The 107,182-nt window shown below is 43.6% G+C and overlaps 3 protein-coding genes and 1 long non-coding RNA gene across 5 annotated transcripts; 2 read left to right on the top strand and 2 right to left on the bottom strand.

Annotated features, from left to right (window-relative positions):
* Nucleotides 1-401: 401 nt before the first annotated feature.
* LCAT (lecithin-cholesterol acyltransferase) lies at nucleotides 402-20,945 on the bottom strand. Its single transcript, XM_072114229.1, has 7 exons — nucleotides 20,816-20,945; nucleotides 18,634-18,848; nucleotides 9,133-9,289; nucleotides 4,599-4,714; nucleotides 3,982-4,077; nucleotides 2,071-2,295; nucleotides 402-1,087 (listed from the first exon to the last, which is right to left on the bottom strand). The coding sequence occupies exons 2-7, from the start codon at nucleotides 18,791-18,793 to the stop codon at nucleotides 564-566; spliced, it is 1,278 nt and encodes a 425-aa protein (XP_071970330.1). The 5' UTR covers nucleotides 18,794-18,848; nucleotides 20,816-20,945; the 3' UTR covers nucleotides 402-563.
* Nucleotides 20,441-22,363, top strand: LOC140068851 (uncharacterized). The gene is made up of 3 exons (XR_011848588.1): nucleotides 20,441-20,529; nucleotides 21,315-21,398; nucleotides 22,171-22,363. It is a non-coding gene; the product is annotated as an uncharacterized lncRNA (long non-coding RNA).
* A 15,283-nt stretch (nucleotides 22,364-37,646) lies between these two features.
* Nucleotides 37,647-50,990, bottom strand: LOC140070405 (uncharacterized). Its single transcript, XM_072116889.1, has 3 exons — nucleotides 50,956-50,990; nucleotides 42,153-42,849; nucleotides 37,647-40,566 (listed from the first exon to the last, which is right to left on the bottom strand). The coding sequence occupies exons 1-3, from the start codon at nucleotides 50,974-50,976 to the stop codon at nucleotides 38,888-38,890; spliced, it is 2,397 nt and encodes a 798-aa protein (XP_071972990.1). The 5' UTR covers nucleotides 50,977-50,990; the 3' UTR covers nucleotides 37,647-38,887.
* Nucleotides 50,991-51,158: 168 nt separating this feature from the next.
* LDHD (lactate dehydrogenase D) lies at nucleotides 51,159-105,285 on the top strand. Of its 2 annotated transcripts, none has more exons than XM_072116888.1 (11): nucleotides 51,159-51,283; nucleotides 81,819-81,913; nucleotides 89,462-89,603; nucleotides 90,916-91,057; nucleotides 91,174-91,333; nucleotides 93,105-93,304; nucleotides 93,730-93,858; nucleotides 94,307-94,434; nucleotides 95,537-95,627; nucleotides 98,154-98,265; nucleotides 103,222-105,285. In XM_072116888.1, the coding sequence occupies exons 1-11, from the start codon at nucleotides 51,191-51,193 to the stop codon at nucleotides 103,385-103,387; spliced, it is 1,458 nt and encodes a 485-aa protein (XP_071972989.1). In that variant the 5' UTR covers nucleotides 51,159-51,190; the 3' UTR covers nucleotides 103,388-105,285. The 2 variants fall into 2 exon arrangements, with proteins under 2 accessions (XP_071972989.1, XP_071972988.1); XM_072116887.1 differs by lacking the exon at nucleotides 51,159-51,283 and adding an exon at nucleotides 67,380-67,648.
* Nucleotides 105,286-107,182: the final 1,897 nt, after the last annotated feature.

The following is a 107,182-nucleotide window of genomic DNA, read 5'->3' as shown; positions in this document are numbered from 1 at the left end:
TCTCCAGGCTGTGTAAGGGCTATTTGATCAAGAAGGAGAGTGATGGGGTGCTATGCCAGATGACTTGGACTCCACAATCACCAGACCTGAACCCAATCAAGGTGGTTTGGGGTGGGCTGAACTGCAAAGTGAAGGCAAAAGGGCAAACAAATGCTAAGCATCTCTATGGACTGCTTCAAGACTGTTGGAAGACCATTTCAGATGAATACCACTTGAAGCTCATCGAGAGGATACCAGGAGTGTGCAAAGCAGTAATCAAGACAAAAGGTGACTACTTTGAAGAACCTAGAATATAAGACATATTTCAGTTGTTTCACACTTTTTTGTTAAGTATATAATTCCACATGTGTTAATTCACAGTTTTGATGACCTCGGTGTGAATCTACAATTTTTATAGTCATGAAAATACAGAAAACACTTTGAATGAGACGGTGTGTCCAAACCTTTGGTCTGTACTGTACCTGGTGCCCCTATCTGTAATAACACATATGCACACTTGCTTGCTCATCTTGAAAAGTCCTTTTCCTGCTGCAGGGCAGATATCATGTTATAACAACCCAATTCTACAGATCTTTCTCCAGCAGGATATCATTTATAACATTTAATGTTTGGTTGCTGAAGACCATACTCAGATGGTGCATTCCATGCAGCTCGATCACCTTGACCTTCTCATTTTGTTGGTTTTCCCATCGTTTGCACAGTTCCATACTTCTTTTATGTACTGTATCATCTCCATCAGAATAGATGATATCTATAGGTGGCTCATTAGGAAAACCTTCACCATACACATAGGTCTCAGCTGTTGGGTGACCTGTGCCATAGATGCAGTAGGTGTCTACCCCTGGAGGGGGCAGCCCTTCCACAAGACCCTTTGTATCTTCCCACATATACCAACCATCTTCAAAGTCAATGTCATGGAAGAATTTCCTATAGTCCTTGTAAGTGTAGTTATATGTTGGGGTGGAAATAAAAACATGTGATTCTGGCCATGCCATGTTTGATGGAATCATCCATGGATTGGTTGTGGTCATTCGTTGTTCTTCTCTAATTTTAATGTTGGAGACCATTGGAATCCCATGGTTATCACCTGTAAATCAGAGAGTAATTAGTTTATCAGGTAATAAAGCTCACTGATGTGTTATTATTTCAGGGAAATATTTGAAAAGAAAATGAGAGTTGATGTGACAGGATATGGCAATCAGTTTGTGCTGCACACGGATGAAGGGAGGCTGTACAAGAAGAAGGCAACAAAGGGAAATAAAAGTTTACAAACTCCACCATCGCTCCCCATATCACAACTATCTAGACTACTGTGAGTAGAATAGCTATAACAGCTCTGGAATTTTCTTAAACTCAGTTTGAAGGTTTTATGTAAAAACTCATTTAAATAAAATACACTAGAAATACCCTTAGTATCCATCTGCAGTATAGAAAGCCATGATTTTGTACAAGATTCCTTGTACGACTGAGCCATAAAGTGCCAACAGACCATAGTTCATACCATAGTCTGTCTATTGTAGTCTTTTTTGGAGCGTTCGTCAACAGTAAAAATAGTGCATTTTATAATAGTAAGTCTGTATGGAAATTTTCAGTACAAAACTAATTATAACCTTAGCCAAAAATCTTTGAAAATAAACTTTGCACTGTGACAGCTTAATGTTTCTGGTTATAAAGTGACTATTCTGTGGCTGCCATCTTCAGTGATCAGGGGAAATGCTGCTGAACAAAGCACAGTCATCTACTCTCTTCAGGGTAGGGGCATTTTTGACTACACCGACAGATGACTGCATAAACCTGACATGATGTAGAGGAAGAAGGTTGCTGCAGAATAGGGCACATAGGTGGAACATTTTTGTCTACAGAACCATCATAGGCCAATGGTAAGCTATGCAAACTATGGAGTTTTCAAATTTCCTAGAAACATGGTACTTGACTATATTCATAAGACCAGTGCTACAAAACAAAAATGTATATATTTTTGCAGTGCTAGCCATTGTTCACACAAACCCAAACGGCTCACACATACGGCCATTGTTTCCATGGCCCAGTGTCTGAAAATAATCTACTGACCAGACATTAAAACAAGCAGTGGCTTTACTGCTCCTCCCCATGGTGCTCCCAGTGATATAAATCCCTTGATATACTTCTTCTTCCATTCTGCAGGCTGGTGGTTTAAGAAATACAGGAGGTAGAGATTGCCAAGACTATGTCCAATGAGGAAGACAGGTTTCTCATACTGGGAATGCATCTCTTCAATTAGAAGCTTCAGTTTTTCAAAGTATTCTTTTTGGCCATCTGGGAAAAAGATACATCTGTCAGGTACACACATTAATGGAATAACTGATGAAGAAAATATCACTTTAAAGGACATCAATCACCAGATCAAAGATTGTAAACCAAGAACACTGACCTACTGGTGTGCGTCCTCTCTGGCAAAAAAGGGCTTTCAAAATTATGCAAATAATTAAAATAATTTTAAAATAATTTTTAAAGCCCTTTTTTTCTTAAAAACAAGGGCATAAGAAGCTAAAAGAACAGCAGATCCTGCCAGAGGGGACAAATACCAGTATGTTTGTATGTTTTGTTTACAATACTCGATCATGTGCTAGATGTCCTTTAAAACAGAATCTCACTGTAACGTCCGTGCCTGAACGTCGCTCTAATGCAGTTTGCGGAATAGATGGCGTTTATTTGTGTGTGAACTGTGGCTTAGTGTTTGTGTTTGGATTAACTGAGCCACACCCTGCTCCTTGCATTTCAGACCTGCCTAGCAAGGGTTACTAGCCTGATGGACAGTTTCCCCAGTGTGCTGCTGGAGGCGTGTCCGGGAACAGCCTTATATACCTGCCTGCTCCCATCATACCTTGCTGGTTATTCTTCAAGTCTTACCTGTGTATCTAGTGCTCTTGCTATCTTGTTTGGTATTCTGTGATTTGTATCTGATTCTGTACCTTTGCAGCCATCTTGGTTTTGACCTGGTTTGTTTGTCTCCACTTGTCTGCCTGGACCTCACCTGTATATAACCTGCTTGATCTTGACCTGACCTGTATATATCCTGCCTGATCTTGACCTGACCTGTATATAACCCTCCTGTCTTCCTGTATCTGTTGTTTGTCCCTCAGTATCGTTTACCTCTTAGGGTTATTCTGTTTTCCCTGTCTCAGACCTGTGTTTGTATTCTGTGTACCGGTGTGAACACTGGTCTATACCTGTATTCCGGTTACCTGTCCGCTCCACCATCTAGCAGCTGCCAGACGAAGTAAGTTTTCCCCCTTCATCTTGTAGGGTCACTCAGGGACCGTCAGTTAAGTTTCTGACAGTGGGTTTGTCCTTATCAGGGCGGTTTAACTACTTTAGGCAGGGCCTTAGCCCGCAGGGACTTCGCAGGGTGAGTTCGCCACCGCTTACCTAGTCTGACAGCTAGCGCCCAGCCTGGTTGTGGTTGCGCGTTTGCTGGATAGGTGCTAACACTCACATTCACTTTTATATTGTAGAGTTGAGCTGCTTTTCAGTATTTCAGTACTGCTTTCCTTTGTCAACTCTAAAATACATATATATATATATATATATATATATATATATATATATATATATATATATATGTGTGTAGAGTGAATGTAATTTACTTTGGGTAAGCCACTGTCCAACATTGTAGGGCTGAATTGTTATTTAGTAATGTCAGCAACACATTTGACAGCCTTTATAAGCTGGTTGCTATACGTAATAGATGATGGTGGTGGATTTTTTATATTGGTATATTACTATTCTATTACATTAGTTCATGTTTGTAACAAGTTCTGGGCCTGGGACATCCTATCAGACATGATAGCTGTTGTTTTACTGCAGTTTGAATTGTTAGACTTTCATGTTGATGACAATGTAATTAAACTTGTACTCATGGTAATTTCAGGAAAAAGGCTACAGGCGACAACTGCTGTTTTACATATTGATCTGAACTTTTGTAAGAATATCTGTACTTACTAGGAGCAATTCTCCAATCATAGGGAGCAGCCCGCACCGTCTCATCCCTCACATAGCCGTTGTTTACCAGGTTTTGTACAAGAGTATGAAAATAACCTGTGAATGGGGAATAATGAGTGAAGATATATACTGATTATCTAATGCTGTGCAGTGCTCTTTGAACTTCATACATTGGCCCAAATATATCAAAACTGGTGCAACACTTTGTGCTAGATAATCCAATAGTGGGGCACGCAGTTAGCAAATCTGCAACTGTGTCACATCCTGAAAACAGACCAGTTTTTTTTTTTGTGGCCTTTGTTTCATGTCATAATTGTGGTGCAGCTCATTATTAAATGTGTCGCAAACTCCAACTAAGCACTCCCCCCCCCCCCCTTTTAGGTGCACTGTTTCCTAAAGTGTTGGATAAAGTGCAACCACGACACAAAAGCGGTATAAATGCTTCATAAATACAACTGTAAGCTCCAAAGATACTTTTTTCTGGTGCAAACTTAGACAAAAACACTGGTGCAGACAAAATGATATATCTGGGCCATTGTGTTTCTTTTATTATAGCTTCTATTGCCTATGTGAGCCTTCCCTGAACATTCCTGGATCCTAGCTGTAGCACCACTTACCGGCTAACTTGCTTTTATCTAGATATTCTACAGAAAATGTCTTTCCAAATCCAGGAACCCGGACATCAACACCTGGGGCATTAGAAGCCATTCTGGTTGTCCTGTTGTACACAACTCTATTAAAGACATAAACCAAATATTAATGGCACACAAGTACATGGAACATAGCGATGAGAGCAGAGTGTCTTCCTTGAGGTCATTCTGCTACTATTCTTGGAATTATGAGAATAGGAGACAAATTAGGATCCTTCATAAAACACTGCAAGGGTTTAAAGATCATTGGACAATTGGGGTCAGCATCACCAGATAAAGCTTAGGCTATGTTCACATTTACATCAGAGGCTCCACTAGGGACCTCTGTCACAGATTCCACTAAAAATCACAGATGAAGATATACTGCATGCAGGCCTTTTTGGATTGGCAAAATAAGGGACCATAGTCAAAAGAGTTCTTTGGGCTTGAATTATCATGCCTAGTTTATTGGCAAACAAAATGTGCAAAAGTTACAGTTTTGCCACAATTGTGCACAAATCTAGAATTTTCTTTAATTTTGCATCCAGCATGAAACTGTGGTTAAAAGTGGATAACATGGGGCAGGCCTACTTAAAGACACCAAGGCCTGACAGATTTCTAAAATATGGGAAGCTGCTTAACCCAGGAAGAGGTGTGGTGCCGCCTCCACAACACTAAAATAGACAAATCACCAGGCTCAGATAGCATACACCCCTGAGTACTGATGGAATTGTGTGCTGTGACCATTATTTCTAATATTTGAAGATTTTTTTAAGGACAGGTTCCGTTCTACAGGACTTGCACATAGCAAATGTGGTGCCATTATTTAAAAAAGGGTCCAAAAGTGATCCTGGTAACTACCGACCTGTAACAACATTGAATGTTGGGAAAGTATTTGAGAGGTTTATTAGAGATGCTATACTGCATTATCTCATTGTACCTAACCTTATAACTCGGCATCAGCATTAGTACTGTCAGACTAATCTGATCAGCTTCTATGAGTAGATAAATTCTAGACTGCCCCTGGGGGAGGGTGTGGATGTTGTGTGTCTGGACTTTTCAAGGCATAAGAGGTTTGTACATGAAATTAGACTGCTGGGACTAGGGGAAATCTTTGTATTTGGGTATGCATATGGCTTAGTAATAGAAAATAGAGAGTTATCATTGATGGCACAATGTCATATTGGGTTGAAGTAACCAGTGGGGGCCTCAGTGGTCAGTATTGGGACAATTTCTTTTTAATATTTTTATTAATGCTCTCACAGAGGGTTTACAAAGTAGAGTTCAATATTTACAGATGACACTAAGCTCTGTAAAGTAATTAACCCCTTCCCGACATGCGCCGTTCTAGTACGGCGCATGCCGGGTCCCGGTGCATGGAGAGGGGTCGTGGGCCGAGCCCTCTCCATAGCCAGTAAGTCTTTGCTGCATATCGCAGCAAAGTTTTCCCACCGATTGCTGCCGGCAATGCTGGGCTAATTGCACATTGTAATGAATGAGGAGGAAAATCCGCATATACTGCCATACTGTAGTATGGATCAGACAACCTAGGGTTAAAGAACCCTAGGGAGTCTGAAAAATAGTAAAAGTAAAAATAAAAAAATATATAAATAAAAAAAACCTAAAAATTCAAATCACCCCCCTTTCTCTAGAACTGATATAAATATAAATAAACAGTAAAAACCATAAACACATTAAGTATCATAGTGTCCGAAATTGCGCGATCTATCAAAATATAATAACTTTTTTTCTACTGCGTTTAACCCCGTAACGGAAAATAGCACCCAAATTCGAAAATGGCACTTTTTTGCCATTTTGAAAAATCTTAAAAAATCTATAAAAATTGATCAAAAGGTCACACAGTCCTAAAAATGGAAATGCCATCAAAAGTCACAAAAAATTACACCACCCACAGCTCAGTACACCAAAGTATGAAAAAGTTATTGGCGCCAGAAGATGGCAAAATCACAAAAAAAATTTAGTACAGGAGGTTTTAATTTTCGTAAATGTATGAAAACATTATAAAACCTATACAAATTTGGTATCCCCGTAATCGCACTGACCCAAAGAATAAAGTAGACATGTCATTTGTGGCGCACAGGGAAAGCTGTAAAATCCAAGCCCACAAGAAAACGTTGCAAATGTGTTTTTTCATCATTTTCACAGCATTTGGAATTTTTCCTGCTTCCCAGTACACGTGTATGGAATATTAAATACTGTCAGAAAATAAGCCATCACAGAGCTCTTTATGTGGAAAATAAAAAAGTTATAGATTTTTGAAGGATGGGGAGGGAAAAATGGAAGTGAAAAAACTAAAAAGGGCCAGGTCGTTAAGGGGTTAATACAGAGGAGGATAGTATAATATTACAGAGGGATTTGAGGAAACTGGAGGCCTGGGCCGACAAATGGCACATGAGGTTTAATGTAGATAAATGTATGGTTATTTGCTTAGGTTGAGGAAATAACAATTATAATTATGTTTTAAATGATAAATTTCTTGGTAAAACTGATGTAGAAAAAGAATAGGGGGTATTGGTGGATAGTAAATTCAATTTTAGTGATTAGTGCAAGGCATCTGCTGCTAAAGCAAATACATTTATGGGATGTATCAAAAGAGGCTTAGTTTCTCATGATAAAGACATAGTTTTGCCTTTAGACAAATCACTGGTCAGACCACACATAGAAGATTGGCCCAGATAGTTGTACTGTAGTTTGCCTCACGAATGTGCAGTTTGCTCGAAAATTGAATACTAGAGCAAAATGTTTAATCATCTGGCACACCCTGCACTGCTCTGCAAAAGTGTACCATCTATTTTAGTGCACCTTTAATATGCAACACAATTCTGTCAAGTCGCAGTAATAAATGTGATTCCGACCAAGTACTAACACGCCGCTTTAAGTGCACGTTTTTATCTTGCCAGACACAGTGCAGCCACAACACAAATCTGGCACAAACTGGCACAGCCACTTTAATAGATCTGGACCATTGTGTACAGTTGTGTACTAGTTTATAAAAAGGACAAAATAATAGATCTGGAATGGGTACAGAAAAGAGCAACCAAAATTATTAGGGGATAGGGGGACTAGAATACAGATTACTAAACTTTGGGTTAAAGAAAACTGAGGGGAGACCTCATTACAATGTACAGATACCTGAATGGGCAGTACAAGGATCTCTCCAAATATCTTTTAAAAGGGGGCATCCTAGAGGAGAGGCAGTTCTACCATTGCTATAGAGAGGGATTACTGTTTGACCAGTGAGACTGTTAAGGTAATCCTAGCTGATAGATCAAATCCTGTAATTTCTACTTGCTTATTTTTCTAAAAGTACTGCAACAGAGAATACATTTTAAGATTGTGCCGGCATGGTGGACAGCACTTTTGAGGCTGAGGAATTTCAGGAATACACTATGGTGACATGGGCGTGCGACAGCAGGGAAACTCTCCAATCAAGAGACTACATGATCTGGGAACCCTGATATGTTATGATTTATACACTCCTCCTTTTCTACTTTTTTCCTACTTTTCTATATATATTTGTGAAACCAAATAAACTGGTGCAGTGCTGATTTTTGCCCAGGTCGATAGCATTAGCAAGTCTTGCATCAGCAGTTGTCTGAGTCATTTTTTTGCAACCGTGCACAAATGCATTTAACTGATTTGAAACACAACAATTGATACACTATAAAGAGGATGGGGGTCATTTACTAAAGGCCTGAAACGCATTTTTACGACGGGTTACCCGAAATAATCCTCTTTGCGCCGATTTTCCCTGAATTGCCCCGGGTTTTTGGCGCACGCAATCGGCGCTGGCGTGCACGCAACGGAAATCGGGGGAGCGTGGGCGAATAAAAACCTGACGGATTCGGAAAAAGTGGCGCATTTAAATAAAAAAGTGTCGCTGGACACGCGCTTACCTGCACCCAGCAACGGATCGTGAACTCCGGTGGACCTCAGCGCAGCAGAGACACCTGGTGGACGTCGGAGACACTGCCTTAGTGAATCGCTGGAAGACCCGAATCCACCGCAGAGAACGCGCCGCTTGGTTGCGAATGGACCGGGTAAGTAAATCTGCCTCGATATCTTAAATCGTCCCTTAACAAGACTATAGAGCTCCCTGTCACAAGATGTTGTAATGGATGACAATTTGAGCATGTTCAAGAGGGACCTGGATGCCTTTCTGGAGAGCAATAATATCACATCTTATGGGAATAAAACTTTTTATAAGTGGTTTCTGTTGATCCAGGGAATTATTCTGACCACCATATTAGGGGTTGTGAATTTTTCTCTACTGTGGGGCAATTGGCATTAGCCTATGCAGGGTTTTTGCCTTCTTCTGGATCAACATAATGTATAGGTTGGACTTAATGGATTAATATCTTAACCTTATTTACTATGATACTTTGAAAAGGGCAAAGCAAATTGGGCTATGTGTCTCATAGGGCAGGATTTGACCATGAAGAAATAGCTGAAATTATTGCTGCCTTTCATAGGTAAATAAAAAGGATGTTTTCCATGTTACCTGATATTATCAATCCAACAGTCAATTCCTAAAGGCAGAAACATGTTCAGGTTGAGCCAGATTGTAAAGTAATCATCAGTCTTACGGTAACACATCCAGTTCACCACCTCATCCTTGTTCACTTTAGCTTCCAGCTGATTTCCAAAACATCCGGGTACTGGAAAGGTCATGCAAGGTAGTTTATTAGAAAAGAATTATATTCAAAATATTTTTATTAGATTTTTTGATTATAACAACATAGAAAACATATACAATTATACAGAGGAAAGTAGTCAGCATGTAAAAAAGAAAAAACAAAACCTTGAGGCAGGGGTCACGCAGGACCACATAGTATATAGACATTGGAGACATATCCTATTTCGGGCCCGAAAGTCCGTTCTGAGATGTTTGTGGATAATATAATTGTAAATATGAGGTCAAGCATGACTTCCGCCCCAAAGATTAGAAAAGAATTATGAACAACAAAACATTCTGCTATTATGAAGGCAACACTTTTGAACCTTGGTTTATATATAAAATTTTGTGAATACATTGAGCTACTTACAGTAATGGATCAGTCAGAACACCAGAAGCAGTAGTGCTAGTCTCTCTATCAATCTTGTGTGAGCTTTAGATTTGCTCAGCTCCTTGTTAGTGTTAATTTCAGCTGACAACAGCATAGGCTATGGCCCTGTCATGGGGACTCTCTAACTGGACTTTGTGAAAAAATTGCTAAAGTTTCTACATTGCCTATGCATTGTGGGATGTATTTTGTTTACATCAGGCATTGTACAATCATCTGAATTAGGAGAACTTTACTTCCCCCTACATTACAGACAATAAACTTGCTCACTATTGTCAATAATGACCAAGACATGTTGTACTTCAGTTTCAGCACATAAACATTGAAGAGTTTATTCCGGCATCTGGCACCACTAACAAACAACACATTTTGCTAGACAAGTATTTTCTTGTTAACAATGTATTGTTATGTGTACATGAATTACTCTCAATAAAATACAAGGATGTCTAGAGTGATACAAAGCAAAGGCCCAGGGGGCAAAAGATTTTCTTGCACCCCCAACAAATCATGATCATAATCATTAGTTAGTAATATCATAGGAGATCAAGAATAGAACCATTTTGCAATGATATAAATACTTAAATGGATATTCTGGATATATGGACGTCTGATACAAAACCCCATAATGATATCTAACCCATTGGGACACATTTACTTACCCGGTCCCTGCGCGAGCCCCGAGGTGCATTGTCCGATGAAGATGAAGTCTGCCGCGATTCAACAAGATCATGCACCCGAGATCCTGCATGTGTTGCTTCCCCGCTCAGGGGAACACAATTGCGACACAATTTGAATTTTAAATCCTGAATCAGTCAGGTTGTCCGACGGCCATGTGCGCCAAAAACCCCTGTTAAATGCTGCGCAAAATGGAAATAGTCGGGAAACCAGACGGAAATGCGGTCCACGGACCCTTAGTAAATGTGCCCTATTGTGATCTAACAAACGTTCTTGCTTTGTTACTATAGTAATGATGTGTGTAACTGCCATCACTGCACATTGTACCGCTAAGATGACATGTCTCCACAACATTGGCCATACTGGATGCACTGCAACCAACTGACTGCAGTCAAACATAGTGATGATCAAATGATCTGCCCAGGAAGGTGCAGAACAAGTGATGTGGACATGTGACCAGCGGCCATGTTCTGTCCTGTGTCTGCTCCATAGAGGCAAAATCAATGGACTGATTAAAGAACCATTAACCTTTTAATTCTCCATTATAATGTATGTCCACAACAAAATTTTAAACAACTGATTACATATTAGCTTATATTTTAATAACCCATTTGAATATGAATTACCGTATATACTCGAGTATAAGCCGACCCGAGTATAAGCCGAGTCCCCTAATTTTACCACAAAATACTGGTAAAAACCTATTGACTCGAGTATAAGCCGAGGGTGGGAAATGCATTGGTCACAGCCTTTCCAGTATATAGCCAGCCAGCCCCTGCCCCAGTGTATATAGCCTGCCAGCCCCTGCCCCAGTGTATATAGCCTGCCAGCCCCTGCCCCAGTGTATATAGCCTGCCAGCCCTTGCCCCAGTGTATATAGCCTGCCAGACCCTGCCCCAGTGTATATAGCCTGCCAGACCCTGCCCCAGTGTTTTTAGTCTGCCGCCCTGCCGGACAGATCGCACAGAAGATATACAGGAGTCGCCGGAAAGGTGAGTTTAGATATATTTATTTTTTTGACTCGAGTATAAGCCGAGTTTGGGTTTTTCAGCACATTTTTTGTGCTGAAAAACTAGGCTTATACTCGAGTATATAAGGTATGCTTATTCCTCGAATACCCCTTAAATGTTATCTTGTAGATAAAACCTACTCCTAAAGAGTATTACTGCATGCAAACCCATGCTGCCAGCATGATGTATGTTTGATTTTGTCCACCAAACTCATACTAAAATTCAAAGTGTCTCTATGGACTGGTCCATATTCTTTCTTAAAGTGTTATCCACCCTGGTTGGTCAAGGAATGCCGCTGGAGAGGTCTGGGACATGCCACAGTCAGGACAGGCACAGTACCATCATAATAAAACATTAGTTTATGGGTTGGGACAGGCATAATGAATTTGGCAAAATTCAGAACAAACCAGATCATCACACAAATAAAACAGGTCAGGAATGAGATTGTTGCCAAGGAACTAAACAAATGTCAAAACAGGAGGAGGAAACAAAGGAGAGAACAATCTTCAAACCTTTATTCTCAGGGGATCATAGGATTTGCTCAGAGACTAAGCTACATAGGATGCACTGATTGTTTAATGTTCAATTATGAACTCTTAGGGCTGGGATAGAAGAATGTCTGCTTTCGGAGAAGGAGGAGTTGCATACCAGAACAGTCAAATAACCCATAATGCTGAGATGGTCAGAGGGGGCAGGACAATGGGATAGAAGAAGTTGGACAACTTCTACCACTTCAACTAAGACATCTCTTTGTTCAGCCAACACATCTCAAGTTTGTGAAATAATATCAGCCCAAGGGTTTCCGGCTGCCCCAGAGACAGAACCGACCACAAAGCGGGTTGGACTTGTTGTGGCGTGGTACCACCAGGTCCTTCCACAGACGCGACTTTGTCCGCAGTGGCAGCCAAGGCGAGGCACACAGGTGTTGAGCAGAATCGTAGTTGGGTACAGGCAGGAGGTCAGGACGGGCAGCACGGGGTCAGAGTCGGGGACGTAGCAATAGGTTAAAGAAGGTGGAACAGGATCAAAGTCAATAACAGAATCGAGGTCACAACGGGAATACAGAACAATAGCACGAGGAATCCAACAAGCTTTTTCTGAGGCTGTGAGGCACAAAGATCCGCTGGGTGAGCAGGGAGAGGCTGGGTAATAAAGGATTTTGGGAAGAGACAGCACCTTGTGTCCTTTTGAGCCGGCATGCACACGCCGTAGGAGTCAGAGACACGTGCTGACAGCCGCCGTAGCCGGAACGGGGACAGGCTCGAGATAAGGGTCTTGGGAGCAAATTAAATTTGTATGTAAGTCGAAACTGTATATTTTATAACACCAAACTGATTTTTTTTGGTCTCTGTGACAATTGGATTTTAAAAATGTTGGGTTGTCATAAGAACCAGGATTACCAATAAAGCTTAATTGCAGACATCTTTGATAACTGTTACAGCTGATCATCATAGCCTAGGGCTAAGGTACAGTGAATTACCAACATCCAGAGGTCCGTTTGTAACTAGGAGTCATCTGTAAGAAGAGTGTTCTTAAGTAGGACCGCCTTTACCAATATAGTAAATATAGTACTAGATACAATACATATATCTTAACCTTTTCCAAATACAGAAATTTACATAGACATCTCCCCTCCACCCCCTCTGCTTTCTGACAAGAGGACAATTGATGAATATTCAGGGATTATTATTTAGGCAGTAAAGGAACATTAGCAATTTATGTAAAAGAGTGACCAACCCCTCAATGTACATACAAACATAAAGTTCTCCAGTATGAATGGTAGGACCCCGGCATGGAGCATCATAGGTAATCATAGGTAAGATAAGATAATCATAGGTGCAATGTATCTTGCTCAAGAGAATACGTTCTAGAACATGACCTTGGTAAGACTGCTGCGGGGTCTCGTGCTCAATCTAGCTTTCCAGGGTGCAAGTAATATTTCAACTACCACTGGTTGTGATTTATGGACTTTATGTGATTTATGGACTTTATGATATATGGGGGAAATGCATAGGAAGTGTCTAAGGGCAGAACCCATGGCAACCAATCAGAGCTTACCTTGCATTTTCCCACAACTGTTTAAAAAACTCAGACTGACCTCTGATTGGTTTCCATGTGCAACTAGAACAGTTTGACCTCAGACACTTCTGATAAATCCCCTATGTTTTTTACGTATTTACTACACACTACAAGGGTGATAGACTATGTTTTATTACCTGTGGGTATAAAAATTGTGCTAAAAAACTCGGCTTATGCTCAATCAGCAGATAATTGAATACTGGTGCATAGTCTTCAATTATCAGCTGTACCCTGGACTGCTCGGGAAGTGTGCACCTTTAATACAAAGCATACAAAAATTACCGTATATACTCATGTATAAGCTGAGTTTTTCAGCACAAAAAAAACATCTCCTCGGCTTATGCGCAAGTCTATAACAAAACCCACTTAAAAAATAATAACCCACTTAAAAAAAATAAACTGATATACTCACCCTCCGATGTCGGCGCAGCTCCCCGATGTCCCTGATGTCGGCGTGTCCCGTCTTCTTTTTTCTCCGCGGCTGTTTCTTCTCTCATGGACGCGAGTGGAGCCGCGGAGAAGAAAGAAGACGGGACGCGCCGACATCGGGGACATCAGGGGGTGAGTATATAAGTTTATAAGTGCTGGGGGGGCAGGCTGTATACTACTAGGGGCTGGCTGTATAATACTGGGGGCTGGCAGGCTGTATACTACTGGGGGTTGGCTGGCTGTATACTACTGGGGGCTGGCAGGCTGTATACTACTGGGGGCTGGCAGGCTGTATACTACTGGGGGCTGGCAGGCTGTATACTACTGGGGGCTGGTTGGCTGTATACTACTGGGGGCTGGTTGGCTGTATACTACTGGGGTCAGGCTGGTTGTATACTACATGGGGGCAGGCAGGCTGTATACTACATGGGGGCAGGCTGGATGTATACTACATGGGGGCAGGCTGGCTGTATACTACATGGGGGCAGGCTGGCTGTATACTACTGGTGGCAGGCTGACTATATACTACTGGGAGCTTGCTGGCTATATACTGGGGAGTGAGGCTGGGACCAATGCATTTCACACCCTAGGCTTATACTCGAGTCAATAGTTATTCTCAGTTTTTGTTGGTAAAATTAGGGGTCTCGGCTTATACTCAGGTCGGCTTATACTCAAGTATATACGGTACGATGAGTCTCTGTAATCAATGGGGGTCATTTACTAAGGGCCCGATTTGCGTTTTCCTGACGTGTTACCCGAATATTTCCGATTTGCGCCGATTTCCCCTGAATTGCCCCGGGATTTTGGCGCACGTGATCAGATTGTGGCGCATCGGTGCTGGCATGCACGCGACGGAAATCGGGGGGCGTGGCCGAACGAAAACCCGATGGATTTGGAAAAAACGCCGCATTTAAAACAAAAAATCTGTTGCGGAGCTTGCACTTACCTAACTCCAGCGCGTTCCAATGCTTTTCAGTGCAGCAGCGCCACCTGGTGGACGACGGAGGAACTACCTTAATGAATCCCGGCCGGACCCGAATCCAGCGCAGAGAACGCGCCGCTGGATCGCGAATGGACCGGGTAAGTAAATCTGCCCCAATGTGTCGAAAACCCAGACTAAGCACTACCACAACCCATTAGGTGCAGATTTTTCTAAAGTGTAGGACACTGTGCATCTGAGAGACAACATGTGTCACAGCTGGATCTTTCATAAATAAAATAAGAGCATCAGCGAGTGCGCTGGTGAACACTCCACACTTTGAGTGAATAGCGGTTGAAGGATAGTCCCTAAGCTTGTATCTAATCAGTCATTTGCTGGACATTCTGACACTTTTTGAGAGCTTTTGAAAATTCTCAGGTTTCCGGGGGAAAAAATCAAAATGTGAGATTCTCTTTCTGGGTCCAAGGGGTGGTAGCTTGTGGGAACCCTCCAATATTTGTGGTATAGCGGTAGCACTGTATATGTAGCGGAGCACTGAGTTAAATATTTGGGTATCAAAATAGGCAAAACCTCTGAGTCGTTATGCTGATTGAATGACTCCCCATTGTTTCAGAAGATCTCAAGAATTGCGCAAATGGCATGACCCCCCCCCTCTCATTGTTGGGTTGTAATCAGCTCGTAAAGATGATGAGCATTTCGAAATTGCTTTATCCATTGCAGGTGCTGCCACTCCTCTTGAAAGATGTGGATATGATGTCCACCAATAAGGTTATTTCGCATTTCCTCAGGAAGGCGAAGCGGCCTTGCATGGTCAAGGATTTGATGCACCAGCAGCAACATAGAAGTTACGAAGTTAGGGTTGGGGAAAGAGCAATTCTTTCAACACATTCAGCTACAGAAGTTTGACAGTGAACGGACTAAAAGATCCGTCCCGGGAAGCACCACAGAATTACTTTGATGAACTGCTTATGGTTCCCATCCAACAAGGGGCTATTTTTATTAAGTATTGGGTGCTTTGGAAGGTTTTGGGGCACAAAGCAATTTTTTTTGCAGGATGGGCTGCTCAATTGAATTACTCTGAAATTGAGATTATAAACCTTAGCCGTTGGAAATGGTTTAGGGACAACATTCTGAAAGAAGTGTGGCGAGATTATGCATCATTCATAGGACAATATTTTAATTCAATCTCCTGCATTCTTCACACTTTCCTGACCGTTTGACAGCGTGCCCTTAAAGTCAGGCCCCTGCTACAGATCTCTACCATGGTTAATGGGAGTGTCCTTACACACAGCTTTTCTGGGAGGATGTCCAGAAACTGGCGTCAGAGTTTTGGGGGTGGTTGATTTGGAGGGAAACGGTAATCTATCTATTCCAATATGATCAGGGACAGGAGGAGGAAACTAACAAACAAGATGAGCCTGCCAAAACTGTTCCAATACAGTGAGAATTGTGGCAAATAGATGTTTGGTGCAGCAGTGGCTTGATCCCCAGACTCCCAAATCAAAGGATGTGGTGTCACAAATTAAAAAAATGATTTTATCTGGAATAACGAGGCTGAATGAGGGAAGTCTAAGCTGATGGCTAAGGTATTCAGGAAATTGAGAGGTTTCCTGTTGCATTACACAGCAGCAGAATGGGAACGCATATTCAGCCCTTTTACGCTAACACGGTGGTATCTGTTGGAGCAATTGAAGGGATCTTTGGGTAGATGGGGCATTGGGTGAGGGATTGGGGTTTAACCACTGTATTGGTATATTAAGAGATGAAGTTCAAGGCCGGATGGTATATTGAGGCGCAATATTTCCTCAATTCAGGGGATTAAAGAATTTTGTTTTCCATTTGGGACCTTTTCTTTGATTGTATGGTCCTTGTATTGTGCATGTTATGAAGGGTCTGCATGCCTGTTATATGTTTGTATTGATTAATGCATAAATTTATAAAAAAAATGACCACGGTTGTTTATCCTGTATTATTCCCTGGTTATAGCATAGGTGATCGCTGTCTATACTGCCAAGTTGTAGACATTTTATATCTTAATATTTTGGAGGGCAAAGATATCAAATTGAAGGTTTAAGAATTAATTTGTTACTTAAAGGGTAAAGGGAACTGAGATCCCTCTCTTTCCCTTTTTCTAGATCTCTCATTAGTCATACTTAGCCTTATTAGAATGAGTTGGTGTTGAGTAGTATGTTGGGTATTCAAACAGAAGTAGCCACGTGAAAAGGTCTTTATTATTTTAACATATAAAAAAAATTGTATTTCATGACCCCCTTTATCTGAACTCTGATATTTATTGTACTATTCTCCAGCCAGTGCTGTGTACTGAAGTGTACATATTGGCTGATGGTAAATATAAATACTTCTCATTCGAAACTACTGACTACAGATAGGTGCCTTTGGCTTAGCTGGGTTTATTTCCATTCATCTTTTCCCATGAAGCATTGACCACACACATTGAATGAGAAACTACCACCATGAACTGGGTTTTTACTTGCTTTTTTGGGATGAACAAAATATTTCACAAGCTGTTAATGATTGCAGGGCATGGACCAGAGGTTATCTGCAGAATCGAGGACATATGAGGTTGAGTAATCAAAGGTGAATGTGGACATGTCATGTCGATAGCACAGAACAGTGTTAGGAGAGGATTGTGCTCCTGGTGAAAGGTCATTCAGTTGTTCACAGTTTTAGGTATATAGGATTAAGTGTTGTTAAAAATATGGCAGTACTGTGCTCTGAAATCTAGCAATTGGTAATTTACTATACTTTAGTCCCAGGCCACAAAAGTTAAGCCTTAAGAGTTATCAAAGATGTCTGCAATTGAGCTTTGTTGTGAATCCTGGTTCTTATGACAACCCAAATGTTTTAAAATCCAATTTTCATAGAGAGCAAAACATTTTTTGGCTGGTCTTACAATTATAAAACATACAGATAGGGCCTTCACAATCCTCCACACATCCTCATTTATTTATAGGGTCTCATATACACAGCTGTAGTTTCCATAGCCCTGTACCTCAGTCAACTGCCTAACCCATAGATTATAAAGCAGGTCCTATTCCAGTCCATGTTGAACCATATGCAGGAAGTCTATCAAGTAAATACATAATGTAGAAGGTGTGTGAAAGAATATCTACAGCAAGGGACTTACATTTGAGGAGCAATACATCATAAAAATAACTAATACCAAAGTACAACAATAAGAAACCAAAGACAGAGCAGGTCCTCAAAAGGGCAAAAGAGCTTCCCTGCTCAGAGATCTACTTCTAGTGACTAATAACCGAGATGCCTTCCTGATAAAATATTTTTATTTGAGTGGATGTCTACATGTAACTCAGGCTTAAAGGGGTTGTGCCAAGGATTATTGCTATCCCCTGTCCTAACAATTCACACCCAATGGGTGTGCCCAAGATAGCCTAGCACTACGTTTATCAATTTTCATCTGCTCCCATAGTATTGAATGAAGCGACAGGATGATCTGCTGCTTCATTTGGTTACTGAGAACGGAACCCTGATTATAGTGAATAGATTAGAATCTGAATATATCTGATTATTATCCCATATTCTATTGGATGACTCCATGTTCATATGTTATACTACATTCAGCTATCATGACCACAATCATTTTTCCTAATGGTGTATTGTATTCCACCCTTACCTGATATCTGTTTCCTATACTCATATCAACATGCATTATATTTATCAAGCAATGGAATACACAGTAATATAACACTATGCACTGTTTATCTATAACAGCCACTTTACCACACTCTACATATCTGGTCTCAGCATTTTGATACAAGTCTTACCCAAAACAACTGGTGAACTGTCGTTCTTCAGCTCCACTTTTGGAGTAATGCTGGGTGGAAATAGGACATTGAAGAGCCAAAACCCCTCAGCAACATGCAGCTGAAATGTTAACAGTAGCAGAAAAATCTTCCACAAGAGCAGCCATGGCATAGTATCCATCTTTCATCTGGCATTCGGTAATGTAGGATATCTGGAACAGAATCCCTGTATAGGACTACACACAACAAAAAGAAACAAACCAATGAGGGAGAATGATGATTCATGGCTACAAGGTTAATAATTAGCTGTTTTCTCTAATCTCTCCTGCAACTTGATCCACACAGGGTAGAGTGTCTTCATTGCCCACACAGAGAATGGTGGAAGTGCCCCCCATCTCCAGCCTCTCGGGTTATACAAATAATTTCACCACTGGGAACTTTGTGAACTAACAAAATGGCAGAATTAAAGTGATTTTCTAAAAGGTGATCAACATTTGTAGCAGTAATTCATTTATCTCCTTCATTTTCAATGGGCACTTTTACTCTGGCAGAGGAGTATCCAAGATGCACCTTAAACTGTGCCAGTGTGGATATCTTTGTGTTTTCATTATATATTCATTATTCATTATATATTCCGCTTATGAAAAGAGAAAGCTGTTCGATGACTGAATACAACAGGCAACACTTTTTTTTCTACACCTTAAGAGATCTGCCACTGTTTCATTACATGATTTATTGAGTATAATACACTCACAAGTGGAAATATTTGGCAACAATGTACCAACCCTAGGTGGACTGCTCCACGCTTAAGAGATAAAAGGTTTTTGTATTTACCTTTTGTCCCCTGTTTTTTTAAATTCTAATTGAGGGGTATTGTTTTATCGTCTGTTTGTTTTTTTGTGATGTTATGTTGTCATTGGTAGTCACAGCTTCAGTGCCGCATGTGCGAGATGAAAATGTCGCCTCAGGCGGCAGAAAGCGGAGCCCTTTTCTAATGTGGACGATTTAGACGCCCAAATCGCCCACCAGATACATGTGAAGGAATGCATCGCCTTTCCGGCCACTGGCTCAGCTCTGTACTATCCAGGGACACAGGCGGCGGATGATGACGTCACGCCGCCTGTGTCTCTGAGCGGAGCCATGGCTCACAGAAGAGCCATGAGAAGACTGGAGCCACGGGGCGTGGGAGCACCTTGCCTGGAGGTAAGTATAATTTTTTTTTATTTTCCATGGACAAAGGGCTGAATACTGATATAAGGGATAGGGGGATATATGCTATATATATCTATGGGGCCTTTTTACACTGGGGGGGTCTATATACATTCATATGGGGCTGGATTCCGTTTATACTAGGGGGATGGCTTCTATATATATTGAAATGGATCTAGATACTGTATATATATCCCTGGGTTATGTACAGGATAGGTCCCGTGGGTTTGTTCTTAAATTGAATTTAAGTCGGAACTGTATATTTTATTAGTTGTAACCCCAGCTAAAAAAAATTTTGTTCTCTGTGACAATTGGATTTTAAAAATGTTGGATTGTCATAAGAACCAAAATTAACCATAAAGCTTCATTGCAGACACATATAATAACTGTTAGAGCTGTTTATTGTAGCCAAGCTTCATTGCAGACACATATAATAACTGTTAAAGCTGTTTATTGTAGCCAAAGGCAAAACTACATAAAATTACCTGCATCCAGAGGTACGTTTGTAACTAGGGGTCGTATGTAAGTTGGGTGTTCTTAAATAGGGGACCGCCTGTATATAATGAAGGGATGTTTTATATGTGGGGGGAGCGTGTGGGCAGTTGTGTTGTGAGGAGCAGAATATATCTGTGAATTCAGCCGTGATACGTAATGGATGGAAGAACCCGGAATAAAGTCCTCCTGATGGAAGAGATTGTCGTCTATAAGGTACTAGATGCCACTAATGACTCCCAGAACCTGTTGTCAGTTACAAAGTGTCAGTTAGCCTGTCTTTGGGGATGTTACTTGTCAGTAAAGTTTTCAGCATCTACTGAACAGGGAGCGGGCAATGGAACAGGAGTAGGGGGGGAGGGGGGAGGCAGCATTTTAATATTCGCCTCAGGCAGCAAATATGCTGGAATCGGCCCTGATGAGATCTCTAGAATACTGATGATTCCCACCCTACTGCCTGACAAATATACATTGCCCACCTGCTTTGTGCAATTTCACCTACCTCTCCAGACCTTCAAACCCCTGTCATTGGTCTTGCTGGCTTCCGTTCTCTCTGCATCTCCTTCATGCTAACTCAGCACATCTCAATTGTTCTTGTTGATCTGCAGAACTATTTATGCTGCTTCTCTGTTAACCCCATCATGCCAATAGATAGTGTTCAAGAGAAAAAGAAAAACAACATAATGCCATGAGCTGGCATTAGGAAAGGAGACTTTTTTATGTAAAAAATCACATCTCCAGTCCTGCAAGATTCTTTTTTTTATTTTCACAGCATAAATAAGAACACAATACATGAGATTACTGTTTGTGCTTGGGGAGGAAGGAGAGAGGGAGTGCTACACATCAGAAATAGACCAAGATCTGTCACCAGAAGATGACTGGAGCCATACAGAGAAAAGAAACAATGATGGGCTAAATTGCGACATATATTAATAGTTCTTCGCTGCTTTCTTCAAATTGTATTTGAAGTCAATCTGAATTGATGTCTTTTACCTCGCCAGTTGCCGATGCTGTCCATAAATGGCCAGATATTCATGTGGTCTGTCCATGACCAATCTCCCTTCCAGGACCTTAAAAAAAAAAAGGTAGGGTTTCCCCATTTCCGATATGTAGCGCTTTACATATAATATTATTAGAATATATATATATATATTTATATATATATATAAAAAACAAAAAGTGTTGTAGCAGCACTCGGTATAAAGGATATAGGTTGGGTGCACATCCCAGGACAACGACCACGAGTCCCTCTCAATTGCAGGATAAAGGAAAATGGCAGCACTCCAAAAATTGTGAAGCAAAGTACCGGTTTATTCAAACATGTGCCAAACAGCTACATTTCGGCTCCTATGGCCTGGAGCCTTCATCAAGCTTGATGAAGGCTCCAGGCCATAGGAGCCGGAACATAGCTGTTTGGCACATGTTTGAATAAACCGGTACTTTGCTTCACAATTTTTGGAGTGCTGCCATTTTCCTTTATCATATATATATATATATATATATATATATATATATATATATATATATACACACACACACACATAATACAAGAATTTAAATGCTGGGTACATATACAAGTTTGCCAAATGGGGTGTGTTCATTTGTTCATTACATTACTTCAGAATACCACAATGATGTCTGCAATTAAATTAATTCATAAAAAAACTGTATTCCATTGTTCATCTAATTAAGATTGCAATAAAAAGGACTAAAGGTGGGAGGGCTCAGGTTAGCTGCTGAGATGTCCCTAGAAAATCACTTTAACGAATTGCAGAAAAAGTACAACTAGTGATTTGTGAGAATATATATATATATATATATATATATATATATATATATATGTATGTTTATTTACAGGGTTTGACAAAGACACGTTAAGTTGAATCTTTGCTGTCAAGATGTGGAGTTCCTCGGCATGGATGACCAATCTACAAGTGAAGAAGATAAATAGGAGTGTGAGAGTAGGCCTGAGGTGTCCTCAGCTGTGTAGATAACTAATAAATATTCGAGTAATAGAGGGCTCACCTCAGGAGTTATGTACAACTCAGATCTCCCTGTAGGGGCATTTGTGTAACTCCTTTGGAGATGGTGTCCGAGACGCTGGTGCTTCAATGTGCAACAAGAGTCAATTTGTGGACTCAGTGGGGTACGTAAAGAAACCGTAGGGAGTACAAGTAAATGCACCAAAAGTATTTGACCACAGTCCCGACTGGAACCTGACCCTGCAATAACTGGCCCTGTTATTGACCTATTATAGCAGGTAGCGTCAGGGATGGCGTCAAAGAGGAGTCAACAGGGTAGATAGTACGTTATGACCCCTATGTCTTTGAAAAGCATATCATGGCTGAAGTCTGAATCCTATGTCCCGACAAGACTTGTTTCGCCCTATGGGCTCATCAGGGGATTGTTGGGTTCATACATAGAGACAGCCTAAAGGCAATAAGGAATTTATGCGGTGTAAGACCATAAGGAGTATTATAAATGCAATTAAAATATGAGCATAGACTCTATATTTTGGTGATCTTACCTTTCCCTAGTGGGGGCAAGTGCGTAATAGCCAGGCAATGGAATAAGGTTGGCTTCTGGGGTGTATAACCTCTCGATAAGAGCCTTAGGACACCAGTGGGTTCTCTGGTGTGGATCCTGGTGCCGCGGCTTTTAAAGAGCGCGCCGTGATGTCAGGAGGTGCGATTTGAGCCGCCCACCTATGTGAGCCAATCGGAGAAAATCTCCAGACATTGGTCTAGTGTGCGGCGCAGGCGCACGCGATGGAGACACGCCGGCACCGAAATGCCCGCGTGTTTTGGCGTGACAATCACAGTGCATAAGAGGCAGAGGACCAGTAGAAGTATTAGACAACAAATGGCATTAAGATTGCAATAAAGTTATATGTATCCTGATGTTTAACCTCTTCACTACATACACTCACCGGCCACTTTATTAGGTACACCTGTCCAACTGCTCGTTAACACTTAATTTCTAATCAGCCAATCACATGGCGGCAACTCAGTGCATTTAGGCATGTAGACATGGTCAAGACAATCTCCTGCAGTTCAAACCGAGCATCAGTATGGGGAAAAAAGGTGATTTTAGTGCCTTTGAACGTGGCATGGTTGTTGGTGCCAGAAGGGCTGGACTGAGTATTTCAGAAACTGCTGATCTACTGGGATTTTCATGCACAACCATCTCTAGGGTTTACAGAGAATGGTCCGAAAAAGAAAAAACATCCAGTGAGCGGCAGTTCTGTGGGCGGAAATGCCTTGTTGATGCCAGAGGTCAGAGGAGAATGGGCAGACTGGTTCGAGCTGATAGAAAGGCAACAGTGACTCAAATCGCCCCCCGTTACAACCAAAGTAGGCAGAAGAGCATCTCTGAACGCACAGTATGTTGAACTTTGAGGCAGATGGGCTACAGCAGCAGAAGACCACACCGGGTGCCACTCCTTTCAGCTAAGAACAGGAAACTGAAGCTACAATTTGCACAAGCTCATCGGAATTGGACAGTAGAAGATTGGAAAAACGTTGCCTGGTCTGATGCGTCTCGATTTCTGCTGCGACATTCAGATGGTAGGGTCAGAATTTGGCGTCAACAACATAAAAGCATGGATCCATCCTGCCTTGTATCAACGGTTCAGGCTGGTGGTGGTGGTGTCTTGGTGTGGGGAATATTTTCTTGGCACTCTTTGGGCCCCTTGGTACTAATTGAGCATCTTTGCAATGCCACAGCCTACCTGAGTATTGTTGCTGACCATGTCCATCCCTTTATGACCACAATGTACCCAACATCTTATGGCTACTTTCAGCAGGATAATGTGCCATGTCATAAAGCTAGAATCATCTCAGACTGGTTTCTTGAACATGACAATGAGTTCACTGTACTCAAATGGCCTCCACAGTCACCAGATCTCAATCCAATAGAGCATCTTTGGGATGTGGTGGAACGGGAGATTCGCATCATGGATGTGCAGCCGACAAATCTGCGGCAACTGTGTGATGCCATCATGTCAATATGGACCAAAATCTCTGAGGAATGCTTCCAGCACCTTGTTGAATCTATGCCACGAAGAATTGAGGCAGTTCTGAAGGCAAAAGGGGGTCCAACCCGTTACTAACATGGTGTACCTAAGAAAGTGGCCGGTGAGTGTATGCCGTACTTTTAGGGCACATTGAGAATCGGTGTATGAAGAGGGCTCCCATTACAGGGTGGATGTTTGCTGCATATTGCAGCAAACACCCACTGCATACACAAACGGTTGGTGCTTTCACTATTGTTATTAACTATTCAAATGCCTCTAACAAAGCTGCTGGTACCATTTAAATAGTGGCAGAGATTGGACGCCACCATCTTGGATTTAATCCCTGTCCCTGTGATGTCATCGGGGTGTGTGCTGCTATTACAGCCTGGAGTCTTATGTTGACTCCAGGGCCGGTCATTCAGCCTGATCTGCAAGCAAAAAAGAATTATTATAAAATTTTAAATAAAGACTTTTGCCTTCATTGTTTCTTTCGATGGATAGTATTCAATGTGCTCCGGAAGCCGAGAGAGTCTAATAGGTAAACTTGCATTTTTATTCTAGAACACTATTTATGAACCAAGCACTATTTCTACTATCTTTACTTACATAAGGTATGATGTTATTTAGGTTGTTTGTGTTTTATCCCAAATATTTTATTTTTAATTAAATAAATACTGTGTTATTGCAGGAGGACATACTAATCTTGGATTTAATTTTAATGTTCTAAATGGTGTTGAACCTTATAGAAGCAGTAGCTGTAGTATTTGGCATTGCCCAGGATAGTAAATAACTGTTTTTAGCTATAACAAAATAGAATGGGTTAAGAAAAAATATTTTGCACATAAAATTATAAACCAAAGACAGAAATCTTGCTATTTAGCTTCGTGTGTTCACACCACCATCCCCTGATACTGTAGCTGGGCAGTTTCTCCTGGCTATAGCTACAGAAATTGTGGGGTCATTAGAAGGACGTCCTGCACTGGTGTGATGTGTATTCCGCCATGTATCCACACGTAAGTTTGCCATGGGGAGGGGTGTTACTGTTCAAATCCTCCTGCAGAGAGGTGCTATCTCTATGTTTGACACCCACAGGTGCTGATTTAGCTCCCCCTCTCCCACTGCTCTGTCCGTAAATACCAAATTTGGAATAAATGGTAACTGTCATCACATCCCTTAAAGCAATTCCAGAAGCACTTACAGATATGAGACTGCAGCTCTGGATGTGACTGGCTCATCGGAGATGATATAATAGTAGATTGATACTTGATACTCTACTCAAAACCAGAGCTTCAGTGAACTGAGATGATATAATAATAGATAGATGAAATTAGCTCAGCTCTGGATGTGATTGTAGCATCAGAGATGATATAATGGCAAAGATGTGACTGCAGCTCTGGATGTGACAAGAGTAGCAGATTAATACACCAGTCACATCCAGAGTTGCATTTATCTGAGATGATATAACGGTAGTTGGATGATTGCAGCTCTGGATGTGACTAGAGTATCAGAGATGATCTAATGGCAGATAAAAGACTGTTGCTCTGGATGTGACTAGGGTATCAGACATGATATAATGACAAGGCTAAGACTGCAGCTGTAGATGTGACTGGAGTATCAGGCATCAAATGCCTCAACAACAAACAACAATGGCTGAGCCTCGCAATCTAAATCATATTTACTCACATATAAACTGTATGCCCACAAGGCTACGGCCAGGCGGGCACACGTCAGGCTCTGCTCACCCCTTCCCTCTCCATAGAGAATAGTACCGCACGCCATGCTTAAAGGGAACCTGTCACCAGGGACCTCGTTTTCACTAAAGACGAAAAGGCAGTGCAAATCTGCCTTTCTGCCTTTTATAAGCATTTGCATTACAATATAATTGTGTGTTATAACTTACCTTGCATCCTGACAAAATCCTGGGGTAGTCACAGGGTCTGGACTTTGGTTTTGATGCATTTCACAAAATAACATGTGCCCTGTCTGTGTTACTCACTGCTCAGCTCCTAGCCCCCATCTTTGTGCTTCTGTACAGCTCCACCTCCTGCTCCAGGTCACAGCCTGGTTAGCCTGACATCAGTGGGGGAGGGGCATGCTGTACAGGAGCACAAAGATGGAGGCAGCCTGCAGCTCAGACAAGTCACATGTTGTTTTTTAAAATGTATCCAAACCAAAGCCCAGCCCCTGTGACTACCCCATAATTTTGTCAGGATGCAAGAGTAAGTTAGGACACACAATTATATTGTAATGCAAATGCTTAGAAAAGGCAGAGAGGCATTTTTTCACTGCAGGTGTCCTGGGCATTTACAACCTGTCTTTAGTGAAAATGAGGTTCCCTGGTGACAGGTTCCCTTTAAAGCCGAAAGATAGAGCATGTTGTGCTCACCGTACCGAGCCTGAGTGCCATAAACAACTATGGGGGACGTATATATGACCGTATATATATACGTCTTCCATACATTCTCATTATACTGAGAATGTCCTTTGATAATATAACGACAGATTGATATTTCATTAACATCCAGCGCTGTATTTATCTGAGATGATATAATGATAGATAGATGACCGCAACTTTGGATGTGACTGGAGTATCATAAATTCAATTACAATAGATAGATTAATGCAATTCTAGATGTGACAGGAGTATCAGAGATGATCTAATGGCAGGTATAAGACTGCTGCTCTGGATGTGACTTGTGCATCACATTGGCTTAGTTTATGGCAAGGATAAGACTGCAGCTCTGGATGTGACTGGAGTATCAAAGATGATCTAATGCCTCTACAACAACGTTGGCTAAGCGACACACAATCGAAATCATATTAACACACATATAAGCTGTCTTATTCTAAGAATGTCCTTCATTGCCTATAGCAATCAATCACATCACAGCTTATATTAATGACCTGTAAAAAAATAAAAGCAGAGCAGTGGTTGGTGGCTATACAGGCTGGCTGCCACAGCAGCCGATAGATAATTGCTTCTATACTTCGGCATTAGGTTATGAAGCATATTTTTAGAAAGAATGGGGCGAATTAACACTCAAAACATATTCTATGACAGTGATAGTGAACCTTTTGGAGACAGAGTGCCCAAAGTACAACCAAAACCCAAAGTGCCATCATGACAATTTAAGCAGTAATTTATTGATCCCTGCTGTATCACAGGTTTTAATCGTATTGGTGTCCTGCACTCACCAATACAATAGAAAGATGATGGAGAAATTTGAATTGTAGCTTTCCCTCCAAGGTGCCCGGAAGAGGAAGAATCAGGAGACCCAGAGCAGGAGCTCAAATGACAATACATCTCTATCCACACCTTCTCACTCCTCCTGTAGTCCTGGCGGCCAAGGGTGTTGCTTTAAAATAGTGCTGAGCTTCGCACGTCCTGGGCTGTATTGTAACACAGGAGAAAGCCTTGAGTCGTATCTGGCAAACTATGTGTTGATGTGAAGGCCTGAGTGCCCACAGAAAGGTGCCATAGGTTCGCCACCACTGTTCTATGACATTCCCCTGGTCACAGAAGTCATCTGTGCAAAATGTTGTGATTGTAAATGCAGTGAAGTCTATAACAAAGCTGCAATCATCATTCACACATATCCACACTGCTGTGCTAGCTCTCTCCCTCCCTTCCCAAGCCCTGAGCTGGCCCAGCAAATGTTGGCTAATGTTTGCTAGAGGGAGGAAGAGCAAGATCAGAGAGGAAGTAATGATAATGACACAGGGACTCTGTGTCCCTGTGAGTTGATGCAGTTTACGGGCAGGGGGCCAAGTAAACTTTTATATACATTCAGCCCCTTAAGGACGCAGGATTTTTTCGCTCATTTCTCTCTCTTTACCTTCAAATATCCATAACTGTGTACAGAGCTGTGTGAGGGCTTATTTTGTGTGTAACAAATTTTACTTTTCCATGATGTTATTTATTATTCTATGCCATGTATTTGGAAGGTAGAAAAAAAATACAAATGTGGAATTTTTTTTTTTTAAAAACGCATGTGCGTCACGTTCTTGTGGGCTCAGTTTCTACAACTTTCCCCATGCGCTCCAAATAACAATTCTGCGTTATTCTTTGGTTTGGTATGATCGAGGTAATACGAAATTTATATAGGTTTTATTGCGTTTTAATACATTTTCAAAAATGAAATCAATGTGTACGAAAAAGACGTTAATAACTTTTTCATACTTTGGTGTGCAGAGCTGGGGGAGGTGTCAGTTTTTGCTAAATGAGCCGACATTTTCATTGCTATCATTTTGAGGACTGTGCGACATTTTGATCACTTTTTATTACATTTTTTTGTCATGTAAAATGGTGTAAAAGTTGCGTTTCGGACATTTGGGCGCCATTTTCCGTTATGGAGGTCATCGCCTGCAATAACCATTATATTTTGATGTCTTTGTGCTGGGAAATATGTGTGATATCGCTGGTACCTCACATCAGATTAGATGGTTGGGAATGGCACTACAGGTGGCTCGCTGTATACTGATTTATATTTGGATTTCCCCTAAAAGACCATCCATGGCAAAATGGCATAAGAGACTAGATAGAATAAAAAAATTTTGAAAAAATTAAATATATAGATTTAGGAAAGGAGAAAAGGTGGCAAAAAAGATGGCTAGACGATAATATAGAGAACTAACTGTGAGGAGGAATTATATATTTTTTTAATTTTATTTTTTTTTTTTCCCGCTGACTGGGAGGGGTGGGGAGGGAGGGAAAGGAATAGATTAGGAAGAAAGAAAAAGTAAGAGGGAATCCGAGGATAAAGAATACAGGCAGTCCCCGGGTTACATACAAGAAAGGGTCTGTAGGTTTGTTCTTAAGTTGAATTTGTATGTAAGTTGGAACTGTATATTTTATCATTGTAATCCCAGACAGAACTTTTTTGGTCTCTGTGACAATTGGATTTTAAAAATGTTGGGTTGTCATAAGAATCAATATTAACACTAAAGCTTCATTACAGACACATTTTATAACTGTTACAGCTGTTTATTGTAGCCTAGGACTAAAGTACAATAAATTACCAATATCCAGAAGTCCGTTTGTAACTAGGGGTCGTATGTAACTCGAGTGTTCTTAAGTAGGGGACCGCCTGTAGTACTACGATATCAAATATTTATTGTTGTAGTTAAGGTGATTATAAAGTGAGCTGTCTAAGTGAACGTGTTATGGTTATTTCAGATTATTGAGATGCTCAGATATTAATAATATATAGTGGATTATTGGAGACGTATAGCATATTTTAAATGTACTAAAAGGTTATTGATAATTAACACTGTGTTGATATTTTGTGATTGTTAAAACTATCCCTCGCTTTTGATTAATGTTTTTTGTAATATTTATGGAAAATTTGAAAAAAAAACCAAAAACATATTTTGATAGATCGGGCATTTTGGGACGCGGTGATACCTAATGTGTTTGTGATTTTTACTGTTTATTATGTCTTATAGCATTTCTAGGGGAAGGAGGGTGATTAGAATTTTGTGAATTTTTTAAACCTTTTTTTGTTTTATCATTCAGGTTTATTGAAAAACATATAGTATAGGTTTACAAAATCCAGTCATGTAAAGCACAATATATCATACATATAACTTCTCACGCACGCAGGCGTGGGGACATGAAAGGCATAGTACAAAGACTTGCATAACATAAGTTTGCTCCATTTATGAGATAGGAATATTGTTAGAGTAGTGCCAGAAGGAGCATCATTGTTTCAAAAATACTCTAGGGGATTTATTTAAGGGTGATGTCATCCGGTGCTTAACGGCTTGTAGACACTTTTTGTGTAACTATCACTATACAACTTTACTTCTTGTATCCGGATTAGCATATGTATTCGAATTTCCCCTTCAACCAGTGGGAGGTATCTCCCAAAACTATGTGTAACAAGTTCAGCCTAAGGAGGGAGGGAGGAAAGTTATGGGGAGGAAAGAGAGGGGTTTAGGATCTGCAGAGGCATCTTTATTCTGAGATTGCATGTATGTGTATACCCCCATGTTCATTAGAACGAGAGAAAGGCTGGGGAGTTCCTGAAATCCAGCCATGGGCCCCATGTCTTTATGTGTTGTTCAGTGGTATGGTGAGCGTCCGCCGTGAGCTCTTCCATTCTGTGTATTGCCGCAATTTCTGAGAGGAGATCAGAACCTGATGGTACTCTAGTGGATTTCCACAGACGCGGTATCAACACTCTAGCAGCTATCAATATAAAACCCAGGAGAGATTTTTTAGCCTTTTGTGCTGAGGTTGGAATGATGCTTAGCAGAAGGGTGGAAGGATCATTGTGTAGTTTGACACCTGTCAGTTTTGATATCAAATTTATGGCTCTGTTCCAATGTGGTCTCAATAGGGGGCATCCCCACCAGATGTGTGTCATGGAACCTTGGGCTTGTTTACATCGCCAACAGTCATCTGAGCATGAGGGGTATACTTTGCTTAGTTTTTTAGGGGTCCAGTACCACCGTGATAATATTTTAAAATTGGATTCCTGAGCCCTGCCTGATATGGAAAGTTTATGGCATAACTCGAACGATTTAGCCCATTCCTCTTCAGAGAAGGACTTCCCCAATTCCTGTTCCCATATTTTGATATATGGTAAATCAGTTAATGCCCACTTATCTAGGAGTAGGCCGTATATGGCAGAAACAGAGTGAGGAATCGGATTCTGAGATACGCATAGCTGTTCAAATGGTGTTAGAGGTCTGTGCAAATTTAGAGTGCCCTTGTTGGCGTTATAAAAGTGCCTTAATTGAGTGTACTCCCACCTCACTCTACTCGTGCAGTGTTTGTCTTCAAGCACTTCTTCAATTGGAGTTAGCCCATTGTCCTTTAGTAATTTTATAAAGGTTAAGGTTTGGTTTCTTCGCATGGGAGCCAAAAAGTGGCTGTGACATCCTGGGGGGAAGTCAGGGTTGTCGCTTACTGGTGTCAGAGGTCCGTCAGAGGAGAGTAGTCGCATGGGTTCCCCCATTCTTTTAATTAGTTTGAGGACATGAGTGGCCACATATGGTATTTTAGCCAGGTGGAAATTTTGGTTAACATAAGTGGATGTCCAGGGTAGGATGGTTAGTGGTGCGGGGGAGAGGGTGTTTTCAAGTGTCACCAACAATTTCCCTTTACCGGCATGAAACCAGTCTAGGACACGTGCCAATGTCGCTGCAGTATAGTACCCCTTGAAGTCAGGTAGCCCTAAGCCTCCCTGTAATTTCCGCCGTATAAGAGTCAGTCTCGAAATTCTGGGAGGCGAGGACGCCCATAAGAATTGGTTTAGAATTTTTTGTAGCTTCCCAAAGAACTGTCCTGGTAAAGTCAGCGGTATTGTTTGGAATAAATAAAGGAGCCGAGGGAGCACTGTCATCTTAATACAACTTAGCCTCCCCATCCATGTCAACTGCGCCGTAGTCCATTTTTTCAAGTCATTTTGTAGTTTCTGCAAGAATTGCCCGTAGTTATGAGTAAAGGTCTTGTCCAGATCCGCTGGGATCTTAATGCCTAAATATACAATGTGTTCGTTGGACCACATGAAAGGGTAGTCTTTTTTCAGTGTTTGGACCGTGGTAGTGGGAAGGCCTATCCCCATAGCGACACTTTTAGTGACGTTTACTTTATGATTACTGTAGAAGCCAAAGTCATTAAGAGTCTCCATCAAATGCGGAAGAGATACTTCAGGGTTGGTTATATATAGTAAAACGTCATCAGCAAATGCAGAGCATTTATACTGACGTTCTCCTACAGTAATTCCTGTAATGGCTTCGTTTGCACGAATTGCTGTTAACAAGTGTTCCATTACTAGCGCATATAGTAAAGGGGATAGTGGGCAACCCTGCCTGGTGCCATTACTAATGGTGAAGGTGGGAGAGAGAGCCCCATTTATCCGAATTTGTGCATGGGGAGTATCATATAATGCCTTGATGCGTGCTAGTGTGGTTGGCCCTATTCCTATTTGTGTTAGGGTCGCCTCTAGGAAGCCCCAGTCCACCCTGTCGAACGCCTTTTCAGCGTCTAGCGAGAGCAGTAGCATTGGTGTAGAGGTAGATTTCGCATGATGTAGCAAGGAGAAGGACTTCAAAGTGTTGTCTCTTGCCTCCCTTGTCGGGATAAAGCCTACCTGATCAGGGTGGACTAGGGATCCCATAAGACGAGCCAATCTGTAGGATAATAATTTGGCATAAATTTTAGCATCAACATTAATTAATGAGATTGGTCTATAACTAGGGCAAAGTTGGGGGTCCTTACCATCTTTAGGGATCACTGTTATATGAGCATACAAAAAGGAGGGAGGGAACGGGTTTTTGTCAGATATGGAGTTAAAAGCCTCTAGCATATTGTTGGATAGTTCTTCCATTAGAGCTTTAAAGAATGCAGCCTTGTAGCCGTCAGGCCCAGGGCTTTTGCCGGACGGCAGGAGCTTGATGACCTGTTTGATTTCTTCATGGGAAAATGGTAGTTCTAGTCTGTCTATTTCATCGTCTGTAATTGTGGGTAGGGCTGTCTTTTTCACGTATTGTGAGAGGGTAAGGGGAGGTTGGGGCGGCTTAAACACAGCTGAGGGCTGTGGAAGGTTGTACAGTGATCTGTAATAGTCTGTGAAGGCCTCGGCTATTTCTTCCGTTTTGTGCAGTTGTCTGCCATTTTGTGACTTAATGGACGGGATATATGTAGATACCCTGGCGTCGCGAAGGGCCCTTGCTAGAGCTCTACCCGGTTTATTACCCCACTCATATAGTGATCGGGAGTATAGGTGTTTAAGCCTTCTCTGGCCTGCTTCTAGTAGAGTATTTAGCTCTTGTCTCTTGGCAGTTAACTCTCTTAGTGTTGTCTCCTGTAAGGTCTTTTTATGTTGCGCTTCCAGCGTCTGGAGCTCGGATAGCAAGGTAGAGATTTTGAATCCCTTTTCCCTTTTTAACCGTGCCCCATGTCTCATGAGAACCCCTCTAAGCTCGCATTTCAATGCTTCCCATTTAAGGGCTTCGGATGAAAAGACATGTCTCTGATCTGCGTTAAAATCCAGTATCTTTTTTTTTTTAAAGGTCTGTTAGGCATAGTCCGTCTGTCAGTAGTGATTCATTCAGACTCCAACTAAATGGGCGTCTTTGTTGTTGCACTAACCCTAATGTACAGAAGATGGGAGCGTGATCGGATAAGTATATTGACCCTATTTTAGAGCCCTGTACTTGTGAGAGGAGATGGTGCTAGACAAAACTATAGTCTATCCGACTGTATGTGTTGTGTACTAGTGAAAGAAAGGAATAATCCCTATCTGTGGGATGATTAATTCTCCACACATCACATAGTTGCAAGGCATGTAGGGCTTTTTTGATCTTATTTAATTTGTTGTACGATATTCCTGACTTCCCAAGAGAGGTGTCTAGTAGAGGATTCAGTGCTAGGTTCAGATCTCCACATACTATCAATGATCCTCTAGCACAGTGATTTTCAAACTGTGTGCCGTGGCACACTAGTGTGCCGCGACACATGGTCGGGTGTGCCGCGGGGAAAGTTCCCCAAACTATGGTGCCCCCTGTGTTTTGTTTCCCGGCAATGCGCAGTGATGTAAAATGAGAAATACTATAGTCATGAGGCTGGAGTACTACAAGTACCAGCTCATATGCTGAGTATATGAGCTGGCACTTGTACTCTGGCCTCATGGCCATAGTACTTCTCATTGTACCCCTTTATTTTGCAGTATATGAGCCACATAATAATCAGCACCACATACTAAAAACAGGGAGAAACTGAGAACTGTTGAGGAAGAGCTTCATGTGTGTCTTTCCACCATTCCTGCCAGGATATCCCTTTTGTGTTTATTGAAACAGGCCCAGGTTTCACACTCACTCACTAAGTGAGTAAAATAAATGTAGAATCTATATTATTAACTATATGTATAATATGACTGTTTTAGTGTCATTTTGTGCTATTTTGGTTGGTGGTGTGCCCCAGGATTTTCTAAGTATAAAAAGTGTGCCGCGGCTCAAAAAAGGTTGAAAATCACTGCTCTAGCAAATGTGCAGAGTTCGTCCAAAACCTTAACCATGAATGGAGTTTGTTCAGAGTTTGGGGCATATACATTCGCTATTGTGTAGAGAATACCTAGAATTTCGCATTTTAGGAATAGGAATCTGGCCTCTGAGTCTAGCTTAGTCTCAAGAACCTTACACTGCACAGACTTATGAAGAAATATCGATACGCCTCTTGACTTCCCATGAGGATTTGTACAGTGAAAGGAATGTGGGTAGTATCGATTTTTACAGGTAGGGGTCTGGGCAGAGCTAAAATGAGTTTCCTGTATGCAAAGTATTTGGGCTCTTTGTTTATGGAAGTTGTACAGGACCCGGGACCTTTTCTCTGGGATATTGAGCCCTTTAGCATTAAAAGAACATATCTTTAGAGGAGTAGTCATCATCGGATTTGACCGTCAGCAAAGTTCTCTTTGTGTAGTAGGATTTGGGGGGTACAAGGGAAAATGCAAAGGGAAGGGGGGGGAAAGGGTTCCCTAAAATAATAAACGGTTTCTTCTTCTTATATAACAAACACGAACAGCTATCCAGTGAATAGCAACTGTTTAAACTGATTAAGTATGTCTTGTGTGCTGCTAGCACTGATAAACCTGGGTGCTATACCTAGGTTTCACCTATTGGGGGGGAGTGACAGCTCAAGAGTTAGTGTCACTAGAATGACCGTATCATACAGTCTATGTGTATGTGTTAATTAACTATCCAATGAGCATAGCGTGGCTATGGGCCCATATATTCAGATAAATGTACAAGTCATAAAGGAACATATTAAACAATGCCAATAAAAGAAAATACAATCTCAGGGGGAAAAGTTGTGAGCAGATAAAGTCACATAAACAGCCTTGAAAGCAGATTAACATTCTCAACATCACAAATGTTCCGCTCCCAACAAAGGTGGGACGAACATTTATCTCACCAGTCCTGATGACCGCTTCATGTAGGTTCAACCTTCTTGGGAGTCTGCAATAGAACGGCGTCTTCGCCTCTGTTGTCTGCGGGGCCTAGGTGAGGTTTCAATCTGATATCGTGCGCTGCTCCATGAGGTAGGTTCAGGGTTGAGCCTTAATGCTGCCAGATTCGGAGCCTCCCAGTCTGGGAGCGTCATAGGTGGAATATTCAAGTCTCTCAAAAATCCCGGTAGGTCCTCCACGTGTGTTAGCGTAGACTGCGTGTCTCCCGAACGGGCGTAGAGAGCGAAGGGGAAGCCCCATCTGTATGAGATGCCTTTCTCTTGCAGTTGTGAGAGTAGAGGTCTTAGAATCGCTCGCTGTCGTAATGTGCGTCTGGATAGGTCTGGAAATAAGCTGATTTTGGCGCCATCAAAGTCCAGTTCCCCCTTGGCCCTTGCTCTTTGCATTATCTGCTCTTTGATGCCATAGAAATGTATCCTGCATATCACATCTCTTGGTCTAGTGGGGTCAGCGCTTCTAGCTCTCAGCGCCCTATGTGCTCGATCCATTTCTATAGGAGTATCCACCGGACGTTCAAGAAGCATATTGAATATACCTGTGAGCGTTGCTGCAAGATCAGGTTGATGCGTAGCTTCAGGGAGGCCTCAGACCCTAATATTGTTGCGGCGATTTCTATTTTCAATATCATCCATGTGTGCTACTAGGTAGCGTTGTTGTATAGCTTGAGCATCAAGCTTCTCTTGTAATATATTAACAGTAGAAGTCATCTCAGCTTTAAACGTTTCAAGAGCTGTCACACTTTCCTGTAGTGTAGTCACTTCTTCTCTCACCACTTGCAGATCTCTGTCCCAAGCTCCCTTGAGTTCAAATGCTAGATTGTCCATATCCTTCTTAGAGGGGAGAAGGGCTTGTAATTCAGGATGACCCCTAAGAGTTAATGCCGCTTCCTCTGGTGGAGGGAGATCTGGAGACATGTTGCTTTGCAGCCCAGCCATAGGCTGCATTATATGGTGCCTTTCCTCTATCCGTTGCTGGGGGATGAGGCTGTTAGGAGAAAATGAGCGTGCCTCAGCGTTAAGAGGGTGATTCTCTTCTCCTTTGCCCCTATGAGGGCTATTCATAGTGCCAGGCTGTGTCTTGGGACCTGCCGATGGTGTTGGCATGGTCCTCAGGGAGCTCTGTATTGGGGACCCCGGGGATGTGGTGTGTGCAGTGCGGGGACGAGCTCCCAGCTCTCTTTCCTTCCCCAGTGCAGGCGGTAGAGCGAGGGGAGAAGCAGCACCCGCCTTCCCTGGTGAAGGCAGCCGGTGCTGTAGCTGTACCTGTGAGGTGGCAGGTGAGCTCTCGGCGTGGGGACTTCCACCCCTATTCTCCTTCCCCCTCCGCGATGGTTGTCCGGTGCGCTGCTGTTGCGAGCGCTGTGTCGCACGTGGGGAAGATGGCGGCGGGTCCCCTCTGGAGCGGGCAGGATCCGGAGACAGAGAGCGCTGCTGGCGCGGCTTAAAGTAAGTTTTTATCGGTGTGGCAGACACCGATCTGCTTTGGAGGCGTTTGGATGCCCTGTTGGCACCTGATTTCCCCATAGATCGGGCTGTATATGCTCCTTTTGCGGCGGCCCTGCACGGAGCTCAGATCAGCCACGTCCGTTCGCCATCTTGGCTGGCTCCGCCCCCCCTTTTAAACCTTTTTTAAAAATTTTTTTCACTATTTCTTAGACCATCTAGGGTACTTTAACCCTAGATGGTCTGATCATTCCTACCATAAACTGCAATACTACTGGATTGCCGTATATAGCGTTTTTGCATATGATTCATCCACTGGCTCATTGTAACGAATGTTTTGAAACCATGCAGCCTCGGAGCTGTCTTCATACACCCTTCATAGCTCTGCGGCGGATATATATGTTGCAGAGCGTGAAGGGGTTAAAAGTGAGTGGAAGCAATAATTATAAAAGCAAATTGGGAAATATCATTTAAAATGCTATAGGGACTTCTCCTTAGGGGAAAATGTGTGATCCTGATAACAGGTGCCCTTTCAAGGAAATTTATCATTTGATTTTATGCATTATGAACCAAACATACCTTGAGAATGCTGTAGCTACACTAATGCAGAAACATATCTTGTTTAATCCCTGAACCGGGTGCTTTTGCTGAAACAAGAATTATAAAATGATGACAATGAGGCTCCCGTTGCTCCTGTGGCTGCCTCGGCGCTCTCCTCGCCATAATTATGCACTGCTCCAGCCTTGTCCTGCTCAGCATAAGCCGAGAATACATCATCACTGTGTTGTCCCTGACAGGCAGAAGTAATCAATCGCTGTGCCATCCCCCTGTTGCTGGGGATGAGTCAAGGAGATAAGTCTAGTCATTGTCAGGAAAGACACAAAAACAATTTTCTTCAGTAATGTTTATTACAAAGTTTACTATTATTATCAGAACTATGGATTATACAGTTTGACTTAAAATCTAATTATGCTTTAACTGTGCTGTCTAATGTATTCTTCTTCCACAATGCTTTACACTGCAGCTTTGGGTGCATTCACACGCGGTATGGCCCCTCCTCCCTCCATAGGAAACAGCGGCGCACGGCCACACACCAGGCAAAAGATAGAGCATGTTCTATCTTCTCCTGGTGTGCAGTGTGTACTGCCGCCATTGCCGTCAATGGGGACGTATATGCGGCCGCAGATTTGTGGCCGCATGTTCTTCCCCGGAGACGGCAGTGTGAATTAACCCTTTGAGCGAATAGTGGTAACTATTATTTTGAAAAGGCAGAATAATTGTAAACTACAAATACCTAGAACCAAAATAAGGGAAAAAAAAAGTATTGCTGCCTCATACTCATATGAAATAGAAGAGACAGGAGAAAGGGAAACTGAGTGGAGTATTCTAGATGGTGGAAAAGTGGTATATATGGCTGAGCTGAACCATGTTGCTCTCAAAAGTATAGTGGTTTACAGCTGCACTGTATATTTTTGGGACTATGATAGACAGAAGAGGCATTATGCTACGCAGCCACTATATTCGAAGCTTTGTGTTTCTACTCATCGTATGTGAGGTTAGGTAGCCTTTTTGTATAGAGTTCATTTTTTCACCTTTTATAAACCACTTCTAGCTTTGGCTTCAAAATCAAAACAGGGCGCCCCCAACCTTGAGAGGGCAGATACCATCACCCTAAAGATTCATCAGTAACTGCATGGCTCATAGGAGTCCTCTATCACGGAAAACTTCCTCAATTACACAAATCTTGTGTTAAAGGCCTTTTTCTCTTTCTTTCCCCCTTTGTGACCCTTCCCCACCCCTTCCCCCTCATACTTCAATGCTCAATTCATACAGTAGCTGGCTATGTATCTGATGAAACAGTGTTATACTTCCCCCTGCGGGGGGCATTTGTTTTGCCGGTTCTATTGTAAGGCGTCTTTACGCTTCCTTAATAAGAAAGTTTTGTTCAAACTAAAAATTGCATCAAAAAACCTGAAAATGTGTCCTTATTCTATGAGGTGTGGGTGACAAAAAACAATACATAAAAAAACATTCATAGCCTAAGTGTATCCTTTATAAGCAGTAGAAGAACATTAATCTTATTACATTTCCAAATTAAACATGTAAAATCTGAGCACAAAACTCAGTCCATTTATGATGCTTCATTTCATCTTCTGGGCCTCTCTCTGTTCTTTCTTTAGATGAACGTTTTCATGAGATTTGAGCTTTGTAGACTCATTAAAAGCTTTCCCACACTTGGCACAGACGTATGGTTTTTGTCCCATATGAAGACGTTCGTGTCTGCGCAGGTTAGAACTTTGTGTAAAACTCTTACCACAATCCTGACACCTAAAGGGCTTCTCCCCGTTGTGAATTCTCTGATGACTGGCTGCGGATGAGCGATCACTGAATCGCTTCCCACAGACATGACATTCATATGGCTTCTCGCCACTGTGGATACGTTGGTGAGACACCAGGGTTGAGTGCTGACTAAAACTTTTACTGCATTCTTTGCATCTAAATGGTTTCTCGCCTGTGTGGATTCTCTGGTGTATAACAAGTGTTGTGTTGTCTGCAAAACATTTGCCACAATCAGGGCAAAGAAATGGCTTTGCTTCTTTATGGGTCCTAAGATGCTCTGCAAATAATGACTTATTAAAGAACAGGTTCCCACACTCCATACACTGATGTGGTTTATTGACTGTATGTGTTCTCAGATGTAAGAGTAGCAATGACTGCTGGACAAAGCGTTTCCCACAGAGAGGGCAGACAAACAGTTTTTCTTCTATGTGGCTCTTCTGGTGAAGATCAAGGAGTTCACGTTGCAGAAAGCGCTTTCCACACTGAGTGCACGAGTAAGACTCTATCGCAGATGACAGCCTTTTGTCGTGTATCACCTTCTTACATTTAGTACACGCCTTACTCTGTCCAGTGATACATGAACGCACCCTCCACCGAAACACTTCTGCTTTCTGTCGACGGCGGTTTTTTAATACCAGAACAGGGAATTTTTTCCTGCATTTCTTGCACTCTTGTAGCTTCCATGAAACCCTTTGAAGCAAGACTTCACTTCTTCTTTCTAAATATTTATCTTTAAATTTGGAGAGGAAAGCAGCCTTCACCCCTATCATATGAGACTTCTTACGTTTTTTTCTTCCAGTACCTTGTTGATTTTTGCCGGACTTTCTGCTGACCTTTCTGGGTCCTTTGTCTACTTTAAAAGTTTCACTTCTGCACCTCTTTTTAGAATCTGTCTCACCACTGCTATTACATTTACCTAATTCAATGGTGCAGGCACCCCGGCATGGATTCCTGGACAAACCATTTGTACTTTTAGTGTCTTCACTTGTGCAAACACAGGTACAAGGTCTCTTTCCAGGATAAGTGACAATAGATTTCCTATTGTCCTTGCCAGAATGAGGTATTTCCTTATATATTATGTTTCCAGTTGCAGAATCTGTATTTTGTGCAGAAATACATTTGACATTTGATTTACAATGCTTTTCTTGCTGCTCCATAATCTTTATGACTTCTTTGCTTATTTTAAGACTGCCATGGTGTTGGCAGGGACCTTTATTGGGGCTAGATTTTTGCAGCAAAGGAGCCGTGGTTGCGATATTACATGCATGGCTTTTGGTAATGGTTGGAATCCCTTTTTTATCGTGTCCAGATAACTCTGATCTTAAACTAGTCAGTGAGCGATCTTCATCTTCACTGCTTTTTTGCTTCTTAGAACTTCTTGATTTCTCAACCCCTGACGACCTTTCAGTACAAGCAACTCTATTCTTCTTACCGGACTGTGAAACTCCGTTTCCTGGGGTCCTCTCCAATCTGTTGAGATCTGTGCAAAAGAAATAAATGGTTTTATTCATAAATGAAGACATACATCTCCGCACATCTATTAACAATCAGGTACACTGCTTTTTATGGCCTATGAAGAAAAAAAGGGAAATGGGAGATTAAGGAGGTGATTGAAGGATGTTACTGCATGACCACCCATGGTAGAAAGCTGGTGGTGACAGCTGTGCCAATGAACTGCCTCATTTTGCATTGTTCTAAAGCCATAAAAGAGAACACTGGAAAGCCACGCAGGCATCCATGACTGTTCTCAGGTCCATATGTAGTGTTCCCATGTCAGCAAAGTCCAAAATAGACATAGCTTTTTTAAAGGGGTTGATCACGTCAAATATTTTGAAAATTGTATGTGCATGTACATACTCGCCCTCCGATGCTAGGACGTCATCAGCGGCGACACAGCCGCATCATAGTGTGCGCCGGCCGGCAGATCGCATGGGAGCCATGAGGAGGATCGGAAGCCGCGTGAAGCATCGGGATGACGGAGGGTGAGTATGTAAGTTTTTTTTTTTTATATTGACTTGTGTATAACCCGAGGGAGGTTTTTCAGAACATTTTTTGTGCTGAAAAACTCAGCTTATACATGAGTACATATGGTAATTAACTCTCTGGAAGAGAGAGAACTTCAAAGTCCTGGTTCACATCTCAGCAGGCACAGTGGCACCAATAGTTTTCATATAATTCCCTCAAACAAAGACAAAGGAAATATGACTGATAACTTCATATTACCTGGGTACCTCAAAAGACATGGTGGCGAAACTGCAATTCTATGACCTTCCATTGAGAAGTTAGAACTTTCGAGGTCCTGGGTCTGGACCAGGTGAGAGGATTCTAAAACCCACACAGGGCAGGAGGGGTGTCTACACCATCCTAAAAAGCACATGAGATCCTTTTGGCACAAATAATCTTCAAGTGCTGACAATCATATCCCCATCAGCACAAGGTAATTAACTCTCATTGGATTGCTTAGACTTCTGTCATCCGTACATATATTATCTTCAGTGGATTGTTTTGTCAAGTGTTCCCTTTAATATTTAATATATAAATTTAACCTGCGCTGTCCTTTTATTTGTGTCCATTAATCCCCACATCCATGTCTTGTTTATATATATGCTACTTTGGCTGGCTTCTGGCCCAATATAATCCCATTATAATGGGTCTTATATCTAGAAGATCAGATCCGCAAGTGCTTGATAGGGCTCTGTTTAACTGAGGCAAATGAACTGTCAGGCGTTTAGAGCTGTAGCCGAGTGTTGTGCCATACTGGAGGTTGTGTGGACAACTCTATCTAACTTCCTGTGCCTCCTTGAACCTGTGTGTTCAGGGCGTGTCTATGAAAACAACTAAGTGCGTACCCTTGAGGGGTCTGGAACGTCACAGACCTTATGACAGTATTCAGTCTAATTAAAGTCAATCCCCTGTACTGGAAACAAGCAACATCCTGTGACTCAGATGAGATGAAGCACTAAATCACTCTGTCTCGTGTTTCCCTGACCGGGTAACTGAGCAAAAAGACCAGAGCAATAAAAATTTGGCGGTAGGTAACTTAGAATAGGATGTTTATTACTCTACCTGCAAGCAAGTCTGGATGTGTGTTAAGTTGCCGACGTTGACCCACACCTGCCATTGGTGTTGGTTGTGACCTGGATTGGTGTGATCTTTCCTGCTGCTTAAAGACCTGGGGATTTCTTCTACTGGTGCCACATTCGCTACTAGAGTTGCTAGTTTCATCTTCTGAATAACGTTTGGTGTTCACAGATTTACCAAAGTTACCCGATGTAGGGTCTTGCCAGCTGTATACTCGCTTGAGCTGGTAGTCTTCAATATCTCTTAGGAATTTTTCCCTTTTCTTGATCTCTGTTTCCTTTCTGAATTCCATCAGATTTTTTTCTATTTTCATTTTTAAAGATTTCCACTCCGTTTCCGGGAGGCAGGAAGTTAATTTTAGTTGAATTGTTGAAATCTTTTCCCTCATTTCCTTAATGGATTTCTTTAGGTAATTAATGGTCAATAACATCAAGTCAAATGAACATTTATTTAGAATATTCTCAAACTGCTTGCAGTAAGATTCATCTTCCTTAAAAAGTGTGGGGCATAAATTTGATCGAAGTACACGAGGAACTAGATTCATACGACAGTATTCAGCCAATGTTGTACAATGAAGTTCTTGGAAAATTAATTTTCTGGATTCTCGTTCATAGTTGCGTATCTGCAGTTCCATTGGAAGAATATGAAGAAACTCTGCAGAGGATGTCATCTGAAATACAATCTGTACAGAGGAGGAGCATGTGTTACTTGACAATGGTGACTGTGTAAAACATATGTTCAGCACTATAGGATTACAACATTGGCAGGTTATTCACATACACTGCAGGATGTAACAGATCCGTGGAACGTGGGAGGGAATGCATGTTTATTGTCGTGTCATACACATCACATTCAACAAACAGCAAATGCCACAGGAAGGTACTACAGCGCCTTCCATGCTTTGGGGGCAGGGTGCACCAGATTTATGAAATGTGTTGCACGTTCTTCATGAATCTAGAGCTCCCTGCACTGCTCCAACAGAGTGTACCAACTTCTGTCAAACTCTGTTGAGTCACAGTAATAAATGTGGCGCACAGTCTGACACTGAAACGGAAAGCCACTTTATGTGCAGAAATGTGTGTTGCGTTATGCACAGTGCAGCCCCTACTTAAAGGACATCTACCACCAGGATCAAGGATTGTAAACCAAGCACACTGACATACCAGTGTGTGCCCCCACTTAACAGCCTCGGGCCTTACGAAGACCTGAGGCTGTCTCGTTTTAACCCATCTATTACAATGTACGATTTGCAAACTGTAATAGATGATGTGGAAAACCCCCATATACTTCCACACTGTAGTATAGCAGTATATGATAGGATCAATCAGACAACCTAGTAACCCTAGGTGTCTGAAAAACTAGTGAAAGTTAAAAAATTAAATACAAAAAACATGAAAAATAAAATCACTCCACCTTCCAAAGAACTGATATAAATAAATATATAAACATTTGCATGTCTGTGTGTGGGGTTTACAAATTTTGATCCTGGTTGTAGATGTCCTTTAAAGGGAACAGCAGAAATTGACCTAATAAACCATTACCAATATGTTGTCAAGCACCTTCCAGATCATGTTTCTTTCATGACCCAGTGTGGTGGCATCATCAAGAAAATCCACTTTGAAATGAGATGTGTCACGGGTGCTCCTCTGACCCATCTGCCGGGTCATAGGCGCACCCATGCACCTCTCCGCTGCAATCCACTCACCTCGCCACGATCCAGCGCTGACTCTGGCATTTAAAGGGCCAGTGCGCCGATAATTGGTGCTTGCTGGTCAGCCATTCTAGTTAAATTCCAGACCCTTCCTGTGTCCCCTGACGGATCTTTCAGCCTATGCCATTGAGAAAGCTGCCCTACGATATTCCTGTGTTCCTGCGTTCCTGTGTGTTCCTGCATTCCTGTTCCCGTGCTCCTGTTTGTGCCTGCGTTCCTATTCCCATCTGACTGGACCTCCCGTTGCTGACCCCGGATTGGACTTGACCTTGCACCTCTGCCACCTGCCCTGAACCTGACCACGAGACTGTCCACTGCTACGGTACCTCGTCCTCGGCTGCCTGTGGAACGACCTGGTGGTATCCCGCTTTGCGGCGGCCTTAGGTGCCACTTAGATTTCGGTCCCAGGTGTCGGCTAGTACCACCTCCTGTGGTGGTCCAGAGGATCCACTGATCCCGAATCCTGACAAGATGTAAATTGGTTGTATAAAGTCAAGGAGGCTGAGATTTTAACACTGAAGTCAAGCTTTCTCTTCCTCAGAACCCCCCCCCCCCTCCCTTTTACTATTTTTGATGCTCTTGCATCCAGAGACATCACGCATCATTTCTATTAGAGGAGGAGGCGTTCGGAGCTCCACACTTTGACTTCAGTGTTAAACTCTCCTCCTTGATTTCATACATTCAATTTACAGCTCACTTCAAAGTTGCTTTCCTGGATGATGCCACCACATTTATAGTGGTTTGCTAGATGACAGGTTCCCTTTAAATACATGTGCAAGCAGTTTGCATGTTCTTTCTAATCATAAACACCTACTAAGTATGTATAAATGATCAAATACCAAAAAGGTAACCAAATTCAATATACTTTATTAAATGATCAAAGCTTCCCGTAGGGATAAAACATGAAAACACAAGGACAACAACAGACTAATATACAATGCACAAGACCCGGATATAAAACATGATTAAAAGTGGTATTATCGCTAAAGGTAAATCAGTACTGTAAGCAAAGACCTAGTCCGTCCAAATTATTGCATCACAATACCCAGTCTCCTAATAGAGTATAACAACATCCTATGCCCTAAATGCCTCATTTGTCTGAGAAAGAAACAGGGAAAAAAATATATTGGTGTCAATAGATAAACCACTAATGTAAAATATACAGACCACGGTGATGGGCAAGGACCCTGGACCCTTTAGCGATAATACCACTTTTAATCATGTTTTATATCCGGGTCTCTTGCATTGTATATTAGTCTGTTGTTGTCCTTGTGTTTCCATGTTTTATCTGTACGGGAAGCTTTGATCATTTAATAAAGTATATTGAATTTTGGTTACCTTTTGGTATTTGATCATTTATACATACTTAGTAGGTGTTCATGCTTAAGGAAGGGGGGTGGTTTGTTTTGCCCAAATAACCATCTGCACATATTGTTTTGTGTATTATGTTCTTTCTAATGCAAAGTCAGACAGAAAACTGGCACAAATGAATAAATGTGGGCCAGTGTGTGCTCACTGTACTGTGACCAGGTGCCAATGAAAATGTAAAAACGCAGCCCCATTTTTGTTTTGTTAATATCATACCCAAATTTGGTGATGTTTATGACACAATAGATATGATCACTTCCAATATCTAACCTGTGAGCCTTTCTCTGCTTTTCTGCCCCCCTACATGTCATGTATCCCACTGGCCATCCACTACTTAGTGTACCAGACCTGCTGCTGTGTCATATATCCTATAGCTCAGCTGTGAAATAAAGATTCTGGCCCAGATTTATTAAAACCCTTGCGCCAGGTTTCTGTCTGACTTTGCGCATTGTTTTCAATGTAAACTACTTTCACATGTATTTAAGAAGTGTCCACGACACATTTATGTCGCAGCTGCAGTATACTGGAAAACCAATAAAACCAATACTAACATCTCAAAAATACAATATTGCAAAATGACTCAATTGTCACAAAAACCTAGTGTGGAAGGACACAAAACACACTTAAACACTAAATCAAGTGTTACCTTATATCACTTCAAGCCCAAAACAAGGACTATTATAGTCACTGCAATTGAAGTGCAAATGAAGAAAAGGTTTGATCTCGGCAGTCTTCAAATGAGCGTTCCAGGAATAGAATCCAGGTCAAAGACCAACTATAGTTCCCTAACTTTTCCTAACCTGGTATGAAAGCTCCCAGCCCTTAAAAGTTAGTGGTCAGAAATGGGCAGTGGCTCGTCTGACTAAGAGTCATATACACCTGGTCACTAGGCTAAACAAAACGGCGTTTCTGACCACTAACTGTTGGGCTAATGCTCACTTAGGTTCAGTCAGCACTAAAATTTATTTATGTATTCCCCTGATAAGTGCATATACCCATGCACGAAACGCATAGGAAAAGATATAAGACCATATATCTTGGTCAGCCTTAGGGCATAATAGTCACGAATAGGGATAGGTCTGGTGCCGCCCTTGTATGGGCTGGGAGCTTTCATACAGGGCTAGGTAAAGTTACAATAGGGAACTATAGGTGATCTTTGACCTGGATTCTATTCCTGGAACGCCCGTTTGAAGACTGGCGATATTAAACCTTTTTTTCATTTGCACTTCAATTGCAGTGACTATACTAATCCTTGTTTAGTGCTTTTTAGTGCTAGAAATACAGTGTACCTTGGAAGAAGGGTGACTTGCAAGGAAGAAAACTAATCTAGTATATGCATTTGCATTTTGGACTATACTAGATGTGTATTTAATGTATAATAAATATATTCAAATTGTTGACTTTGTGGTGGTTCCCTGTTCTTTGGTATTTTCTATTGGCTGCTTGTATGGTCCGCCTCTGTGGTAAGTACTCCAGGAAAACATTTTTGGCTTTTGTAAACTGCGCATAGTGCAGTTTGTACTTTTTTTTAGTAATTGTGGGCCAGTGTGGGCAACATCATGTCTTTCCATCCCATACATTAAGTTGTATTGAGTTTACAACTTTACACATTCCTATGTATTCTGCTTAGTAGACAAGCTCATGAACAAGCCTAGCATAGCTGCAAAGAATATCTTTCACTTGATAAGACAGCCACGTGACCAAAATGACTAGGTATCTATTGGAAAATACTAAGCATATCTGATGCCGTCTTGCTTTGGTGGGATATAAAATCCCTTCTCAGTGTGTATACAGTGAAATCAACATGAGATATGTGTGTATGTCCTATCTTAATGAATTCTCTGAGCTGCTAGGATTCCGCATCACATCAGAGAAAGAGTCCAAAGCCACTGCAATCTTTATCAGCAGTGCCCCCTCCATGTCTTGTATTCCACTACCCAGCCATGTCTCTATATATATACCAGCAGTGCCCCCTCCATGTCATGTATCCCACTACCCAGCTATGTCTCTATATACCAGCAGTTCCCCCTCCATGTCATGTATCCCACTACCCAGCCATGTCTCTATATACCAGCAGTGCCCCCTCCATGTCTTGTATTCCACTACCCAGCCATGTCTCTATATATATACCAGCAGTGCCCCCTCCATGTCATGTATCCCACTACCCAGCTATGTCTCTATATATACCTGAGTTCCCCCTCCATGTCATGTATCCCACTACCCAGCCATGTCTCTATATATCAGCAGTGCGCCCTCCATGTCATATATCCCACTACCCAGCCATGTCTCTATATACCAGCAGTGCCCCCTCCATGTCTTGTATTCCACTACCCAGCCATGTCTCTATATATATACCAGCAGTGCCCCCTCCATGTCATGTATCCCACTACCCAGCTATGTCTCTATATACCAGCAGTTCCCCCTCCATGTCATGTATCCCACTACCCAGCCATGTCTCTATATACCAGCAGTGCCCCCTCCATGTCTTGTATTCCACTACCCAGCCATGTCTCTATATATATACCAGCAGTGCCCCCTCCATGTCATGTATCCCACTACCCAGCTATGTCTCTATATACCAGCAGTGCCCCCTCCATGTCTTGTATTCCACTACCCAGCCATGTCTCTATATGTACCAGCAGTGCCCCCTCCATGTCATGTATCCCACTACCCAGCCATGTCTCTATATGTACCAGCAGTGCCCCCATGTCATGTATCCCACTACCCAGCCATGTCTCTATATATACCAGCAGTGCCCTCTCTATGTCATGTATCCCACTACCCAGCCATGTCTCTATATGTACCAGTATTCCCCCCTCCATGTCATGTATCCCACTACCCAGCCATGTCTCTATATGTACCAGTATTCCCCCCTCCATGTCATGTATCCCACTACCCAGCCATGTCTCTATATATACCAGCAGTGCCCTCTCTATGTCATGTATCCCACTACCCAGCCATGTCTCTATATATACCAGCAGTGCCCTCTCCGTGTCTTGTATCCCACTACCCAGCCATGTCTCTATATACCAGCAGTGCCCCCTCCATGTCATGTATCCTACTACTCAGCCATGTCTCTATATATCAGCAGTGCGCCCTCCATGTCATATATCCCACTACCCAGCCATGTCTCTACATACCAGCAGTGCCCCCTCCATGTCATGTATCCACTACCCAGCCATGTCTCTATATATCAGCAGTGCCCCCTCAATGTCATGTATACCACTACCCAGCCATGTCTCTATATACCAGCAGTGCCCCTCCATGTCTTGTATCCCACTACCCAGCCATGTCTCTATATATACCAGCAGTGCCCCCTCCATGTCATGTATCCCACTACCCAGCTATGTCTCTATATATACCAGCAGTGCCCCCTCCATGTCATGTATCCCACTACCCAGCCATGTCTCTATATACCAGCAGTGCTCCCTCCATGTCTTGTATTCCACTACCCAGCCATGTCTCTATATATACCAGCAGTGCCCCCTCCATGTCATGTATCCCACTACCCAGCCATGTCTCTATATGTACCAGCAGTGCCCCCTCCATGTCATGTATCCCACTACCCAGCCATGTCTCTATATGTACCAGTATTCCCCTCTCCATGTCATGTATCCCACTACCCAGCCATGTCTCTATATGTACCAGCAGTGCCCCCTCCATGTCATGTATCCCACTACCCAGCCATGTCTCTATATATACCAGCAGTGCCCTCTGCATGTCATGTATCCCACTACCCAGCCATGTCTCTATGTACCAGCAGTGCCCCCTCCATGTCATGTATCCTACTACTCAGCCATGTCTCTATATATCAGCAGTGCGCCCTCCATGTCATATATCCCACTACCCAGCCATGTCTCTATATACCAGCAGTGCCCCCTCCATGTCATGTATCCCACTACCCAGCCATGTCTCTATATATCAGCAGTGCCCCCTCAATGTGATGTATCCCACTACCCAGCCATGTCTCTATATACCAGCAGTGCCCCTCCATGTCTTGTATCCCACTACCCAGCCATGTCTCTATATACCAGCAGTTCCCCCTCCATTCCATGTATACCACTTCCTAGCCATGTCTCTATGTATCAGAAGTGTCCTCTCCATGTCTTGTATTCCACTACCCAGCCATGTCTCTATATACCAGCAGTGTCCCCTCCATGTCATGCATCCCACTACCCAGCCATGTCTCTATATACCAGCAGTGCTCCCTCCATGTCACGTATCCCACTACCCAGCCATGTCTCTATATACCAGCAGTGCCCCCTCCATGTCTTGTATCCCACTACCCAGCCATGTCTCTATATACCAGCAGTGCCCCCTCCATGTCATGTATCCCACTACCCAGCCATGTCTGTATAGACCAGCAGTGCTCCCTCCATGTCATGTATCCCACTACCAAGCCATGTCTCTATATACCAGCAGTGCCCCCTCCAGGTCTTGTATCCCACTACCCAGCCATGTCTCTATATACCAGCAGTGCCCCCTCCATGTCATGTATCCCACTACCCAGTCATGTCTGTATAGACCACCAGTGCTCCCTCCATGTCATGTATCCCACTACCCAGCGATGTCTCTATATTCCAGCAGTGCTCCCTCCATGTCTTGTATCCCACTACCCAGCCATGTCTCTATATACCAGCAGTGCCCCCTCCAGGTCTTGTATCCCACTACCCAGCCATGTCTCTATATACCAGCAGTGCCCCCTCCATGTCATGTATCCCACTACCCAGCCATGTCTGTATAGACCAGCAGTGCCCCCTCCATGTCATGTATCCCACTACCCAGCCATGTCTGTATAGACCAGCAGTGCCCCCTCCATGTCATGTATCCCACTACCCAGCCATGTCTCTATATACCAGCAGTTCTCCATCCATGTCATGTATCCCACTACCAAGCCATGTCTCTATATACCAGCAGTGCCCCCTCCAGGTCTTGTATCCCACTACCCAGCCATGTCTCTATATACCAGCAGTGTCCCCTCCATGTCATGCATCCCACTACCCAGCCATGTCTCTATATACCAGCAGTGCTCCCTCCATGTCACGTATCCCACTACCCAGCCATGTCTCTATATACCAGCAGTGCTCCCTCCATGTCACGTATCCCACTACCCAGCCATGTCTCTATATACCAGCAGTGCCCCCTCCATGTCATGTATCCCACTACCCAGTCATGTCTGTATAGACCACCAGTGCTCCCTCCATGTCATGTATCCCACTACCCAGCCATGTCTCTATATACCAGCAGTGCCCCCTCCATGTTATGTATCCCACTACTCAGCCATGTCTCTATATGTACCAGCAGTGCCCCCTCCATGTCATGTATCCCACTACCCAGCCATGTCTCTATATACCAGCAGTGCCCCCTCCAGGTCTTGTATCCCACTATCCATCCATGTCTCTATATACCAGCAGTTCCCCCTCCATGCCATGTATACCACTACCCAGCCATGTCTGTATAGACCATCAGTGACCCCTCCATGTCATGTATCCCACTACCCAGCCATGTCTCTATATGTACCAGCAGTGCCCCCTCCATGTCATGTATCCCACTACCCAGCCATGTCTCTATATGTACCAGCAGTGCCCCCTCCATGTCATGTACCCCACTACTCAGCCATGTCTCTACATGTACCAGGAGGCTTCCTCCGTGTTTTGTAAGAGCTGTTCTGTCACTTCCCCCAGCATGAGCCGCCCTGTCCGGTAATACCTCAGATGCCGCTGCCGTCATGCTGCCCCAGATAAGTAATAGAGGATACACTTCCGCTTACAGTGCATCCCGATAGCACCGCCCCCCATCACGCGATCTAGTAGTGACGTCATAGCGGGAAGGGGAAGGGCACACAGGCACGTAGTGTACTGTATAGGTTATCTCTGTGTCTGCCCAGAGCCTTGATTCTTTGGCTGGGACACAACAGACCCTACTATTGAGGGCTCTAGCCTCCATGCTGAACCTTCACTCCACCTGTTGTGAGGGGCCGAATGTGCCGTGTGTCCGCTGCACTGGAGGCAGTGAGCTCATGATAGTAATAGAAGCTGTAAGTCATACTGCCAATGTCCATGACTGAGGTTATTGGGGACATGTACAACTCCAGACTGAAATACAAAACCATGTTTTATTATGAATGCAGCTTTTTCTCACACATCTATCAGGACAGGGTCCATTGTAGGGATTTGTCCTGTCAGTGCTGTCAGCCTGCATCGGACTATCTGGTCTATGGCGCTAAGTGTGAATCCACTGTTCTGCAGGATCCATTGATCTGATCCTATCCCTGAAAATCACAGCGTGCTCTGCTCTGATCAGAGTCATGCATGAAAATCACCCATTGAAGGTCAGTGGAAGGTTCCGGCCTCCTGTTGTATCCAACGGCTAACTGACTGCGTAAAAATCCGTAGGCTAGTGCCAGGTGCGGCACAGGAATGCTTTGCCCATCTCAACTCTCCACATCACATTGGTGATCTAAGGGGAAAATAATCACAATTCCTAGCGATGCACAGACAGAGGTTTGGCTTAACTGTAATTTCCCTTAGGCTACATTCACACGACCGTAGGGGGGGGCGTATGCCATACATACGTCCCCCATAGGCCGACAATGGGCGCACGTATCGATACGGTGCAGCACACATGTCCTATCTTTCCCTGTGTTATACTGTTTGCCGTGCATCGCAATGGAGAGGGGAGGGGTCACCCCCTCCTCCTCTCCATTGCGGTGAATGCATGCCCACCTGGCTACGTCCCGGCGGGCATAAGTTTGTGTGAATGTAGCCTTACTCTGACACCCACGAACATGGGACATTTTCAACCCCTTATGGACCAGACCATTTTGTTTTCCATAAAAATCAATAACTTTTACATTTTTCCGTTTACTAATCTGTAGGAGGGGCTTTTTCTGTATAACAAATTGTACTTCAAAGGGACAACATTATATGTACCTTTTTGATTATGAAAGAGGGTGTCCACCCTCTGGGTTTGCAGCTGAGGAACCCATGTAGGTGAATAAAGCTCGTGTGACACCCCAAGAGCACTCCCGACGAAGACAGGAGAACCTTTGCCTCTATGGTGCCAGCCCAGAACACTTTCTTGAGTCTTGTCCAGCCCATCCTCAAATGTCAAGGAAACGCACACACCTAGGGTTCTTGGGAGGAGCGTCCCTAGGTGAGAGCAAAACTTCACCACGACTGAACTTGCCTGTTTTACTCAGCTCCAGGAAAGGTACTCAGTTTCAAGCCACAGCCTTCTTGGTTTCTGGTTCCACAGGAAATTTCGTGGATGCTGCCCTGGTCTCCCAATATCACCTTCCTGTGGTCAGCCTAGAGCAGCCGCTGGATGTTTCCTCCAGTGTGCAGGTCCTCAGCGATCCAGTACATTACCGCACCAAGCTTCTGTCTCTGCAAGTTGGGGCTATGCACGTCTGCCGATCTGTTAGGTCTCCCGTGGTTGCAGCAACACGTTCCAATGCTCGACTGGCAGACTGGGGAGATTCTTTGCTGGTGTCCAGAGTGCCAGTCTTGCTGTCTCTCGGTTCTTCGGCTGGTGTCCACCATGTCTGCTTCGGTATCCTCCAAACTTCTGGTAAATCTACCTGCTGCTTATATGGACTTTGCCGACTTCTTCTCGGAGAAACAAGCAGAGACTCTGCCACTGCACTGTCATTATGACTGTCCTATAGAGCTGCTGCTGAGCACGTAGCCGAGACCACGGCTATGTCAGCCTATATCAAGGAGAATCTGCAGAAAGGGTTCATCCGTCTTCATCTTTGTCTCCTGGTTGCGCTGGATTCTTTTTTGTGGCTAAGAAAGATGGTTCTCTCTGCCCCTGGATAGACTATCGTGGGCTTAATAAAGTTACCTTGAAGAACCGCTACCCACTACCCTTGATCACGGAACTCTTTGACCTCCTCTGTGCAGCTTAGTAAAAGGTCTTTACTAAGTTGGACCTTTGGGGGGCATATAATCTCATCCGTGAAGGGGATGAATGGTAGACTGTCTTCAACACTCGAGTATCTGGTCATGTCCTTTGGACTCTGCAATGCGCCGGCTGTCTTTCAAGAATTTGTCAACAACATTTTCAGAGACTTGTTATATACCTGTGTCGTGGTCTACTTGGATGATATCCTGGTGTTCTCTACTGACCTGGAATCCCATCAGTCCCACATACGACAAGTTCTCAGGCGAAGTGCCACTTCCACCATAAGAGTCTTCTGTTCCTCGGGTATATAATTTCTGACAAGGGTCTACAGATGGATCCCACCAAGTTGTCTGCAGTTCTCCACTGGCCTCGCCCAGAAGGACTACGAGCTGTACAAAGATTCTTAGGCTTTGTAGGTCATGGTTAGTATTTTAAATTGAATTCGCTGTGCAATGGGTAACCAGTGGAGAGACTGGCAGAGAGGAGATGCAGAGAAGAATCAAGGAGACAGATGGATTAGCTGGGCAGCAGAGTTTAGCATAGATTGGAGGGCTGTTAGGGAGTTAGCTGGGAGACCGCAGAGAAGAATGTTGCAGTAGTCCAAGCGAGAGATGATCAGTAATTTTGTAGACTCTGGATTGAGTTAGGGCCAAATGCGAGAGATGTTCTTGAGATAGAGGCGGCAGGTTGTAGTAAGGGCCTGGATGTGAGGCTTTAATGATAAGGCAGAGTCAAAGGTGGCTCCAAGGCAACAGACTTTAGGGATCAGGGAGAGTGTGGAGCCATTTATTGTGACGGTTAGGTCAGGTGGGAGGAATGTGTTAGGTGGTGGAAAGATTATGGGTTCTGTTTTGTCCATGTTAAGTTTTAGAAAACGGGAAGAGAAAAACGAGAGTATGGCTGACAGACACTCTAGAATCCTGGCTAAAAGAGATATCTGGACCAGAAATATAGATCTGTGTGTCGTTTGCATATGAATGGTATTGGAAGCCATAGGACTTAATTAGGTGTCCCGGGCCAGAGGTGTAGAGGGTGAAGAGCAGGGGTCCCAGGATAGAGCTCTGAGGGACACCAACAGAGGGGGGGCAAGGTGAAGAGGTAGTGTGAGAGTGATAGACACTGAACGTCCTATTGGAAAGGTATGAGAAGAGGTAGGAGAGGGCACAGTCTTGGTGATTCCAAGAGAACAAAGTGTTTGCAGCAGGAGAGATTGGTCAACAGTGTCAAAAGCAGAGGACAGATCAAGAAGGAGGAGAACAGAGTAGTGATGTTTTGCTGACAGTAGGTCATCAGGGCAGGGCAGTCTCAGTGGAGTGATTGGGTCGAAAACCAGATTGTAGTTTGTCAAGGAGAAAGTTGGACGAGAGGTAGGAAGATAGTTCTAGGTGGACATGTTGTTCCAGGAGTTTTGAAGCCCATGGAAGTAGGGAAATAGGGCGATGGCTCAGCGGAGTGGATGGGTCCAGAGATGGCTTCTTTAGGATGGGTGCGATAGTTGCTTGTTTAAAGGAAGATGGAACAATACCAGTGGATACCGAAATGTTAAAGAGATGAGTGAGCTCAGTGGTGAGGTTGGGGATAAGATGTGATGGGATTGGATCAAACGCACAAGTGGTGAGATGTGAGCTTGACATCATGTGAGCTGGCCCTATCACTGTTTAGGCTGAGACTCTGGGATCACATTAATATCCTACTCACCCTTCTTAAGGTGCTGACTATAGATGTTTCTTTCTGGCCTGTGTACAGACTTTTCTACTGTCTTATGATTTTGGACTGCATTTGCTCTCATTGCTGTGACCTGGCTGTGGCCACTGTTCTTATCTGTTTGTATTGTCTTTTATTTGTCTCCTGGTTTCGCACTTTTATGCAGGATGGGATTGTCTTCTATTTGTCCACCAACCGCCTAAGGTGGGTGGACAAATTGGTGGCCAGCTGGGAAAGGGATTAGTATTAGGGACTCACTAGGGCTCATTTACAAAGGGTAAACCCGCACTTTCGTTGGGTTTCCCGAATATTTCCAATTTGCGCCGAATTGCCCCGGGAGATTTTGGCGCACAAGATCAGATTGTGTCGCATCGGCGCCAGCTTCACGCGAAAGAACTCGGGGGCGTGACCATCGGACAACCTGACAGATTCGGAAAAAACGTGGAATTTAAAAAAAGAATTTGTGTTGCAAGATCAGCACTTACATGCACCGGGACGAAGAAGGTGAACTCCAGCGGACCTCGGCACAGCAGCGACACCTGCTGGATAATGGGCACACGACCTTAGTGAATGCCGGCAGACCTGAATCCGCGTCGGACAACGCGCCGCGGTATCGCGACAGGACTGGATAAGTAAATGTGCCCTACTGGCTCTGTATGCATCTTCAGTCTGTTTTTAGACGCTGTGTGGCACCTTGAATTTCAACCTGAATACATTGTTAAAAAGAATTGTTAACATGAAATTGATTTTACAACCACAGTTCGGAGAAGATCCCTGAAATAAATAAAATGGACAGTTAAATGGCAGATTAGGTGACACAGTCTCAGCCTGATTTGCAGAAGACATCTGAAAAACATAAGCAAAGGGGAGCTTATGTAGGATAAATCTGTGGCACTTCTGAATCAGATGCTGGAGGAATTGTGACAGAGCCTGTGTCACGGGTGTCCATGTCTCGGATCGCGGGGGCACCCGTGCTCTGCTGCCGCTGCCCCGTTCCCCTCAAGTCAGTACTTACCTGTCCCGGCTCCTGTTGGCTCCATCGCGGTAACGTCCAGGCTGCAGGTCTGTCTCTTGTGTAGCCGCGCGCTCCCGCTGCTAGGGCGTGCGCGCACCTACTCTCTAAGAATTTAAAGGGCCAGCGTCCTCCTTATTGGTGGTGGCATCCCTGGCTCTGCTATATAGCCTGGCTACTTCCAGCATCCCCTGCCGGATCTTCATGTCCTGTTACTGAAGAGAAAGCCCTCCGTGTTCCCGAGCATTTCCAGACGCCTCTGTGGATTCTGTGATTCCCGTGTTCCGTGGTTTTCCTGGTTTCCTGTGTTCCGTGGTATCCTATAGTGGTCCTGTTATCCTGTGGCGGTCCTGGTATCCTGTGGCGGTCCGGTAAACCAGCAGCCATCCGAGGTCCTGCCAGCCATCCGAGGTCCCCGTGTCCCTACCTTGGCTGCCACCGCGGGCCTAGTCGCAACCGCGGAGCGACCTGGTGACTCCCGCCGCAGCAAGACCATCCCGCTTTGCAGCGGGCTCTGGCGAAGACCAGGAGATCACTTAGACTCCGCTCCCGGGTGTGGCTAAGGTTGTTATCTCCCGCGGTGATCCAGGGAGTCCACTGTTTATTCCCCGAGATTGTGACAGCCTGCTGGCTGCAGATGTGGAAAGTTTAGACACAGTGCTGATCATCATTACAACTTTGACTGTGACAAACCCACACTGTCAGGTTATGTCACAATTATTTTAAGGGGGGGAGGGCACTGCGCTCCTTGATTAAAAGATATAATCAAATTAGACACCTTAAACTGGAGATAATGTAGATGTTAAAATGTCTGGGTCGTAAGCTGCTGCGTCCTCTGGTGAGTCAGGCTGTATAGCCTGATATGTATGGCAAAGATTTATTAGAGGTTTTTTGTCCTTTCGACAAAAAATGCAACAAAACCTAAGACAATAACAAAAAATAACGACCCCTCTCTACCAGCCCTCTTAGAAGTAAAAATACCACCACCAAGGAGAGGCCGGTACTCCCCACACAATAGAGGTAAAACCTTTCACAACCAAAACCTCAGGAAACCTAGATCTAACTCATCTCCAGCTCACCCTCCACTCACAACCAAGACCGCTACTAAAACCATTTCCCCGAAAATCCTAGGGGGGCATAACCAGAAGGCTGTAACCAACTTTACATCCAGTCAGGTAGTTTCCTCTCCGGATATCCTCACCAGTCCCCCTGTTATCTTTACTAACCTTACCGTTCACCCAGATCCCTCGCTCCAGTTAAGGATTTCTCAAGACACTACTCAAGTTCTCCAACAGCAGAGTTTAGAATTTTTCAATCTTAACCTTAATCAAGACCTTTCCAGTAGCCTCCTCCCCTCTTTTTTAGACCTCCCCCCTGCCCCAAAGGAACCACCCCTTGTCCCAACACCAGATGCCCTTGTACCCCGACTGGAGAGCCCCAAAGCCACATACTCAATATTCAGTCAACCACTTACCGCCCTAAAAAGAAAAGAAAGACCAGGGGAAAAAGAGGAGGAAGAAGAAGCACCATCAACAAAAAAGAAAATCAATGTACCAGTAACACCAAAAAGCCAGTAAAAATCTTTAATCTGTCCGACTACCAACTTACCACCGAAGAACAAAGCGTTCTTAGCAAAGGTTTATCCTTTTGCCCCTCCAACAGATCTAAAGAGTTGGATCTCTTTATGGATCTTAATAATTTCATAAGAAAGGTCACCCTTAAACGACATTTCACCATCAAAGAAAACAAAAGTCAAATGGACACGGTATCCCCAACTGAACCCACTCAAGATACCGAACAAATTACGGACATCATCCATACCCATCTTAAGCCCAAATCTAACTTTAACCCGACCCAAAGCCGAGGCCCTTTCATTGATACCTTTTACGCATTAGTCTCCTCAGATCTCAGAACCATAAAAAGGCCACATAAACAAATATCAAACCTGAATAGCAAAGAAAGAAAAGCCCTTAAGAACCTTATGGACAATCCGGGAATCATCATAAAACCCGCCGATAAGGGTGGCGGCACTGTCCTACTAAATAGGGATGACTACATCCAGGAATCCCTAAAAATCTTATCTGATAATGAATACTACACTCTCCTAAAGGAAGATCCTAAGCAAGACCACATGTTAAGGCTCACTGACATACTGAATAGAGCCCACGAGTCAGGCATCTTAAACAAAAAGGAACACCAATACCTCCTACCTAAGAATCCGAGGACAGCAGTCTTTTACTACCTACCAAAGATTCACAAAAATCCTACCCATCCTCCTGGACGTCCGATCATTTCAGGGGTGGACTCCCTAACCTCTAATCTCTCCGAATATGTCGACATATTGCTTCAGGATTATGTCAAACTCTTACCAACCTATCTGAGAGATTCCACCGACCTGATCCTGCAACTGAAAGATTTCAAATGGGAACCAACATACTATTTGATAACCATGGATGTAACCTCCCTTTACACCAATATTTCCCATACCCTGGGTCTTCAAGCAATTTTACAAGTCCTCCAGAGAGACCAAAAAATGCCAACTCGACAAGTCGATTTCCTTCTACAAAGCATTCATTTTATACTAAACCACAACACCTTCATATTCCAGACCTCCATTTACTCCCAAAAAAGGGGCACAGCTATGGGGACGAAGTTCGCCCCTAGTTATGCAAACCTTTTTATGGGTGAATTCGAGAGATGTTTTATCATGGGTCAATCAGAGTACCAAAAAAAGATAAAGTTGTTTAAACGCTACATCGATGATCTCTTTTTGGTTTGGGACGGTACAGAGCAAGAAGCCCATGACTTTTTACATAACATTAACACTAACCCATGGGGTATCACCCTGACTCTAAACATTTCACCTGTCCGAATTGAGTACTTGGATCTATTAATTACAATAGACCCCACCAAACTACGACTGATTACAGAAACATACTTTAAATCCGTTGACGTTAACAGTTTTTTAGAGTTCTCTAGCTCTCACCATAAGAAATGGCTTAATAACATCCCGTATAGCCAGTTTAAACGTATAAGAAAAAATTGTTCTTACAAACCAACTTACAAAGAACAAGCAGGAATTCTAAGAGAACGCTTTATACAGAAAGGATACCCCACCAAAATTATAAAGGATGCCTATCAGAGATCAAACCACCTCACTCAGGAGGACTGCCTACTTCCGTCCACGAAACACTCTAACTCTAAGACAAACCGAAACCTGAATTTCATCACTACCTATTCATCTGACCACACAACCATCCGTTCGGTTTTGAAAAAACATTGGCCAATACTTTTACAAGATCCCTACTTGGCTAAGACCCTCTCTAAAAATCCCATGCTCACTTTCAAACGAGCCCCAACGCTAAAAACACTCCTGGCACCTACCAAGATGCGCTCTATCACGAAGAATGCCATTCAGAACTCCCAACAAGACACCCTGTCCACATCACTAAAGGGCACCTTCAGATGTAACAGCCCTAGATGTCTCACCTGCGGAATTATGCAACATAAGGCACAAACATTCCGGTCCAACACCACATCTGAAACCTTTTTGATACAGTCCTTTGTCAACTGTACCTCAGACTTCGTTATCTATCTGTTAGAATGCCCCTGCTCTCTCCAATATGTTGGCCGTACAATCCAACCTTTCAGAGAGAGAATGAATGCCCACCGCAGTAAGACCAAGGCGGGATACCTATTACACAGTGTCTCTAGGCATTTTAAATTTCACCATAATAAGGACTTCTCTCAGGCAAAAGTCAGCATAATTGAACAGATTCCTAAACACCATCCGAATAGATTTAACCAACTTATCAAAAGAGAGAACTTTTGGATATTCAAACTTAACACCATGAACCCCTTTGGCCTGAATGAATTATTAGAAAAAATATGAAGTTTTCTACAAGGATACTTATATCCACCTCTTTCTACATATGCTTTACATAATCTTCACCATGCTCAATTCCCTTCCTTTTCCAGTTCCATTTCTGCCACCTCGATCTAGATACAACTACAAACACCAAGCTTCATTATTCCTTAAACAAAGCTTGAGTCCCACCAGTTATCCCATATACCTCCTTATCTCAACTTCTTTCAATCACCGGCCTCCTCCAATTCAACTATCCGCTGTATGTCCCGTAGCCCCGCTACTCACGCAAGCGCAGTTAACCACTGAACTTCTCACACACTACGCATGCGCACCCTTCCCCAAGTACTATATAAACCTCCGTCCGGCCACCGGCTGTCATTAGGTGTTGTAAGCTGCTGCAAGCCGGACCAGGACGCCATACGAAGTAAGTCCCTCTCCCCCTACGCTACTTATACAGTCTCCTTCCCCAGTGTTATCATGCACCTCCACTTGTATCTTTTAGTCTAATTCCCAGCAAATAAGACATTTCATCTCATCGTCTACTCCCAACCCGGCATGTTACCCTTGCTCTTCATTTCCTAGAGGTCAGTCAACACATTCCTCTTCTCATAACTAACTAACCCCGTAACACCCCCCCTCATTTACAAATTGTTTTCTCCCTCCCCCCTAATAGTAACCAGCTAACACTCCTATTCTAACGCTCAAGCAATAAGAGGTTAGTACCTTCTATACATCATGTCATCCTCATGCATCCATCTAATTTATTAATTTATATTTATTAATTGATCGTTTTATTAATTATTAATTATCTATCTATCGATTGTTTTATACACTATTTTTATTCATTATATTGTATTTTATACTGTTTCAAAAAGGCATCCATGTTTACAAAATGACCTTTTATGTATTACTCCTACTAATTATGAAGTTCTATTTTTTAAATTGTATTATGGTGGCTGTCTCTACATGACTATTACCATTGACTCATGATATGTATAACATTTATGATAATCATTATTGTATTTACTATATTATAACTCGAACCACGTTTCTTACTGCCCACCACCTCCACGTTCTTTCAGAATCATCTGGACCTGAAGAAGGGGCCATTCCCGCCCCGAAACGCGTTGTCCGTTTAACTCGATATATATGTATATTTTTTACCTAAAATCAATATGTAATAAATGTTGTCTATTAAGATATCCATATCTGTAAACAGTCTAATTGCCTACCACCTATAATAATAGGTCTGTCATAAGATACCTTCCATAGGCAGCGCGACCTATTAACAGGTTATGTCACAAGGTATACTTACGCTACAGTATTTAATATATAAAGGCCTGCCCACCCACACAGGATTGTGCCTTTACACTAAATTCTATTGTCTGGCTCTTACTCAAATCTTTCACTGCCACCACCGATACTAATCATTAAATTATAGTATGAAGGCAAATAGGCGCCTGTCTACATAAATTCCTCAACAATTAAGAAACCCAAATTACAGATAAGCCAATTGGTTATACAATTCCATAAAATGAATATTGGTAATGTCACGGGTGCTCCCGTGACTCGGGACGTGGGAACACCCGTGCTCTCCACCGGTCCTTGGCACCCCAGCAGCCTAAATTATCCTTCCTTGCTCCTGCTCTGGCGGTCTGATGCGCGCATCCTCACCACCTATGGTGCACGTGTGCTAGCTCTCAAAGAATTAAAGTTCCAGCACACCATTGATTGGTGTTGGCCATTCCTTGAATCTGAGATAAGCTAGTCCCTTCCTTCACACTGCCGGATCTATGTGCCTTGTGCATACAGAGAAAGCTTTCTTTTGCCTAGAGCTTGTGTTGAAAATTCCCGTTGTGACCCCGGTTCCGTCCCTGACTACGCTCCTTTGCTGCCTTGCTCTGCATTTCATCCTGTGCTGCCTGTTTTAACCTCCTACCTGTCCCCGATCACGGTTCTGCCTCACCACTCTGTACCTCAGCTTAAGACTTAAGGTCTTTAAGCCTTCAGGCAGAGACTTTTAAGGTTTTAATGCACGGATGTGCAGTGCAGACATATAGAAATATAATTGTCAGTTTAAAGGATTACAAGGAATCAAAAACAATACATTTATAAACAGTTGTAACATAAAATGGGAATAAAATGTATAAACCTTGCTACTTATGGAAAATACTTATTTGGCTGGGAGGTTCAGCACTTTTAGGCAGCTTGCCCAGTGAAAATGGCTTGTCTTAAGACAATTGGCAATTGCATAGGCCTATAATTTATAGTTGATGTATTTTCCTCCCACCCTTCGGCTTGTGACGTCATTGAGGGGTGTTTATTTGTTAATATGAGCTGTACAAGCCCTCAGTGAGGTACATTTTGTCAGTAAGTTGCTATAAAAACCAATACCTCTTCACAGAAAGTCCATGGAGGCAAGAAACATAGGCGTAGTCAGGTCACTTGAGACCCAATTAAATGGTAATGTGGGTTGGTCGAGCACGGGATTCTCCAGCTTTTGTGGAGTACAACACTGCAAATACTTACATACGGCTTTGAGCTTTCAGCTCTCCGTTCTACCATGCAGCCTCCGCCACTATATTAACCAGCTCCGCGGCTTGCTTGTTCTAAGAGGAGCAGAGTAGTGATGTCACTATCCTATGCCTCTACACTAAGCTACTGAAGACTGTGGACAGGAAGAAACCTGCTCCGAGGGAGGAGAGGTGAGTATTATGTTCACAGACGCAATCTTAAAGGCACTGCCTTCATGCATCTCTGGGGTCCCGATCGGACTCCAGGGATACCATAGCAGTGATCGGCTCCCCCGAAAACGGAGGGGGGGGGGTGCCGATCTCGGGGGAAAGACCCGCGTTGACCCACGATCGGAGCCCACTCCGACCTGTTAGCCGGGGATGTCAGCGATAGATCACCGCTGACATCCCGCGACCCCCCATGCCGGTTTGGCTCCTGTGCAGAACTGAACCGGCATCGTCTCTGCGCAGTAGCTGTACTGCACTGAGCCCTATTCGCAGGACTCAGCGCAGTACAGCTAAGGCGCAGAGCGCTAAGGGGTTAAGTAGCAACATGTGTTTGTCATCTAACAATTGAAACATATGCTGCTACTTAAAAACTGCATGTGTTTCAAATACAATGCAAATGCATCATTTGAATACAGCCACAAAATGAGGCACCACAAAAAGGGGTATTACTAATGCAGGACACAATAAATAGATGTAGTAACCATATAGTGTGCAGGTGTCGTCATAAAGTGTGGGACTTATATGAGGGGCATTGTTAGATGTGAGTGCCACAATAAGTGGTAAATTATTCGGGCCACAATCGACACAGTACATTGTTTGTGTTGCTAGAACAATGGGTACTCTACATTGTAGGGATCACAATTAGGGTACAGTGTGATGGGCAGGGTTGAGGTCATTTTACAGTATGTTACATTATGGCAGACTATTTATGTGCTACTAGTATTTTAGGGGGCTCTGTAAAGCTCTACTACAATATTTTGGGGCACAGTATTAGGGGTAGCAGAATAATAATAATCTTTATTTATTTAGTGCCATCAAATTCCATAGTGCTTTACAAATCATAGGGGACATATACAAATAATATTACATTACACAGAGCAAACAGTCATATGAAACAATAGGAGTGAGGGGGGCCCTGCTCACAAGAGCTTACAGACTATGAGGATGAGGGTGTTGACACAAGGGATAAGGGAACAATATAAATTAAATGAATAAATAATTTAATGAATAAAAATTCTGCTGTTTGAACCAGCCACCATCTTATTTGGTGAAAGTGACTGCAGCTTGGTATATATCTGCTGTTTGCCAAATAACAGATTGGAGATAGGACATAGGATGTATTAGTAAAGGGAGACTTGACGTTTCATGCAGTTAGCGAGTGTGATGGGCTTGCCTAAAGAGATGGGTTTTAAGAGCATGTTTGAAGCTTTGGAGGTTGGGTATTAGTCTGAGAGTCCGGGAAAGGACATTCCAGAGAATTGGAGCGGCTCGGGAGAAGTCCTGGAGACGAGCATGAGAGGTTCAAATGAAGGTAGAGGTAGTTAATCTGATATCACTGGCAGATCGAAGAGCACAGGAAGGGCAATAGACTGAGATGAGAGGTAGAGAGGTGCAACATTGTTCAGAGCTTTGTGGATGAGGGTTATTATTTTAAAGTGAATACGGAAGGAGACAGGCAGCCAGTGCAGTGATTGGCACAAACTGGAGGCATCCGTGTAGCGTTTGGCCTTAAAGACGATCCTGGCTGCTGCATTAAGAATAGATTGTAGAGGAGAGAGTTTAGTGAGTGGAAGACTGATTAGTAGGGAGTTACAATAGAATAAATACAGTAGAATACAATAGAATAACATTGCTATGGGACAATGGGAAACTATGGAACATAAGATGTCTGTGTGGTTAACTCTGTAGGGATGACATGTGACTGGAGGAAGAGACAAGCTGATGGTGGACCTAATGGAGAAGATAAGGAAAGAGAACAAGTACAATCTGAGGACATGTCACCTGAGGTCACTGGATGTAATAGGCATTGATCTCTACTTTGTTTTCTGAAGCTGTACATGATAAGTATTGATTTTTTTTCATTTGAGCTTGTGTGTATATATGTAGGGGTCCGGCCACTACTTAGTATTTGGTACGTGGGGTCCGTGCCCCGGATTTTTTATGACCCTAGCAACGCCCCTGGGGTTATGTAATCTGGCTAGGTTCCCAAATAGAGTTAGCCCCGAGGTTTGGGAGAAATGTGCAATAATTCTTCCTGACCCTATCCTGTTAGCAGGGGCTCATAATTACGGATTATGTCCAAGTTATTTAGAAATCTATAATATCACTGTCTTTGTGCACTTTTGGTGGGAAATTTTTTTTCTCCAGCTTCCTAGTACACTGCACACAATATTAACCCTTAAAGGTTTAAATCCAGACCATTTTCATCTTTGATTTTCCATTATTACCTCCCCGTCTTTAAAAAACCATAACTGTGTTATTTCCATGTACAGAGCTGTATGAGGCTTGTTTTCTGCATAACAAATTGTATTTCCTAGTGATGGTATTTAATATTCTATACCGTGCACTGGAAAGCAGGAAAAAATCCCAATGCAGTAAAATTGCCAAAAAAACTTACTTGTGACATTTTCTTGTGGGCTACATATGTACAGCTTTCACTGTGCGCCCCAAATCATACCTCCCCTTAATTCCTTGGGTAAGTGTGATCACAAGGACACCAAATTCATAAAGATTTTATTCAGTTTTTATATAAAAAATGAAAACCTTTGGTACAAAAATAGATAAGCCTTAGGCCCCATTCACACATTGCAGTTCTTGATCTGTTTTAATTAAAACCGCAACAGGGAGGGGCTCATTCCAGAACAAAAGTCTTTCAGTAGAAACTCATATGTGTTCTGACAAAGCCCCTCCCTTTTCCATTTTCCAATGCAGTTAAAACTCATCAAAAAACAAAAAGTGTGCATGGGGCCTGAGGCCACGGTCACACGTACCGCTAGGCGTCCGTTCATAACGCGACGCTAGCGCACAGGGGGAGGTCTCGGCCCAAACGCACATGTGTTTCCAGGAAAACGCATGCGATTGATAAGCCGATTGCATGCGTTTCTCTGGAAACGCATGTGCGTTCGGGCCAAGGACCGCCCCCCTGTGCGCTAGCATCGCGTTATGAACGGACGCCTAGCAGTACGTGTGACCGCAGCCTGAGGCTTGTTTTCTGCAGGATTGTTGTACATGTCCTCATTCACTTCTATGGGCTCATGCACATGGCTGTGAATTTTACAGCCTTGTTTATGAGCTGACTGCCTGAGTTGCAAATGACAGGTCCTAACCATGTTTGCGGTTCAGGCTATTATTATGTACTGGCATCCCGATGACAAGCAACCCATGGGACCATTGTTTGCATACCAAGAACTGTAAAAGTGTAGTGTGCAGAAAGCCTGAGGCTGCGTTCAAACATTAGGTTTTTTTTTGTTGCAGAAACTTAAAGTTTGTCTGCTTAATGGCAAAAAGACATGCATTCAAACGGAAGAGGAACAGATAGTCTTTCCAAAGCGTTGAATATGCAACAAAAAACGCAATGTGGGAACATGGCCACAGGCTGCATTCACACCTTGCATTTCCAGCACGTTCAGAAACGCAATGAAAATATACAAGGGGGTGGCTCACATGTATCCATGAAGCAGCTGATGGGCCCCCAGAATTAATTTCACTGGTGGGCCCTTGGCACCCCAGTCCGACCCTGTGTGAAATTATCTGATTTACATGCTTCGTCGACCTGCCCCCCCCCCCCCCCCCCCCTTGATGTTTAGGCCTTTCTGCTGAGAGGGTTTATGGCTGGCATCTGTCCCTTTTCTGATTCTAAATGTAATTGTCAAAGGAAAGTGGACTTCAAACAATAGATTATGGCCATATTTTGTACTATTACTATTAACAAATGTATGAGCATCTTCTCTCTCACCTCGATTACACTCTATTACATGACTCTACTCTTCACCTCATGCAAAAACATGAATAAATCACTATCCACAGCTGTGACCTAAGACATACTGGTTTGGCTATTATCCCACAGCATGTAACTAGGCTTCTTGTAAGTCATGTATTGATGGATAGGGAGCTTCCTTTCAAGGTAGCACTAAAGTATACTGTCACTGGCACGGGTGCTCCTGCAACCCATATACCAGGTCTCAGGCGCACCCGTGCTCTCCCCAGTGCCTCCGGACCCAGCATGCAAGGTAACTTACCTCCCCTTGCTCCAGGGGCGGTCCCTGCGGCTCCCGCGATAATTGCTGCTGGCTGGTCGCCTTCCCTGATAAATTCCCAGCCCCTACCTGTGTCCCCTGCTGGATGTTTGCACTCAATGCCCGAGAGTTTTGTTTCATGCTTTGCGATTATCCTGATTTCCCGTTGTGACCGCGATTCTGTTATTGACTCTGATCCCGTGCTGCCTGTCCTGACCTACTGCTACGTCCCCGACTCTGATCCTGTGCTGCCTCCTGCCTGTCCCCGACCACGAGTTTGCCTTACGATTCTGTACCTCAGCTAGGCTGCCACTGCCAGACAAAGTTGCGCCTGTGGAACGACCTGGTGCAACCATGCCGCAGCATGTCCTACCAGCTTTTCGGCAGACTCTGGTGAAAACCGGGTACCACTTAGACTCCGGTCCCAGGTGTCGGCTTATGTCATCGCCCGCGGTGGTCCAGTAGATCCACTACCCCTGGTGCCTGACACATACTTTTCCTTATCCCACCCTGAAAAACTTATTTGCATATTTCCTTCCCAGAATACCCTTAGGAGCATGCATGGCCTTTAAGGCTCTGTACACTTGTAAAGGTGGTCTGCAAAGTTTAGTTTTTTTTGTGACCACATGGCGACAGTAAAATACATGATAGATACTGCAGCACAGTAAACTGTAACATACAATTGAATAAGATATAGTGGCTCAGGAGATTGTATTTCACACACAAGGCTCTGCTACAGTAGCTGAACATAAAGATTTTAGCTTATGTGGTTTAATATTCTCTGTTCTGTGCAGCTTCTTGTTTCATTCACCATTACTCTACGGGTCTCACAGACTGGAGACAGGAAGAGACTGCAGTGCATGGTGCTGTTCCTTTAAGTGGGTGTTGTCGTGTGTCTTAGTGCTATTATCAGGTTCCCCTGTTTTCCCCCGCCCCTGCAATGTCCTTGTGCACATTCACATGAATTCAGTGAGACAGGACAGTTGTCTAAGTGCTGCTTGATGTATAGCCTGGACTGTGAGCCCTGGCTGTGTAGAAGGGCGGGAGAGGCCTAGCTGCCATGGCTCTATTTATGTTAGGAAAGGTACAGAGGGCTGCCAGCTTATGCCGCCCCCACATCCGGAGCTGCAGAGCATACAGAATTACGCCACAGGTATGAAGACGTCGTATTAGATGGAGAAGTCTAAGTCCACACATACATGTCTACACCATTAAATAGACACCTCTCAAAGCCCAAATGCAAAACACTCATATGCATTACCCCACATGCATCCACATGCATATTACATAGATTGTGCTCTGTTTTATATATTCCAACAGTAGTCCTAAATAACACCTGTCTACCAGTGCTATAAGACCTTACTTTTATTAATTAACTAGAAGTTGTGTATTTTAGGAGCTAAAGTGTAAGTTAGGGGGTAAAGAAATATTGGCACATTCACCACACATCTTTCACTCTACTGATTCCTGCTGCACCCCAGTTTTTAACCCCTTAAGGATGCAGCCTGTTTGCAGGTTAAGGCTCGCTACTTTTTTTTTAAATTTGACCAGTGTCTCTTCCTGTGGTAATAACTTTTCAACGCTTTAAGATATCTCTGTGATTTTGAGACTGTTTTCTTGTGAGACATTGTAGTTTATGTTAGTAGTGTCATTTCGGTGATCCGTTCCTTTTTTGGGGGGTAAAAATTCAAAAATTTAGGAATAATTTGAAAAAAAATACTATTTTCAAAGTTTCAAATGTTATACTTTTTAGACAAAAAGTGATACCACAAATTTTTTTTGATAGAAACCTTTTGCCATTGGTCTTCTTTTTATATCCATTATTTGTTTTAAGTTTCCATTTTTTTTATGGATGTGAGAAGGTTTGAAGTTTTAGTAGCAACTTCTCAGATTTTCTTGAAATTTGAAAAATGCGAACTTTTTGGTGATCAATTCAGTTTGGAAGTGCCCTATAAAGGCTTATGTACTATATACCCCCACAAGTAACACCATTTTATGAACCTAACATCTCAACCTATTCAAATCAGCATTTAAGAAGTCTGTTAACTAGAGATGAGCGAACATACTCGTCCGAGCTTGATGCTCGTTCGAGCATTAGCGTACTCGAAACTGCTCGTTGCTCGGACGAATACTTCGCCCGCTCGAGAAAATGTCAGCTCCCGCCGTTTTGCTTTTTGGCGGCCAGAAACAGAGCCAATCACAAGCCAGGAGACTCTGCGCTCCACCCAGCATGACGTGGTACCCTTACACGTCGATAGCAGTGGTTGGCTGGCCAGATCAGGTGACCCTGGGATAGACTAGCCGCTGCCCGCGCTGCTCGGATCATTCTGTGTCTGGATGCCGCTAGGGAGAGAGCTGCTGCTGGTCAGGGTTAGCGTTAGTGTGCAGGTAGATTACTGTTAGGCAGGAGTGATTCTCCAAGAACCCAACAGCCCTTCTTAGGGCTACAATAACGTTATACTTTTTTTTTTTTTGTTTGCTTGTGGCTGGGCTTGCTGGCACTAGTAGTGCAGCCAGTACCATATTGTGAGGAATTTGCAGGGGGACTTGCTACCGTTGTGTTTAGCTCTTAGTGACACACATATCCACCTCAAACACCAAAGTGGGAAAATTTATTAGGGGTTTGATTTCAATTAGGCACAGTCTGCCAGTTTCTTTTTATTTTACGTTTATTTTTTCATAACTCAGCGTCATCTCATCAGTGTGCTTTCATACTTGGCTAGAAAATAGCCAAAGGAGAATCCAAACGGCTTACTTACGCCTACAATAGCGTTATATATATTTTATTTCTGGTTGATCTGCTGGTGGCTGTCCTTGCTGCAGTGCATATACTAGCCAATTGTGAGGAATTTGGAGTGAGACTTGCGACCGCTGTGTTTAGCGCTTAGTGACGCACATATCCATCGCAAAGACCGAAGTGGGATAATTTATTAGGGGTTGGATTTCAATTAGGCACAGTCTGCCATTTCCTTTTTATTTTACGTTTATTTTTTCATAACTCAGCGTCATCTCATCAGTGTGCTTTCATACTTGGCTAGAAAATAGCCAAAGGAGAATCCAAACGGCTTACTTACGCCTACAATAGCGTTATATATATTTTATTTCTGGTTGATCTGCTGGTGGCTGTCCTTGCTGCAGTGCATATACTAGCCAATTGTGAGGAATTTGGAGTGAGACTTGCGACCGCTGTGTTTAGCGCTTAGTGACGCACATATCCATCGCAAAGACCGAAGTGGGATAATTTATTAGGGGTTGGATTTCAATTAGGCACAGTCTGCCATTTACTTTTTATTTTACGTTTATTTTTTCATAACTCAGCGTCATCTCATCTGGCATAGCAGTGTGCTTTCATAGTTGGCTAGAAAATAGCCATAGCAATAGGATAGCATCGTTTGGTTTTAAAAACTAAAAAACACAAAAAAAAAAAAACACAAAAACACAAAAAAAAGTAAAAAAAAAATTAAAGTTATAACTTTCATTTTCAAAATGTTTAACCCGAGGGCTAGGGGTAGAGGACGAGGGCGGGGACGTGGGCGTCCAACTACTGCAGGGGTCAGAGGCCGTGGTCCTGGGCGGGGTGAGACACCACCTGCTGATGAGGGAGCAGGGGAACGCCGCAGAGCTACACTCCCTAGGTTCATGTCTGAAGTTACTGGGACTCGTGGTAGAGCACTGTTGAAGCCAGAACAGTGCGAACAGGTGATGTCGTGGATTGCCGACAATGCTTCGAGCAATTTGTCCACCAGTCAGTCTTCCACACAGTCCACCCATGTCACCGAAATCGGCACTCCTCCAGCTCCTGCACCTCAGCCTCCTCCCCCCCAGTCTGCCCCCTCCCATGAAAATTTGGCATTTGAACCGGCATACTCTGAGGAACTGTTTTCTGGACCCTTCCCACAGTCACAAACCACTTGTCCGGTTGCTGCTGAGCAATTTTCCGATGCCCAGGTTTTCCACCAGTCGCAGTCTGTGGGTGATGATGACCTTCTTGACGTAGTGGCAGAAGTGTGTAAAGAGGTGTCCGACGATGAGGAGACACGGTTGTCAGACAGTGGTGAAGTTGTTGTCAGGGCAGGAAGTCCGAGGGGGGAGCAGACTGAGGGATCGGAGGATGATGAGGTGACAGACCCAAGATGGGTTGAGAGGCCGGGTGAACACAGTGCTTCTGAGACGGAGGAGAGTCCTATAGCAGAACAGGTTGGAAGAGGCAGTGGTGGGGCCAGACGGAGAGGCAGGGCCAGAGCAGGTGCATCAGCGCCAAATGTGTCACGTAGTGAAGCTCCCGTGGCGAGGGCTCCCGCGGCGAGGGCTAGATTTTCAGAAGTCTGGAGGTTCTTTAAGGAAACACCGGATGACCGACGTACTGTGGTGTGCAACCTTTGCCAAACCAGGATCAGCAGGGGTTCCACCACTACTAGCTTAACTACCACCAGTATGCGCAGGCATATGAATGCTAAACACCCGAATCAGTGGCACCAAGCCCGTTCACCTCCGGCCGTGCACACCACTGCTCCTTCCCCTGTGTCAGCTGATAGTCAGCCCCCTGCCCAGGACCCTGGCACAAAAACCCCATCGTTGCCTCCACGATCCTCCACAGCATCCACCAGCGTTCAGCTCTCCATACCCCAGACGCTGGAGCGGAAAAGAAAATATAGTGCAACCCACCCGCACGCCCAAGCCCTTAATGTCCACATCTCCAGATTGCTTAGCCTGGAGATGCTGCCCTATAGGCTAGTAGAGACCGAGGCCTTTCGCAACCTCATGGCGGCGGCCGCCCCTCGGTATTCGGTCCCCAGCCGCCACTACTTTTCCCGATGTGCCGTCCCAGCCCTGCACCAGCACGTGTCAGACAACTTCATCCGTGCCCTGACCAACGCCGTTTCTGACAAGGTCCACCTGACCACGGACACGTGGACGAGTGCTGCCGGGCAGGGCCACTATATATCGCTGACGGCACATTGGGTTAACTTGGTGGAGGCTGGGACCGAGTCTGACCCTGGGGCTGGTCATATACTGCCGACGCCGAGGATTGCGGGGCCTACCTCGGTCCAGGTCTCAAAGGCCTACTATGCCTCCTCCTCCTCCCACCCCTCCTCCACCTCCTCCTCCGAACTACCATCCGTGGGCATGGCGCCATCAGTCGCTAGCTCTAGGCACAGCAGCAGTGCCGTCGCTAAGCGACAGCAGGCGGTGCTCAAACTGCTGAGCCTAGGCGATAAAAGGCACACCGCCCAAGAACTATTACAGGGCATCACGGCGCAGACTGATCTGTGGCTGGCACCGCTGAACCTGAAGCCAGGCATGGTTGTGTGTGACAACGGCCGTAACCTGGTGGCGGCTCTGCAACTCGGCAGACTGACACATGTGCCATGCCTGGCCCATGTGTTAAATCTGATAGTTCAGCATTTCCTCAAGACATACCCCAATCTGTCAGATTTGCTCACGAAGGTGCGCCACATCTGTGCGCATTTCAGGAAGTCCAGCACAGATGCTGCCACTCTCAGGGCAGCGCAGCGCCGCCTCCAACTGCCCGCTCACCGACTGTTGTGCGACGTGCCCACGAGGTGGAATTCAACATTAACCATGTTATCCAGCAGCGCAGAGCGATTGTAGACTGCCAGATGTCAACTTCCACCAGAACTGGTAGTCAGGTCAGTCAGCTTCCTCAAGTCTACAATGAGGAGTGGACGTGGATGTCTGATATCTGTCAGGTGCTGAGTAACTTTGAGGAGTCAACACAGATGGTCAGTGGTGATGCCGCCATCATCAGCCTCACCATCCCGCTGCTTGGCCTGTTGAAAAACTCTCTGGTCAGCATGAAGTCGGAAGCTTTGCGCTCGTCACAAGAGACGGGGGAAGAAGATTCCCTTGTTGATAGCCAAAGCACCCTTAGGTCTGTTTCTCAGCACATATCGGAGGAGGTGGAGGAGGATGAGAAGGAAGAGGAGGAGAATGTTGGCGAGACAGAAGAGGGGACCATTGTTGAGTCCTTCACTGTTCAGCGTGTATGGGCAGAAGAAGAGGAGTTGGAGGAGGAGGAAATGGACAGTCAGGCCAGTGAGGGGAGTGAATTCTTGCGCGTTGGGACTCTGGCGCATATGGCAGATTTCATGCTAGGCTGCCTATCCCGTGACCCTCGCGTTCAAAGAATTTATTCCAGCACCGATTACTGGGTATTCACTCTCCTGGACCCACGGTACAAGCAAAATCTTTCCACTCTCATCCCTGGAGAGGAAAGGAGTGTGAGAATGCATGAATACCAGCAGGCCCTGGTGCACAAGCTGAAACAGTATTTCCCTTCTGACAGCGCTAGCGGCAGAGTGCGTAGTTCTGCGGGACAAGTAGCGAGGGAGAGTAGGCGAGCACGCAGCTTGTCCAGCACTGGCAAGGGTACGCTTTACAAGGCTTTTGCCAGCTTTATGTCACCCCAGCAAGACATTGTCACCTGTCCCCAGTCTCGGCAGAGTAGGGCTGATCTTTACAGAAAGATGGTGAGGGAGTACGTAGCTGACCATACCATCGTCCTAAATGATCACACAGCTCCCTACAACTACTGGGTTTCAAAGCTGGACATGTGGCACGAACTGGCGCTGTACGCCTTGGAGGTTCTTGCCTGCCCTGCCGCTAGCGTCTTGTCCGAGCGGGTTTTCAGTGCAGCTGGTGGCATCATCACTGATAAGCGTACACGCCTGTCGACTGACAGCGCTGACAGGCTGACGCTTATTAAGATGAATAAAGCCTGGATTTCTCATAATTTCCAATCTCCACCAGGTGAAGGAAGCTCAACCTGAATAATTTATGCACTCCTCCTCCTCATTTTCCTCCTTCTCCTCCTCTTTGTACACTAAAGCAGAGGAAACTGGCTATTTTTTGACAGGGCCCACTGGCTCTAGCTATAGTACTTTATGCATTTAATTTTTCTGGAGGGCCACCTACCCGGTCCTCTGTTTTAAACAATTTTTGGGAGTGCCACATACAGGCACTCAATCTATTCAATTTTTCTGGAGGGCCACCTACCTGCTCCTCTGGTTTGAAAACTTTTTTGGACTGCCACATACAGGCACTCAATCTATTTCATTTTTCTGGAGGGCCACCTACCTGCTCCTCTGGTTTGAAAACTTTTTTGGACTGCCACATACAGGCACTCAATCTATTTCATTTTTCTGGAGGGCCACCTACCTGCTCCTCTGGTTTGAAAACTTTTTTGGACTGCCACATACAGGCACTCAATCTATTTCATTTTTCTGGAGGGCCACCTACCTGCTCCTCTGGTTTGAAAACTTTTTTGGACTGCCACATACAGGCACTATCCAAATTAAATTGTCTCCATAGCAGCCTCCACACGTTGTCTCCATTGCTACCTCCAAAAGTCGTCCGTATAGCTGCCTCCATACATCGTCCCCTTATCAAACGAGGTGTGTCAGGCACAAATTTGGGTTGTTTTCATGGATTCCACATCAAAGTTGTTAACTTTGTCGCCACCCTGCTGTGTAATCCACAAAATATACTGGCAAACTTTTATCATGTACCGATATTATTTGAGCGCTTCTTGCTCACCTCCTTTGGTTCCTCTCTGCCACCCATTGGTTTGAAGCCTGAGTCCATTTAGGGTATGTCGCCATGACACTCTCTAGCCTGCTGCCGCTGCCTCTGCATGCCGTCCCCTATAGTGTCAGGGTCAATTATTGGATGTTTTAGATGCTATCTAGCTTCATTCTGTCACTCTGTCATGGCCATGCTGTTGCCCATAATTTTGGCATAATGTTGCGATTATGCAGCCTCAGAGGCATCCATGCATGCTGCCCCTGCTGTTTCCTGTCCATTTCCGTGGTGTTTCCATCCTTTTCTGAGGTTCCCAGGTGTTTGGCCAAGCTTCCCTGTGCAGAGCCTTGGTCCCCTTGAAAAATGCTCGAGTCTCCCATTGACTTCAATGGGGTTCGTTATTCGAGACGAGCACTCGAGCATCGGGAAAAGTTCGTCTCGAATAACGAGTACCCGAGCATTTTAGTGCTCGCTCATCTCTACTGTTAACCCTTTAATTATTTTTCCGGAAGCATATGAAAATGGAGTGGAAATTTTGAAATTTCAATTTTTGATTTCCATCTTTCCAATTTAGCCCTAAAATGGATACATTCAGAAGGAATTTGAGGTAAATATATATTCCTAATTTCTTGCCCTGCTTCTTCCGAGTACGGCAATACCTGACATGTGGATGTCAGCTGCTGTTTCCCCGCACAGTGATGTCCAGAACAGCGTTAGCGATACTGGGAATTTGGAAGGCCAATTTGGCTGCAAATATTTTGTGGTGCCACAGTGTCATTGAAGAGCCCCTGAAGTAAAAGTACAATAGAAAACCCCCCAAAATGTCACCATTTCGGAAACTAGACCCCTCAAAGAATTTATCGGTGGTTGTGGTGAGCATTTTAACCCCCAACACGCTGGTCAAAATTGAATGCAAAGTAAATGGTGCAGAGTAAAAATTGCGTTTTTATCTCAAAAAAGTCATTTTAGTGCCTCATATACTGTGCCCAACCCATGCCACTTTAGACAAACACCCCAAAAATCATTCTGCGGGTTGTCCCGAGTACAGCAATACCACACATGTGCCAATAATTTACAGACTGGGCACACAGAAGGGATGAGAACGGAAGGAGTGAAATTTAGATTTTCCAGCTCCGTTTTCACATGTTTGGATTTGGAGTGCCATGTCATGTTGGCAGGGCCCGTGAGGTGCCAGTGCAATAGAAACCCCCAATAAATGATACCATTACGGAAACTAGACCCCTCAAAGAATTTATCGGTGGTTGTGGTGAGCATTTTATCCCCGACACGCTGGTCAAAATTGAATGCAAAGTAAATGGTGCAGAGTAAAAATTGCGTTTTTATCTCAAAAATGTCATTTTAGTGCCTCATATACTGTGCCCAACCCATGCCACTTTAGACAAACACCCCAAAAATCATTCTGCGGGTTGTCCCGAGTACAGCAATACCACACATGTGCCAATAATTTACAGACTGGGCACACAGAAGGGATGAGAACGGAAGGAGTGAAATTTTGATTTTCCAGCTCCGTTTTCACATGTTTGGATTTGGAGTGCCATGTCATGTTGGCAGGGCCCGTGAGGTGCCAGTGCAATAGAAACCCCCAATAAATGATACCATTACGGAAACTAGACCCCTCAAAGAATTTATCGGTGGTTGTGGTGAGCATTTTATCCCCGACACGCTGGTCAAAATTGAATGCAAAGTAAATGGTGCAGAGTAAAAATTGCGTTTTTATCTCAAAAATGTCATTTTAGTGCCTCATATACTGTGCCCAACCCATGCCACTTTAGACAAACACCCCAAAAATCATTCTGCGGGTTGTCCCGAGTACGGCAATACCACACATGTGCCAATAATTTACAGGCTGGGCACACGGCAGGGGTCAGGAAGAAAGAAGCACAATTTAGGTTTTCAAGCTTCGTTTTCACTAGATTGGTAATGGGGGGTACCCCCGAGGTACCAGTACAATAGAAACCTCCAAGTAGTGAACCCATTTTGGAAAGGGCACCCCTCAAAGAATGTATGTAGGCTTGTATGAGCATTTTAACCCCTAAGGTGCTGGCTCAAATGTAATACAAAGTGAGTAGTGCAGAGAAACAATTGTATTGCAATTTATCAAATATGCCATTGAAGTGACAAAAATATTTTGCCCAACTCATGCCACTGGGGAAAAACACATCAAAAATCATTCTGCGGGTTACCCCGGTTAGGGCAATACCCCATAGGAGGCAATAATCTGTAGGATGGAGACACGGCACGGCTCAAAAGGGAATAACTTGTTGGAGCACAGACATTGTACATTTTTTTTTTTTTCTTTTTGGCATCATGAAAGATTTGTAGATGCCAATAGGGGCCAGTACAGTAGAAACCCCTAAGAACTGACCCTATTTTGGAAACTACACCCCTCCATGAATTAATCTAGGGGTATAGTTAGCATTTTAACTCCACAGGTGGACCCCTGAAAAAGTGCAAAATGGATAGTGCATAGTAAAAAATATCCAATATGTCATTTTGTGCCCAGCTGCTGCCATGGGAGACAAACACCCTAAAAATCATGATTTTTGATTGTTTGATGTTTTCCCGGGTAAAGCATACGGGACAGTAATCTACAGGCTGGGCACATGGCAGGGCTTAGAAGGGAAGGTGCGGCATGATGTATAAGTTGTGCGTCAGGGTAACAACAGGGTACTCTAAAAATCCAGGGATGTATGATAAATTCGGAAGCAATCTTTCATACATAACCCTGGTTTTTCTGGGCATGTCTCACAGTGATGAATGGTGTCCTTCCGAATGCCATTTTTGGAGCACACCCTGCACCTCTTTTGTGACTTTCCCTTGCTGGCTGTTTGGGGAACTACTCCTGGAAAGTGCTGCCCTGGTACAATACGTGATGTGGCCTCACTTCCAGATGTGCTAGCACTCCCCCCTTCCTGGTCTCCAAAAAGAAAGTACTTTATTACCACCTCTTGAAATTCCAGGAAAGTTCCCCTCTGGCCGGCATATCGATGCAGCACATAAGCATTATACAATGCCATCTGCATGATGTGCACGGCCAGCTTCTTGTACCACACCCTCGACTTCCGCATGGCATTGTACGGCTGAAGCACCTGGTCAGACAAGTCCACCCCTCCCATGTATTTGTTATAATCTAAAATACAGTCTGGCTTGGGGGTTTCTGTACTGGCACCTCGTACTGGGACAGGGGTGGTGGTGTGCTCATGTATTGTGGTTAATACAAGGACCTCTCTCTTGTCCTTGTACTTAACACACAATACAGAGTCGCTGCATAGTGCCCTGCTTTCGTGCCTTTTAAGTTTTTGCCCAAGCAGCGACTTAGGGAGACCTCTCTGATTTCTGCGTACAGTGCCGCATGCCGCAGTATTTCTGGAAGTGAGGCACTTGAACAGGGTGGTGCTGGTGTAGAAATTGTCCAGGTAGAGGTGGTAGCCCTGGTCCAGCAGTGGGTGTACTAAATCCCACACTATCTTCCCTGTAACACCCAGGAAGGGGGGGGCATTCTGGGAGCACTATAGTGGGGTCCTTCCCTTCATATACCCTGAACTTGTATGTGTACCCTGATGAACCTTCGCACAGCTTATACATTTTCACACCATATCTTGCCCTCTTATTGGGCAGGTACTGGCGGAATTGAAGTCTCCCTTTGAATTGTACCAGGGACTCGTCTATGCTCACATGTTTGGCGGGAGTATATGCCTGGGCAAACTTGGCACTAAAATGATCTAATATGGGCCTGACCTTAAATAACCGATCATAACTGGGGTCACCTCTGGGTGGGCACTGTGTGTTGTCAGTGTAGTGCAAAAACTTATGGATGGCTTCAAAGCGCATCCTGCTCATTGCCATGCGGAACATGGGGGTGTGGTACAGTATATCTGTGCTCCAGTAGTCCCTGATTGAAGGCTTCTTTACTATCCCCATGAGGAGTATTATGCCCCAATACTTGTGCATCTCTGCTGCAGTGACAGGGGTCCACCTGTAGGGTTGTGCATAAAAGGACGTGGGGTTTTGGGCAATATGTTGTGCAGCGTAGAGATTTGTCTGAAATATAATAATATTCAGCAGCTCCTCATCAAAAAAAAACTTAAAAAAGTCTACAGCTCTGAGCCCTGTCGTGTCAAAGTTAATGCCAGGATGGCCCATAAAGTCAGGGACCTGAGGGGTATAATTATCTGGGGCTACCCATGTGGGGTCAGTGGAAGCCCCAGATGCTTCTCCTGCAGAAGTCCCAGGCACTTCTCCTGCAGAAGTCCCAGGCACTTCTCCTGCAGAAGTCCCAGGCACTTCTCCTGCAGAAGTCCCAGGAACCCTACGGCGCCTTCTTGGGGGTCCTTCCAGGTCACTGGAAGATGAGCAGGAGGATGATGATGATAGGTAAAAGGGACCATCATCCCCACTAGCTGACTCGGTGTCAGAGGCAAGCATGTTATATGCCTCCAACACGGTGTATGTCTTCTGAGACATTGCACACAAAAAAAATAGAGAACTAGAAAAATTAGATAATGTGCACCAAACCACACGGATAAACCGTCTAGCAGGCACACAAAAAAAAGAAATATAATGCACACCAAACGACACGGACAAGCCGCACAGATGGCACACACAAAAAATAATGTGCACTAAACTACACGGACAAGCCGCACAGATAGCACACACAAAAAATAATGCGCACTAAACTACACGGACAAGCCGCACAGATAGCACACACAAAAAAAAAGATAATGCGCACCAAACTACACGGACAAGCCGCACAGATGGCACACACAAAAAATAATGCGCACTAAACTACACGGACAAGCCGCACAGATAGCACACAAAAAAAAAAGATAATGCACACCAAACCACACGGACCAGCCGCACAGATGGCACACACAAAAAATAGCTAAGTACGGGTACACCTACGGTGCTCTGGAAAAAAATATTACCAGGCACCGAAAAAAAACCTATGTGCACCGCGCAAAAAGGCGCTACAAATGCACCTAGCTTGCCCTAAGACAAACTAACTACCGCTAAGACTGCTAAAGATTCTGTGCAGTGCTATTCACACGGCGCACTGAAAAGTGCGTCCAGTGCAGAACAACGCTAACACAGCGCACTAAAAAGTGCGTCTGGGTTCAGAAGGGACAGACAGGGAAAAACGGAAGACACGTGGGATCACACAAGGCGATCACACAGGGAACACACAGGACACAGGAAAAAACAGATAGGGATGGGAATTTGTAGGGAACAATAGGGATCAGATAAGGATCAGAACACTATTTATAGTGTAAAAGTGTATTTTGGTGCACACAGTAACGCTCTTTCCTCTCTCCAGCGATGCCAAACCAAAATGGTGCCGCTGGAGGAAGAGGAAAGGGCTAAAACCACGTTTTTTAGCCTAAAATCGCTGTAATTGGCCAGTCAGGTTTGACTGACCAATCACGGCGATCGGCGGGCGGGACCGATTTGATTGGTCGGGTGACGGAGACAGGAACTCCTCCTGCCTCTGTCACCCAAATCTCATCCCGATGTCACCACGTCTCGCGACGTGGTGACAATTCTAAAATAGTATGCGCTCGCGCAGTAGCTGTACTGCGCTGAGCGCCAATAGTGGGAAGCTGCGCAGTACAGCTACGGCGCGGAGCGCTAAGGGGTTAATTCACCCAGGACAGTATTAGTTGGACACAAACAAAAGTGCATATTTATCAAAAGTGTTTAAAAGTAAGACATTGCTAGATGAAAAGTAACTAAACCAGTGATTCACGATGGGTGTTAAATCCGGCATAGGGTACATTCACCCCAGCGAACATTCAGCCACACACTGGAGAGGAGGAGAGTTGAGCGCTGGTCACCCCTCCCCTCTCCATAGAGAACGTAGCAGCCAGCGCCGTAACACGCCGAAATATTGGACATGTCCTATACTTCGCCAAGCACGTTCACGGTGCAATGATACAACGTGTGGTCTCCGCACTGTCACCATGTGCCATAGGCATCAATGGGGACCGATATAACCTCCAGACATGAAGCAAAAAAAAAACCCCTAGGACATTGTATAGGTATAACTAGAATAGTTGTACAGAAACTAATCTAAAAAGTGTGAACATAGGACAGTGGTGGCGAACCTATGACAGGGGTGCCAGAGGTGGCACTCAGAGCCCTTTCTGTGGGCACCCAGGCCTTCACCCCAACACCGAGTTTGCCAGCTAGGATGCAATACAGCCCAGGATGTGCCAAGCTCAGCGCTATTTTAAAGCGACATCCTTGGCTGCCAGGACTACAGGAGAAGCAAGAAGGTGTGGATAGAGATGGATTGTCAATGGAGCTCCTGCTCTGGGAACCCTGATCCTTCCTCTTCAGGGGACCCTGGAGGGAAGCTAAAATCCAAATTGCTCCATAATCTTTCTATTGTATTGGTGAACTCAGGACGCCAATACGATTATAAGCTGTCATACAGCAGGTATCAATAAGTTACTGTTTAAATTGTCGTGTTGGCACTTTGCAACATATAAGTGGGTTTTGGTTGTAGCTTGGGCTCTCGGTCTACAAAAGGTTCGCCATCACTGACATAGGACCATTATCAGACCACAGGTACAATTAGAGTTCAGCACAGGGACTCAAGGGAATCTGTGTGATTGCAGGAAGTTGCCAGTTTTGTTTGACCCCAAAAATCCTTAGGGATGCTAGCGAAAAAAAGGACAGAGTTAAGAACATGAACTTTGAGAAGTTTTACATAAGAGGGAATTCTAGAAAGTATATTTCATATTCTACCTGAGAGGGATAGTAATTTAGTGGGGTGCCATGTAAGACCACGCACTAACCATGGTCAGTAGAGGAGGTGTTTTTTATCTTCCACCTCCTGACAACCCCTTTAAGTAGTATTTAGTGTCTTCTTACCCTAAGGGTGATGCCACATGTCACCTTTTTTGGACCGTTTTAAAGCATGCGTTTTTGAATGTTTAACATGCGTTTGGCTGCTTTGAACCTGACTATCTTAATTTCTAGAAGTGTAAGCAGAAGTGTAAAACACTTGGTAAACAGTTAAACATAAAACGCATGCGTTTTTAAACTTAATGCAAACGCATGCTTTAAAACGGTACAAAAATGCAATGTGGGCATCACCCTAAGGGTGGTGGCACACGTGGCGTTTTGAACCAGTTTTTAGGACGTTTTTAAGCAGTCCATTCAAAAAGCATGCATTTTAAAAAGTGCATGGGGTTTTTGTTTTAAGACAATTGGAAAACGGACAAAAACGGTCAAAAAACTCCACGTGTGCCACCACCCTAAGGCCTCCTTCACTTGCAGTGTTTGAATTGTATTTTGAAATGCAAAAGAAAGTCAGCTGGAAGGAAATTGGCCCGATCCTGGAAGCGTTTACGCCAAAACGCTTGCTATAAGGAATAAGTGAATCTCGTTCCGAATCGCAAGTGTTTCAGTGTAGATCCATATGTGATTGGCCCATGCTCTTTCTCCACAGCTTTTAAATGGTATTTTACGGTGTGGTCTCACACGGTGTTTGCAATGCATTTTTACATTTTATGTTTTACATTTTCACAGCTCCTTACACTTACAGCAATAGAGAAAAACACTTTCACACCAGCCAAAAGCATGGTTATATGTAACAATGCATGCATTTCACAATACGTTTCAAAATGTTTTGCAATCGCCACGTGTGACCGCACCCATAGAATGCAATTCAAACACTGCATGTAAATGCACGGTAATGGTTCAAGCCTTTACCACCTTTGCAACTGATGACTGTTATTGTATTCTTCTCTTGGCAGCTAGTAGATGATTTGAGGACACTGGTTGGAGACTGCAATATATCCACAGCAAATGCTGTCCGTGAGCAACATGGCAGGGATGAATCAATGCACAGGTAACTGCTTGATAAAGATTCCCCATTCATTGACACCTGCAGTTCTCTCCACATTATTGCCCAGTGTTGGTCTTCAGGAACATAAACCATCAGTGGCATAACTCGGAGAGGCAGGGCCCCATAGTAGACTTCTGAAGGGGACCCCCTGCCGGCTTAAAAATATACATGTTTTACATTCCTATATACATAAACATACAGGTCATCACATATACATGCACATTTATACACTGTTACACACATATAGAGCATATGCACATCACATATACACACATACAGTGCCATATACATACATACAGCTTACATACATACATAATGTACTGTATTTATACACACCTTACACAATATACACATACAGCATATACACATCACAGATACACACACATAAACAATATATATATATACCACAATGTGCAGCATAATATGTATATGATGGTGCACATTCTTTAGTGTAAGGTCGGATGACGGGGCCCCCTGACACTGTGGGCCCCATATCGGCTGCCATGGCTGCTACCGCTGTAGTTACGCCCCTGTAAGCCATATAAGAAAACTCTACAGAGCAGTGACATGGAGCAAAAGTTAATTCTCAGTCAAACCTCTGTACCTATGCTAGTGTCTGGTATTTTCAGGCAATCTACAATCAAAAATCAAGCATGATAAATCAGGGACACTTACTCATAGTTCTAGGCACTGTGACTGTGTGACTGTGATATTATTCTTATATTTGTTATCCATGGCCTCCTTTCTTCTAAAATTTAGCTTTTATAATTATGCTAATAAGTCAGAAGGGCTCCTCGGGGCATTGTCTCACAGGCTGTTACCCTGTCTGATCCTCCCGCCTGCTCCTTAAGCACTTCTGCCTGATGTAATCTCACTGCAGTAGAGGAAGTTTCAGCACCTAGTCCTAGTGGGAGTCAGAGAGCGCTCCATTCCACACTGTAACAGCCTGTGTATCAGCAGCACCGTGTACTCCAGGAGCCCTTCAGGGGTTCATTAGCATCATTTTAAAAGTTGAATTTAAAATAAAGGAGGCCATGGATAACAAATATATGAAGATTAAAACAGTCACAGTACCTGGATCTATGAGTGAGTGTCATTGTTTTTCTCATGCTTAATTTTGATGGTTGACTTTGTTTAACCCCTTAAGGACACAGGGTTTTTCTGTTCATTTTTTCGCTTTCCACCTTCCAACTTTTTTCAGTGTACACAGCTGTTTTATACGTAACAAATTTCTTCTCAGAGACATTTTTTTTATTCTATGCCATGTACTGGGAAGCTGGAAAAAAATTCAAAATTAAACATTAAACAAATGTGTATGTAAAAAAAAATTCGCTATCTTCTGACACTTATAACTTTTTCATACTATGGTGTGAGGTGTAATTTTGAGCTGACGTTTTCATTGCTACCATTTTGAGGATTGTGTGACCTTTTGATCACTTTTTATTAAATTTTTATATAAAATGGTGTAAAAGTAGCGTTTTGGACACTTGAGTGTTATTTTTCGCTATGGGGTTTACCGCTGGCAATAACCGGTTTATATTTTGATAGATCTGGCATTTAGAGAGGGTAACAGGGTTTTCTGTTTATTACATTTTATATCAGTTCTATGGAAAGGGGGTGATTTGAAATTTTTTTAAAATTATTTTTTAAAGTTTTTAAAGTTTTATATCAGTTCTATGGAAAGGGGGTGATTTGAAATTTTTTTAAAATTATTTTTTAAAGTTTTTAAAGTTTTTAAAAAATGCCATATACTGTATTGCAGTATATGGCATTTTTACACAGTATTGATTAGAATGAGCCATTAGCTCATTGTAATGTAACTTCATATGCCATGCAGACTCAAGTCTGACGAAGACCCAAAGCTGTCATGGTAACCGTTCGCCGCTCTCCGATGACGTTCTGGGGAGCGACGATTCGAACAAAGATGGCGGCAATATGTAGCAAACTCCTCAATGGCGTCTATAGGGCTTAACAGGGCCTCACTCCCCGTTAACTACCGTATATACTCGTGTATAAGCCGAGTTTTTCAGCACAAAACATGTGCTGAAAAACGTCCCCTCGGCTTATACACGAGTCACAACGAGTTAAAAAGATACTTAAAAAATAATAAACTTATATACTCACCCTCCGGTGGCCCCGATCTGCAGCGCTGCTCCCCCGATGTCCTCTTCTGGCTCCCCCGATGTCCTCTTCTGCAGCGCTGCTCCCCCGATGTCCTCTTCTGGCTTCCCGGCGCCTCTTCTGCCTCCTGTACATCGCGCTGGGCGCCGCCATTGCTATCTCCCGGGCGCCGCCCGGGAAGCAGCAATGGCGGCGCCCAGCGCAATGTACAGCGGACGGGCGCAGAAGCCAGAAGAGGACCCGCGCGGACATCGGGGGAGCAGCGCTGCAGATCGGGGCCACCGGATGGTGAGTATATAAGTTTTTTTTTTTTTTTTTTAATGCTGGGCTGGGCTGGGCTGTATACTACTGGGGGCAGGCTGGGCTGTGCTCTATACTACTGGGGGCAGGCTGGGCAGTGCCGTATACTACTGGGGGCAAGCTGGGCAGTGCCGTATACTACTGGGGGCAGGCTTGGCAGTGCCGTATACTACTGGGGGCAAGCTGGGCTGTGCCGTATACTACTGGGGGCAAGCTGGGCTGTGCCGTATACTACTGGGGGCAGGCTGGGCAGTGCCGTATACTACTGGGGGCAGGCTGGGCAGTGCCGTATACTACTGGGGGCAAGCTGGGCAGTGCCGTATACTACTGGGGGCAAGCTGGGCAGTGCCGTATACTACTGGGGGCAAGCTGGGCAGTGCCGTATACTACTGGGGGCAAGCTGGGCAGTGCCGTATACTACTGGGGGCAAGCTGGACAGTGCTGTATACTACTGGGGGCAAGCTGGACAGTGCTGTATACTACTGGGGGCAAGCTGGACAGTGCCGTATACTACTGGGGGCAAGCTGGACAGTGCTGTATACTACTGGGGGCAAGCTGGACAGTGCTGTATACTACTGGGGGCAAGCTGGGCAGTGCTGTATACTACTGGGGGCAAGCTGGGCAGTGCTGTATACTACTGGGGGCAGGTTGTATACTACTGGCGGCAGGCTGGGATGGCTGTATACTACTGGGGGCAGGCTGTATACTATAGGGGGCAGGCTGGCTATATACTGGGGGGTGGGGGTGGGTCTGTGACCAATCCATTTCCCACCCTCGGCTTATACTCGAGTCAATAGGTTTTCCCAGTTTCTGGTGGTAAAATTATGGGTCTCTGCTTATACTCGGGTCGGCTTATACTCGAGTATATACAGTAGTTGAACATAAATATAAATGAGATATTCCTATAGTTATGCTGACCCATATAATAAAGAAAACATGTTATCTATGCTATATGGTGTAAAAGACAAAAAAAAGCATTTTATTGTCAAAAATTCCAAATAGAACCTCCATGTTGTTTTAATTTACATGAGAAGCATAATGGGTTGATGGCTTACTAAAGGCTGTTTTAAAACTTCCTTGAAAATTTGGAAAAGTGCTGTTTTGTGAGCCTCCAAAACGTCCTAATAAAATAACATAAAATTATGCCTACTTCCTGGTTTTCTCCCCCCTTCTGTTTTCTCTCTTTTTTTATTTTGATTGATACAGTAGCCAGCTATGTATCATACAAAACTCTGTGAATTCCCCCTGCGAAGGGTAAATATTTTGTCGTGACCTATTGTAAAGCACCATTATGTTTTCCTTCAACAAAATTTTGTTGCAGCTAAAAAAAATCATACCTACATTAAGAAGGCATATGGTAAATGTCAATTACCGTATATACTTGAGTATAAGCCGAGTGTTTCACCACAAAAAATGTGCTGAAAAACCCCTAACTCGGCTTATACTTGAGTTAAGAAAAACAAAAAACAGTGTACTCACCTTCCAACGCCCCCCCTGGAAGGTTCTCTTCTATCGATCGATGCTTCCTATCGGCTTTGTGCCCCCGCACGGTCCGTCGCAGGGATCATGATGTCAGCCGCACACTGACATTCTAGTGTGTGCGTCGGCATTGGCACACACAATAATGTAAGATAGGAGAGGCCATACCGGGGGGGTGTCGGAAGGTGAGTACAGTGGTAGCCTATATACTACAGGGGGGCTGGCACACTGTATACTACAGGCGGCTGGCAGGCTATATACTGGAGGGGGCTGGCAGGCTATATACTGGGAGGGGGGCTGGCAGGCTATATATTACAGGTGCTCGGGGATGTGACCAATGCATTCCCCACCCTCGGCTTATACTCGAGTCAATAAGTTTTCCCAGTTTTTTGTGCAAAATTAGGTGTCTCGGCTTATACTCGAGTATATATACAGTAGTAACAAAATTTTGCTGTTGGACTGTATGATGCGCATAACATTTAGAAATCTGAAAATATCATATCACATAAAAAAAATTATCTGACAATCCTTTGGGTAAAGATTTTTTCCAAAAATTGTATCACACATTTTACAATAATAAAACAACTACAACTACTACAAGTCAGACAGAATTTTGTTGAATACCCCATGCGCCAGAATTCCCGAATCTGGTGCACCCTGCACACTGCGCAGGAAGACTGCATATAGTGTAAATGTGCCCCAATGTGTTTTGTGGGGAACACTCTTTCATATATGGTGGGAATACCCTATGGTCCGCTGCTTTTGGCAGAAAGTGTATGAACTTATCAGGGGTCTCACAAGGATCCAGCTGGTTATGGACCCTGAAACAGGAGGTGTTATGCTGCTTGTCAATATTCTGGTAGTAGTTTATTAGGCCAATTGCTGATCACAGGTTCCCTTTAAGGTTGATTTCACATCTTCTCTCCCTTTTAGGGACTCCTCTCGCCCTAATATTATTACGTCTTCCCCCGTTGTCCAGATTTTCATTGATATCTAGTTACATCATGTAAGGCATTTGGTAGGCCAATGTCATCTGTAGTTGTGGCATAGCCCATCTATTATCTGTGTCTGGTTCCAAGACCTCAACTCTACCTGTCATGTTTAGAAAGTTCTGGTGCATCTCAGTTTTCTCAGATTAAAAAGTCTCCTTCACTTCAGATAGTAGTAGCTTAACCCCTTAACGCTCTGCGCCGTAGCTCTACGGCGCAGAAGTATAGGGAATGTATGAAGAGGGCTCACGGGCTGAGTCCTCTTCATACAAAGGTGGGTGTTGTTGCATATTACAGCAAACCCCCACCGCTAATAACCGCGGTCGGTGCTTGCACCGATCGCGGCTATTAACCCTTTGATCGCCAGCGGCATTTAAAAGACGGCGGCGCGCGGGTGCCGCCATCTTTATTAAGATCGACGCGCCCCCGAACGTCATCGTGGGGGGGCGGCGATCGGTTACCATGGTAGCCTCGGGTCTTCGTTTGACCCGAGGCTTAATTGCTTCTGCAGATTCGTTACAATGAGCCAGTGGCTCATTGTAATGAATGAGCTGCAAAAATGCCATATACTGCAATACAGAAGTATTGCAGTATATGGTAGGAACGATCTGACCATCTAGGGTTAATGTACCCTAGATGGTCTAAGAATTAGTGAAAAAATAAAAAGTTTAAAAAATAAAAAAAAAATAATAAAATATTAAAAATTCAAATCACCCCCCCTTCGCTTGAACTGATATAAAACATAATAAACAGTAAAAACGGTTACGGCCGGCGGTGACCTCCGAGACGGAAAATGGCGCCCAAATGTCTGAAATGCGACTTTTACACCTTTTTAATCACATAAAAAATGGAATAAAAAATCATCAAAATGTCGCACAGACCTCAAAATGGTAGCAATGAAAACGTCGGCTCATTTCGCAATAAATGACACCTCACACAGCTCCGTGCGCCAAAGTATGAAAAAGTTATTAGCTTCAGAAGATGGCAAAAAATTTTTTTTCTTTTTTGTACACATTCGTTTAATTTTTCAAAATGCATTAAAACACAATAAAACCTATATAAATTTGGTATCAGCGCGATCACAACGAACCAAAGAATAAAGCTGATGTGTTATTTTGAGTGCACAGTCAAAGTCGCAAAAACTGAGCGCACAAGAATGTGACGCACGTGCGTTTTTTTCCCCAATTTTTCCACATTTGGATTTTTTTTTTCAGCTTTGCAGTACACGGCATGTTAAAATAAATAACATTACGGGAAAGTAAAATTTGTTACGCATAAAATAAGCCCTCACATAGGTCTGTACATGTAAAAATGAAAAAGTTATGGATTTTTGGAGGTGGAGAGCGAGAAATGAGCGAAAAAACCCTGCGTCCTTAAGGGGTTAAAATCCTCTTGAGTGGGGAGATTGTAGAGATGTGCTTGCAGAGATTTGATCAAAGGTTAGGGCATAAGCCCCTTATTACACTGCTCAATGTGATTCAGGGAATAAGGCCCCTGTAGGTGAGGGTTACCAATATCTTGTGAGAGTAGGGGTTGCCCCGGCCTATGTCATCATCTTGCACAGGGGCGGATTAACGGTACCATGGGCCCTGGCGGTATAGGGCGATTTGGTCCCCTTGGAACACATTCACATGCTGTTTGAAGTACGCATTGACATGCATTTGAAAGGCAGAGTTTGGCCCAGTTGCATATTTTATGTATACTGAAATGCTTGCAATAGGGAACGCAAAAACTGTGGTTCTCATTCAAATATGTGTTCAGAGAGGAGTTACTCCTGATACACCACCAAAAAAGAACCTCGTGCAAGTAGCGGGTTGAGAATCCACGAATCATCGTGATAAATGGTGCAAGAAATCCCTGCTTCACCAGAGTTGGGAGTGATGCAGATCATCTGAGTAATTTCAAGGTAACCGAGTTTGCTTTTTATTAACCCAGTTCAGGAAGAGATGTCTAATCTTGGTTTAAATAGTTGTATATTAATCTCTGCATCTATGTGAATTGTATCTGTGACTTTAGCCATGCTGCATATGCTTTTTTGATATCAGATCCTCTTCCTTTCACTATTCTTCACATGGCAGCTCTTTTAACATGGCTGTGATCATAGAATCCAGCTTGGGCTGTTTTGTGTATATGCTTAGTTTTGGGAAGGCACCCAGCGTATACTCTTAGCATATGCATTGACATATAGTGGCAGATAGAGGCATAGTTCTTGCCTCCGTCTGGCACGCTACATCTTTTCATCCTGCAGCCTCCGCCTGAGCTATGTATGCGCTCATCGGAGGCAATGGATGGCTGTGGGGAGCAAATGCAGCTTATTGCTTCTCTCTCTATAGCCCACAGAGGGCATACGTCGCTGAGCAGCAGGGAGGACCCGATGATGTCACTGTCCATATCAGGACAGTGACCTCACACTGGGGGAACACCCCGTTCATTGGCAGCAGACAATCGCCTACTGCTGCCGATGTACACTTCTCCCACCACATTCAGGGGAAGGGAGGGTCCTCAGGCGATGTAGTAAAATAGTGGGATACGTGTGTGCCATACATTGTTAGGACACACCGGACTCCTCTGGAGATGTCCTTACAATGTTTGGCATATAACAAGGTGTGAAACCACTCTTTGCAGCAGTCTTCTAAAATCATCTTCTCTTTTCTCTCTACAGCTGTCAGCCCCCTGATGTTGTCATCTGGCCGCAGAATGTGGAGCAAGTCAGCAAGGTGGCCAGTCTTTGTTATACACACAACATCCCAATTATTCCTTTTGGTACAGGGACTGGGCTGGAAGGAGGAGTGAGTGCACTGAAGGTATCCTATTAACTTTATCACCACAGTTCTAAACTTTAACAATTATTATATTTTTAGGATAACCACAAAGCTTACATAAAGAACAAAGAAAAAGAGGATGCGTACAAGTAATCAAGTAATTTTATTGAGCAACAAAAAAAATAGAATATTAAAAACAATTAAAAACAAAAATCATGGTAAAAATACCCACTGTGCATGGACAAGTGTACATGATAGAAAAAGCCAATATAAAATGTGTGCTCCATGTACAAAAGCAAGGTAACAGGTATAACAATGGAAATTGTGTGAGGGGAAAGACCTTGTAAGTGTATAAATGGTAAGTATTATATAGGGATAAATGCCAAACAGTACATTAGAGGTGACCCCACACAATTTCAGTAACACACTTATGGATGGAAACAACACATAGGCAATAAAACTTTGCTATAAAGCTTAGTACATAAAAGATGTTACCAGTGATCGTCCAGCACAGGGAAAACCGCCCCACGCGTATCGCCTAACTTGTAGGCTTCATCAGGAGTATCCAACAGAGTAAATGTGCTCACCTTAAATGCGTGCGGCGGCCATGACCAATCAAGAAACAGCTGTGTATGTCATGTGATGACCCGGAAGTGAAATCTGAAATGGGGAGGTGTATCCGGCCCACAGCATACCAGGTAATGGTTATGCAGGAAGTTATACGTGTCACTTAGTAGTTAGCGCCACGTCTCATAATGACGTGTTGATAAAACTGTCATAATCTTATTACCATTTAAAATAATTAAAACTGCAAACAAACAATAGCAATGAGACATGTATTTAAGAAACATAATGGGGCACATTTACTTACCCGTCCGGAGGAGTTCACAGTGCATTGTCCGATGATCATGCACTCTGCTGCGATTCACTAACATTGTGCGCCCAATATCCTGCATGTGTCGCCCCGCTCAGGTCTGCCGGAGTTCACCTTCTTCTTCCCGGTGTATGTAAGTACATTGTCTTGTGACACAATTTGAAAGTTAAATCCGGCGCTCAGTCCGAATCTGTTGAATCGTCCAATGGCCCAACACCTAATTTCTGTCGCATAAGAGCCAGCGCAGCTGCGCCACAATCCCCTGACATAATCCCCTGTTAAATACCTGTCACTGCTGTGCAAAACGGAAAGTCGGCCGAAAGTGCATCCGCGGACCCCTAGTAAATAAGCCTTAATATCTACAGTATCCTGTACAGACTGATAGACCATAGAGATGTTGAGTTCAGTACGTGGGAGGGCAATAGGCTGCATACACCATACTACATCATGACATCTGTTTATTAGTGCACTTTGTTTTAGGGAGGTGTGTGCTTCGATCTCACACGAATGGACAAAATTCTTAACCTCAACACTGATGACTTCTATGTTACTGTTGAACCTGGTGTGACGCGCAAGACCCTCAATGCATATCTAAGGGACAGTGGCCTGTGGTTTCCTGTAGGTAGGGTAATTTTCCTTCTTGAATCCGCAGTGACAACTTCACAATATAAATATGCTTAAGAGTATGTAGATCAATGTAAGCATGGAAGTAAGTTACTATTTCTTGGAATATCCCAGATCCAGGAGCTGATGCTTCTCTCTGTGGTATGGTGGCTACAAGTGCATCAGGCACCAATGCAGTACGTTACGGCACAATGCGTGACAATGTGATCAATCTGGAAGTTGTTCTGCCTGATGGTCGTGTACTGTGCACAGCAGGAAAAGACAGAAGTTTCAGGTCTAGTATATGTTTGATTTATCAATGCACTTGTGCTGTATTTTGACTGTTTGCCAAAAATTTTGTTGCACAGTTTAGCCCAACGGAGAGGTTATATAGCACACTAAACCACAATCCTGACTCATTTTGAAATATATTGTATCTGAGAGGGCTTTTAGCTTTGTGGCAAAAATACCGGTGACAGGATCCATTCAGGTTTTTAGATGGGCTGGATCATAGGGGCCCCGAACAAATGTGGGCGATTCGGGCGGTTGCATGAGTGGGTTCCCCGCATGACAGGGCTCCCCAGGCCGAATCTCTCCGATGTCCCTGCCTTTCGTCTATGGCAGAGCGAGGGAACAATAAGTTTGCATGTGCACTCACAGCGCCACCATCTTTGTTTATATCCGGTATCGCAGGGAAGATGAGGACGGTGGGCATCGGGGGAACAATGGAAGGTGAGTACAATTTTATTTTTTTTATCTATGCCTGTATATGGTTATTATAGGGGGATTGTATATATTTATTATGGGGGGGGGTGTATAGCAATAATAGGAGTCTGCATATAGTTATTTATTATAGGGAGGCTGCATATAGTTGTTATAGGGGGACTGTATATAGTTCTAGGGGGCTGTATATACTTATTATAGGGGGACACTATTTTGGTTTTATAGGGGGCTGTATAAAGTTATTATAGGGGGCTGTATATAGTTAATGCTGTGGGACTGCATATTGGTAATGTTGGCGGCTGTATATAGTTATTGCTGGAGAGCCATTACTGGGCGCTGTATACAGTGATTGCTGGGGCAGCTGTATACAGTGATTGCTGGGGGAACTGTATACAGTGATTGCTGGGGGAACTGTATACAGTGATTACTGGGGGAGCTGTACATAATGATTACTGGGGGAGCTGTACATAGTGATGTCGGGGGAGCTGTATACAGTGAATACTGGGCATTGTATACAGTGAATACTGGGCGCTGTATACAGTGAATACTGGGCGCTGTATACAGTGAATACTGGGGAGGCTGTATATAGTTATTACTGGTGAGTGGTATATAGTGATTGCTGTTCCCTGTCTGGACTACATTCAATGGGCCCCTACCAACCTTAATCCGGCTCTGGTGAAGAGGTTGATAAAGGCAGTAAAGAGCACTCAAATGTACGTATAGAGTCTAAGGGGGATATTTATCATACACTGGAGCTCGTGTGATTGCCCCGCTGCTGCTGTTGTACGATACATCAAGAGGCTAAAGCTTCGTGGCCGGCCGGGCACGCCACCCTTTCGCTCCTTACTGGTGTGAAGGTAGCGGATTGGGCTAAATAATCGCAAGTGCTAGCAATAAGCTAGCATTTGCGATTATTTCAGGGCTTCTACGCTACTGATGTCGCACAGATTCCAGATAAATATGCCCCTTAAAGTCAGAGAGTTCATAATTTGACTACACAGTCTTAAAGGGGTTTCCCACTAACTAAAGTAAGGCCCTATCCTTGGGATAGGGCCTAACTTGCTGATGAGTGGGGGTCTTAATGCGGAGACCCCTGCAGATCGCAAAAAATGAGGGGTTCGTCACTCCTCCAGAAGGGTGGGAAAAAAACGGCCGAGCAGGATGAGATAGAGATTGATGGAGCTGACGGAAGCACCGAGACCCCCTCTATGCAGTGGATAGGGCCTAACTTTAGTTTGCGGGAAAACCCATTTTAACTGCACCAGGTCTATCAGTGTCTGACGCTGGATGATACATTTAAGAGATGAAATGAGAATCAATCCATTTCTTATTTCCTTCTGCAGGAAGACGTCGGCTGGATACAATCTGACAAGCCTATTTGTGGGTTCAGAGGGGACGTTGGGGATTATAACCAAAGCCACACTACGTCTCTATGGAGTGCCTGAGGCCACTGTGGCAGCGGTGTGTGCCTTTCCCAGTGTGCAGGCTGCAGTGGACAGCACAGTACAGATTCTACAGTGTGGAATCCCCATTGCCAGGATTGGTGAGTTGTGTGGATCACTTATTGCTTGATCTCGGCTGTTCTGCAGGAGGCTCTGTGACATCAGATTCCCATTGCAATGACCCACCACTATTTCTTGTGTTCAGGGTGACATTCAGCGCTCTGAAATCCCAGCCTTCCCTTCCTCTAGTTTGCACTGCAGGCTCTACCTCACATTCTGTAGAAGAGCATTTCAGCACATGCATCATTTCCAATCAGCTTTTTTAGGATTTGTGCTCGCAGGATCCTGTAATTATAAGAAGATCAGCAAGACCCAGACATCATTGTAGCCAAGTAACCCTATAACAAGTACCCAGATACAAGTCTACAACGTGACAGACCTGCTGGCCACTGTACCCACAGAGAATACCGTGTTAAAGATCATAGACATAAATGCACTAACCTCATCATCCTATGTTTGTCTATAGAGTTCCTTGATGATGTCATGATTAATGCATGCAACAAATACAATGACCTTGGTTATCCTGTGCTGCCCACACTCTTCCTGGAGTTTCATGGTTCAGAGAATGGAGTAAATGAACAGGTACAGCAGGCAGGTAAGAATATCACCTCAGAAATAATATCAACATACCCGTTCTGCCAACAGAATCTATCATTTGCATCTTCTCGTACAGCTTCCAGAATCCATCATTTTAAACTACCTGTACTGTTCATAGAACTCGATAACTGTACTTACCTCCACAGCCCAGGTATATAGAAACAAAATACAATGAAAAAACTTTTTTATTCAAAGGTCCTTAAGCACAAATATAGGAGAACACGCAACAAGCAGGCGACACAGCACAGTACTTGTACATACCTGCAGGTTATCTCCATAGACTGGCACTTGCACCTACCTGTAGTATCCCCACAGCCACACAATCTCATTCCAACACTTGCACCTACCTCACCAGTATTATGTGAGTTTTGTTAACAAAACACTGTTTTTCTTTCATATAAGAATTATCCATTGTTTACCCAATTTTAACCCATTTTGCTTTGCAGCGGAAATAACACAGCTAAATGGAGGATCTGACTTTACCTGGGCAACAGATCAAGAACAGAGGAACAAGTTGTGGACAGCAAGACATAATGCATGGTATGCTGCCCTGGCTCTGCGTCCTGGGTGTAGGGTGAGTGACAGCATAATTCTAATGTTTTCCATTACAGTCTTATACGTTAATATTATAGGAACATGTGATGATCTCTATTTCAGATATTTCAGATTTCTGTTAGTGTGTATTTACTCAAAATGACTTCTCAAAAACACTTGAAATTTTTCCATTTAATTATAACGATAAGCATAAAAAAAGATTGCTCTATCCTAGGGCAAAAAAAATAAATTTACATTTTTTTTCCACCTCTGTGACCCAAACAACCTACAGAGAGTTGCTTACAAAAATTACACCAAAAAGTGAATGGAATGTATAAAAAATTGTTGCTTTTTGTGATTGAATTTTTCAGTTTGCAAAAAGCAATGTGAATGCTGTCAAGGTTGGTAAGTTTGTGAGCCTCTGCATATCATGCCTTTTACTCACCAGTTATCGCTTGCAATGTGTGGAGACCAGTACAAGCAGAAAGTAGAGACAACCCCTCCTGCAAACTTCAAACCTATTGCACATCATATATAGGTGCAAAAAAGTTGAACAAAGTGAACTCTTTAGAAGTGCCTGGATTAATGTCAAGATACAGATAATTGCAGTGGGTTCACTTATTTTTTTCTTGCAACTGTTGGAACTACCAGGCCCCAACTGACCTGGATGACTATGCATCCCCACAAACCCCTCACATCATCTCTGAGGCAGATGGATGGACTAAAAGACTGATCCCCTTCAAATAGCTAGAGTGGAAGGAATGGAAATTGTACTTTATCCACACTCTATGCAAATCTGCATCATATGAGTTTCATGATTACAAAGTTTTCTATCTCATGCATTATATATTTATAAAAGAAGTTTAAAGTTTAGTTGGACTTTAAAACTTCTGGTTAATACAATGTACCTTGTAGTATTTAAAATGATATTTCATATAAATGATTAAACATCTGCTAAAGTCATATTCCAAAAGGAACAAAAGATAACATTTGTTTAAACTTGGGGATGTTTTGAGATTTATAGCAAACTATTAAACCACTGAGGTTGTTTTTTCCTAATTATCAGGATAAGAGATAAGTAGGGTCTCACGTGAAAAAATGTAATTGAAAAAAAAGCAATTTACAGTTTCTCTTTTTTTTAGGGTTATTCTACTGACGTGTGTGTTCCTATATCCAAACTTCCCCAAATCATAGTGGAGACCAAGGAAGACCTCATCACATCACGCCTCACAGGTATATAACATGTCAGCAGTGCACAGGTTATAGCATGATCAAATCAACATGTAAATCAGGCTCAACCAGTTAAAAAAAGTATGAGAAAAGAGATAGAGGTGGTGAATGGGGCTTTCTGGCGTCCTTTTATCATATTCATTCATTAGTAGTTGATCAGTAGTGTCTGCTGATTATAGATTGGTCATCAGTACTACAAGGTCTGGGAACCCCTTTAGACCTGCATTGTTTCTGTTTTGAGCAGTCCATGAGAACACTTGTCCGCAGGGATTGAGGGAGAAGAAATTCTTATATGGTTATATCTTTAAAAAAACATCAACAACTTAAATGGAACCTGCAATTTGAAATTGACCTAATAAACCCTTTATCAGTGAGTTTTCAGCTAAACATATCATGTTTCTTTCATGGACCAGTGTGTTGGCCTCATCCAGAATATTAACTTTGAAATGAGATATAAATTGGTTGTATAATGTCAAGGAGGTGGAGAGTCAAACTTTCTCCACCACAGAATGTGTCCTTCATTGGGCTCTCTGTCCCTGTGACTTTATACACCCAATTTAATCTCATTTCAAAGTTGATTTTCTGGATGATGCCACCACACTGGACCATGAAAGAAACATGATATGTTTAGCTGCTTGACTTAAGTTAATTTCTGCTGAAAGGTTCCCTTTAAGGACATCCTCTTTATCTGATGACCAAGACTAGATACACCGCTTGGCGAGCCGTCTGCTCCATAGAGATTAATGGAGCAGAACGGTCATGCGCAGCCGTCTACTCCATTAGTCTGAGGAGCGGCAAGGAGACAGTCGGACCCCTCGTTCTCGCGATCAGCATGGGTCTCAGCACCGAGACCCCCACTGATCAGCAAGTTAGGCCCTATCCGAAGATAATGCCCAACTTGCCTTTATGGGAAAACCCCTTTAAGGATAGATGGGAGAAGAGAGAGTTTAGTGAGTGAAAGTTCCAGTAGTCTTGGTGAGAGTGAATCAGAGCAAGAAATAGCATTTTAGAGTTTTCAATTGTAAGAAATGAGTAGATTCTGTAGATGTTTCTGCGATGCATGTGGAAAGAGGTTGAAATCCAGCAAGACCCCAAGACAACGGGCCTGCTGTTTCAGGGTTAGGCCTTATTCACATGGCCGTTCATGGGACGTATATACGTCCCCCATAGGCTGGCAATGGGCGCGCCGTACGGGAGCGGTACAGTGCAGCACATATGCAGCACTGTACCACTCCGTAGCCGTGAAAAGATAGGACATGTCTTATCTTTTCTCAGCATATGGCTCCGTGCGCCATATACCACTATGGATAGGGGCGGGGGTGAGCGGTGCTCACTCCCTCCTCCTCTCCCTGGCGCCGATGCCTGCCCGCCGTGCTACGTTTGTGTGAATGTAGCCTTATAGTGATCCCACAGATCAAGATGAAAAGGTCAGGTTTAGGTTGGTTAGCAGATGGTGAAAAGACAAGAAGTTTAGTCTTAGAAAGTTTCATGATGGACATGATGTTAGAGACGGCAGAGAGTCATTCACTAGTGACTTGAAGTAAGGCAGGAGTGATGTTACGTGCAAAAGTATATAGTTGAGTGTCATTGTCAGACCAATTTGGACCATGTCTGACTTTGTGGAGAATTCAGCTTTAGGCTGCATTTACATGAACTAAAAGGTGGGACTTCTTCTATGAAAGATTACTGGTTGTCATTAAAAACTCAAAAGTGATAAGTAGTTTGAGACACATGGTTTTATAAACAATTGAGAGGTTCTACCATTTTTAGAACTATTTCTTGGTATTATTGTTTTTTTTTACTAGGTTTATTGAATGTTAAATTGGGGATATGAATATTAGGAATATGATATTCCTTGCATGAATTCATTCATACCACTGTGTTTTATGTATATCAATAATAAGATATGTATTGTACATCTACACATATGAATTTAAATGTAATAAAATCGATTTAATATTATCTACTTGTTCTATCTTTATTTATTTGTTGTGTTGTGGAGCTTAAAGAGGACCTTTCACCCACATTTTCGGCACTAGGAGCTGCTTCCTAAAGTAAGCAGCTCCTAGTGTTTGAACAAACGCCGCAGTGTTAGAGTGATGGCGTTACCGGAAACCTCCGGTAACGCTATCTAACAATGCGGCGGGGTACAGTGTAATCATCGGCGCTGCCTCTTCCCCCGGACCGCCCCGCTCGCTCCGTAGGCCACACGTCATGCGACAGTCACCGCCCCTAGCCACGCCCCAACCCCGCCCCCTCATGAATACGTCGGACAGCTTTGCGACAATTACACTGTACCCCGCCGCAGTGTTTGATAGCGTTACCGGAGGTTTCCTCTGGCGTTTGTTCAAGCACTAGGAGCTGCTTACTTTAGTAAGCAGCTCCTAGTGCCTAAAATTTGGGTGACAGGTCCTCTTTAAGGTATCAGCCTTAGCTGTTCACAACACATAGTAAAATCTATTGCAATAACTTTGTTGGTATAAGTGCTATTTTACCCAATTCTTAAATCTTGTAATAAATGTATGGCAGGTCCTATAGCCGGACATGTTGGCGACGGGAACTTCCACTGCATTATGGTTCTGGATCTAAATGATAAGGAAGAAGTAAGGAAAGTAAAGGAATTCACAGACCGGTTGGCAAGGTAAATCTCCCACCACTATTGATTATATCTACAGGTAACAACTCCAAGAAGGACATCAATCCCGTCATTCATTGGGGTACAACAGCTTTGCCACTGACATTCGCAGTTTCATGTATCAAATGGAATCTATTTTTCAGAAAATCCTACATCTAGTTTAGACATTAGTTGCCAAAAATTCTTGTGAAAAAAGTAATATCCCAAAGGTACATTTCTCTGAAAGGAGATTTAAGGAAGGACCTGCATGTTAGTCAATACTTTTGCTAAGTTTTATAGTCAAATGCCAGGGAGAGTAATGATTACCATTACCATACTTCTATTAAGTTCTTTCAGAACAGTGGGGCTTATTTACTAAGAGTCCCGCTGCCACATTTTCGTCAAGTTTGCTGACTTTTCTGGGATCGTGCTGGGGATTGTGTCGCAATTGCGGCGGCTTTCAAATTGGGGGGCGGGCTTTCGGACAATCCAACAAGCTAACTAAGCGCTGGATTTAAAAAGGACCTTTCACCACCTCACTTATATGGAGATTAGCATACCATTCTGTAGGGGCTGCTACATAGATTCACGGGTATTTTGCTTCTAGCCCCCACGGTTACAGAGTTATTAGTCCCGAGATGTGACCATTATAATCTGTGTTTGGTCAGAGAGGAGGAGCTGGGGCTGGGGGCGTGTCTTATGCTAATCTTCTCTCATACTGTCAGTGGTGAGATGTAATTTCTCTATGTGTATCTAAAGGCCTCATAAATGTGATGCAAACGTGTAAAAGTAAACGTAATTCAAACGCCACATAAGAGTAAACGTGACACAAACGGTGAGTAAGTGTAAACGTGATGCAAGTGCCGCATAAGCGCAAACGTGACGCAAATGCAGCGTAAGCGCAAACCTGACGCAAACGCAGAGTAAGAGCAAACGTAACGCCACTAAAGCGCAAACGCTGCATAAACGTAAATGTGACGCAAACGCCTCGTAAACGTGATGCAAACACTGTGTAGGCGTAAATGTTACACAAACGTTGTGTAAAAGTAAACGCAGTGTAAGCACGACGCAAACGCAGCGTAAATGCAACCGCAAGCAAAACTGACAAAATATTGTGATTATGTTAACACAATGTCAAGAGACTATTAGCAGAATGTGTGTGAACACAGCCATTAGGTCAACATAGAAAAAACTCACAGCTCAATATTCATAATAGCTTCTCTGACATTGCCTGCCACTGATTGGACAGTATGAAAGAAGATTAGCATAACACACGCCTCCAGACCCAGCTCCTCCTCTCTGACCAAACACTGATTGCAATGGTCAAACACTGGGAATGATATCTCCGCAACCGTAGGGCCTAGAAGGAAAATTCCAAGTGCGCCTGAATCTGTGTAGTGAATCTGTGATAATCTCTACATGTGTGAGGTGGTGAAAGGTCCTCTTTAACATTCAAATTTGTGTCGCAAGCCAAGCACTTACGTGCACTGGGAAGAAGGAGAACTCCGGCGGACCTGAGCGGGGAGCGACACATGCAGGATATCGGGCGCAGGATCTACGTGGAACCGGATCGGGGATCGCAACTCGGATGGGTAAGTAAATGTTCCCTGGTATGTGAGAACTTCTGACAAATGTCTGCTACAAAAGAATAGTCTAAAGCATAATGGCATCTCCAGAGAGGTGGACTGTTAAGCAACCTGTAGTTATGGCAGAAAACCCGACCACAGGGCAACTGAGACGACTGGTTGAGCTTAGGGAGACTTTGAGAGAACTCCAACTTAAACAAGTGGAGAGAATGTTGGTATTCTCAAAGCAGCGTTATTATGATAAAGGAAATAAATCACACACACTGCTTGCGCGGCAGCTCCGGTAGAGACGTGAAAGCCAAACTCCACATGTTATCAAAGGACCCCTGGGGTCTATGCTACATGATCCAAAGGCAATTGCAGACCATTTCCAGGCCTACTACGCCAAACTCTATGCTTTACCTATTCCTCAATCATTGACAGTAGAGGATAGAGAGAAAGCCATACAAGAGTTTTTGCTCTCTTGCTCTCTCCCTAGACTGTCCACGGACGCGGTCGAATCCCTTAACACTCCTATAACCCCTGAGGAGATAGAGGAAGTGGTCAAAGAACTCCCCAACGGAAAGGCACCAGGGCCTGACGGCCTAACATACCTTTACTACCGAACATTCCTCCAAACCTTACTCCCCCATATGACGCGCTTATTTAACTCCCTTCTAGAAGGGGAATCTCTTCCTTCTACTCTCACTCATTCTTACATTACAGTAATCCCCAAGCCCGGAAAGGACGCGACAGAGTGTGCAAACTATAGGCCAATCGCTCTCCTTAACTGACTTAAAGATTTACACAAAGATCTTAGCAAACCGACTGCTCCCTATACTTCCCCATATGATCCACAAGGATCAAGTGGGATTCATTCCGTGTCGCCAAGGGGGAGATAATACTAGGAGGACGATTGACTTAATAGAGGTCCTAAACAACTCAAAGGAACGTGCGCTCATACTGAGCTTAGACGCGGAAAAAGCGTTTGACCGGCTGAACTGGCCCTTCATGTTCAAAACGCTGGAAGCTATGGGTTTTGGGGGCCAGTTCATGAAGGCAATTGCAGGCCTGTACGCTAAACCCACTGCGACAATAAAATTCCCTCACGCTTCTTCTAGCCCTATAAATATTAAAAATGGTACTAGGCAGGGATGTCCATTGTCCCCCCTCCTGTTTGTACTATGTATAGAGCCTCTAGCAGCTATGATACGCCAAGACCCGAATATACGTGGGGTATTGGTGAAGGATAGAGAGTTCAAATTGTCACTATTTGCAGACGATGTCCTCCTTACCCTGACCCAACCACATACGTCCCTTCCAAACCTCCAGGCCCGCCTAAACCACTACGGTCTCTTGTCGGGGTACAAGGTTAACACCACCAAGACTGAAGCTTTACCGCTCAATATGACACCACAAGAGACAGACCTATTACGAGCTAATTATAAGTTTCGTTGGCAGACATCAGCCATTAAATATTTGGGGGTAAACATTACGCAGACTTATAGCACAATATATGACCAGAACTTCCCAAATATGTTTAAAGAAATACGGTTACTGCTTAACAAGTGGAATTCTCTTCCAATTTCATTCTTTGGTAGGATTGCGGCCATAAAAATGACTTTGCTCCCCAAACTACTTTATTTATTTGAAACCCTGCCTATTACAGTGCCCCTAGGAACCTTGAGATCGATGCAGAGTGCTTTCATTCGCTTTGTGTGGGCCCACAAACGACACAGGGTGGCAAAGTCTGTGTTACTTGCTCATAGATCCAAAGGAGGATTGTCGGTACCAGACCTAGTTAAACATTACTGGGCGGTTCATCTCAGACGAATCCCGGCTTGGTCTACGTTGTGGGCCTACTCGAGGTGGATGGAGGTCGAGAAGCTCTGGTTGGCCCCATTTCATCCCAATGCTTTTTTATGGACACCAGGGATACAACCCCCAGAAGGCCCACTGCTGGGCCCAATCGCTTTTACATTACACCTCTGGCGAAACTGCTGTTCTAGATTTCCTTTGATTTCAAAATGCTAGCCCATGCAGTCATTCTTATATACACCACTTATGCCCCAGAATACACCAGGACCAGTAATAAGACCCTGGCATACCAAATGCTTGTTCCGTTTCGCAGATGTAGTGGATCATAGTACAAGGACAATACTTCCTTTCAGCACCCTCCAGGAAAAGTTTGACATCCCGTCTTCCTCCCAATATCACTACCTACAAATCCGCCACTTATTGCAAACCCTAGGAAGCTCCGACACAGTCTCCAAGCCTACCCCTTTTGAATACCTATGTAAAACCACCATGCACACTTCAGGACTCATCTCTGACATTTATAGGATTCTATTACATCCTGACCCAACAGAGGAGGTATCACACCCTTACATGGCCAGGTGGGAACGGGTGGTGGGATCCCCGATCACACAGGAGACCTGGTGTCGTATATGGCACTATGCAGCTAAATCATTGACGTGCACTGTTTACAAGGAGAACCAGTATAAGCTGTTATATTTCTGGTATCATACACCAGCATAATTACATCAGATATTTCCGGAAACTCAGGACATCTGCTGGCATTGCAGGGAGACAGGTAGTGACTTACACCATATCTTCTGGTCTTGTGCGAAGATTCGGCCGTTTTGGGAGGAGGTCAAAGACCTGATTCATGACATACTTTCAGTTTCGATCCCTCTTACTCCCCTGTTCTACTTGCTTAACATAGCACCGCAGCCTCTACCTAAGCTGTCCATTAGGTTAGCCTTACATATCCTTACAGCAGCCAAGTGCTTGATAGCACAACACTGGAAGAGGTGGAACCGGCCAACCAGAGGGTCCCTCTTGGCAAGAGTGAGAGAGGTCAGGAGTATGGAATCTATGACTGCTTCAATGGATGATAAAATAGACCTTTTCTCCAAGATCTGGGCCCCATGGGATGCATATTGGGCGGGTATGGTAAACCAAAGAGATGATTGACCGGGAAGCAGGCACAGCTTATAGAGAGATCTCTACTTCTTCTCCTCCTCCCCTCTTTCCTTCCCTCTTTCCTTATGTATCTTTGTCTGACGTCTCCCCCCACGGTTTAATGATCTGTTGTAATGTTGTTTATTGGGCTCCGAATGAGCTTTCCTTTTTGTAATGACTACATGCAAGATGTATATGATAGATACAAATCTGACTACTGATCTATGTAACTGATGATTTAAGGTTAACCTTTTACAACTGAGTGTTGACTATGGTTGATTTTTCTTTTTTATTTCCTGTTCTGTTATTGCTTACGATATCTGGATTTCTCATAAGAGTATTGTATAAAATATTTTATTTGAAATAAAAATACAGTTAAACAAAAAAAAGCAACCTGTAGTAGTGACTTGTACGTGTCTCCGGGGAAACTTGTTCATAAGTGTCTCTTTTTCAGGAGAGCCCTGGCCATGAATGGAACCTGTACTGGTGAACATGGCATTGGGATAGGAAAGCGCAAGTTACTGCAGGAGGAAATTGGAGAAGTTGGTATCGAAGCAATGAAACAGATTAAAACTATATTTGATCCAAAGAATATAATGAACCCGGGAAAAGTGGTTTAGATGGACAGGTGAAGGGAACAATGGTACTTTAGCCATAATTTTACTCAGGACAATCGAATTGTGTTTTGCAACAGGATTACTGTGATCTTTTATTGTGAATTAATCAGCACAAACAAATGAATGTATTGGAGGGTAGACTCCCATTGTTTTGTTTTTTTTTACATCAGTGATTTTTCACTGACCCATTTTGGCCTATGGACACATACAGGTTTTTGTTGGAAAAAGTTGGAAAAAATAAAGTGTGAAAAAGCCCTTTGAAAATAATGATTCAGTTAGAGATCAGGGAAAAATCACTGAAGCCAGGATGAGAAAACCATTCTGCATGTGTCCATAGGCCAAAATGGGTTCAGTAAAAAATCACTTATGTGAAAAAAAACTCCAATGTGAATTCACCCTTATACAGGCTACTAATCACTAACACATAACGATACAACCTATCTGTACATAATATTAATAATTATAATACTATACCAGGTTTTAATGGTATGTGAGATGTGCTAGCAGGGCAGACTGAGAAAAAAAGTGGTTTTGGAAGAAAATGTAAAAGTGTTCCTATGTTGTAGAAATGATTTCACTTCTGCTACTACTTGTGGACCTTCAGGAGTTACAACATCAGATGCATTTAGGTGACTGCATTTAGGTAATATATTTTGATGCTGATTTGTTGTAGACAAACTTTGTATGTTAGGTATGTTCTTTTAGCTACTAATGTATTTTTGCGTCAATAACATCACAACTATTAGATCTCTTAATACTTGCTTCTAAGAGACTCACACATGTCTTTTTTTTTTTTTTTTTAAATAGATGTTTACTGCAAATTTGGACAGACTTGGTGCAGTACAGCACTGACAGCCAACATTGTAAACTCCTTAAAGTGACAGCAAGTCACTATAAAATGGCCAAAAAACATAAATGTCTTATTAAATAATTGTGATACACAGTTTACTCCCAAATACAAAGAATACATGGATTTATACCTGTGCCATGCACACATTAAAGATTACCTGTCACCCTAAAAAAAAAAAAAAAATACTGGAATTACTAAAATTTCAGATAGTATCCAGACACAGGCTATAGTAAATCCAGCACCTCCCCCTGCCCTGACACGCAAGAGGGGAGAAAAAGAAAACTGATGTATAGGCATAATAAATCCCTTCTTTCAAGTGCAATTACACTGACAATTAAATACCGTATATTCCGGCGTATAAGACGACTTTTGAAGACAGAAAAATCTTCTGTCTTGTCTGGGGTCGTCTTATACGCCGGTAATCCCGCTCGCCGTGTATTCACGGCGGCGGTCAGGTCCCAGTGCATGGAGAGGGCTCACGGGCTGAGCCCTCTCCATAGCCGGTAAGTCTTTGCTGCATATTGCAGCAAAGGCTTACCGGTAACACCCGCGATCGGTGCTAGCACCGATCGCGGGTGTTTTCACAGCGATGGCTGCCGGCAGCCTCAAAAAGCTGCCGGCAGCCTCAAAAAGACATCGGGGCGCATACTCGCCCTCCGGTGGCCCCGATGTCTGCGCGGCGTCTTCTTTCTTCTGCTGGGCGCCGCCATGTTTTTCCCCGCGGCGGCGCCTAGTATCACGTCAGCAGCGGCGCGTCATACTAGGCGCCGTCCAGGAGAGAACAATGGCGGCGCCCAGCAGAAGAAAGAATACGGCGCGGAACACTGAAGACGAGCCGCGCGGACATCGGGGGAGTTTATTTTTTTTTTTTTTTAATGCTGGGCTGGGCTGTGCTGTATACTACTGGGGGCTGTGCTGTATACTACTGGGGGCTGTGCTGTAATGGTAATGTTGTTGTTGTATGCCTTATGTTTATGAGCAACAGTTTTCCTGCTATATACCTGCATGTCATAAGAATTTAAATTAAAAAAAGGACCATGTTAAATTCAAATCTGTTTTTTTTTTTTAATTTTTACCGGTGTTTTGTATGCGTTGGAAAAGCGGTAGTCTTATACGGCGAATATATCTTAAACTCTATATTTTAAACAGGAAAGTAAGGGGTCGTCTTATACACCAGGTCGTCTTATACGCCGGAATATACGGTAAGTGCAATAGTAAACTAACCAAAAACATGGTTGTTATTTTGCTACAATGCTATAATATATACCCTAAATGCTGAACTGCAAAGATCACATGGCTTTACATTTTTACAAATTGAGGCTACTTTCACACGAACGTACGGTCGACGTATATACGGCCGATATACGTCCCCCATAGACGGCAATGGGCACGCGGGGCCCAACGGGAGCGGTACCGTACCCCGTAGAAAGATAGGACATGTCGGCGCCGTGCGCCATATATTCCTATTGAGAGGGGCGGGGGTGAGCGGCACTCTCCCCCTCCTCCTCTCCTTGGCACTGCCGTGTGCCCGCCATGCTACGGTACGGCAGGCAACAGCAGTGTGAATGTAGCCTTACACATGGCATAAAACATTTACATAGGTGGGTTCAATGCACTTTATAATGTTTAAACCTAAAGAAAACGTGTCTTTAAATTTCAACGTCGATGTACATTGTGGGTTTAATCGAGTTATCCCTAATTCTGTTGCTATGCTAGCATGGATGGCCCCATCGATGCTCTACTAAAAGATCAGTTGCCATTTGCTTAAATAGGAAAACCCATTTATATACATCCCAACTTTTTGAAAAAGAGAGACAAAAAGTTTCTCCCCCTTTTTTATAAACCACGCCCATTGCCCCACCACAAGCGACCTTAATGGCCCCCACATAGTGTAATGCCCTATTCCTGTTTCCAACTCCCCACGGACCCATATGATATCCCCTTATGTCCCTCTAATTTATCTTCCCTTTATATTTGGACCTTTACTTTTATTTACCTCCCCATACTTGTTATGCCCAATCTTTCTGTACTCCTGCTCCCTCCCCTCTTCTCCTCACAATTTGGTCCCTTTCTCCAACAATGTGAACTCTCTCTTCCTCCTCTTTCTATTGTGACCTCTCTCCTCCATCCCCCTCATATTGTGGCATCCTGTCCTCTACCCCCCTCATATTGTGGCCTCCTAAGGTCCAGACAACCTCTTTTAAATAAATATTTTTAACTATGCTACAATATCTAATGACAACAACAAACTATTGACTTGGCGGATCTTCTATTGGAGTGCAGCCTGAGTTGTTGCTATGCATAATCTCTTCCTCTCAGTTAACACAGCTGACTTGTGAAGATTTTCCTGTCCATCTACAGATACAGTCTGTTTGGCTGTATTTTGCTTGTAGACATTCCACGAGTGGTAAATGTAGGGTCCGCCCAGCCAGTGGTAAACCTAACCTCTCTGCTGCCTGAGGTGAATTCTACAAAGACAGCCCCCAGCCCACCCCGCTCGGTCAAATAGTTATATATAACATATAACATATACAAAGAATGTATGTTTTATGGACAGATGATACTACATAGATAGATGAACTATGTTCACAGATGGAAAAATGAAGCATATCTTGGAATAAGGAGTGGGCCAAAATACCTGCTGAGAGGTGCAGAAGTCTCATTGACAGTTACAGACATTGTTTGATTGCAGTGATTTCCTCAAAAGGTTGTGCAATAAAATATTCAGTTAAGGGAACCATCTTTTCTGTCCAGACCTGTTCCACAAATTTTACTTTTTTTTTTTTAATCCTGTTGGAGCATGGTTGAAAAGCAATGTCTGTCTTTCATTTTCATAGAAATGTCATTTATTTTTACTTTTGTCAGATTCAAGTTGTTTGTGTGACCACTGGTTTTTCTTTAACGAGGAGTACTTACAATTTTGTCTGTGTGTTATATATATGTATATA

This window comes from Engystomops pustulosus, chromosome 7 (assembly GCF_040894005.1).
Source record: "Engystomops pustulosus chromosome 7, aEngPut4.maternal, whole genome shotgun sequence".
Classification (NCBI taxonomy): Eukaryota; Metazoa; Chordata; class Amphibia; order Anura; family Leptodactylidae; genus Engystomops; species Engystomops pustulosus.
The sequence above is the reverse complement of the archived record's forward strand: the minus strand, read 5'-3'. Positions and strand labels throughout refer to the sequence as shown.

Coding starts and splice junctions, on each gene's coding strand:
- LOC140070405 (XM_072116889.1), bottom strand. CDS start 50,976: ATGACGGCAGCGGCATCTGAG. Junction 42,850..50,955: donor TGACGGCAGCGGCATCTGAG/GTATTACCGGAC, acceptor TCCTCTGTACAG/ATTGTATTTCAGATGACATC. Junction 40,567..42,152: donor ACATCCAGACTTGCTTGCAG/GTAGAGTAATAA, acceptor TCTTTTGCACAG/ATCTCAACAGATTGGAGAGG.
- LDHD (XM_072116888.1), top strand. CDS start 51,191: ATGCTGAACCTTCACTCCACCTGTTGTGAGGGGCCGAATGTGCCGTGT. Junction 93,859..94,306: donor TGAACAGGTACAGCAGGCAG/GTAAGAATATCA, acceptor TTTGCTTTGCAG/CGGAAATAACACAGCTAAAT. Junction 98,266..103,221: donor TTCACAGACCGGTTGGCAAG/GTAAATCTCCCA, acceptor TCTCTTTTTCAG/GAGAGCCCTGGCCATGAATG.
- LCAT (XM_072114229.1), bottom strand. CDS start 18,793: ATGGATACTATGCCATGGCTGCTCTTGTGGAAGATTTTTCTGCTACTG. Junction 9,290..18,633: donor CAGTTCACCAGTTGTTTTGG/GTAAGACTTGTA, acceptor TGACCTTTCCAG/TACCCGGATGTTTTGGAAAT. Junction 1,088..2,070: donor ACTGCTTGTTTTAATGTCTG/GTCAGTAGATTA, acceptor TCTGATTTACAG/GTGATAACCATGGGATTCCA.